Raw genomic sequence first — 144,179 nt, forward strand, 5'->3', positions numbered from 1 at the left:
TTGGATGGAATAGTATCGTACTAAGTGTTTGGAATGGGACCACGGAGGGTGGTGTTAGATGAGGATGAGTTGATTTCAGTGAGTGTATGAAAAGGTAATTATTTTCGTGCAAGATTTCTTAACATAAAATGCGACTGAAGTGAAAGTCTCTAACCGGGCATAAATAATTTTGGGTCATTCTGATAACGTAAAACTGATTGCAGTGAGTACGACAAACTCTTTCCGTGGTAGCTCTACGTAGCCTCCGTAATTAATTGATGGTCAAAACCTTTACATGTCAATCAGCAAAATAATAAAGCACCTCATTTTGTTTAAACCTGAGTTCAACATTTACCGAAATATAATACCGTTAGCAGAACTATTTACATCTTCAAGCCAATAGAGCCGAAGCGACCAGTATAACTGCGGCATTTATATCAATAGCATAATTCCTGCAAAGTTTTTTTTTTTTGTTTTGTAAATTGGCGTGACAAAACGTTAAAGCGGTTAATTCCAACAAAACCCAACGGAACAAGTGAATTAAATTTACTTTGCGTTTCCATCACAAAAACTTGATGAAACTGTTATTTACCACAACCGCTTCCTTTTTTAATTTCTCTCATAAGGAATTATATATAAACCGAAATGTGTGCATATTTCTCTATTCACTTAACAAAAATTTTATATAAATTACATTCCATTACTACATTATTGGCACTCTTTTTACACACTCGTAGATAACTTTTTACTCCTTCTCAATGTAAAACATAAATAAAATTTAATGACATTTTATGCACTACAGATTTCACTTACCCTGATGGTGATTCTGCATTCGGATGTAGTTGCATTGTTAAATCACCTAAACGACTAAACGCTTGTCCAGCGGCGGTAAAAATTTCGCCAACCTGCAAGACATTACCCAATATTAATACTCCAAACAATATAGCCGACCCACAAATGGATTCCCAGCGTTGAGGTGCGGCGTCGAGTGTAATTGTTTAGAAATACACTTCAAAACAAAAACCGAAATAAATGTTGTCCGTCCCCAAAAACACCTCTGCATACCCCGGCCCGAAACGAATGATTTTAGTAGCTCATGAGCAAAATACGCGCGCCGAAAGCCAACCAAAAGGAAACAAGGCCGACAAACTGTGCCACAAAATTAATAGACGCCACAATTAGGGCAATGAAAGCCGACCTCCAACGCTGGAAATAAATGCCTAATGGGCAATTTTACTCACTTTCGTCGCCGAATTCATGGCGTATCCTTAACTTTACTCCTAAGTATATTTTGTGAAAACAAAAAAGTCCGCTTAAAAATTTTTTTACAATGCAGTCGCTGTCAAAATTTGGCTATAGCAAACGTCAAATGTAATGGAGTCACGTAAGCTATTCAGCGCATCGCGCTACAGCGACATCTATCGGTTTGAAGTTGTAACCGCTAAATAATTTAGTAATAGTTTATCAAGAGAGAAAATGTGATCGGAAAATATTAATGGTTTAAGCACATTACAAGTGATGATTAAAAAAACATGTTGAGTAGTATTTTCAATTATCCGAATCCGTTAAATTTAGTGAAAGATTTGTGTGCCAATCAGCTGCACGGCAGTGGTGCCAAGTTTGATATATTTCTCATTCGCATCGTTGCCATATCTGAATATTCCCGTCGTTTTAATAAATTTTCAGAATGTTTTTCCATACAGGTTATTAGCGCTTCTAAAACGTTCTTTTAAAAATTTGTGGAAGTAACTACTTTTAAGTGCTCAAGCTTGGTGGGTGTGTAATGGTTCTTCGTTCTGATAATAATCGCTTAATTTTTTAAATTTTTATGCTACAAATATTAGCAAATATTGTAATTAGCGGATCCTATAGCATGGAAAACTAGTAATTGTGAAATTCAAGAGAAATCTTTTGTCCAATTTGACTACAATGTTCAAAGAAATTTGCATTTAATGTTCCATCAAGCAAAGCTGAATTGGACTCGTAGTGTTTTACCATCTTTAAATAAAATATGTATTTTTAAACATATATTTTTAATTTACCAATTATTTATTTTTTACGAATGATTGTTTTGAAACCATAGGCATAGTATTTTCAAATGGATTTTTGGCAAACGTTTTTTTTAATTAATCAATTTTATTAAAAACAAAATTAATCATGAGAGGAGTTTACTAAAGTTCTGAGAACTCGTTTTGGGAGAGAAAAATTCAAAATTGAGATGAAATTCTACTTTTCCTAGAAAACCGTATCCCAAGAATAATATAGAAGTATCAGCCATAGCTGACGGAACGCTCCCGATACCATTTGCAAAGTCATCGACTCTTGCTGTTACCTTAACCCCACTATTATTTAATATAATCAAAAGTTCGCCAATAGCAACTAGCCAAAGGAGAGACGAAAGAACACGACCATGCGGCACCACCCTGTGCGCAAATCTAGTGACTTTCGCCCCTGCTGTCACCGTAGGTTATGTTAGGTTAGGTTGAAGCGATTGTCCACTGTAGGACACACTCAGGCTCATGGCCCATTGTGATGCCGCGTGGGGAACTAGCCCTTATCCCTCCTGAGACCAATGTGTTCTTTTCAAAAATTTCTTAAGATCCTTAATCGAGATCTTCTAATTCATTAAAGAATTGTCCGTCCAAAATGGCGAGTCTACGTTTGGATAGAGCAGGACAGTGACACAGAAGGTGCGGGATCGTCTCTTCCTCTTCCTCGTCTAGATAACTTCTGCAGAAGTCATGTGTTTGCACACTCATTCTCTGGGTGTGCCTACCGATTAGGCAGTGCCCCGTAATAACTGAAATCAGTGTGTTAAGACTTATATCTTCTTAGTAGAAGTTCCGTGCGTTTAGCATTGACAGTCGGCCACACCTGTCGGGCGATTTTGCAAGTGGCTTCATTACGCCATCTTTCATTCGCTACTCTTACAATTTTCTCACGGATACGTAGTTTACATGTTTGCAAGGGTACACCTATATGTACTCATCAGTCAATTTGGTACCGATTTTCGCTAGTTCATCGGCTCTGCAGCTCCCCTCAATGTCACAATGGCCACGAACCCATGTTATCATTAACCTTCCTACGGTCTTCGGGTCATTTTTGACCCATTTCAGGAAAAAAATTAAGTTTTTTCAAGAACCAAATTTTTTCAGGGCTTGATGTTTCGTGACTTTTTCTAATTTATTATATTTTATATAACAAGCGTAAAATTAAAAAAGAAAAAATAATTTAGGCTCTGTCGCGTAGAAATTTTTATACGTCTACGACCCTCGGGTCAAATTTGACCCAACGTATAAATCAGACGTTATTTGAATTAAATTTATTTGCTAATTGCAAATTTTCGGCTCAGCGGTTGCATTGTATTATTTAATCTGCTTTTATTGAGTTCACAGTAAACATAAATTTAAAAGCATGTGCTTTCTTTGGTTATTCGACTATTTATTTCGTAACGATGAGTGATAGTGAAAGTGAATTCTCTTTGGCCGCGTTTTCGGATGATGAGGAATCATGTTCTGAATTCGAAGATCATGTTGAGGTTGCAGATTCTTCCGACAGTGATTTTAGTGATGACGAAAATTCTCTTGTGCCTTCTGAAATGATGTCGCCAAAAAATGGTCAAATAAACTTTTCAAAACCCCCTCTTGTAACAAGTGCCGGAAGAGCTTCAAGAGAAAATATTATCAGCTTGATTCCTGGACTAACGCGTTACTCGTGCTCACGAATTACCGAAAAAGAAATTTCTAGCTTTGAACTATTTTTTCCACCTCATTTGATACGTACGATATTGACCTACACAAACATTGAGGGAAAACGAATATACGGTGAAGAATGGCTGGATATTAGTAGCTTTCAGAGGAAGATGTCCATTCTGCCAGTACATGCCAGCAAAGCCTGCAAAGTATGGAATCAAATTTTGGGTACTTTGTAATTCAACAACGAGCTTTCTTTGGAACATCCAACCTTACACTGGCAAGGCAATCGGAAGAACCCACGAAAAAAATCAAGGTATGCGTGTTGTTCTTGATTTGATTGAAGGGCTAAAAGGACATAACCTCACAACCGACAATTTTTTCACGTCTTATCAATTGGCACAAAAATTATTGGAGAAACGTATTACGATAGTAGGAACAATACGCAAAAACAAGCCCAAACTACTTAGTGAACATAAAAAGAAGACCACTAAATTCATCAATCTTCGCTTTTACCGAACAAACAGCTCTCGTTTCGTACATACTTAAGAAGAATAGAGCTGTGATTCTACTTAGCACTCTACACCATGATTCAAAAATTAGTAATCGTCGGGATAAAAAGCCAGAAATAATACTGGACTACAATAAATGTAAAGGTGGTGTAGACACATTGGACACAGCTGTAAGCGGTTACATTTGCCAACGAATGACAAAACGGTGGCCTCAAGTAGTGTTTACTAACATAATCGACATTTCAGCTTATAACGCTTTCGTTTTATTCAAATCCGCCAACCACACCTGGAAAGGGGGCTGTCTTACAAAGCGCCGTTTTTACTTGGAAAACCTTGGTATGCAGCTCGTAACATCCTATATAAAAAAGCGACAAACTTTACCACGAGCACATTTTTCACTTGAAATTGCCAAAAAAATACGAAAGGATTCTCAACTGGATGCACAACCATCATCATCACGTCGGAAAAGAAAATAACTAAAAGAAGTCGATGTCAACTATCCCCAAAAACTGATAACAAAACAGGATTAGTTTGCGACATTTGTAATAAATATATATGTAAACAACATTCTAAAACTATTACTTTGTGTACAAACTGTCTGAAATAATTTATTTCTTTTCTCTTTCATTATTAAATACACTTTTTATTTAAAGTTTTCGTTATTCATGAATACCTTTTTGTTATTGAATAAACGTTTTTGTTAAAGTTTGTATTATTCACATAAAAATAAAATAAAAATTTTCGTAAATAGATATATTAATAAAAAAAATATGATAATGGAATAAATATATTTGGATTTTCATTTTTATTTAAGATACCCATTTAATGGAAAAAACCTAACAGTAAAAATAATCAAAAACCAAGTATAAACCTTGAAAATATACAATAGTATTGGGTCAAATTTTACCCGAAGTCCGTCCGCGTCAGTAAATTTGAAGACCGTAGGAAGGTTAAGTGAAATGACTCACCCATCTCGTTAAGAGATGCGCGGCATTTCATGGCTACCTTGGAGGTTGTCGACTGTTTTGTGAGGGATTTTATCGCTGCCTGGCTATCAGTGAAAAGGTAGATATCATTTCCAGGTATCGTATCCAACTGTATCAGTGTCACGACTTTCATTATTACCATCAGTTCAGCCTGAAAGGCACTACAGTAGTCGGTAAGCCGAAATGCCACCGCATTAACTTCCCTAGCAGAGACGCGATCCAGGGATTGGTTTTTCCACCTCTAATCTATCTAACGCAGTGACAATTGAGGATTTGAGTGCAAGTCGAATCGCAAGAGAAATAAAGTTCGAACACTTAGCACTACCTTTGCCATACTTACTCACCACTTAAATCTTTAAGAGTAGATAAACAAATAATTTTTTTTTAGCAACAAATTTATTGAATTCTGCATTCATTACTGCTAGTATGTGAGTACTTCCATTTATCATATTTTCCATTACCTTTACATTAATCATACTTTTATCATACTCTTCAACGTCATTTATTTTTGTTGTAAGTATTGTATATTAAACTTTCACAAATACATACAGTAAAATGTGAATGTGTGTATGCGCATCTGTTTGTGTGTGTGCCGTTTTAACTAAACTTAAGTACATATGTACTTTTTGAAAAGTGTATTTCTATAGAATTTAATACAGACTTAGTTTTTTTTCTCGAAGCACGTAACTTCATTTTGTTTGTTTCGCTTTTTTTTCCAAGAAAATTAAGAAATTAAAAAAAATATATAATTTTCCAAGCTGTGCTCCATGAATTCTTTGCATTCAATCGGGCATAAGTTCTTGTTTGTAAAATATTTTAAATGATTTTTAAATTATTTTAATGGCTCTTAGCTTAAATAAAATACTCCGCCAGTTATCCACAATGATTTTCGTATATTTCTATATTATATTTTGTTTTTTGCATAACGTAATTTTTTTATATCAAATGTTTCCCATCAGTTCAAAGCATAGAGTTAAAATGTAAATACAAATGTTTTAATGTAAATGTAAATTTAAGTACTTATTATCGAACCGCATACATGAGACGGGACTTTATATTTTTTTATTTTCTCAACTTTTTTAATTTATATCAGACTTTAATGTTGAACGAAAGTGCACTAATAAAATAAGTTTTACAAATTTATTTGAGGGCCGAAAGTTGTATGCATGTTATTGTATGTATGTATTAATAATTTGTTTTGCTTTAATTAAATATTAATATTTGCTGTATTTTTAATGATAATAGGCAAAAATTCTGCATAGTTTGGTAGTGAAATACTGAATTATTTTTTTTTTTAATTTTATTCAAGCATTGAAAAATAAAATTTTATATTTTGCATGATTCTGCAATTGCTGTTATGATAGTTTCTCAAACAAAAACAAAAAAATATTGCACAATATTTTTTATACTAAATCCTTTTCCATTCTCATCCTTCTTTTACTGCATCTCAACTTCTTTTCCAGCTTGCGATGTTCATGTATTTACATATTTTCATGCGTAATTGTTTTGCGGCTTATTTTGTTTTTTGTTTTCTTTTTGTTTTTTTGTAATTAAGCATGGTTCAATTTTTTTATAAATAAATTTTTAATTACATAATATAATTCATAATTTATTTAACATACTTTCGCATAATTTTTCTTTATTTCTTTAGATAATGCAATCACAGTTTTAATATTTCTTTTACTTTATTTCATTTAACTATTATTTGTTTTGCTTGTGTGTGTTTTGTGTGTATGTATGTTTGTATGTATATGGATTTTTATTTTCCATGCATTTGGTAATTGTGAGTAATTTAAGTTTTCTTTTGTCCTGTGTATTTTTTAGTAAACAAAGTGGAAAAAAATTATATAAAAATTGTGTTCTAAAATAATTTAATTTATCTGCCTTAATTTAATCTTTATTACACATTTAAATGTCAAATTTCAAACATGTTTCTCGATCTCACGCAAGCAACCCTACATCACATAGCTGCTTGTGTTCTATAGTGTTTTGCTGAACTCCCCACTAATTTTTAGCTTCCACCTCAATCAATCATATTCTACACACTTTATCGCTTTCTTTTTGTAAGCTAACCAAAATCGAGTCTAGCATTAACACCAACTTCACCAACACACTTGTCAAAATAGTGCTAAGGTATTGAAAAAGCCGTCTGCATATTTGATGAATATGAATTCATCTTCATAACTTTGCTTTTGTTGGGCTTTTTAGCAGCCCCTTTTTCCATAAATACACACCCTAGACGTCATCTCACCATAGATCCTTACCTACCTCCCTTCGTGTACCTGTTTTGTTTACAAACTTTTGACGTTTTCACTTTAATGCAAGCAACTTTCTGCACTCTTCTTTCTGGTATCATAATCTATTACGTATTTTCAACCACTTGGCAACTCTCGTTTCTCACTCGCAGTAGCAATCAGTCTACGCCCGTTATTGTTAAAACTACAACGCTACAAATCAATTTGCTCTTGCCAAAACGCTACAGTGTGGGTGAAACTACTTCTGAGCATCCAAAAACAAATTAAAATAGCGGAGTACGAGCTTGGCAAATCACGAATTTTTGTTTCTATTTCAAAACAACAGTACCGCATGTTAGTGTGAGAGATTCTCTCATTCAGTCACACAGATCGTTCATGTGTTCATCTATGACTCTATATAAACTTTGCCCAAAATAATTACACTTTGGTGTTGCCTATTTTTAAGCGCTAATGCACACAGCTAATGACTTATGCGCTGAAGTTTTAACGATAACATTATGGTAGGGTCTCACTGTTACTTGTTGTTTCGTTTAGTTTTCTTGAATAACATTACACGCGAATTCAATAATTATTTTTGAGCTGTTGTTTTTTTTTTTTGTAGATTTTTTACATGAAAATTCTTAAACTGTCTTTTTACGTCTAATTACTTGTTTAATTCCTGAGAAGATCGTATTCGTATGCTTAATGTTTAATCTAATTTTGCTCATTTACTGCTGATACACTGTTTAATTACATACATAAATACTTTTATCTTAGCAATTACTTTCGAACTACAGATTTATTATTGGGTGTTCCAGGAGGTTTGGTATAAAATTTAATGCTCGCAAACATTTTGAAATATGAATTTATTAGTGAGTGCTTAATTGAATTCGGTTCATATAAAATTTACAAACTCCGACGCTTTCTCATGAAATGTAGTTTTATGTATGCATGTTTGTATGTGTTTAATTTCGTATACAAATGTAAGTAGCCAGTATCGGTTGTAGATGGAAGAATATGCAATTATTTTACGTCACATTAAAGTTAGGTAATTAGTAAATATTAATAGAAAGATGGCAAATAAAAGTTGTTAATATTGAGCAGATTACAAAATTTGATTTTACTCAAGAAATTATTAAGCTCTTTTTACTTTTACAAGTCTCAAAGAAGTCTCAAAAACGTTTTGATGCCGCTTTTAATCCGAAAAAATTAGCATTTAATGAAAACTAATAGCAAATATGAATGGCGTAAATGCGTATGTATGTAAGAATTTGAGCTGTGAACTGAGTAGCCAGTCGTTTATTCCTCACTCTGATAAAAAAAAATGTACAGTTATTATTTTAGGCACAAAAAAAACATGGTTTTACCTTCACGGTAAATTTTAAAGCAGCAATTTTCACCATAAAATAATTCTGAAAATTAACTAAATCAACTTTCCACCGGCTACTCGCTTCGCTCAATTGCCACCACTTCCATGCGGTACAAACTGCAAAATGAATGCAAGGGAGTGCTTTGTTTAAATGTTAACGACAATTTTGTGAGAATTGTGTGTGAAAAATCGTAAAATGTTTCGCTTGAAGCGTAATAAATTTAAAATTTACCTTTTCCATTTTTTTGTTTTTTGTAATATTATATTTTCTTCCCAGTGCGTATGTATGTATGTATGTATTAAAAAAACATGTTTGTGTGTACGTATTTAAAAAAAATGTTTGCCATTACCTAATCCATTTTTTCGTATTTTATTATACACTGTAAATGCAATATGTTGTTGCTTCGTCTTGCAGTGAGTCTCTTCGAATGCCCTGAGTTTGTGGTATATATATTTTCATATATAATATATTTTTTCGCTTATAACAGTAGTTTTATGATTAGAAACTGATGTATGTGCATATCTCCGAATGAATGTATGTGTGAATGCATGTGTTAGCTTTTATTTTATATTACAATGAAAAAAATTATATAATAATTATTTTTACAATTTGCTCCTCAGTATTTAATTTTTCATTTTTCTTCTTTTCCAGAAACATATACGAAAACTTTTCAGCTATACTGTACAATCCCGTTTTTTACATGTAAATTTTGTGATTTTTCGCAGCAGTTCAGAACTTTCGATTTATTACATTTAAAAATTTATCATTCAGCCATGTGTAACTCAAGTGCAAAAAAGTAAATGGAAATATAAAATAATTAGAACAAATATTGTACTTTTTATGCTAAACTGTCAAATCAACTCGAACTAAAGTCAACTCAATTTAAATTTGCTTAAATTTAACTTATGTTTTTCTTTATCTAATATTAATTTATTCAAAATCTCACACTAACGTCACACTGTTTGCAATTTCTTAAAAAAAATTTCATTATTTTATTTTAGCCAAAAAATTTGTACAATTTTGTCTTAGATGCGCTTACGCAAAATTTTACTTATTTCGTAATTATTTTAATTTATATTCCGCTATTTTTTGTTTATGTTTTCTTGTTTTCATTCTTTTGTTGTTGTTTTTTTTTTTGTTTTTTGCTATAAGCAAATATTACCTGAAATTTTGTACTTGTCATATTCCAAAAAGTTTTTGTGTTCAATATTTTTCTCTCACTATTTTGTAGCGGTTCTTTCTGCCATCTCATAATTTTTACCGTGTGACTTTAGCGCTCAACTCAAAATTCTCTCCTCTCTCTCTCTCTCTCTCTCTGATTTTTCTTTCAATTAGAAAGACGAAAAAAATGCTACTTTTTTTGTTGTTTTTGAAAAATTCAAATGCCGTTACTTATTCCATTATTTTGTACTATTTTAATTATAATAATGCTTACTTTGTTTTTGTTGTATTTTTTATTTACTCAATTTTTACCACTTGACTTACACACACTGTTTGCCTTATTTTTCATCGTTTTTGTTTTTGTTTTTAGTAGTATTTAAAACACCGAATATTTTTGCATGTCCTAAATTTTACTTGTAACTTAAACGTAGACTCAATTACAACACGTGGCGTATTTCACTAATTATGTTCTGAACTGTTTGTGAAAAATTGCTAGGCCTAAACTTTTGTTTCTGAATTGGCTTTTTAGTATACAATATTTAGTTATGCCATGAATTTTCGAGTAGAAAATTTTTTAAGTAAAAATATTTAGTTTTATATACAAAAGTCACTTAAGCTTTACAGTATACGTTCAGAGTGAATGAATTAAAAAAATTTTTTTATGTTTATGTAGCAGCAATCAATTACTTGTATATCTGCAGAGTTGAAGAGAAGAAATGCGCACACAGGTGATTAGGCCGTAAATTTTCTATTTCATTACCTTTGGCTATCGCCTTGTGTTCGAATTTGTGTTATTGTTTGTAAAAAATTGCAAACAAATTTAAATTTTCTACTTGAATTCAATCTCAGTTCCTCGCTTTTGCTATTCGTCTTTGGCACGCTCTGCCACAAAAGATCAAAACCAGCTGAAGGCATTCCGCTTTAAAAACGAACTCTTACATTATTTTGCGCAACAAAGTTGCTAGTACGCACGTATACATATGTATGTATGCGTACTCTCCTAATACTTTCTTGCTCTTCTCCTTATACTTTCACTTTTTTACAGCCTACTATTTCTCTTTGTCAAATATTTCTCCCTCCTCTACAACACCTCTATTTTTAGAATTATTATTAGAATTTTAGAATTAAGCTCAAACACTTTAAAATAATTTAATAAAATAAATAAAAGTAAACTTATACGTCGGCGAATTTATTTATATTCAGAAATTAGCTCCATAAATTTTAAAATTGAAAAACTCTTAAATTACCACATAAAGCACATAAAATAAGCAATGTGGAATCGGCAAATTGTTTGTGTATGAACGGCGTATTAATTCATTATTAATAGAGTTACATATTTTTGGGAGCACTATTTCATGATTTACAAAATTTAAACAGCGAACTGAATTCAAATATAAATAAGGCTGTTAAACCATAAATGATGAAAAATGTAAAATAAAATGACAAAATGAAATATGTAAGTCCAACCATAACTATTTGTTAGTTAGCTCCTTGCACTCGAGAGCTGAGTCTCGTTCACGACACAATTTAATACCGCAACTCGGGAGCTGAGTCTCGCTCACCACACAATTTAATACCACAACTCGGGAGCTGAGTCTCGTTCACCACACAATTTAGTGCCGCAATTCGAGAGCTGAGTCTCGCTCACCACATGATTTAGTGCCGCAAGTCGAGAGCTAAGTCTCGCTCTCACCCCTTTGTATGGTGCGAAAATTCGATTGTTACATTAAATATCAGACAAAGACTAATGTTTAAGAAAGTATCTTCGTAAAAATGTCAAGATACATTACATTTTAAAATATAAAAGTTTTATGTGTCACTTTATGTGTGTAATCATTTTAAGTTAGAGGTAAGAAATTCACCAAAAGCGCTACGAAACGTTTCGCGTTGCTGGTTGGTCCGCGCGGAAACAGCCTCGAGTGCAAAGAGTTAACAGCACTGAGGTTTTCAGAAAATGTTAGCCTGATAGCTGACTTTTAAACATTTCCTAAATTTTAAAGGCAGCTGATATCTTTACATATAAAAGCTAACCAAAAAATATTATTTTCCTATTAGGAATAAGGCTGGATTAAACAGAAATCACACATAAAATATTAATATTTTTTTCTTTGAATAATCAATCGTTAATTACTTAATCAGAAAGCAAGGTTTTTCAATAATTGTGTGTAACCCAAATATGTCTAAAAATTTCAAAAAGTTAATGAAAAGTAATTAAATTAATAATAACATAAAAAAAGCTATATAATAAAATTTATAAAATTATTTACGTACTAGTTTTTATAAGTTCAAGGAATTTTTTTTAAAAGAGTCGCAATATTTTTGAAATAATAAAAATAAGGTTTTTTTGTTTTTATTTGGTCTTGTCAGATCTGTGATGGCCGGGCTAAAATACCTCCATAAGGCCAGTTATTAATACAACTTTCAGTGCTGGTCTTTTTGCTCTTGGTATTGAGCTATGGAAATTCCTTGCACAAATTTACACTAAACAGTTGATGAAAGCATAACATAGCATACGCTTAAAAGTATGCAATAAAGTGTGAGATAAGTGCGCTAAAAAACGACAAGTTTCAAGTAGCATTTGCTAAGTTTAAAAGCAAAATCTTGCAGGAGGCAAGACCGTCTCAGCATGGCCCTTAGTGGCATCTTTATTTATTTCGCTTCTTTTGGGTGAAATGAGTAAGAGAAATTCGAGATTAAATGTAGTTATTTCACTATTGGCCTACATATAGAAGCTTTGCAGATTGTGAAATACAGTGAAAGCTCACTTGGGCGGATACTCACGGTGTCCACTCAAAAGAGGGTAAATTATCTCGATATATAAGATTTGGCATAGAAAAAAATTTCCGCGGTGTACGGCTAATAGAGAATTTGTAGGTTAAAGATATTTTCAAAGATATTCCGCTGAGCGATTTTTTTTCTATTAATAAAATTGAGTATTTTAATTGGAATTAAAATTTGTTTAACTAAAATGTTTTAATACAATGTGTACAGTCAGGGACTAACATTTAAATACACCATTTAAATTTCGAAATGGTTATGTACTTTTATAGCCTATTAAATTCTGGTATAATAAAGAGCAAGTTTGAAGTCACTCGAAGCTTTTGCTTATTTTTGTTAATTTTTTCCCCCAATGGTGTTGCGTATTTGCTCCATATAAAAAACAGGTCCTGGATTTGTTATATGCGCAACAGCGTCAAGGGAGAAATAATAATAAAAAATCAACGGGATTTGTAAATTTGTATGCTAAAATGTAATGAGCTCTAAAACTGCGTACCCAATGTTTTTTCTTTATTCTGATTAAAAAGTTTGAAATTTTAAAGAAAATTTGTTCAATTTTTCAAATTTTTGTATTAAGTTTGAAATTTGGATTCAAATGGTTTTTTATTAAGCAATGAGCTAAACTTTTCTAAAACAAATAACTAATTAAAACAAGAGAAAAATAGCCAAAAAAAAAATATTCAGGTGTTATATTTTTTGCAGGCTGCATATATACAGTCAACGTCAAAAGAAAGTGTACCCCCACATCTTGATAGCTTTAGATTATTTATTTATTTACCTTTTAATTTTTTTTTGTTCTTTTGTAAAATCACATTTTTCACTACAACAAAACCCATTTAAAGTAAAGTTTCAAACTTTGTACAAATTTTGTAAGAATTCGGTAAATTTTCGACAAAATTTTAAATTTTTACTCAGCATTTTTAGAAAAATTTCGGGTATGTAGTTTTATAGCACAATGAATTTTAGTGTATAATAAAGTGCAAGTTGCAATTTCCAATTTTTCCTGCTGTAGATGTTGGCTGTGTTTTTCCATATAAAAAATGTACAGTAACCGTTAAATGGAGAAGATGCACAAAAGCGCGACCGAAATAAATTCATAAACATCAGCGCGATTTTTGAACTACTTGAGAATGGCACTTCTATTAAACCAGATTTCAATGAGTTATAAAATTGCAGAATTGCAAAAAATTCTGAGTAAAAAATTTGAAATTTTGATGAGAATTTGCGCAAATTTTAATTATCAAAAACCAACGCGATTTTTGAACCACTTGAAACTTGCACTTTATTAATATTATATAATACCTAATAATATAATACCAAAATTCAATGGTCAATGAAAATTTTTCTAATTTGCCGAAGATTACAAATTTTCTGCAAAAGTTCCAAATTTTTCTTTAAATTATAAAATAATTTGAACTACAAAATAAATAAATAAATAGTCAAAACTTACCAACACTTTCTTTTCACGCTGACTGTGTATATATTTTTATAATTATTTTTTGTATTCTGTATATTTTTTATAAATTTTTTTTGATAAATATTCTGAAAAATATAACCAACCTCATTTATGTGCTTTTAATTATAGTATACGCAATTTTTAGAATAACCATCAGGTTGAGAAAATTTTTTGGTGCTTCTGAAATTTACTCGATCTATCAAATTGCCCATAATACAGCCTATAAATTGCCATACGTATACATAAATATTTTTTAACATTTTTAGTGTTTGATGTTTCTCGCTTGTAAAACGCTTAAATCACTATCTCAACTGGATTTGTTTAGACACGGCTCGGTTTTTACTAGCAGACGAAAATTTCAAATATCGAATCTATACACGATAGACTAATTCTAAATTTAATTTAACTGAGTAACTTCTTTTCGAATCCTTTTTTCTTTGAAATATATCGGTTAATCTTATTACCGTTACATAATTTCGGAACATTTTCTGTGCTGGCAACTCCAAATACAAATTCCTTTTCACTCAATCGGATGCTGCGAAAAGTTGTAAGTTAAAAATTTGAAATTAAAAAGAAAAAAAAAGTTACTAAAAATATCAGGTTTTAAGATTTGTTAAAGATTTTTTTTCGCATTTTTGAAATTTCAAAAGGCAAGTCAAGGCATAAAATAGAAGTTTGAGAATTTACAATACATTGGATCGTATCGCTTAAAATTTTCCGATTATTGTATTCAACTTTGTGTTTTAGTCATATTTTATTAACGGTATGCGCATTTCATTCTTTTCAACTCTTCATCTATTCATTACTACATTAGCCCAATTGTGCCGATTTTTCTGCTTTTTCTACATGTCAAGAACGAGTTTACATGCAGCGCTCTGTGGTGGTCGTATCATGAAATATTACTGTTTTCAGTGCAGAGTAGAAAAATTGAGATTAATCTATAGAGTCAAAAATACTTCGGCCTCCAATGGGGAATCTCAACAGGGTTCTGTTGCTGTTAAAGTGCATTTAGCTTGATGGCATATGACCTGAGTCTATGTAAACTCGCCCTTACTCTACTCAGACATTTGCAATACCCCTCTTTTGCTGAAATTTTTAAACAAATGCATTTCAGTTCTGCTCCGATTTAGCTTTGTGTTTCTTCGTTACTTCTCACTACTTCGCATCGCCAAACTACAGTGTGTTTTGTTCATATTTTTTATTTTATTTCCAAAGTTCTCGTTTTTCTGCTCGTTATACACATGCATTAGTTTATGTTTTTTTTATATATTTTTTTATTTGTTTTGTAAATTTAAAATTTAAATTTAAGATTTAGTACAATTTTTACATTTTACATTGGTAACATAGCATTTTGTGTTTCTTATTTTATTGTTTACCTTTTGTTTTACGGTATGTTTATGTGTTTTTTGTGTGTGTGTGGGTGTGTGTATACAGTGGTTTTGGGGGTAAAGGGGGGAACGGTTTACAAATTTTGAGAGGAATATTTACAAAAACCTATCTAAAACATATTTTTTGCTGCGTTTTTTCTTACTTGGCTGCTTACATTTTTACATATCGCTGCTATGCATTAGCATATTTTGGATTTTTTCTTCATTTTTTTCAACTTACTACAAATTTTCATTTCCTATCATTTGCCTTAAAACTCGTGTTTAATTTTAATTTTGTTTAATTTTAGTATTCAGCCAAACATTTTTTTTCTTTTTGCTTTGTTTTGTTACATTTGCATTTCTACTGCTTTGAAATAAATTTAAGTTCATATTTTTAATATTTAATTTGGTTTTAATTTAAATTTACATCCAAAGGGTTCACGTATATTAATTTAGTATTATATAATTTTGCCATAAGTGTAGTTATGTAACTATATTTATGCTTACAAATAAATTTTCCATGAAATATTTACGTACTTACTGTTTGCCATTTTTTCCATACAATTTTTCTTATTTTTTTTTTTATATTCAAATTATTAGTATGCAACTTACATAATTTCTTTTATAAATTTTTTCCTCGAAAAGTTTGCTGATTTTACAAATGTATTTTACTTTCTCACTTAAATGGTATATTTTTCGTATGCCTAAAAGTTTTTCGTATAACCAGAAATTGTTTTTATTTTTATTACATATATTTTCACTCATAACTCCATTAAAATTTATTTTTGTTTTTTTTTTTTGTTTTTTTATTTCTTAAAAATGTTTATTTCTAAGTCGAAAAAGTGTAATCCACGTCCGTAAAATGTATATGGTTCCTTATAGTTGTTATTGTAACGCCCTATAGTCTAGCTACCGCTAGAGTTGTCCTTAAATTGTTTGTGATTTTTGCATATGATTTTTGTAAATATTTCTTGTCAAATCCGAAAGTAAGAAATTTAAATATGTATGGGTATATGTGTGCATGCATATGCATCGATTAATAGAGGGAGTGATGAAGTGGTAATTTTATATTGGGTTTCAGTCCTCACTGATTGAGGTGAGTTTTTTGGGAAATGGGAAGTAGTTAGAAATCACCACTATTGAATGCAGGACCATAAAAATGTGTGTGTGGCCAACGAGGTGTGTGTGATCAACTGAGGTGTGTGTGGCCAACTGAGGTTGTTGCTGTGTTGAGATGTGGTAAGTTGAGTCTATTGAAATATTCTCCGTTCAAAGTGGTGTGTATCATAAGACTTGCTTTGCTAGCACATTTTTTCGTTTATTTATTCTAAGACAAGTGGGTCCGCTCTCTGTTCTTTCTTTGTAGTTCTGTTTTTTCTGTGGTGTCGTATTGTAGTAGTTAGAAATTTGAAGTTAGCTGATTTAATTACACGTTTCTGGCTCATAAAACTTCTGTTTTTAAGTGGGTGTGCACCTCTAGTGTAGTAGAGTAAAAAGGTCCAAAATTATTTACGGTATTTAGCACTTGTCAGTGGTAGGTAGCAGAAGTAATAGCATAAACACATTAACGACGGTTGCTCAAGAAATCGAGAAAGAAAAATTTCTCTGTCTGCCCAGTTAATTCTTAAATGTTTTCAAAGCGCCAGCGACTAGCAAAGAGTTCGTTTATAGTGACGTAAAAAAATGTTGATGAAAAAAAAACGAAAACAATTCGATTTATCTGTTTAAAATTATCGATTGTTATTACATTTAACGGCACTTGCAATAAATAATGCAAGATTTTTAAGTGGCGGCATTACATCTGCTCATTGTCGCTGGACAAATTGGAAATACATAGATTTAATTTGGCGATAGCGACAATTGCAATAATGCAGCCAAATAGCTTGATGCCGTCTATATAATTTTATATATAATTGCGTTCATAAGAACCTTGTATATTTTAAAATTTGATATATACTGTCTGTCGTCTGTCTGTCGTCTACCGTCGCCAAGGTGTTTATACTATTAATCGGATGCAAACGTTTACGTTCTTCGTTCATCCTGAAGGTAATCGCCTGAGGGGTATGAATACTATCTTGACGTTTTAAGCTCAGCTAAGGTGTGTTGTACTCAACTGTGGTGTGGTGTACAAAACTCAACTATGGTATGCGTTTTTCGTGGTGTGTGTGTGTGTGAAGTAAGACTGCTATGATGCTAAGTCAAGGATGATGAATGAAATCTCTTCACCTTGTTGCTAAATAGTGTATTCTCTTCTTTTGTCTGTATGTACAATTACTAGCAATTATTTTTACATTTCATTTTTTATTTTTATTTCTTTAAATATTATCAGCATGGACATTTATTACTACAAAATTGAAGTGTTCTTTAAAGCCGATTATTATAAATTTTTTCACACTTATACACATATTGAAAAATTAAAAACTTCACGATTAACGGACAAAAATGCATACATACTCGTATGTATGTATGTATGCATTCCCAAAAATTGCTATTCTATATTTTCTCAATTAATTTTACGTGAAAGTTTCTTTTTCTTATCAACTGACTTCAAAAGTGAATGCAATTAATTTTAAAACATTTCTAAAAAAAAATTCAAAAACACAACACTTCTTAAATTACACAGAAAAAAGTACAGTACTCTACAAATATTGTATGTATGTACATATGTATGTAAAAAATATACATTAAACTGAAGTCTTACTGCTGAGGTAGTTACGTTACTATTGCGCAGTTCTGTTTCGTTAATGATTATTTATTAAACTATTTTTTGGGTATATATTATAAACGGTAAGCGGCAAATTTCTTGACTATTGTATGTTTTTTTTTCTTTTTTATTATTGTTTAAAAAATTTCTGCTTACTATGCTACCTGTGGACTCACTTTCGAAGCAAAGCGTCTTATTTTTATTCATTTATTTTTTTTATTGTAATTTTATTATCGTCACACTCCCTATGCTATTTTCTTGCATTTCACTGTGTTTACAACTTCCCTGCTTTACAAGTGCAAATAAACAATTATTTTCCATAGAATTTAATGATTGTGTGATAGCTTTGTTTAAAAATAACTTTGAAAGCCAAAAACAAAATATAGTACACATAACACATAAACAAGAGACACTATACACTATATGCACAGTTATATAGTAATAGTACATCATATAATAATATTAATAATAATAGCAATTTGCAATAACAAAAACAAAAATAACTTAATGCATAAAAATAACTTTGCAAACTTTTCACTTTTGCTTACTACATATTTTTTGTGTGTGTGTTTTTCGTAAAAAAAATTAACGAAAAATCATAAAACGAAAAACTACATTTGAGGTATTTAGTTCCTGTTGTAATGCTAATCAATCACTTTACAAAATACAACTAATTTTAACGGTACGCTACACTAAAAGTTTAAAAATTAAGCGCTATTTTTAATTTCATTAAAACTTAATTCTATTAAAAAATTATTGGCAACTAAAGTATTAAATTATATTACATAATTTACGCATTTAATGCATAAATTTTGTACGCTAGTGTAGTTTAGTACTAAACAAAAATATATGTACATTTATATTATTGCAGCTTATTGGGCGTGCGCACTTTTGTTGTGTTGCTTTATTTTACTTATAAAATTTTTATATTTTATTTTTCTCTGTCCTTGCCTCACTGTCGACAACAATTTATGGCAAGACATCCAACGTGCTTAAAAATAATGAAATTCAGACTCCTTGGGACGAAAGACGCACTTGCCAAATTGTTGCGCTCAGTTTGGCAAAGAGAAAACCGACAATTTACGATTTCCCTTTTGAAAGTATAAATTTCTTTAAAAAATTAATTAAATTTTTATAAATTTAGTCACACTTTGCAAAATTAAATTTCACTTATTTGCCTCAAAAAATTGCCACTTACATATTAAAATTACCTTTTTAGTGCGCCATGCCCGCATAGCAGAACAACTGATACCTAAAAAATATTTATTTATTTTTTTCTTTTTATAAAGAATATTTTTAGTAAATTAATAAAATTAAAGTTTCACAAATCACAAATATTTGTTGTTTTTTTTTGTGTTATTGACCCAAAATGGAAAAAGTATACAAATATCTACTGATATGTATTGGCGCGTGTTTATAGGCAAATTGAGCAGACTGCAAAAAGAGTGCAAAAAACAAAATTCTCAATCTTTTAGCAAAGTTCATCGAGCGAAGTGTCGAAGTAGATGCCGAAATGTCGATTCGTCGGCGTAATCGATTTTTTGGCCTTTGTCCTTCGATTACGTGGAAAATTTTACTTCAGGATCTGGGCTTACGTGCGTCTGAAATACAGCTCGTTCAAGAATTGAAGCCAACGACCATCGGATTGCGCCACATTTTGGCTTATTGGGCTCATTTAGATTTATTATTCAGTTATATGGGAAAAGCAGTCGAAAATTGGTCAGATCGAAAGAGTTGCGTAACTCGTAGCCGCGGTAGACATATGCCGGATGTCATATTCAAAAAATAAATGCCTTGAAATTATCTAGCAGATAATATAGAAAAAAAGCAAATCATTTTTCAAATATTTCTATTTTGTACTGGCATTTTTCTAAGTTCTCAAGCGCTTAAAAAAACACCTGATACATATACGTAAGTTTTGTAATTTTGTTACTGCAAAATTTTTATTATTTATTATACAAAAGTTTCGCTACTCGAAAAGTTAATTCCTTTCTTGGTTTCACCTAAATTTTCTCTCAAAGCTGTTACTTATTTTACAGCAAATCAACTCTGTTACAGAACTGTTGGTAACAGCCTTTTTTGCATCGCTCTCATACATTTTTACAGTGGAAGCTTTTGCGATAAGAGAGAGATGTGAGAGGGAGAGTGATGTAAGATTAGATTTCGAAAAGAAGAATTTGATAAAATTTTGTAGCAAAAAGTTCAACGCATATTAATTTACATAGGAAGGAATAAGTTTTATATGCGGAACTAATTTAGGAGTCGCTGAATGAACCAGTTGACAGTTGTCTTTTTTATGTCTACTTATTTTACAGTTATGAATTTTTGAGGGTAATGAAATCTATAGATTAAGCAGTAATGTCGTCTACTGTATAGGTTCAGCGCCTTTTAAACGTAGATTTTCGAACGGATGCGCGATTCAAACGATGAATATCACTAACTGCGTCAAGAATAATTTGTTGTAAGTGGAGCGAAATTAGTGAAACGAAATGTAAAGTTGTAAAATGTGAATTGTAAATAAATGTAAATAGTAAATAAATGTTGCATCTCAAGGTTGCTGCAGTAGCTGTGATATAAATTCGGCTCATTCCGCTAACGCAGACGCGAGCGTCTTACTCGGAATCGTCTTAAAGTTTATCGCTACGTGTGTTTCCTTTATATATGTGACTCGCTTACTTAACTTTAAGTAATCTTGTACCAATACATTTTTCATAAAACGACTACTAATTTTAGTTCACCGAATTTGCCTTTTCGAAAAGTCGTTACTACTCTTAGCATCTACATTTTTTTGTCTATAAATACGTGCCAATATTTTTAATATATTTAATTGTATATGCAAATATTGCCAAACCTTGCTAAACATTACTATTGCTTTGCATTAAGAAAATTAATAAAAAATTATTAAGAAAAAATATGCAAATTGAAAAAAAAAAAAATACTAACTATTGCCTTGCAATAAAAAAGGGAATACATTAACTATTGCTTTGTAAATAGAAATTCCATTGAATTGGCTATTGATTCGAGAGTGTGCGAGGCAGTTGTATAATATTATATTAGGCCTGCCGTTATTTTACGTACGTTTGTGCGTGTGTGTGTGTGTAAGAATGCATGTACGCATACTCGTGTTTTACTTTTATTCAGAAGTATTAATTCTTATAACTCAAGAAAACATTTTCAAATTATTTATGTATATTACATTTTCCTGTTTTCCAAACAAAGTAAGTAGACTGTTTATTATTTTTAAACAAAAAAAAAAACAAAAAAAAGGAAAACAAAAAATATTTTAAATGCACTACAGCACGCCGGTGCGTATACGCAATCAGCGCCAATAGTGCGGCATCACAGAATATTAATGGGGGGCGGGGGCGGTGTGGGGAGGTTACTAACAAAAGTTTTATGTATATACATTTGAATTTTTTGCGGTTTTTTTGTTTTTAATTTACAAAATAAAAGTGTGTACGCATGCAGCCAAAACAATTCAATTTAAAAAGTGGTAAATAAACTTTTCTGCGCTACTTATGCTGCTATGCGTGTATGTGTGTATGCATATTTTGTTTTGCTTTTTCTTTAATATGTGTATATAGTATATATGTACAAGTGTTTGTTAGCTTTGCTCAACTGGTATTTAACTATGTGTTTGATGATTTTTTTTTTAATTTTCTTCTTCTTCTTCTTCAATCAGATATTAACTGCGCGTTGTTGTTGCTGTAGGTTTATTGGTTTTTGTAAATCTATTGTATGTAAAGTAAGTATGTATGTATGTAAAATGGCTATTGTTGCTACGTTGCTTGTATCACCCTGTTTAGTTTGTTGTTGTTGTAAAATTAGTCTATTGCGCGCTATTTTCACAGATGGTTGGCATACATACATATACACAAATTTATTTACTTATATGGTATGTATGCGTGTATGTGTATATTGCATATATTTTGTAGTTGTTTGCATAACTGTTTTTTTTTTGTAATTTTTTTCGCTTTTTTATTATGCATATAAATATGTATTTTGTTTGCAAAATGTTTTCAATAATTTTACTAAATTTTGTTTGTATATTTTGTTTTTGCTTTTTAACTTAAATCATAATAAATTTTTTTTTTTACTTGTTTTACACTCACACACTTTCTTTACTTTTTACTTTTCACATAGAAGGCTTGGTTGCTTAATTAAATTAATTACTTTTGCTTGCTATTATTATGGGTATGTGGTTTTGTTTTTTATAATAAGAGTGTTTTCAATCTAACTTTTCCAGTAATTTTGCATACTGCGTTTTTAGCAAAAAAATTGTTTTTTTTTGTTTTTTAATATTTGTTTGCGCTATTTATAATATAATAATATAAATTTTATATACCGACGTAATAATTAAAATTAATTAATTTTTATATTGTATTTTTAATATTTTTTCTTAATAAAAAATTTACAATTTTAAGCTTATTGCTTTATCGCTTTGAATAAATTATTTAAACAACTTTTTGCTTGCATTAAAATCTTCATTTTGCTCACTTCAAGTTTTCATGCTTTTTAAATATAATTTTATAGCATCCTGTTTGCTTTTTATTTTCCATTTAAATTCCCTTCTGTTTGTTTCTCTTTTTCCTATTCTTTTTCTGTTTTTGTGTTTTGTTTTTGCATTTAAAAAAAATCAAAATGAGTTGCATGTATTATTTTTAGTTCCAACACTTATTGTTGTTTGCTTGATTTTCTTTTTCTTAAACTTCTTTCTGCTTGATTTCATTTCTTCTTTTTGGTTTTTGTTTGATTTTCTTTTTTTGTTTTATTTTACTCCAGCCAAAATTGCAATTTTTGAAATTTTTGAATTTTGAATTTAGAAATTTTGTTGCAGCGACTGCCTACACAGAGTTGTTAGAGTGGCGGTACGCTGCATTTTGTTTTCGTAGTGCGAAAACCAGAACTAGAAAAATGTTTTCCAAAGGTGTGCCTAAACGAAAAATTTTGATTTAAACCAAAAGTAGTACTACGAAAATTGTTGGAAACTGTAATAGCTTTCAGAATTAAGCTTTGTTGCGGGCGTGTCTTGCGGTACTCGCGGCCCGCATTTTTTCACAAACGTGCCCAATTTTAAGCGCAGTTGTAGCAAACTACAGTTTTAACAATTTTTCTTTTAATTTTTGCAAGTTTTTTGCCTCTTTGCATGATTTTTCAAACATATTACAAAAAGTTGTGCAGAACGTTTTTGAGTGGTTTATTTTTACGTTTTTATTCATGTATATGTTTCTCATGATTTTCTTCTTTTGCTTGGGTCGCTATTTTTGCTATTTAACTCATCTGTTTGTTTGCTTGTTTGTATGTATGCAGTTTTTCTTCGAATTCTTACACTCTCCTTTTTGTTATATATATTACTTATGCGTATACTATATAAAAAATTTAACTACTTCTTTTAAAGTTTCTTTATTATTTTACTTATAGGCACCCAATTTACCAATCCTTCATTTGAAATACTAAATAAAAAACCTTATATGCTTTTCTCTTTATACAAAAAAAACCTAAAAGCTCATTCAACTCCGAGGGTTAATGGTTGATTTGTGATAAAAGAATTCATTTTAATTTTGCTTCCGAAAAATACATAAAAAATCAAATCAAATAAAGCATTTAATGGTTTTGAAATTTTGCAAGCCAAAAGCAGTTTGTTTTAGGATATACAGAGAAAAAATTGTGATGTGATGAAGAATTGAGAATGACTTCAAGTGGGTGGATCGTTCGCGAGCAAATAATGCTGAAAGCCATATTTGTTGGAAGTTTTGACCATCGAAAGGATTGTGATATTTAACAATTTCGACATAGAACAAAAAAAATTATAAAATTTGAATAAGTTAAAGCGGGATTTGCGGTTTTTCCCCTATTTTTTAAGGCGCAACCCTTTCCCAACCTAGCCTTCAAATTGTATTGCGTTCAATAGTAAAAAAGAGTATAAAAACGTAAAATGAGATAAAAAAAAAGAAATATTAAAAAAATTACAAATTAAAAAAAACAATAGACCCACCAAAAATTAAATATAAAAATATATAAAATTTCATTAAATTTCAGTTAAAGCGAGATTTACGACTTTTTTCCGATTTCTTAAAGCTCAACAAACTTTTCCAACGTAACCTAAACTATTAGTTGAGGCCATCAATAATGCGCGACACTGAAAATTGGCTTACAGTTGTAATATTAAAAAGGGAGAAAGTAAAATAGTAAAAAAAATGAAAAATAGTAAACAAACATAACATAACATACATAAAAAACTAAATAAAACGCACATTAACATAAAAAATTAAAACAAAATAAATTACACAAAAAAAATTAAATAAATAAAAATAATAAATAAACAAAATTAATTTAAAAAATATGAAAAATTAAAATAATTTAAAATAATATTAAATAAATAAAAACAAAAAAAAATTAAATAAATAAAAATACATGAATAAAAAAAATTAAATGGAATAAAAAATAATTAAATTAAATAAAAAAATCATATCAAAAGAAGTTTAAAAAAATAAATAAATGAAATAAAAAAAAAAAATTAAAAAAAAACTCAAATATAAAAAAAGTTATTAAATGAAAAATATAAAAAAAATAAAATTGAATAAAAAATGAAATTAAAAAAAAAAATAAATAAAATAAAAAGTAAATTTCATAAAAAATTATTAAATGAACAATATAAACATATTATATATTAAAAAAATTTAAAAAAGAATAAAAAAAATAAAATTTAATAAAAAATTTAAAAAAAATTAATAAACAAAATAAAAAATAAATTTATTAAAAAAAATTATTAAAATATAAAAACATTATGAAATGAAAATATAAAAATATATAAAAAAAAAATTAAAATTGAATAAAAAATATTTGATTAAATAAAAAATTATATTAAACAAAAAAATAAAAAAAATAAAATAAATAAAAAGTAAATTTCATAAAAAAATGTATTAAATGAAAAATATAAAAATATATTAAAAAAATTTAAAAACGAATAAAAAAGAATAAAAAAAATGAAATGTAATAAAATTTATATTAAACAATAAATTAAAAAAAAAAGTTATTTATTAAAAAAATTATTAAAATATAAAAAAATTATTAAATGAAAAATATAAAAAGTAAAAAAACAAACTTTCTAAGCTCACTCTCACCACTTGAAGTCACCACACTCAGATTTACCATTACACATCACTCTTATATTTTTTCCCGTAAAAAAAGTTTGACTATTTTTTAACTTCAGTTATTCAGTTTTTTTTCTAATAAGGTTTATGTTCAACATTGTTTTTGTATCATTTAACTTTTTCATAAAATATTGCAGGTACATGCGGTTGCTATGGGCCACAAAGGTAGCGGTGGGAGAATTAGAGTGTGAGCGAGCAAACGGCTGGGTGTGCGGTGAAAGAGGTAGGCACAACTAGCGAGTCTCGATCGCAGTTTGTGCATACCTATCATGCTTGCATACACACACATAAACGTCTAGCGCGAACATACTCTATTCTCCAGCACCATACCTTTGTGACATTTATATGTATATATGTATGTTTGTATGTAGGTGTTGGAGCACTTAAGAATATGCTTCAAATTTGTTTTCATGCTATTGTAGAGTAGTTGATTGTGTGTTTTCATAGTTTTTTGTTTTTTTTTTGTTTTTGTGATTAAACTTGGTTCGTTTCTTTGCTTTGTTTTAGTGTTTTGAAAAATGTTCAATGTTGCTGCTTTGCTTAATGACACTTGTGGCGTGGGAAGTATGTATGTGTGTAAGTATGTAAGTAATTACTTTTAACAAATCCATTTCATCTTAATTTGTTTGTACGTTTAAGAATCAAATATAACTTATAAAGCGAAGCTGTTGGATATTACACACACATAGATCAATTGCAAATAAGGATTATACATACATACATAAAATGTGCATGCATGTATTGTGAGCGTTTCAATAGCACTTTGTTATTTCAAAAATGCATAATTAAAAAAAAAAAACCAAAAAAATCGCTTTCACTTTATTAATTATTACCGTTTGTTTTATAAATGTTTTTACTTTAAATATATTGAAATATTGATTTTTTAAACTTCTGCAATGGCATCACTTTTGGAAATTCACACACTAAAAAATTCATTTTACTTTAGTAGAGAAATTTATTTATTTATTTTATTTTCGATCGTTCCCGCACTCAATCGCGCGCGTGGTGGGGAAAAAGAGTTGAACTTGTACTATTTGGCTTTGCAATTTTAGGACTCTTTTGTGTGGTTATTATTTTTCTTATGTTTTCCCCCTATTTGAAGTTATTGCTGTTTGTTTGTTTGCTTATTTTTACTATTGCTGTTACTTGGTTACTTGGTTTCTTCTTTTTTTTATATCTTGTAAAAAATGCCTATATAAATGTAGTGTCTCTTCACTTTACTTTAAATAAGGTACTGCTTGTTGCTTATGTCTTGTGTTGCTATTGCCATGTTGGTATTGACTGTGTAAAAAAATTTAATTAAAAAAAAATATTTATAATATTATTTTCACAAAAAAATGCACATTGTGATTGAGGAAAAAGAAAAACAGCTTTTACGCTTCCTTTTCGAGAGTTAAGTGAAAAAGTAACAACAGTAAACTAAAATATATTTTACAAAAACAAAATATTTCCACGTTTTTCTCGCTATTTCTATACATCAATACCAATCAAAAACGTTCAAACTTTCTTATTCACTGTTTGCACAAAATTATTTGTTTGTTTTGTTGTTGTTGTTGTTCTCTTTTAATTTATTACTAAATACACATTAGTAATTAGAAATGCATTTTTACGTTTAAATGTGAATTTGTTTCAATTTTCTTTTTTGTAAAAAATTTAAGAAATGTAATACTTTTCTGTTGAGTTTTTGTTTGATTGAAATTCATGAAGTAAATATTTCTGTTGAAAATAATAGATTATTGTTGAAAACCTTTTTTGCATGCGTGATATGTGGCGCATAAATGTTGGGAAATCAAAAAGTTGACAAAATAGTGCAAAGTATACAAAACAAAAAAACAAAAAAAAAAGATATATGTATATTTGAAAAAAAAACTCACTATAGCTATTGATAAAAAAACATTTAAGCTCACTAAAAAATGTATAAACATTTTAGGTATTTTTTATATAAAAAAATGTATTAAAATTATAACCTTTTAAATCTCTAAGCTCCGAAAAAAATGTATTAAAATAATAGGTATTTTTTATATCAAATATTCACTATAGTCATCGAGAAAAATAAAAACATTTAAGCTAAAAAAAAAATGTATTTCAATTAAAGTCTCTAAGCTCCAAAAAAAATTTATAAAAATTATAGTTATTTTTTATATCAAAAACTCACTATAGCCATCGATAAAAATAAAAATCACAAAGAAATGTATTCAAATTATTTTTTTTTTTTTAAATTTCGACAAAAAAATGTATCAAAATTATAGTTATTTTTCATACCAAAATATTTCCTGAGCCAGTTTACGAGAAAAAACTGAAATGTTAGCTCGAAATTATAAATAGAAATGGTTTGTGTTCTATGTTTCTAAGTCCATATTGAAATCGAATTTATTTGTCAGAAAATATGACTTTAAAAAGTGTACTAAAACAATTTTTAATTTATATCAAAGTACGTGATTTTGTTAAAAAACCTTTCCTTTTTTGTAATTTGCATCAAATACTTTATTGAACTGCTACTTAAAAAAGGCTATAGCGAAAAAGAAAATATTTAAAAAAAACTTTACTCTGTGTACGAATTTTTTAAATGAAAGCGAATGCGCTCCACGATCTCAACTTATTTGTGTAAAATCAAAAATTTGCTCGACTTTTTGTACTATAAAATATTTGAAATAAAATAAAAGTTAATTTTCATTTATCGCCAAAATAATTTACTTTCAATCTTAATCTTAATCTTCTTCCAAGAAATCGTTATGCCCCACACAGCACGCTTGCAAAAAATATTTTCAAACACTTTTTCTTTTGCCAATCTCTATGGTATTTAAATGCAATTACAGTAGCACCCTGAAAACAATTTCTCAGTCGGATTTAACAGCTCAGTTTTTACTGTGGTTTTGAAAATATCTTTCATTTTTTGCTGTTTTTATATTTATTTTCTTGCGTTTCTTGCCTGTTTTTTCTGCATTTCAACTAAATAGCAGTTTAATGCTAATTGTTATTGTATTTATTGCAAATAGTTATATTACACAAACAAAAATTCAATTGCAATAACAGCGTAGTTCATAGTTGAGTTTGCTATACATTAAGAAAAATTAAAAAAAAAATCATAAAATCTTGCTTTGATTTGTTTCTTCAGTGTGCTTGCATTCGTTACAAAAAAAAAAATATTGGCATTTCTATTGCTTGCACTGAAGCATGCTTTCAGGCTGATTCACTGCGTGTTTTTGCGTTTTTGATTTCTCCTTTTCCTTCTGCGCTACTTGCGCCTACATTACTTGTTTTCTTCTATTTTGCTTTAAAATGTAAATTTAAATTAACTCACAGCAGCTGGTTGTGTCTTCTGTAAAACACAAACTTTTAACTTCGTCATAATTCGTAAAATAATTAATTATTATATTAATTCATTATAATTATTGTTGTTGCATATTTACTTTTTATCATTTTTGTTTTTGTTTTTTTGTTTTTAAATTAATATATTCCATCCGAGTGCAACAGCGGTTGCAACAGTAGTCTCTGTTCTTCCTTTTCTTGTTCTTAAGATGGAGCAGCAAACGCCTTGCGCGCGCGTAATGGCAAATTGCGCGCCGCGTATGAAACCTTTGCGCTCCTTTTGAGTGCGCGTAAACGAAAATCCTCACTTCTCCTCTACTTTCCTCTCTCCTCCTCCTTGTTATTTACTACGACACGACGACTACATTTATTCAGCAGCATTTGTAGTTGTTGTTGTCGTATCGTTGGCATTGGCATTATTTGTGATTGTAGTTGTTTCTGTTGTGGTTACCTGCGTGACAGTCGCACCAGCGTCCGCAGCAGCTTCGGACTTGGTGGTGGGCGCGACTTTGTCGTCTTCGTCGGTTTCCATTTGTACCGGTGGGGGGTTTTCAGCCTCGCTAGAGGCTGAGGTTTGTGCAGCTAACGGTGTTGTTGTTATTATTGTTGTTGAAGTTGTATGAACAGCATTTTCTTCAGCTTCAGCATCAGCGCTAGTTGGTGGTTTTTCTTCGGCAACACTTGCCCTGCTGGGCTCTTTTGCCACAGGCGGCGCATCATCCGCGTCTGTTTCCATTTCGCTGGATGCACGCAAACGTTCCACAGCGATGTCGGCCAACTCACCTATTGATGAATCGATGGTGCTAGTGGTGGTGTTGAGACGTTCATTGGTGGTGGTGCTGGTGGTGGAGGTATCAGTGGCGGAGGTGGTGGCGCTACTGCTGGCAGTGGTGTCCATCAGTGAGGTATCCGCCTCGGTTGTGCTCTCCACCGTTACTGGCAACTCCTGTCGTTCCCGTTTTGCCTCTGGTTCTTTCTCCTCCTCCTCTTCCTCCACCTCGTCCTCCTCTCCCTCCACCTGATGCTTCACCATTGTGTCGGTGGCGCTCTCACTGTGACCAGTCGCTGTGCTATTGCGCCGCCGCTCTTGCCGCGCCTGTCGCTGCTTTTGTTGCTGATGCTTCTTCTGTTCCAACTCGACTTGCTGCTGTGCGAGTTGTTGCTGCTGTTGTTGTTTGCGTTCCTCAGCCGCACGTGTCGACGTGCTGGCTATAACGCCGATAGTGGCTACACTGGCGATCGCGTTGCTGCTGCTGCTTGCTGTCTCGCCGGTGATGTCGCCACTGCTGCTGCTGATGCTACCGACGACGACACCGCTTGCACCGGTGTTGCCACCACTGCTTGCTGCTGCGTCGCGTCGCTGCATACACTTCTCTAATGCCATTTTTAATGATTTTCGTTTACGTTGTTTTGCTGCTGCTTTCTGCGCACTCATGACTACTGCTGCCGCCGCTGTTGCGGCCGCATCCTATTGCGAATGATTCGCGGCCGCCGCCGCAGCCGCAGCGGCGACGGAAGCGGGCACAATGCCAGTACTGGCTGCACTCAACCCGATCTCCTGTTTGTGTTCGCGTGCGATGTGTCGGCGCACGGTGTTATTGCGGGTGAAAGTGCGCGAACAGAAGGGACAATGGACGCGGATGCCTTGATGACGTTGGCGGATATGGGCGCGGAGGTTTGTCTCGTAGCCGTACAAGCGATCACAGTACAGGCACTTCAGCTTCTTACCTAAATGGGGCGGGAGATGTGGATCGTTAGATAATTTTAGTTGTGTAGCCAAAATAATTGGACGAAAAATACGTAATGATAAAAAATTATCCTATAGGATGGATGAGCAAATGCTACAAGATAGTCTACTTTAAGGCGCGCAAAAGTATGCCACTGAATTGAATGTGTTAAGGTGTTTCAAAGACAAAATAGGGTTAGTTTTATGTGTAAAAATTTTTGTTTCGTTTTTATTACCGTCCGCCGTGTTGACCATGCCGCTATTTTTATTATTCAATTTCGTCGCATTCCATACATTTAACATATCCTCCGGCGCAATGGATGTGGCCAAATTGCTTGGCATCCCAGCTTCGACATTCTTAAGATTTTCGAGCAGGGCGGATGGTGTTGTGGAAGATGTGTTCGAGGTAGGTGGCTGTGGCGGCGGCGGCGAGTAGTTGGAATTTTCTAACTTCACTCGCAGGTCTTCGGCTCCATTCTGCAAATAGAAAGTAAGAGATTAGATATTACCAAAATTGTGTAAGGTACGAAGTAAATTTAAGATTAAACTAAAAAAATAGTTTTAGTATTTATTTCATTTCACACTTACATCAATCGATTCGTCGTGCTCGCTTCGGTCATCATCATTAGCCTCGTGTGTGCTGCCATTATTTCGTTCCGTTTTCACAGCGCTGCCCGGCGCATTGCCATTGCCTGCTGTGGCGCCAGGACTGTGATTTTCGTAACGGCTGAAAATAAAGATGAAAGCAAACCTTTAACCATCAGCTTTTTACTGAGCTTCATAATATCCATTTCATTTATTCGAATAACTCCCTCTACACCAATCCCATTGACTCGACTTTAACCCCACCGCACTCACCTCGGTGATGTTCGCTCCGATTGCATTGTATCCGCCTCGGTGGGTGCATTAGATGATGCGCTCGATGACGGCCGATGATAGGGCGGTTTGCTAATCGGACTCGCGCACTCGGACGATGAATTTTTCGAGCCATCACGCAAGACACTGCCGCGCACCTCTTGCTCAGCATATGGACTGCGGAGGACACGCTTACGCAGCGGCTCGAATGACATGGGACGATAGATGGGCGGCACATAGGGCGGTATACCGGCGGCCAGCGCAGCTGCGGTACCACCTTGCATCAGTGAATCGCATTCCTGTTTAAGATTACCACTTGAACTGCTCAGATGGTGTGCAACGCCAGCGCCACTACCCAAACTGCCTGCACCACCAACGGTTGCACATGCGCCGCTAACTGGGGGATTGCAGTGTGCACTACCAGGACCGCTAATAAGGTTGACACCAGCACCGCCACCACTGCTGCCACCGTTGCCATTGCCGCTGTTGCTATTGCGATCCGAATTGCCGGTCATTTGGCCGGACATATTGCCTCCAATGATAGCACCACTCGGAACCCCGCCACCAATACTCGTTAGGGGACTGCCGCTGACAGTACTACCGATACCCGCACCACCACTTAGGCTGTTGCGCATACTGCGACGGCCGGTGGGCGAGTCTAGTGGAGACGCATCGATGTGTTGTTGTGCTTGTTGAGCGGCCAAACGGCCAGTTTCTGTAGACAGACCTTTCACCTACAATTAAGGGAAGAGAAAAATTGTGTAAGTCGTTCGTTAGCACAAAGCTGGCTGATTTTTGTAATATAATCTGCCACTTTTCATTGTTACTTTTAAATTGTGGCTTACCTGCAGATTTTCTGCAGATTTAAGGAAACTGTTTAGAGCCTCTTGTGATACATGCACTTCACCTTTGTACATAAATTCGAGCAATGCGGCCATGTTGTCGGAGGACGTGGCCTCCAATATGACAACGCATTGCCCATTTGTTGGTGTGCTCTCGAACAGTTCGGCGAACTTCTTCGAACAGGCTGCCAATATGAGTTTGTGTGCTTTGAATACTGTGCCTATAATGAGAAACAAATGGAAATATTGAAGTATAAAATGTTTTCAATCACAAAATATAACTAAAGACTTAAGATTTTTTGAAATCCCAAATTAAGTGATTTTTTTTTTTTATTTTATAAAGGTTTACATAACAATAAAATTATTATACAAACTGAAAGTAGTTCAGCGCTAGCATCGGAGGCTTTCGGCTGGCAGGTTGATTATGGCTCGATTAAATCCGACGAAGTAGATCAGTATCTTTGAGATAATTATATAATATAGACATGTTGTCTTCGGTTGGATTTTTTAATATTTCAAGAGGGTCAATGTTGCGAAAGTAATGATGTTTAGTCGATGCAAGGTTAGGGCATGAAGACAGAATGTGATTTATACTCAGGGTGGAGTTGCAAAACGGGCATAGATTGGGTGGAATGCCTTGAAGTATAAATATAATATAATATTTTGTCTTGAGAAATAAAATTTCAGTGGCCAACTTATGGAAATCAACTCTTTTCATTAACCAAGTCAGCCTTTTGATAGGAGCTTACACTCGCTAAATTTTTATAAATAAAAATTGCGTAAGGTAGTTTAGAATTGCTGACGAATGCTGAGGGCGAATGAATCGTAACATCAAAAACCATATAACCATATAACACAAACTTTCAAAGTTTTTAAATTTTTTTTTCAAAATTTACAATAATAAAAACTTTTTTACATTTTTTTTTTCAAAATTTAATAACTTTTTTTAATGTTTTTTTTTCAAAATTTAATAAAAACTGTTTAATTTTTTTTCAATATTTAATAGAAACTTTTTTAAATTTTTTTTTTTCAAAATTTAATAAACACTTTGTTTTTTTTAATTTAATAACAACTTTTTTAAATTTTTTGTTTTTCAAAATAAAATAAAACTTTCCCCTTTCTAGACAGAATTTTTAGAATTTTTCTGGGTATGCAGTTTTTTAGTCCATTGAATTTTAGTGTAAGGTGTACATTTAAATTTACTAAGGTGTAAGGTTAAATTTACTACAAAATAGCGTTAATTTTTAACAAGTTGTTTTTGCTGAGGTGTCACGCCTTTTCTTCCATACAAAGCATATGCACGGAATTTTTTATATGGAAGAAAAAGTCTACCCCTATCAACAGAAAATAATGCCAAAATTAACCTCATTTTTGAGCTTTAATGGGCTATAAATAATAATAAAACAGAATAATCCTAAAAATGCTGCTTAAAAAATTGAAAAAATCGAAAATTTTTATACGAAATTTGAAACTTTGTAAAAATAAAAAAAAATTTTAAATTTTAAAAATTTTTGTACACAATTTAAAGTTTTGTGTTGCATGGTTTTTATTGTAGCCTTAAGTACATATATAAAAAATTTGAATTTTATACAAAAAAAAATAGTGGTGAGTTTATAAACTTGTAACGGGGTGTATGTGAGAAGAAATCGTAGCATCGTAAGGGTACGAATTAGTAGTGGTTAGGGCAAGTCTTAGTTCAAACCGAATACTCAAAATCAACGCGAAAGCATTTATCTTAAGTACAAAACTTGATGCGTTACTCAGGTAGCATTGCTTGCATCTCAGACAGTAGTCAGAATCAAGACTTCAAAAATTGTCAGATAAAATTTGCTCACACTGATAGTCTCCAATATTCTTTCTATTTATTTCAGTCTAATATGTTAACTACAGAAAGGAAGGCATAATACAATAATTTCTCCAAAAACAAACAAATTCCGGGAAATAAAGTCTGCGGCGAGTTCAATTTACAGTAAAAGTAGTAAAAAAAATAAGGTGTGATCGAAATGGTTATACAGCCGGTGAAAAATACTTAAGAACGAGGCTTTTGTGGCTTTTTCAATAACATCACTTAGATGTTTTGCATATTAGGTTTTATTTCGTCTAAAAAAAACATTTGTTTTTTCTTGTTCACTCCTCTTGGGAGCATAGGGCCTCGACAAGACTTGTCTAGCGTTGGTTTCGTTAATCTATTTGATTTCTGACAGGATATGTGATTGCCTGCTTGTTAGGAAAACATATTCATGCAAAAGTTAATACACAGCGAAACGCCTTTCAGAAAAATACTTAGAAGGAAGAAAAATAATAGTCAAATTATATAAAATTCAGGCAAAAGAGAAAAGTATACATCAATATTTTGTTAAAAATCCATTTTGTTGCAAACCCTGCACAGGCCCCTTTGCATTGACATTAGAAAACCTCTACAGCGTTCAGCAAGAATGAATGCCTATTGTACCTTGGCCTTTTCAAATAGCTGAACCAAATTTGTGATATTCTGCTCTGTTACCAAAGCCTTCTTTCGTGCCAGCCAATCGTGAAGCCCTCCCTATCGAAGCGCAGCTATTCTTTTCGTTATTGGATTTTCGAGGTGAACAAAAAATTATCGTTGGATGTCAGCAGCACTCGTCGTGGGATTCTGTTTAGACTATCTTTCGCGCTTTCCTTTCTCTGGAAACGTTTTCTGCTGTTTTATACCCAAAAAAAATATTTCAAAGCATTAAAAACCATTGAAACCTTTAATTGCGTTGACAGCATAATCCAGTCTTTTGCAAGTCTAAGATTGCTATTCAAAGTGCTGGGTTACAATTTTACTCTTTCCACATTATTAAATCGTTTCAACTAAAGTAAAATGCTGTAGAAATACTGCAGATACCTTATTTTTTACTTGCATACCAGTTGCAATATAAACAAGAAAACAAATCACGAAATTTCGAACGAAGACCGAATTATTTTTAAGTATATTTCGCACAAAAATATCAGCGCGAAAATTCATTGCGAACCCTTTAAAAGAAATAGACACAAAAACGCAGTCCAATGAAAGCGATCGCAGCAAATACATAGTAAAAGGTTTTCCAATAACAGGTGTTACAGATGAATGGATTGCGCTATCGAGAGATGATTGACAATTTTTTGGCCGGATTGGATGGTATTGATCTGGAGAACGTTTATTTTCATCAAGACAGCGCTACGTGCCACACAAGCAACGAAACCATTGATCTTTTACGGGAAAAGTTTCCGGACCTTGTTATCTCTCGAAGAGGTGATCACAATTGGCCAACGAGATCTAGTGATTTAACACCTTGTGACTTTTTTCTTTGGGGTCACGCGAAAGAGAAAGTCTACGTCAATAGCCCAGGGTCGATTCAAGACCTCAAAGATGGAATTCGTGAGGCTATCGAGGACATAGGGCAGCCACTTTGCAATTCGACTATGGAAAATTTCATGAAAAGGATATTGTCCTGTAAGCGTGGTCGTGGTGGTCATTTGCCTGATATTATTTTCCACTATTAACGGTATACCTTCTTCTTTATAATAAAATAAACATTCGATCATTTATATTAAAAAATATAATTTTTCTTTGAACATCAAAATAACACCTCTTATTGGAAAACCCGATATATTCAAGCGAAAAAGTACCGTACTCGAGAAAGCATATGCTTTATGCTTCTTAAGTATTTTTCAACGAGTGTTTGTTGCAGAGCTTAACTTCAATTTAACTTGCCCCACACCGAGATGTACTTTAAATCCTAAATTTATTTTCATTGTATGTTTGATTTCACTTTGGTAAATAAGCGAAAAAAAAAACTTGTATAGTCTACCTTCTGTTTTTTATGCACTTTAGGGTAGTAGGTAGCCAAAAACGTAACTGTCAACTTGTTGATGTTTAAATATTACACCAATCGATGACATAATCTTATAAGTATCAAAAACAGTTCTCACACAGGCACATATACGATCGCACGAGTATAAAGAAATTCAAGGCATACTTTTTGGCGCAACAAAGAAAACACTTGGAAGTGAATGCGCGACCGTTACATAAGAATGAGCAAGTACTCGTACACACATATGCACAAGAATTTATTTAAATATACATATATGCATACAAATGTAGGCATGTCTTTAAATGAAATTCAAATGACCTCAACGCCTCCTCCAACGACCTCATTAAAACACCGCTTATGTACAAATACAAGTATATGGGCGTATACTGTATACTCGTAATGATGTATACAAAGTATTTAAAAAGTGAAAGGCGGTGAAAGGGAGACTAACCCATCATCAAAGCTTTGAACCAAAGACCTTGAACCCATAAAATCATGTCAAATACCCAAGCAGCGAACAACAAACAGTTCTATATTTCTAATATTTATATGTGAATTTGAACGTGTTTGAAAGAATAAAGTACAAAAGCTTCAAAGAATAAGGTACTCTACTTATACATACATATATACGTACGTACGCATGCATGTATGTATCGAAATTTGCAACTAAATAGCAGTAGAGTAAGACGAATCAGAAGCAAGGCCAAGAAAACGATTTCCTTGCTCATGAATGAGGCTGAAAGGGAAGTGAAAAGAAGCTTGAGCTTCCGAGTGCTAGGTGGAGAAAGCGCTAATATTGAACGGGAATGGTGGGTGGATGTTGGTAATGATGGCAGTGATAAGCTGGTCGATACGAAGAGCAGCAGTAGCAGACACGAAAGTAAGCAAATAGATAAATAAAATGTAGCAGCATCAACTGCCAAAGCATTGCAGTTAGCGACGTCGAGATTGCTTCTAAGAAATATACATAGAAAATAGCTACAAGTAAAGGTTGCACCTTTACATACACACACACACACACACATACATTTGTTCTAACATGTTTACTGCTATCCAAAATCCAAGATACAATTGTTTAGCAAGAAGTTGCCAATAGGGAATAGGGACCAAGAAAAACCAGTGTATCGGCAATATAAATACACAGCAAATACATACATACAAATACAACTGTAATACTTGCTAACAAAAATTCGATATCTTACATATAAAATTCACCATACGCATTCATAGTTAGACGGTTTTCCTGCCGAGCAGGTAAAAAGACCACCTAGTTTTTGTAATACTTGTTTGTCAAGTGGTGGCAGCTGACTGGTGCTATGAGATGCCACACAGTTTCTCTCAGTTGCAAGTGTAAGTAGCTAAGTTTTCAGCAGTTTTCGTTTACACACGAATATATTTATGTATTTTTTTGCCACCCTCCTTCTTTTATGTTCCACCAAAATGGAACTTCATACGATGCTCTTACACTTTTATTACACACTGTAACAATTTCCTATCCATTCTCCGTTTTATTTATTTCAACTTAATTTCTTTATGGAACACTTGTTGGCTGGTGTGCCATATAAACGAAGAAGACCGCCAACTCTGAGTTACCTAGCAACTTGCCTCCGTACCAACTCACCCCAAAAGGGCAGCAAGCGATTCGATGTTGTTTTTCGAATGGCAAACTTCTTACTTAAAAGTAAAATTGAAATGAATGACAAGCGCACACATCGACATTGGCTGGTGTTGGTGACAACAACCGCAACTAGGAAGAATACCCGTACAAGTGAAAGTAGTTGGTGGATGGAGAGTAGACAGCTGCAGACATTAAATGACAAAAGTTATGCGCTGGGAGAATGTGGCGCATAATGCATGTGGGAGTACATAATATTTATTATGTAAGATAGAAGACAAGATGGGCATGAGTTTGGGTTGCGCGCTGTTTCATACACGCATACATACACAGAGTACACGAGGAATAAAGAATGAGCAGTTGCCTACTGCCCTTGACGTTTACCGCATTTCACGCATCTCCTGTCAGTTTTGCCTTCTATCTAATTTTGTTTTCCACTCTTTGGGGAAAGTATACAACATTGAGCAGCTGTCATATTTTTGGGTCGTCTTGTTGTAGGAGAGCTTGTGGAATGAGTGTGAAATGGCTGACAAGTTACATTCATGCTTCTTGAAACTGTTGCAATATTTATTATGGCAGCATTCATAGTGGTTATATTTTTGTATATTCCTTGTGTTTGTTTTTGCTTCTTCTACATAACAAAAACAGGTAAGAAATTTATTATCAATGCACTTGAAAAGCTTCAATGACAGATAAAGAGACTGAAAACGCAGAATTCATAGATATACTGAGTAAGTGATAGTGAAATTTGTGGCACTAGGGCATTTTTGAAAGCATAGCGTAGGGTGTATAAAATAAAAATAGAATAAAATAAAATCAAAAAATTGAATAAAATAAAATCAAAAAATTGAATAAAATAAAATAAAAAATGGAGTAAAATAAAAAATAGAATAAAATAAAATCAAAAAATGGGATAAAATAAAATAATAAATAAATTAAAATAAAAAATAAATTAAAATAAAATGAAGTCAAAAAATGGAATAAAATAAAATAAAAAAGAATAAAGTAAAATCAAAAAATGGGATAAAATAAAATAAAACAAAAAATGCAGTAAAATAAAATAAAAAAAGGATAAAGTAAAATAAAAAATGGAATAAAATAAAATATAACAAAAAATGCAGTAAAATGAAATAAAAAAAGAATAAAGTAAAATCAAAAAATGGAATAAAATAAAATAAAGCAAGAAATGGAGTAAAATAAAGTAAAATAAAAAATAGAGAAAAATAAAATAAAAAATAGAATAAAGTGAAGTCAAAGAATGGAATAAAATGAAATAAAATAAAATAAAATAAAATAAAACAAAAACGAGGTAAAATAAAAAATAGAATAAAATAAATAAAATATAATAAAATGGGATAAAATAAAATAAAAAATGGAGTAAAATAAAATAAATAAAAAAATAGAGTAAAATAAAATAAAACAAAAAATGCAGTAAAATAAAATAAAAAAAGAATAAAATAAATTCAAAAAATGGAATAAAACAAGATAAAATAAAACAAAAATGGAGTAAAATAAAATAAAAAATAGAAAAAAGTAAAATCAAAAAAATGCAAATACTCAGCGGCCTGCTCACAATGGAGAACTGTCACACACGGACATTCGACCATCTTAGACTCCTACACGGATATACCCAGTGACTGTGATTATCACCCTCCCATTCTTTGCTTCCAAAGGAATTTCCTAATGAAAATCCCTTCTAGACTGGAATGGCTTGAAGAAGATCCAACACCCAACGCACCTGTTAAGATCTACACGGACGGATCCAAAATGGACACTGGTGTAGGATCAGGGTTATTTTGCGAAGAGCTTTCTATTAGTGAATCCTTTAAACTACCGGATCACTGTAGCGTTTTTCAAGCGGAAATAAACGCTATTCATGAAGACTTAAAATGGTTAAAGATAAACAGCATATCATCAACGGATATCTACATTCTATCAGACAGCCAAGCTGCCCTACGAGCTCTGGATGCATTCCAAACAACATCAAGCAGTGTCTTATATTGTCGCCAATCTCTAAATGAGATAGCCAAGCAATATCGTATAATCTTATGCTGAGTTCCAGGCCACAGAGATATACCAGGGAACTGTGGGGCAGACAAACTTGCCAGAGTAGGTACCTGTATGCCAGACATAAATAATTTTATGGAGATACCTCTCGCTACTTGTAAGCTTCTCATTAAGGACGCACTAATTCGACACCTTTTTTGCACATGCTCGGCTCTAGCCTGAAGCAGGAACCGATTTTTAAAATCCTACTTAACGAATATAGATAATCTATACACTTTAGGTATCCACAACCTTTTACGCTTTGTCAAAAGCTCAGGATGATTCAATATGGAGAGGGAAATGTAGCCCAGCCCCCGCGGCTCACAACGGACCCATTTCGTGGTCTAAGTGGCATCGTTGTCTCTATGTGCGATGCGGCTGCCAAACCTAACCTAACCTAACCTAAAATCAAAAAATGGAATTAAATAAAATTGAAGGAGTTTCCTTTATTTTTATAGTTTTTAGTACATTCTCGCGCGGTTCTTAATTATTTTTGTGAGCAATGTTGCGCATTGCATTAAATTTGTATTACTGAAAATAAAGGCTGATAAATCCTATCAATACCCTAAATTCACAAAGTTTTACCTAATACGGAACGAATTCATTGTGATTTTATTGCAAAAAGTTAAGGGCAGTGAAATTGGGTAACGTTCTTAAGTATACCATGGCTGTGCACTTTCAATATTGCAGGGCTGCTTTCGTTCGTCACAGGTAATGCCGGCCGGGCGCTATAGTAAAACGCCATGTTTTAAGTTTTCGGTAAACAGTACATAACTGCGCATGTATGTACTTGCATATATGCATGTGTGTGCGTGTGCACTTGAATAAATGTGTTGTAGGTATGTATTTTTTTAGTACGAGTATTGGAGTTCTTTTTTTCGGGTTTTTTCTGTTATTTTTCAATTTCGCATTAGTTTTATTGCTTCTCAGCGATTTTTCGGCGCATATGCCTGAAAACGTCGTCAAATAGTTAGCAGCAAGCCGCCAGCTACATATTCTTGCATTTCATTTTTGTAGTTGAATAATATTTATTTTTATCGCACTGTTGTAGTAGTGGCATTGAAGCGTTTGCTTGCATTATTAGCAACGTTTCTTATAGTTATTTAATACATATACATATATGCATACTTATGTATACATACACACATACTTACAAATACACACTAATATATTTTTTTTTTTAAAACATACTCGTACTAATTTAGCGACAGTCCATTCCTATTTGAATTACAAATTTATTTATCACTTCAATCATAATTTTTTCCCCTCCCTTATATCACGTGTTCTGTGTTTATACTAAGCATTTGTTCTAACATTCAACTTTTTTAATTTTGTTTTACTTTTTATTTTATTTTTTTACTTTCTTTAAACTTTTTTCTACATTTTTTAAATTTTTTTTACATTCTCCACATATTCCTTCCTTCTATTCATATGCGATTTATAGCTTTCATCACTGAGTGCAACAACAATAAGTGGGTCAATTTGATAATCGCCAAAAACAGGCAGCCGAATCGTTTTATTTTTTGCAACTTTTTTACTTTTATTTTTGTATACATAAATAGATGACAGAAGGCAGAAGAGAAAAGTGGGGAGCGAAGGAGTATGTGTTAAAAAATGAGCGTATTTATTTATATGCATACATCTACAAGCACTCATACATACATGCATACGCACGATTAGCCGGCTCGTTCGCCCCTCCGCACGTACACTGCCGACTTCTTCAAATATTAGCTAATCTTATCAAATAACTGACTTCACTTCATTGCTACAATCGCCTATGTGCCATCGAATTTCTTTTGTATATGGAAATTGCATGTACCGACGCACTTTGGCCATAGTCTGGTAAAAAAAAGCACTCTAAATCTGTCAATATTGTTCAATATTGGCAGAAACCGTAAACAGTTAACGAAATCATGGCGCCAAATATCATATCGATTGCTATTCAAGTCATATTTCTCTTGGGATTGCGCCGTCGGGGATGGGTTATTGTTGTTTCGCTGTGTGTGGTGAGACGCAAAGGCAATTGATTATATAATATGATAGCCAAGTGGTGCAAAATAGCGAACAACAAGTGAATAATTGCGGTCGACATTGGACATTTTTCTTCGATTTTGTTTTGCATTTAAAGAGCTTTGCATGCCGGCAAATTTTCTCAAACTGTACTGCAAATTAGCTGGCAAGGGAAGGAAACTATATGCAAATAGTAAATTTTGCACCGCGTAATAGGCGACCTTAGCTGAATATTCGATTGTTCGATTGTAATATTGTAATGAGCCTTGTCCTAGGCCAAAAGTCGCCAATCGAGAAGAAAAAAAATAATTTTTGTTAGATATTTCGGCCGAGCTTCTTCAATTGATTGGATGGTCTCTTCAGATGATAATCAGCCAATATGAATTTGGTAGCTCAGCAGCCTCAAGGCTAACGCGGTGACACGATTCTTGAGGATGTTGGAAAGAAATGCTTTTTTATCGATGAATCAATTTGGCCTTGAAAAGCAATGTTCGCTTGAAGTGATCAAGGAACACTCTTTGATTAACCGAAATGGCGACTTCGTTTTCAGACTGAACATACTTTGGGATTTTAGAATTGTATTTTATTTTATTTTTTAATACTTCTTTCAAGTTTCTTAGCCCAAAGTCATATAGAAGAGTGTATGTCATCAGCAGAAATGTAAAAGGCCGTAACTGAGGAAAAATCCAAAACTTCTTTTTTTAAATGATTATTGTGCATTTCATCGGATTTCAAGTCTCAATAAATTATCAGTTCACGATATGGAGTTGCGTAGTGCCTTCAATTGCTTAAATACTCAGTAATGCTTAGTGATCATCATCATTAATAGGCCTCTTCTATTCGCCACTTCTCTGCCCGCTATCTCTCTGCTCGACTAACTTCAGGAAACATTTGTATGTGAAAGCAACAGCAAAATTATCGTGTAAGATTCGCCGCTAGCGAATATGGGTGTACCTCATTAAACTGGTATAACTCATCTCCTACAAAAACAAGTAATTTAAGACAGCTCTATTCTAGCGTTGCCAAGATATGTTCATTTACACTAGTTGCTCCATCTCTGCGCCACTTACTAACGCTTGGCGAAAAAAAGAGGCCTAATATCTGCCTGAAACGCACAAGTCAATTGGTTTGGATATCTGGCTCAGAGTGGTATTCCTCGAACTAGCTATAGACTGACACAGGTTAATGTAATCAAGTGGATTTCTTCATTAGTTAATCAAAAAATTCGATCATCTGTCTTAGTCGTTTCTGCTTAGCTTTCGATATTATAAATGAGGGCTGTCGATTGGGGTGTGACAAATGGAAGGCGATTGTGTAGCGAGTTGAATATTCATTATGTCTGTTGAACCCAATCCAATTTAAAGCAAAGTTGAGTAAGGCATTCTAACATTGATTTGTTCTTAATTTTGGTGTTTCAGATTTCTTAAAAGGTTTTATTTTTTTGCAAACATTTTATAATACTATAGCAAATATTTTTCATTTTTTAGACTAAAAAGCTATACAAATTTTATTCCCAAATACGAAATATTTCAAGGACAAAAATATGCAATTTAACGGTGGCAATTATTTCTCTCCAAATTTTATCGCTAAATTATCACCAGACAGCACACAAACAGATTGTAATGAATGTGCATGCATATGTGTGCATAAATAATATAAGGTATGTATGTGCATACACATTTGAAAAATAGTGAATTTGTTTTTTTTTTGTTTTGGCGAAATAATTTGACACAATTTTTCGATGCATAAATCGAGCAAATGAAATATTAAGAACGTAAATAGGTTTTATCATAGTACCGCAAACCCGAACACAAACACACACACGCATACATACATACATTCGTATGTACATGATACGTACATATATATGTTTTTTAACTTCATGGTGCACTATATTTTTATTTTGGGACTGAGTGGGCACTGATAAGATTATTTGGCGCTTATTTGATGAAAAAATGGCGTGCCCAACTTTTTTGCACTTATATGTACATATGTGCGCTTATAAGTGCATGATAAACATATATATGTATGTATGTATATGCAAATGTTTTCATACAAGGTGGCACAAAATTAATCACCCTGCCAGAATATTTATAATTGTTGCAATTGAAATGGCTGATCATCTAGCTAAAAAGGGGGGCAAACATGCCTCTAATTGATCCTTGGCCTTTCTGCGGACTTACAAAGGGCAAAGCTAAATTAACGAATTTCTTAGAAAGTGGGAGGAGAAGAAATTCGTTGAACATTTGCGGAATTCTATCGGCCGGCAACAAGCGAAACAATTTCTAATGCTGGACAGAGGAATTTCTGAGAAGCTACTTTCTCTCAGCAGAATAGGCTTAAGATTTCTAACTGGTTAGTTTACTCTGGTTACTGGCCACTGTAGCCTGAGACCATCACCTGCCGATTCTGAGAAATGGCCACGGAAAACTCAAAATACATTATTTGGAATGTCCTGCACTAGACAGAAAAAGGCTACACCACTTTGGTGGTATTGCCGTGCATTCATATTAATTATGGAACAATAAAAGCCAGAATGTGCTAAAAATTTTAAAAACCCCTAAAATATGGGGTACCTCAGCTGGCTTCGCACAAGAGATAACTTTTGGTCGCAGTGCGCAGTAGCCTAATAATAATAAAAAATAAGAAATGGACCCCGCCTCGCACGGTATGCGGGGGGGCGAAAGTGGCGAGGGAAAATAATAATAATAATAATCATTAGCCAGGTAATGGTAGATGTCCAATTATATTAAACTGGCTGACCCGACGAACTTTGTTCCGCCCTGGAGGCAATAAAAAAGCAGATTTTTGATTTTATTAAGTTTATTTTTTTATTAATCAAGTATTTCAATGAAGCTTTAATAGATTGTACTCTTCAGTTAAGCACCTTGCGATACCCGATATTTTTTGTTTTATTATAAGGTGCAAGAACAAACAACGCAGATGATTTTCCGACCCGTGAACATGCCACATATAATTGGCCATGTGAGAAACATTGATTTTCTAGATTCAGACCACAAACTTTCAAGGATTGGCCTTGTGGTTTGTCAATGGTCATGGCGAATGCAAGACGGATCGGAAATTGAAGTCTTTTAAACTCAAACGGAAGATCGGTTGGGATCCTCGGAATAAGAAATTCTTCGCCTTCGAATTTTCCTTTGAGTATCGTCGCGTAAATCATATTGTTCATCAATTTATTTACCACCAAACGCGTACCGTTGCAAAGTTTTGGTGGGCTTATGTTTCGAAGCATAATTACTACGGCGCCAACTTTTAGGCGTAAATTGTGCGGTGGTAAGCCAGGCACATCCAAGGAGTTTAAAAATTCAATTGGATAGTTGGTGGCTTCATCTTCATTTGTTACACAGTCAATGGATTTAAATGAATGCATTGTTCCAATGATATCATTTTGAATTATGTAGTTTAGGTCATCTACATCTTTATTCTTAGCCGCTAAAATTGCTCGCTCACTCAACCATTCATTATTTTTGTAGTTATTGTAGATGTTTGGGAATACTTTATTGATAAGTTCGCCTTTCGACAAAGTTACAGAAATTCTGAGGAAAAGAAATCAATCCGCTCGATTCGTCGACAGGTACTCGACCATTACCGATAGTCAGTAATTGCTCAGAGAAATCTTCAGTAGATGTATCATTAAGTAATGCAACTCTCATGTTTGTTGTCAGCTGAAGTTTCTTCACATAGCGCCATCGATTCGATGATTTGAGGCAAGCGTTTGGTTCGTCAGCAGCCGTTGATCTTGAAATTACTGGCAGTGTTTGGCGGAAGTCGCCAGACAGTAAAATCATTGCGCCTCCAAAACATCTCGAGTCATTGCGTATATCTTTCAATGTTCGGTTAAGTGCTTCTAATGCACGTTTATGCGCCATTGATGATTTTCGATGCTGATAAAACTTTGGCCATTGCTAAATGTTTTGAAATATTATAAGTTTGTTCTTCAATTATTTAAAGATTTAACGGCAATTTTAATGCTAAATGAACCGTACGGCATCCTTCAAACAATGTGGCTGCTATTCCCGAAGAAGCAACTGCAAGCGCAATGTTGGATTTCGCACGAACAGTGGCTAAAATTACTGACATGAGGAATGTCTTACCAGTTCCACCAGGGGCATCAAGGAAATATAAACCACCATTTCCATCAGCAATTGCCTTCATTAATGTATCATAAACTTCTTTTTGTTGGTGATTCTACAGTGGTACATTCGTTTGAACTACTAAATCTACTTGTTGACCTCTGTTATTCGCTCGACAATTTCGCATTGCCAACCGAGCCGTTTCACGGGCTGCCTCGCTGTGCTCTTGTGATTGAGAAGCACGAAGTCGAGCCATACTAACGCGGCGCTCTTCACGGGCAATTCCTTGTGCTTCTTCAGTCGTTTCATTCCAAATGTTTCGTATCCTTCTTGCATTACGGCTTTGTCGGGAAAGATTCGATCGTCTTGGTCGCGGCATTGATAATGATGATTCAAAGAGAATACAAATTACTGTGATTATATATTTCTGACAAAATTTATATTATCAAATTTTCTACTTAACCATAGACAAAATTACGTTTAGCTGTCATTTGCGTTTTGCTATACCACATTTTATAGTGACTTCACGGAAACGCGTTCGAATGGGATAAACAGTATCCTATGTCCGTCTCCTGGTCCTAAACTACCTCTCCACCGATTTTCAGCCAAATCGGTTCAGCCGTTCCCGAGTTATAAATAGTGTAACTAACATGACTTTCTTTTATATATGTATATAGATTTTTGCCATAAAAAAAATATCTCAAAAAAAATGTTTCACATTTCAAGGTGGCTATAAAATTGTAGATGCCTCCTTTTTTGTGGGAGGGCAAGTAAAGATTTATTACTTACTAAAACCTGAATGTGTTTGCAACTTAAAAACTTGGTCTTAATACTTTTTTTTAACTATTTGACGCTTTTGATTCGTACCTTTCAGGACATTGCGTTCCCAAGTAATGTGAAAAGCATAGGAATCCTCCAGCTTTGCAACGCTGCAGGCGTAACAAATGTTCACATTTTTGAAATTAATTTTTCAAATCCCCTCTCCAGAATTATTCGAATGGACACATATGCACATATTTTTTGCAAGAACTTCTAATATATTTTGCTCCTACCGACATTTGTGCGGTTTTTTCCAATAGTTTGAGCACTTTGCAAGAGTCTTCAAGTGTATTTTATGCAAGTGTGTGTTTGTATATGTAAGTATTAAACTTTTTCTCAGCAATAAAAAGAGTTGACTTTAAAACTGATTGTATGAGTTTGCGGTTGTGCGAATGGCGACAACATTAACTCCATCCAAGTACAGCTAGAGTATCCCCAATATTACAATTGAATTTTTTGTATTTTTTTATTTGTATTTTGTTTTTGTTTTTTGTTGTTGTTTTATTTCGGTTTAATACTTTGTTTTCGTGTCCCTCTTTCGGCTCATTTCATTTATTTTACACGCATGGAGTTGTCGTTATCCTGGTATGTAAGTATTTCAATTTCGATTTCATTGTAAGCGTGCGCGTATGTGTGCAATGCCCATAATAAAATAGCCCGCACGAAATAATACACTATCCCACATATGTATGCACATATATATGTACATATGTATGTAGAAACAAGTATTTGTGGCTGGTCATGGCACATGGGTAAACCCTTTCGCTCCAAAGTTGGCTTTCCTTTTTTCCTTTGTGCTGTGTGGGTGTTTGTTGCTCCATTGTTGGCTGATATGAAAATTCAAATACCAAATAGACTCGACGGCTTTACAGCGTCTATTTTTTTGGTTTGTTGCTTAACAGAATCCCTAAAAAAATTGGACACAAATGTGTGAATGTGGGATTTCAATTTATCAAATGCTACCACTTCTGCTGCACCCGCTACAGTGGCGCTGCTTAGGCGGGCGGAAGTCCAATGTCAGCGGCTTTAATTTGAAGATGGTTTATGCATATTTTATGTTCATATAAAAAAAAAGAAACAAGCAAACGAAAAGAGAAGTTGACTTCGAATGTGTACGGGGCGATTTTTAATATTCAGATATTTTCTTTGTTATTTTTTGTATTGCATTGTCGCTATGGGATGCGTGCAAATAGTATTTTCAGACTCTTAGCACAATAAGCACCGAATCAATGGTAGCCACTGCCTAATAACGGAAGGCCTGTCTAGATTGATGAGGGACCTAGTTCTGTGCTCATTCCTTCTAGGCTAAACCTCTCTAGTTATCTCACAAGTGGGCTCCGTGGTCCATTTACGATTGGTTTGCGCGATGATTCACACCGACCTCATCCAGAGCTTACTTGAGGATAAAGTGATGAATAAAGAGTTGGGAAGATTTTACTATTTTAACCAGTTAACTGTGGCGCTCCCATTTAAAAGTGCGCACAGTTTTGTGTCGCCAGAATTGAGCTATGACGAGTATATTCGTCAATCACAGAGTAAGTTGCGCTGGTAAGATATTGAATGAAAAAGATGGGTTAATTTTATAAAATTGGGGACAAATGAACTAAAAATAAAAAAATAGTAATTTACAGAACTTCTGGACAACTTTATAATATTTACGCACTTGAAATTCTTACGTTTCACTGTGCTTATTTGATAAGAACCGCCGACACTTGGTAAGATATGCACTGACACTCACGAGTTAGCTTTCTAGTTTATAAATCCACTTTTTGACTTTTGCCTTTGCCCCTTTTAGGTTAACATCTAAAAAAAGTTATCATCGCACATAAATAAATTCATTATGCGAACTGGTGAACTTTTTCAACCAGTGCATACGGGGAAGCATGCCATCATCTCAAACTGTTTATATTTTCTATTTGTTTGTTTTATTCCGGCATAGCCTCAAAATATTCTAAACATCTTGAAATTTGAGAATATGTGTTGTTTTTCTCAAAAATTGTAATTTAAATAGCCAATGGTTACTAATTTATACGCATGACGAGTATACTCGTCAATACACAAAATTTTGCCACTTTTCCATGACGAGTATACTCGTCAATCACAGTTAACTGGTTAAAATCAGTTCACCTCCTAGCCAGCTCATCGTAGAAGCAATTTCTAAGAATGTCTCTGTGTGCAGGAACCCAGATCATGTTCGTGGTGCGCGACTTGGCTAGCTCATTAAGGTAAATCTGAAGCAAAATACGCTCTAGCTCATTGCTTCTATCGTGACCACGGGTGCAAGGCGAAAAGACGCATATTTATCCTCGTAATCAGCAGCAGTGAACGTAAAATGTCGTATGCTGATATGACAACAACAACAACAGCAACAACGAAAGCAACTACCACTACAACAACAACCTATTTTCTTGACGGAGTTTCTTGCGCTGGTTTCTGTTGCGGCTGTGAATGTGAATTTTGCCGAAGACCCGGAAGAAACGCTTCATTTCGATCTCAACAATTTAATTTTATCGAACTACTTGGGTGATTTTACGCAAAGGTCTTGGTTTGAAAGCGTATAAAATTCAAATAGTCCAAGATATAAAGCCGCCCGAACTTCCAAAGCGTCATAATTTCAGACGTTAGGCTCTTGAAAAACTCGTCGAAGATTCGCATTTTGTGACCTGAATTTTGTTCAGCGATGAGGCCGACTTTTGGCTTAATGACTACGTCAATAAGCAAAATTACCATATTTGGGCAACCCGAAGCAATCCGAAGCCATTCAAGAACGTCCATTGAAAACCACCGTTTGTTGCGGCTTATGGGCTGGAGGAATCATCGGCCCATATTTTTTCAAAGACGAGGCTAGCGCCAATGTAACAGTGAATTGCGAACGCTATCGTGCCATAATAATCGACTTTTTGATGCCGGAAATTGAAGCCCGTAATTTCCACAACATTTGGTTCCAACAAGACGGCGGATGGTGCTACTTACCACACAGCGCGTGAAAAAATAATTTGCTGCGTCGTCGTTTTGGTGAGCAATTTATCTGTCGTCTCGGACCAGTGCATTGGCCACCAAGATCGTGTGATATCACACCATTGGGCTTTTATTTGTGGACGTATGTATGTAAAATCCAAATGCTTTGGGGATAAACCAGATTCAATTGACGCATTGGAGGTCAACATTACTAAAGTTATTCTCGAGATACCAACCGAAGTCCTCCAGTGAGTCATTCAAAATTGGTGTTTACGGATGGCCGTATTACCGGGCAGTTGCGGCCATCATTTGAAAGGGATTATCTTTAAAAAATAAATGTCATTAATGGTTTTACACAAAAATAATAATGTTTGCCCAATTAATTTGAATTTTCGTGGTCTTATTTCAATTTAAAATCCGATACTCCTAAATTTTTCACCCTTTAGTTTAGTGAGTTCGAAAACGATCCACAAATCGCTACACTATATCAGTGCTCGTTATAGGCGGACTTGCTTCCCAGCACTTTAGGTGGAATAAAATTGTATTTATCAAAATTTTATCTTGTGATATTTTATAGAAGAATAGATAGCTTCAACTACAGTAGGAACTTTGTTTTTTTATTTAATTTTTTTTTTAATTCTTATGTTTTCCAAATTTTAGTCTGATTCTCTCAAACAGATAATTCGAAAGTGCGTGATTTTATGAATACCACTAAACTGTTTTTATTTCTTTTTCTTTTTGCTTTTTTTCTTTTTATTTATTTATTTTATAATAAGTTTATTGTTCCTGAGTTCAAATTATTTTGTCTTCTTCCGTTTCACATATTTCTGAAAATATTCATATTTGTTTTTTCAGTTATGGCGAACAAGTGTTCAATGAAGTAGGGAATCTGAGAGCTTAAGAGCTTAGCGCGCTTTTAGCATATGCGAGTAAAGGAACAAGAATAGATTACGGTAATAAGAAGCAGTGAGTAAACATTCGCAAAACACAACTCACAAACACACACGCACACTCATATTGAACATTTGTGTATCTTTTTTGACAACAAATGTCTGCGAAGAAAATCAAGTACGAGCCAGTCGAAGACAAATAAAAGCAAATAATGAATACAATGAAAAAGTAATAATAAGAATCAAAATAATAATGCAGGGCCGACCTGACCTCAGACAACTGCTCATAATTTTTTTTACGACGCTGTCTGATGACGCCGTCGTTGTCCACTGCTAACGCTACCCATGACGCTACTGCTCTGTATTTGTATCTTCTGCTATCACAAATGCGAAAAAAGAGAAAAAAATTATAGCTAAGTAGCTACGTGCTTGTATGTTTGCTTTATTTGCTGGCGGCGGCGATGTTGACACACATATGAAATCGCGTGTATGTGTATGTATTTATTTAATGATCTTCATAAAAGTGTAAGCCCGACACATCAAATATTCACGCATGCACGTGACGCACTAATAAACGTGCACACATACAGTCCGATAGACAGATAGCGCGTATGTATAAAATAAAGCATACAACAAGGCGTTTAAGAAAATCGGTAAAAAATTGGCTTTCAAACGTAAATAAAAAAAAGAAAGTTCACACTATAGAAAGTACATACATATTGTACATACACACATAGGTATGTAAATATGAAAGCAAAATCAATGAGAAACGCGTGAGCAAACAAAAATAATCAAAAATTAGTCTGAGCAGCTGATGCGATGTTTTTCTAGTCATTTGGTCTTTAAAATGCCAAATTTTGTTTAATTTTCTCTAAACTTTGAATTTTTGCTTATATGTATTGTAGATTTTGACATTCTTTGAACCAAAAGTAAAAACAAAATACATTGTTTTTGTTGTTTTTGCTCTACTGCCATAACCTCTTCAATGGACCTTCGCTTGTGCTGTTGAAATAAATGCAGGATGAGTGATAAAAAAAAAACTCGAAATAAGGAAAAAACCAAATAAGGACAATACTTGAGACATAAAAATACTTTTTGAGAAACATTTAGAATTTACAATATTTGCGCAAATGTCGAATAAGAAATAGCAGAGGCTTCTGAAGAATATCGCTGAATACCAGACTGAGTGCCCAACGCTAAGATTTACTTCTCAGTCTAGACACTTTGCCTTCGAGTTTGCCTAATTTCTTACTAAACAGTCAAGTGAAAATTTTCAGCAAATAGAGGGTGATCTTAATTATTTTCCCTATTCTCAATTTTTCTGTAGAAAATAATAAACTACACTGGGTCGCTGGACATTTTCCCGGCACAACAAAGTTTTCACAAAGCCACACACATATTTCGGGAACAATAAACTAAAAAGGAGACCGAAAATAATATATGGACAGGAACACAACAAAAAAATAATAAAGCGAAAAGCATAACATAACCAAAATAAACTTCGTGTGAATCTGCAATATAAATTGAGCGCCAACCTTCATTCCTTAAACACGGCAAGACAAACCAACTATGCTCAATATATTATTTCTAATGTCGCTTGCCTTTCAAACAAAAAAAACAAAATGCTGTGGGTATTCTTTACGCTCATTTATTCGTTCTGCTGTTGTTATTATCGCTGGTTGTTTGGAATTCGCCCGAGCCATAGATAATGATTTGTTGTGTATTTCGAGTATTTAAGTTTGGGTTGTTTGATGCATGCATATGCATGTGCGTATGTATGTATGTACTTGTTTGGTATTTTTTGTTATTTTTTATGCTTTATTTGCTAGATGTTGTCAATTCTTTTTGCATATTTACTGGCATTTTATTTTGCTCAGTTCTTTGTGCTTTTCCTTTTTTTGTTTTTTGGTTGAATGAATGAATAACAAAACTCTGAGAAATGTGAGTCACAGCTGAATTGAACGGGACGAAATTATGTATTTTTGTATGAATCAACACCCAAATGGGAGACGAATTGAAAGAAGCGTTATAATATACGAATTTGAAGGCTTTTTAATATGTTTTTGCAAGCTAAAACAAGAGCAAGAGAAATATATATAAAAGGATACTAGCTTGGAGAAGTTTAACAGGCAAGAAAGTCCAGTGAACGAAGAAGGTTGAAGGATTGTTGTGAACTATGCTTCCATAGAACTGATGATGTTTTTGAAAAGTTAGTTTTATGGAGGCAAATGGAGGGACCTACAGTTTTAAGCCGACTCCGAACGGCAGATATTTTTAGGAGGAGTTTTTTCATGGCAGAAATACACTCGGAGGTTTGCCATTGCCTGCCGAGGGGCGACCGCTATTAGAAAAATGTTTTTCTTAATTTTAATGTTTCACTGAAATTCGAACCCACGTTCTCTCTGTGAATTCCGAATGGTAGTAACGCACCAACCTATTCGGCTACGGCGGCCGACAACATAGACGTTAATAAATACGAACTGCCTAATTTCTTTTTAATTTTTACAATTTTTTATTTACATACGTACATAAAGTCTCTGAATAACAAATTCTCGCAGATCGCAAATTAAATAAGATTATATAAAAAATTTCAGAAGATTACTGAAAACATCACTAGACAAAAAAACAAGCAAGCTCTATAAGAGAACACATTGAGTGCGCGAGAAATCGGCGCATTTCGAGCATCATTTGTTTTGTTATTACTTCCTAAAAAGGGTAGCATTTTCGAAGTTCTCTTCTTGGAACATTAAAATTTATTTTTCTTTAGAAGGGCAGCACAGTCAAAATCTCGATTTATAATGCCATATACAAAGTTTAAGGAGATAACAGTTCTTCTACTTTTTAAGAGGTTTGAGATTTAAAAGAAGTAAGTATGATGAACCTCTTCCATTGAATCGTAAAGACTGCAAAGCATAGAACGTCCCGTGACGAAATCATGTAGGTTAAAGGATTATTTTTTAGAAAACGAAGAAGCAAGAAGCACAGGAAAATTTACCATTTTGTGTAAAATTATGAAAAAGCTCATCAAATACCCATTTGGGACAGATTCAAATCAGGATTCGCTAGAAAAACTCTTTAGTTACATTACTTTGAATTATACTTATTTGGTTATATTCTGAAGAACAAAAAATATGTGGAGTGAAAAATATTTCACATTAACACATTTTGGTGCTGCTACAACTGCATGAAGATGAAGAGAGAGAAGATGAGGGCTGAAATGTTTGCTCTGAAACGAAGTTGTTGAGTTATCCGGATTGAAAACAAATCTATAATTTTGAAATAGTGCAGAGTTGCGGAAAATTAATCATCTAATTTTGTTTTTGAATAACTTTTTTGCTAAAACACTAAAATGATTTTTAGTGGTGCAAATCTTAATTTTAGGCGCGCCATTGATTGTATATTTGTATACTACAGCTGGTTAGTTCACAAGTGTCAAATATGATTGCAAAAATTGTAAATCTCCCGACTTAGTTCTAGGTTGAAATCGATGAATTGTGCTCTTGAAATCATCTTTGGTTGTGGAATGACATACAGCTTAACAACTAATCGACATTTTGGGATATATGTTTGGTAATCGTATTGCTCTTGACTTTCAAATATATACTACACGTGTACCCTAAATATAAGGTGACTTTATAATTTTCCGAAAAATATTATTTATTCATGAATATCTATTTCGTCCCCTTCAGATGCAATACATTTATAATTAGTGGCATTGGGTTTGGCCACAAAATCGCTCACAAGCAACGAGCGTTGCGAAAGCCATTATAGCAGACAATTACCGAGCACTTAAAACCACTTCTAGCCTTTGCATCTGTCAAAAACAAACTAAATATGCGATTTAGTTGAAAATGTACAGATGTATGCGCAGGACATGTGTAGCCATATAGCAACAAAAAATTAAAAAACAAAGCATTAAAAACGAAAAAAAGCATTAAAAAAATAAAAAAAAGAATATTAAAAAAATAAAAAAAATAAAATTTAATAAAACAAAAAACAAAAATTAAAAAAAATATATTAAAAAATTATAAAAAAAATTATTTAATTTTATATAAATAATAATAAATATAAATAAATAAAATAATCAAATTTTATCATACATTTTTTTTTTATAATTTTTTAATAATTTTCTTTTATGAAAATAACGAAAATGAAAAAAATTTTTTTCATAAAAAATTGTGTTTAAATTAAATTTAAAAATTTTTAATAAAAAAAAACCAATAAATAAATACAATTTTTTATAAAAACTAAATAAATAAAAAAATTATTTTTTTTATAAAAAGCTTTTTGTAGATAAGATTTAAAAATTTAAGAAAAAAAATTAAAAAAACAAAAAAAAAATAGAATTTTTCATAAAAAATATATAAATAAAAATATATTTTTTTATAAGGAATTTTATTTAAATTAAATTTCAAAATTTGTTATAAAAAATTAATTTTTGTATTTATTTATTTTTCATAAAAAATTTTATTTATTTATTTTTTTTTTTTTTTATATTCTGTTGTTTGTTTAAATTAAAATCAAATGCACGTTATTTGCGAAATTTGAAGTCGCCTTACTGTTAGGAGAAAATTCTGTAATGAGTTAGAAGATCTCAGTACTGCGAATGAATTCATGATCTTCTAAAACATTTTGAAAAGTACACACTGGTTTTAAAAGAGATAAGGACAAGTTTCCCACGCGGCATCACAATGTGTTATGAGCCTGAGTGTGTCTCACAGTGGACAACCGCTTTTACCTAACCTAACCTACTTTTTGCGCATACCTCGTAGATTGCGACTCATTTTTTAGCAGTCTACACAATTAGTTTTTAATTGCGAGGCCATGGATTGGTTGAACTTCGGATATTACAAAATATAACTAAATAGGCAAATCGAGTTGATCGCTACAACTGCAAATAATTAAAGTCCAATAAAAATCACGAAATTTGTAATAATTTATATGACTAATTTCTAAATATTTTAAAGTTACTTGGAACTCAAATAGTAGTGTAAAAAGTAACGCTCACTCACCATCACACGATAACGTCACATCCGCCAACACGTCCGATTTGAATAGATTGGAAAATGTAATTGCCAAATTGGACGAGTAACTGTTCCATTTCAAACAAAATTGTTGCTGTGGATCCATTTTGAATTATATTAAGTTATTATGATTAAATAAAAATTAAATGCTGATTTTGTTTTCTTTAAAGCACTATCACCAAAAAATACACAAATCAAACGACGTAGGTTTGTTGTTTGTTGCAAGTAGCCGGAACCAAACGATAAAACTAAGTAACTAAGGTTTAAACGAAGATATATATACGTAGTTGTGTATGTATTTAAAACAGCCAAATGTTTGTAAAGCCCACAAATAAAGGCTAATTGATGACCAGCAGCCGAACCTTGCCAATTTAGGCAGTTACGGTGGAGTTGTTATTGGTGACTGCCACTAAATTTCTACACTTTTTCCGAAATGTAAGTGGGCAGCTGTGCTGGGTTCTGCCATCCAAGCAGGATGTATGCTTTTTGTGCTTAGTTTTTCCTTGCCAAAATGTTAAATTTTCTCTTCGACTTGTTTTTTCAGTGTCTTTTGTTTGCCAAAAATTGCTCTCTTTTTTGATTTTCTTAACTTTCTTCTCCTCTTTCAAGCATTCACCAATTGCTGCAATGCACCGCTCGCTGACTCCAATGGCATTCGCAACACGTACGTCAGTATCGGCATATGCTTTGTAGGCGTATTTCCGTACCTGCGTTTCGCGTTCGTCACTCTATGCGTCGTCGCCCTCGTTGTTGGTGTTGTTGTCGTCGTCGCCGCTACGTTGCTTACTGTTCTTGACTTTCTGTTGATCTTCGTGAATGCGCTGTTGGACGTTGTTGCGTTTATAGCTTTCGTCGTCGTGATTTTCGTGCGACTGCGTAAGCTACTCGCGTGTTGCGTATACGAGAAGTTATATTCTTTAACTGCCACTTCCACTTGCACTTGTGCTTGCTTTTTCTTCAACTTTTGCGTCTGCGTCTGCGGCTGCGTCTGCGTTTGCGTTTGAGTTACTGTGTTTGTTGTCTGTTGTTCTGCTGCCACCAAGCAATCCGAATAAATTATGCCAAAATTAAATTTTTGATAATTTTTTTGCTGCATAAAATCTATGCGTCGTTGTTTAAGTTCTCTGAAGAATTTCTGATAATGCCAAAGGGAATTTTCCAATTTTGTTGATTTTCTGCTTTTAGGCGTTCTTCGCATTTAAGTGACTTGTAGTGCCGACGTGCGCTGCACCAAAATGCGCTTCCCTCTTCTGCACTACCCCAAACGCACACGTACTACGCAATTTAGTCGACACGTGTGCTGCGCCTGCGCAATAGCAAAGGTTGGTTATTTGATTCTTACCCTCCTTCCTTTGTTCTATGACTGCTGCTGCTCGCTTACACACGCTACACACTCTTTACCGAAACGCTTGCACTTTGTTCGTCGCTTGTCGTCGAAAATTTATTCACATCTGTCCGCACGTGGTGAAAAGCTGCAATGAAAATGAAAACGTAAAAAATCATTAATGCAAATTGAAAGCATAAAATTCATTTCATATAAGCAACGTCATGGACTACTCAGTGTAGTTTCCAAGCAGACAAAATCGAAATAAGAAAAGTGCATTTTTTCAAGCAAGTGAAGTGACAGATGTGCGAAAGTGTTTTCATACAGTAGTTTTTGAAAGTAAAAAAGTGCATGGGTTTCTAATATACATACATACATACTAAGTGGGCTGAGACTAAATATGTGCGTATGCTTAAATGTGGGATAACTTTGAACGGGAACTCTAATTAATCAGTTGCTATGGCAATATTTCGGTAATTTTATTTCCCACAACTTTTCCAAAATTTTAGTTTTCATTGCAAATTATATGAAGGCAAAACAGTCTTTCAAGTGCAAGATGGAGCAAAATTATTCATCCAATTTTGTTTCTGAATACATTTTGTACTAAATAAAACCAATTATTTTGAGTGATGGAAATCTTTAGTTTGACCTTTAAAAGCTCTACCGCTTGTCTGTTTGTACACTGCAGCTTTTTGGTACACAAGTATAATATTAAAATATGATTGACGTACGACGTTATTTGTAAAAATTATAAATCTTCCGATAGGATGATTAATTTTGCGCCACCTTGTATATGAACTAAAATTCACCATTGTCAAATATGATTGACGTACGACGTTATTTTCAAAAAACTTTAAATCTTCCGATAGGATGATTAATTTTGCGCCACCTTGTATATGAACAAAATTCACAATTGTCAAATATGATTGACGTACGACGATATTTGCAAAAATTATAAATCTTCCGATAGGGTGATTAATTTTGCGCCACCTTGTATATGAACTAAAATTCACAATTGTCAAATATAATTGACGCACGACGTTATTTGCAAAAAGTATAAATTTTCCGATAGGGTGACTAATTTTGCGCCACCGTTTATATGAACTAAAATTCACCATTGTCAAATATGCTTGACGTACGACGTTATTTTCAAAAAACTTTAAATCTTCCGATAGGGTGCCTAATTTTGCGCCACCTTGTATATGAACTTAAATAATATTGTACGCATGACATTTCTAACAGATATCGCTCTCATTAGAAAATTATATTGATTAGCTTACGGAGCTTCTCTTTACCTTCTCCTATTAATACGGAGGATTACCTGAGCTTCGGGGTGAGTTCGCTCACTGTTTTATTTACTAGAGCTTTATAGCTCGGGGGCCAAACATATCAATAAGATTGCGAAGTCTCATAAAGGATTTTGCCCCGATTGAAAAGGTGAACTTGCTGCGTACTTACATGCGCGGAGAATATTGTCGCATATCAATTTCCTGGACATTCATTGCAGTCAAGCGCACGCTGTTCATCGCTATAGTTTCTAAAGGCTTTCGTCTGTGAAGAACGATCTTCGATGACTGGTTTCGGGAATCGAACAATTTTTTTTATTATTTTTTTTCGAACGAAGATATCAAATGAAAATGATACATCGCGTTTGCTGTCTTACCACAGGCATCATTAGAAATTGCAAGCCAAATATCCGAGTATGAAGAACTAAAAGTGCTCACAAAACCTTGCAAACAGAGTAGCCTGCACTCTTTAGTCACTAACACCCATCTTTACTGAGATCAGCTAATTTTAGAGATGCATACATAAATTAAAATTATGCGCATTTGGAAAAGAAATCACGTCTTCGTTTCGAGGCAACCTGTTTGTTGTTTTAACATTTTGTCTCACCGATTTCTAATACTCAATTTGTCTTCGTCGCGCATACGCTTGTACATTAAGAGTGTTATTGATTTATTTAAATTTAAATTTCGCAAAAAATCCAGCTTTTCCGGTAGTTAATATTGCAACAACAATACCGCCAATATTTCATCGGTTTTTTGGCTGAATGCAATTTGATGTCAGCGGTGGCGACACGCGATTCTTAGAAAATTTTTGCTAATGGAAATATGTACGTATGTATGCACCACATGTACTTGCATAAATAGCTGCGAAATATTTATTTAACATTTTTTTTGTAAGTTCTGAAAATGCATAAATATTTACTTATTTATTTGCTTGCTTGTGTGACGAAGTGTTGAAATAATAAAATTCGAGATTTTGTGTCATCGCGGCGCATTTGAGTCAAACTCGCGAAACAAAGTGAAAAAACGGCATCAATTAAAGCGAATTTATGGATTTATGCTTCACTTACTCGTTGGTGCAAAAAACAATCACTTGCGCTGCCTTTCAATTACTTGTGCATTACAATGAATTTGTGAAGAGATTATTTGTTTATCGTAATTCTTTGCTTCGGCAATTTTATGTGCATATGTACACTTGTGCTCAATTATGTGAGCTTTATCTATTTACAATATTCACAACAGAACTTTTTTAATCAAAACCTTAAGAAAAATATTGTTTTCACCCAAACAATTCAAAAGGAAATGTGAAAACATTTTCAAATAGAAATATTGGTTAAGAGAAAATATATTTTCTTGTTGTCATGATTGCGCTCATCAGAGAGTGGTTGACGTCACAAAATTTAGTGCTTTTTTATACCCAAAATACGAAAATTTTTGAGTTTGGAGTTTTTCTGTTTTCTTAATTTAAAGCTACCAAAATTGTAAGCTAAAAAAATTGTATAATAAAAAAAGGCTAAATTCCATGCTATTGAAAATTTATTGATTCTTATAACACTGGGGGTATTGAAAGCGTAAATCTAATTTGTCGCTCCTTTTGAAGTTATGTAAGAATATTGGACTTTCTTCTCTCAACTCTTCTAAACACTTTATACCTTTTTATAAATTTTAAAAAGCCTTTGAATATACCGAATACGGATTAAAGCCATAGGGGTGTATTCATAGTAAAAATGAACCACAAAAAAATACCAGATAATACTGAAGAAATCATACCGAACTTTTTAAAAAATGAGTACCTGATGTTGTTACATAACCTCACACATAGCAAAAAAGTGTTTTTCGGCTTTTTTTAAAGAAATTCTCTTAACATAACTAACTATACAAATTTGATGCGATTGCTTATATTGAGAGAACTAAGAAGCTTATAAAATTTTGTTTTCGAAGCCAATGCTTCGTGCGGGATAAGTACTGTTAAATTTATCCTCAATATAATCGTTCTGACCATTTTTCGATGGATGGCTGATTGTATTGATAAAATAATTTTCCAGATTTGGGAGGATACTGGTTCACACGAATTACACCAGCGCCAAATGTATGTCGAGAAAGCCAGTGAATTGACGAAATTTCGATACTTACTTCTTTCAACAACTGGAAGTTCTTAATAACTGAAGTTGACACAACTGTCTAAGACGAGGGCTACGGAACGATTACAAGCACTTTTTTGTGACCGAAATTGGATAAACAGGATCACATTTCTCGAATAAATCATTTAAGCAGACTACTTTTAATAATGCAGCAACATTTTCCTACCCATCCAACTCAACATAAAAACTGCAACTTTCAATTCGATACTCAGCGTTCAGCTGACTTCACTTAATGTACGAATTTGAGAATGGGTTTCTAATGATTGAACAAATTCGCGGAAACGCATCTCTATACTCACCCTCCCTTCAAATACCTCTCAGCTCTAGCGTACAAATTCAACTTCAATTTCAACATCAACATGCCGCCTTAGCAAACCGATTTGCTTGCACAGGTATGCAATATAACAACAACAACAAAGAAGCAGTCGCATCAGTAGCATCAGCACTATAGCAATAAAAGCAACAGTAAAAACCATTTGAAAGGAGTCACCTGCAATTTCTCGGAATTGCGGCGCGATGAAGCATAGGTTGAGATGCGTGCGTTCTGCAGAGAAGTTGACCGAAAGCGGAGGAAAAAAAGTGCTTTTCGTAGTTGCTGCAAAAAATTGTCAAGGTTGAAGCGCATCGCAGGCAATTTAAACTAAGCTAAAGTGCCAACAGCCAATGGCAGCGAGTTTTTAGTGGTGCTTCAGTGCTAAGGCAGTCAGCAGCGTCACTACTGACGTTGTTACTGCGAATGCAACTACTTTTTATCGACAATATTTTACCATTTATTTCGTCTTCTTTTTGATTTTTGATATGTACCTATGTGTGCTGCCTTCAAGGCTTCAAATCTATCTCGAATTTTTGCAGGAGTAGCAGCGATGTTGGCGGCTTTTCGTTTAGATCCGTGTTGCTGTGATTCTGCGTGTTTGTTTTTTATCATCTTATTTTTTGTGATCAAGTTAGGGCGATTCTAGGAATTAAATCGAATATCTGACTTGCAACCAAAGTGAAGTAATCACTTGTATCTTGGTTTTCAGTTTCATTACGTTGCCGCTACGACCAAATTGATGCTGGCAAATGCGCTCGATTAGCTGCTAATACATTTTGCATACGGAAATGTTTGATACCTTATTGCCCCCCAGCATGCGGTGGGCTGTGGTGCAAGTGAGTGTATGTGAGAAGAATACATCATTTCCTAGGGAAGAGAGAGAGAGGAGCACGGGGTGTTGAAAATTCGATTGCTTGCTGAGCGCAATTTGCCAGCAATAAAATTTGAAATCGCTAGCAGATAGAATTACATTTGCTTGTATTCAAAAAGAGGGGAATTGGAAATGTCGAAAAACAATTTTTGGCAAAGATGTTGGTAGAATTAAGAAATAAGAAGAAGAGGAAGTCCTAATTCAGGAATTATTTTAGGCAATTTTAAACAACTGGAAGCATTATTATTCAGTGAAGATTTATGTAAAATGCAAGTAGAATTCGCAGAATCGTTGGAAGAGATATACAGTAGCAATTTAAAAGCGCTTGAAAACATTGGCATTTATGCAAAAAAACCAAAGAAGGTGGCAGGAAGTCCTAGAATTCAGTGCGTTTTTATGCTTATGATTGGTAGTTGGATGATAAGGCTAACTCGCGTACTCGCGTTTCCTTTAAAAACACAAGACTGCGCAAGATTTCAGTAGAGTTTTCCCAACTGACACTCTTGGCTGATATTAATAAATTTCAAGAACGCAACGACTGGTGTCTTTCGACAATCAAATCCATGATACCTTGAAATTATGGTTAACTAACATTTGGATGATCATCTGGCAAGAAAAAGGAAATCAACCAAATAAGCTACTCCGAAGAAGGTAGAGAAATATAAAAATAGAAAAACTTAATCAAGAGTGGAGCTTGATGACCCATACTTGAAAGAAATTCTTATTGACAGCGGAAAACTTAATCTAAGGAAAACTTAGAGACAAGAAAGGGCAACTAAATATATATATTTACATAATAAAGTTATTAACTGCGTACGAAAGCATAAGCAGGCTATTTAGAGCACAAAGTGTTAATGCGTTTTAAAAATATATTTGTGACGTAAATTGAGTCCATAAAAATGTGAGCGTACAAAGTCTGGAAGGTACTGTATACGTATGTATTTGCATGTGCAAGTATAAATGGCATGCATAGGAATCTTTAACTATTGTTGTTATGTTATTTCATGATTTTGCTTTTCCTTTTTTCTGTTTTTTTTTCTATTTCTTGTATTGCTTTGTTGCTATGCATTCGCTTCCCCAATAAAAAGTCATCTTTGCTCTTTTCTCACCCCAATTGAGCGCATAACCTCATTTTTTCTATGCTTTGTCAGTAGTCCTTTCCTTCTTAATACATACATATACGTATTAGGGTGGGTCAATTTATATGGCACGATTTTTCTCGACATTGTTCCTAGCAAATTTGGATTCTACATGAAATTCTAAGAAAAAAAGTCCATTCGAGCGCCCAAATTTTAAAAGAATTTAATTTCAATTAATAGGAAGATTAAGAGGGAGTTGAAAAGTAGAAAATTGGAAGTAAAAAAGATCTTACATCAAAACAACTGCAAATACGTTGTTAATTATGAAATTGTGATTAGAAAAAAATTTCTTAAATATAATTTTCAGATGTTGTAAAATTTATTTATTCAAGTGAAACATCTTAGGCGCCAAAGGACGAGCGAGAATGGAGAGTAAAATTTCAAGGCCATGCAACGTTTTGGGCATTTTCGTTCCGCGAGAGAGAAAAAAGATATAACGTAGATGAAAAGGAGAGAGAGCTATACCTTATATATATCTTAGATACACTTTAGGCCGAGTTTCCTGAGTTTTTCCTTGTAGTTGCTAGAGAAATAACACTGCCTACTTTTTGGCGGTTGTTTGTTGGTGCAAACTTGTAGGAAATATATTTTTTATGCCTACTTTTTGGCGTTATATTTCCTTGGTGCCTATAATTTACATATAATTTGCTTTGTATTGCTATAAGAGGATGTTTTAAGTAGAAAATAAATATCAAAAATGAGTTCTTCGTACCAAAGAATCTCCAAGTACAAATTTATATTAAAAAATTAACATTCATAATACTTTGGGCAATATTAATCTTCAATATTAACTTCGTATTAATTAACCCTTCTTTGGACATTTTTTTTAAAACCTTCGATTGGGCGCGCGGGTCTGGCCTTTTTTCGTCCTATTCGAGGACCTTTTTCAAAATATTATATTCATAAATCGATAGAAAAATAAATATTTTGAAGCTGGAAGCTCAAGTCATTACCAACAAGTATAATAGAAATATGTTAAATTAACGTCCAAGGTCAAAAAAATCTGGCCTGTGTTCCCAACGAAGGGTTAAAGATAGCTTTATTTTAAATTTGGCGGACTCGAAATTGACTTTAGCACTATGCGCTAGTGACTTTTTTTCCTGAAATTATATGCAGAATCAGGGGCCGTTGTCGAGAACAAAGTGGCCTACCCTAATGTATGTGGATGTATGTGTATTTGAATATGTACATGTTTTTCTAAATACTACATATACATATATATTCCATACCTTTCTATATCATAATAATTTTCTATAGCAACAACTGCGCAGCTGCAATAGGTATTTTGTGTGGCAGATTTTCTTTCATTTCTGCTGCTATTGAAAGGATAACAACACAACTGAATCTTCGTGATGTGCGCATTTGCGGAAAGCTTTACACTACTATCTTTGTTTATGATTTTGTACATATCTCTGAATGTGTGTGTATGTATGTATTTTTCTGTAGTATTCCTGTTTAGATTTTGCACGCGCAAGTGACGTGAAACTACTGGTTTTCGCAGAACAAAGAAGCAAAAAATAGGTACTCGAATTAGGAATGCCCACATTGAAATTTTTGTAATTGCGCACTGAGTTAGAACAACGCATGGCAAGAAGTAGTGGTACAGTTTCTTAGTTGGTTGGTGCATAACATTCATTTTAGCTGGGTGTTGCCACCTGTTCGTATTTAATAATAAGAGTAAGTTATTAAAAGATAGCCATAATTATGTAAGACAGATATTTTTAAGAAAATTTGCTCCAAAAAAATTTTTTTTGACAATGTTGCCACCTGAATGTTATTGAAAAAATATCTATTTCCTACTTATTTCAGTTGAATATTAATGTGTTAGCAATGAAATGTTTTTAAACATGCTTGGAAAACCATGGTGGAACCCGGTTGTTTTTGTTTTTTTGAAATTAGAAAATTTTATTTCGAAAATATATTAGTTGCAAAAAAATATAATATGTCCATAATTTACTTATTTAAATACATATGAATTAAATATAAGAATATATTTAGATTCAGATTTAATCCAATAATATTTTTAAAAGGCGTTGCCATGTAATTAAAAAAAAAATTAATTAAAACCAATATTTAATTAGAGGTTAGGATTTGGGTATCAAACAATATACTTATGTTCAAAGGAGGCTTTAATAATAATTATTAGTGAATGGTGTTGCCACCTAACTCTATAGTAGAGATAAATTAAGTATTAGTAGGTGAATATCACGCAAATTATGACCGAGAACATTTAAAAATTAACAAGTATTTTTTCGAATGGCGTTGCCACTTACATATTTTTTAATTAATAATATCAAGTATGTACATATCAGCATTAAAATAAAAAAAATATCAACTATGCACAAAAGTTGTTTGCATTTCCCTCTCAAATATTTTATGCCGTTAACGCTTTTAAAAGTGTTAAATATATTAAAAAGTAAATAATTGGCGCATACACTTCTGTTTAGTGTTCGGCTGAGCTCCTCCTCCTATTGTGTCATGATGTTGTTCCACAAATGGAGGAACCTACAGTTTTAAGCCGACTTCGAACGGCAGAAAGTTTTTATGAGGAACTTTTTCGTGGCGGAAATACACTCGGAGGTTTGCCATTGCCTGCCGAGGGGCGACTGCTATTCGAAAAAAACTTTTTGCATTATTTGTGAATGTATTAAATATTTAGCTTTATGCGTAAGTGAATTTTTTCAAAAGAGTATAACTTAAACATTACTAGGGCGATTCCAATAGTTTTTACTCCATTTAAAAGCCTGTTAAATAAAGAAATAAATAAATAAATACATTTAATTTTAAATTGTTTATTAAGGACCTATGCTATATATATGTAAGCTATTGGTTATTGCTCATTTTTGCATAACAGTGATGCCATTCATAATATTCCAAAGAGTGTAATTTTTTAAAAAGCAGAATGAATAAAACTGCATGGGTATCCAGCAGAAGCATTTAAGACAATTTTAACCCAAAAAAAATTGTTTTGGCAATTTATTTTTAATAATAAAGTTTTATAATAATTAATTTTTAATAGCAAATTTTTTTAATAATTTATGTTTAATAATTTACATTTATTACAAAACTACAAAGAACTATAAAACACTTAAAATAACTTGATTAAAAAAATCTTTTTGAGTGATATTGCCATATTATGTTATTTATATTGAAATATTAAATTTTATAACTAACCCAATTTTAATACTAGAATTTGAGTATCAAATGAAAAATCGCGGCCCAAAAATATTTTTCAATTGCGTTTCTGCATAATTTTTAATGGAACAAAATTGAGTTAAGATGTCAACATTTTTGTCAACTTTTTTTGTTTTTACTCGTATTATCGGTGTAAAAAGTTAACTACTTGAATTTGCATTAGTATTCACACATTCGTGAATATCATAAATTTAAACCAAAAAATATTTATTTTCACTTTCCACGCTTCCCTTGCAGAGCAGCAGCAAAAGAATTGTGACAATTTCCGATTCACCTTTAGACCTTCATTTTATGCTCGCGCTTTGTCACATATTTCTAAATTCTTTTTTTGAGCACATCAGGGAATGCATTGTTACGACAATTGTGCCACTTAGAAAATATGCGCATGCATGCTTCGGCGGAAATGGCGGCTGCGACGGGCGCGGCGACGACGACACTGTCGTGCACATAGGCAGCACAGCACACCCCTAATAAGCTGAAATGCCAATTCATACACTTTCATAAGATGTATCTACACCCATACACCCATATCTCTAGGTAATAGTTGCTATGCAACATGATTGGCAGTAGAGGAGGCGGGTGAGCGAGCTAGAGGAAGAAAAGCAAAAGCAAAATTCGCTGAAAAGGCAAAAGAAAACATTATGTTGCAAGTAAGTTAACACCCACCGTGAGCCTTGAAAAGGAAGTAACTTTCACTTTCGGCTGCGCATACAGATTTCTTAGAAAGTGGCACGCACATACCACCATAAATACACATATACGCACACACACCTGTGCATATAAAAAATGGGTATGTGTTACACGCTTTGGCTGAACTTGCAGCGCCAGTTAGACGAGTTAGTTGTGTGACAGGAAGTGGGTAGGGAGCTAAAGAAAAACTTATACGAAAAACTTTTCAAATTCTTGGCAGCGCACAATTGTTTTCCCGAAAGTGTTTTTATTTTCACTTGCAGCTGCTGCTTAATTTTCACTTCACGTTGCACTCTGCTTGTGGCCACAGAAAATTGACAGCAGCGAAATTTCGCTGTGACAGTGACAGGCTGTCACGATAAAGAGAGCGGGCGGGGGGGAGTAAGATTAAGTACGCACGCCACAACTAAGCGCGTGTAGGGGGCGTCTGAGGATTTGTGGTGGAGGCAATGCTACCACGTTTACACGCTTACACACTTTCGCACTCAGGCCACCACCTCAGCACACGACCACAAATCGATTTTTGGTAGATACATTTTCGTTCCAAAAACTTTTACCTCTCCAGCTGCAAGTCACGAGTACAGAATTTACAGTAACAATGCAAAATGTGCGGTAGTTGGTGGACAGGGAGATGTTGCTGATGTTTGTTGCTGTTTCTGTGTTTCTTTATTTTTTTTTTTCGTAGTGTGTGATGCTGTGTAGCTGTAGTCTCGGCCGGAGGCTCATGGAGCCCCTTTTCAGCACGCAAGGTGGCAACAAAGTTACAGCCTGACTCACCGTATGAGGGGGGATAGCTGTGAAAATTTTAAACTTTTTTCTATTCAAACTTTTACGGCTGCTGCAGCTGTAGTAAATTTGTTGTAGATAAGCGAAAGTGAAATCGCAATGGTTAGTTTAGAAAGACGTTTCAACACGAATTTCTTGTTTTATTTGGCAACGCAGTTGTTGTTTTTCCTTTCCGAACTAGGCAGTGTGCTTGAATATGTATGAGGACGCTTGCACACTTCAGGTTTTCAGGGACGCAGTGATTCTGCTTCGATTCAGCTCTGCGTCATCAACATGCCACCGCAGCAATATTGAATGTGAAAGTAAAAGTTGTGATGTCGACAAAAGTTTCCAAGAAAAACGAATGCGGCACACAAACATATGCACTTTTAGACTCACCAAGTAAATCTCCGTGTGGTTTCAGCAGAAATTTAGATGGTTTAAGCTGAATATACAAATATTCAAGGATCCACATTAAGTAGACGATTTTATTGCCAAGTGTGATATTTCGTTCTTTCAATTTTCCCAATGAAATTATTTCATTTCTCATTTTTTATTTACGAACATATTTCACCAAATGCTAGGATATTTAAAACTCCGCTGCAAATTTGAATAAAATATTTTTTTTATATTTTTGGAACATTTAAATCGAAACACAAGCATCTGGCCGCTAATTGTTCGCAAAAAGTAAAATTATGTATTCCCATAGCATACATCGGCATTACTTCGAGACCTTTTCATGTCAGCTGTATGGAGGATGAGGAGAAATCATCTCAGCACTATCTCCTTAACTGCCCTGATCTGAGCTTTCATCTTTTTGCTACGCCTGCTGATATAGCAGGCATTGATTTTAAGAACCTGAGGAATTTCATTAGTAGTACGAAGCGACTGACATCACCGTAAATCAGAAATCGGCCAGGTATATTCACCAAATACACATCCACCCCAACCACCTCCTTTTGATTTTCGTTCAAGTGTGCCCTCTCAATCTCACCTAACCTAAAACCTCATGACTGGGGTCAAAGATAGACGCTAGTGTAGAGGAAATAAAGAAACGAGTTTGACCTTAACATCGGCGTTCATTTCACTGGCAGGGGAAATTAAGAATCTGATGACGAGATTCCAATCAGCACCACACAGTTAAAATGCACCTTGGAACAAATACTATGGCCTGTTCCATCAACTTTCTTTCAAGTAAGGTTTCGAACTTCCAGACTACCGCAATGCTTTTCAGCCCGGAAGCTAAGCAATTGAAGCAATTTATACGGCGTAAAGCTAGTAAGCGGATCAACATTTTAAGCCGAAATCGACTAACGCGAAATTTGTCCATAAATGTCGAAGATCTCTAAAATATTTTAGACAGCGCAGTAGCAATTCATTATAGTCTCAAGCTTTATTGGCAGTATATGAAACGAGAGAGCAGAAGAGTAAACGAGAACTGAGTCTGATGCAACAGTTGAAAATCGAGCTCAAGCGTACAAGTTCCTCACAGTTTATTGTACTATTTTCACAATTTGAGGAACAGCGAGTGAACTATTCTGGATGATGGAAAGTATCCGACACTCGATGAATGAAACTTACTGAGGCTCCCAAAAATAAATATACGACTTGCAGAGGAATATCAAAGGCATAGGGCCACCATGGCGTCCTGCATGACGATTTCTGCAAGATTTCTACTATAGAGGTTGTAAGATGAACTGTGTTGCGGAAGCTGGCTTCTATTTGGAGCCACTCAGAGTATCTGAATGAGTTTCTGACTATGCCAGCGTGCTTCAGGCAGAACTATTAACAATCAGAGAAGCATGCAAATCACTTAAACACTTCAAATAAATTGGTACAAGAGTAGCTATATTTTCAGACAGTCAAAAAGCTATCAAGGCCTTAGATTTCAATGCCATTTCATCCAAACTAGTTTTACAGTGTAGAGAGGAAATAGAATTACTTGGCCAGTAACTTGAAATCACATTGATTTAGGTTCCCGGAATAAATAGGAATATAAAGGGTAATGAGATAGCGCATGAGCCAGCAAGAAAAGGTTCAGCATTAGACATAACAACATAAACAGAGGCGGTGACAGTTGCTACCCCAATCGACACAAAAAAAACCTTCATTGCTTCACACTACTATGCTTTAGCCGAACGAAGGTGGAAGCAGTTAACTACACCACAACAAGAAAAACATGGCCATCGTACAACCTCGAGAGGACGCCCAAGCTCCTCACGTATTACTGCAACCCTTACAGGTCATTAGAAGGTAGCAGATCATACAGCCAGACTTAACCTTCTTTTCAATGCCATCTGCAAAAGCTGTCAGACGGAGGTGTGAAAGAAAGTCTCTTTCAGTACTTATGCAAATGGCCAAATCTAGCTAGAGCAAGACTTCGCTCTTTCGATAAGCCTTTCTTACAGCAAGTTGATGAAATCTCAAACATTAATGAAATCTAAAACAAAGACACCACACGAGAACAGTGGTAGTAAAACGGCCTACTCGCTTATTAAGATTATTTCAACAGAAACACTCAACTACTTCAACAACAACACAGCATACTTTAGAGCTGAGGACGAGCACTTTTTGTGTGCAATCTTTCCTGGACAACGCATTCTTCCTCTGCGGCCAGCACATTAACTCATTTTCATGCCCAGCCAACCCACCTAATCGAGCCTTACTTACTTACTTAACCTTTACTACAATGAAGCCTTTGCAGTTTATCTAAAATAAGGTAGGCTGGAAGCCAGATACCGGCATTATGCCATAATTTCTTTGTTCCATTACGGAATGCAAACTTTTCTGGCATTATGAACAAGTACACACATTTGTTTTCTATTGAGCTAAATCTGAGTATATAAACTAAAATATATTTAGCTACCTAGAAACATGTCGCATAAGTTCTTATAACACGAAATTGACAATACAATGGCCTGCCTTCTTTTTCTATACATTCTAATCCGAGCAAGTTGCCTCTTTCTTTGCCTACGAGTAAATCTTTAGGCATAACACAAAATGAAAACAAATCATGTCACACCCATTACAGCAGCTGCCAGATGCACTCAAATATTCAATCTGTACTATGTCGCGACATTGCATCACTCCCCGCAAATGTGCAAACAACTGTTTATTACACCACACACACACACACTTTTTATGTGCCGTTACATATGCAAATAATAATAATCACAGATGTGCTGCAATATCACTCAACCTGCACTCCATGCAACTCATCAATTGCAGAAAGAAAAGACTCTTCTCGTTTGACAGCACCTTGCCAAATTTGTGGCCATAATCACAGTAGGGGATATGCACATCTAGCAGCAAAAAAGTAGTAGATGCCCTGTGGCGCGTATCGCAATATGATGATACAACTTCAAAGCGGCATTGCATAAAAATGGCAGAGATTAGAAAGGAAAACCATGTGGAGCTGAATAAAAATAGCACTGAAAAGTTGCAAGGGAGTGAAAAGGAATGCGAAGAATACGATTGATTAGATGTGCAGTCGAAGCGACTGATGTTCACATAACTTAAACAAAAACATTACTTATGAACAAACACACAGATGGGCATTATGTGAATTATGTGAATTATGAAAATTGCTTACATGCATATGCATGTGTGTGTGTAAGGCGATATTATCTCTAAGTTCGTAAGTTATGCAGTCAACTCTTGTAGTTTGTTTTTAAATTTTCTTCAATACGAGTATTACAACAATTATAACATCAGTTGAAGAAATGTGTGAAGGTGGCTAGAAAAGACAATAAAAGTAAAGGACGTTGGAAACGTCTGGAAGTTGAATTAAAGGCGTTTGGCATTTGGGTAATTTTACATCTTTAATATACGCGTACAGAAATCTCTTTAATTTTTTTATAGTTTGAGTAAACAGCAGCATATGATTATATTTTTAGATGATTTTCTTAACTCGTTCGCGAACGTGAATGCTATAGCATTCAAATTTTAAAGCCAAGTTTTGTTCATTTAATTTCATGTAACTTTAAGTTTTTGTAATTAATATAAATTTCAAAGTAATGACCACTTGATTCATTAAGTACTTTCATATAATAGTTAAAATACGATGTCCCGACTACTCTTATAATATATGTGTAATCAGATTTTGGATATTACAACTAGTTTCAAAAATAATTACCTGTCTACTTTTTGCAGCTCCCTGAAATGTTTAGTGTCCGCGAACGTGTTAATGGTGAATCGCTAAGAATTACGGCGATTAAAGTCATATTAACATACCAACTTGAACAAAAAGTTCCCGGAATATTTTCAAAAAATTCTTAATAAAAGTTTTATTGCTCAAAAGTGATATTATCTCCCCGTGAACTACTCTCAAAGCATTTCTGGAACTCTATTTTCGGTGTAGCCATCAGAACCACCTTAGATTTTTCCCATTACTTCATTTCGGCTGCTAAAACGCGCGGTCATTTTATTTCATTTGTATTCAGATACTTTTGGACCAATTTTACAGCAACACGGTGCAAACCCAAATCTGATGGTTAATTTGCGGTTATTGATCAACTTTTCTTTCACTTTATTGATGTGTCCACAGTTTTTGCCACTACATTCATCGTTCTCGATGTACTCACGATTACTTCCGAAGCATTCATGCCACTCGTAAGCGGCTGTCGGCTGTTTTCTTTAGAGTATCACTACCGAAAAGGTTTTCCAACATTTCTAAGATTTTCGCTCCAATTCATTTTTAACGCAAAATTTAATACAAACTCGTTGTAGAAAACTCAAATCCCTTTGAAAACAGTAAAAAATCGAAAACACGTACCGAGGTAGATTGACTCAAGGCGGCATAACTTTTACAATTGACAATGTCGATAAACTTTTACTAGAAATGTTAGTCACAGATGTGGCAACCTTACAAAGAAAAAAAAAACAATGCTCAAATCAGTTGGCTTAGAACGTCACCGGGCTGTTGTCTTGGGAACTTTTTGATCAAGTTGGTATATCCAGTAAAATCATTCTCACTTCAGCAGCAGCCACAAAAAATGTATGAATAATATTAAGGCTACTCGTATTACAGCAATAACATCAAAAGTGCAGACACTAAACGTATTTATGTGATTTTAAGTGTGCGTGCTTATGTCCGTAAAGCTTAAAATGAAAGATTGCTAGATATTTTGAGCAGGAATGCAGTACTTGCCTTACCACCATTGGCTCGTACAGTGTTGCAAAGTTATAGACACACCACTATTTTGTATAAAAATATACTTCGTAATACAACAAAAACCATGTAACGCAAAGTTTCAAAGTTTGTACAAAATTTGTACAAACCTTTAAATATTTTAAACAGAATTTGTATAATTTCTTTCGGCCATGCAGTTTTATAGCCCATAGAATTTTATTATAAGAAAGTGCAAGTTTTAAGTGGCTAGCGTTGTTTTTTTTTTTTTTTTGTTGGAACTGTCAGACACGTCACCTCATGACGGCAGCCGCCGTAGCCGAAAAGTGTTTGTGTGTGACTACTATTCTATAGAGTTCGGGTACGAAACACGAAATTGATAGATTTTTTTTTAGCGGTAGCCACTTGGCAAACCTTCGAGTGCATTTCTAACATGAAAAAATCTCCTTATAAAAAGTATCTGCCGGTGGGATGCTGCATACAGTAGAAATGTGGGTACCTCCATTTATGGAAAAACACCAAGATGCATACCATAAATAGGAGGAGGAACCCGGCCACGCCCAAAAACCGCGAAATACCGGGTGTCCGGTGGCAAAAGTAAGAATTAAAAGCTAAATTAAAAAAGAACTACTAATGATAAAAGTTTATTTCTATAACTAAATACAGGGTGGCTGATGAAAGCCGCTACCAAAAAAAAATTGAATAACTAACTAACTGGAGTCCGTAGTTTTGGTACAGAGAGAGTACAGGCGGATGTTTGGCGGCGATCCCCCGAGCAGATGGACCATAATGAGACTGGTGAATAATTTTGCTGAGCAAGGAACAGTCGCAAGAAGGCCTTATCATCGAAACCCACCAATTCGGACGGAGGAAACGATCGCTGCTGTAGCTGCAGCTATACAAAGCAATCCAAGGGTTTCAACAAGAAGCTTATCTGCTCAACTTGGTGTCAGCCGACAGTCTTTGCAAACAATAATGCACAAAGATTTAGACTTATTTCCCTACAAAATTCAAATGGTTAACAAACTGAATGCAGCAGACTTGCCGATTCGCTTGGAATTTTGCCAGAAGATCCTGCAAATGCTGGAAGAAGACCAAAACATGTTAAACTGCCTCTTCATGTCTGATGAGGCCCATTTCGATTTATACGGCAATGTGAACAAACAAAATTGTCGAATATGGAGTACTTCTAACCCACAGATACTCCACGAGACGGAATTGCATCCTCTTCGCGTGACAGTGTGGTGTGCGGTTTCTTCACGCTGTATTGTCGGGCCTTATTTTTTTGAAGAAAATGGTCACACCGTTACGGTTACTGGAGACCGTTATTTGAAAATGCTGAAAGAATTTTTCTATCCAGAACTACGCCGAAAGAGAATTCCTTTCAACTCTGTGTGGTTTCAACAAGATGGGGCAACGTCTCACATAGCCCAGACTGTTATGACAGAGTTGCGACGAAAATTTCCCAATAAACTGATTTCAAGAAACTCCGAATTTCGTTGGCGCCCCAGGCCGCCTGACCTTACTGCACCTAACTTTTTCTTGTGGGGTTTATGTAAACAAGAAGTTTATAAAACAAAGCCAACAAATTTGGATGAACTAAAACAATCCATTCGGGCAACAATTGCGGCTATTCCTGTCGCAACTCTCAAAGCAGCAATGAACAACTTTTTACTAAGATGCCGCACTTGTGTCAACGAGCATGGGGGGCATTTAAATTCAATTATTTTTAAAACTAGTTAAGCTACATTTAATAAAATTTAATGACCTTCAACTTGAAAAAAAAAAATAAATGAATTCCATACACTAAAAAAAAGTTATTTCAGTTTTTTAATGTAGCAAAATTCATCAGCCACCCTGTACTACAAATAGGAGAACTGCAGGAATTTCCTCGACTTTGGGACTATGAAGCGGCTGTTGATGTGGTGGGTTTTAGAAGAGGATTCTGTCCTTTAGTTTACCAATCTGTTTTTCCATTGTTACACTTCCATTTAAATGAAAATGGGCTTCGTCACTCCAAAAGATAGTGGGCTTAAAGGCTTGCACGATTTAAATTTTGAAGGTGTGAAGTTTAAGATTCTTCCTCAATAATTCTTGCACAATATTGTTTAGAAGTGCCAGGGCGGCCCTTCTCTTGCGCACGGACTGACGAGCATTACCGTGCAAACTTGTAGCGACGAGTTCAATATTTTCATTCGTTATCGATGTCTGTTTTAGCTCTTAAAAAAATACCCGTTATTTATTTTAGAGCGAAATACTCGTAAATTTTTTGATAAATGATTTCTTAGGACGCAAATGCGTAGATAGATATTGAAGGCAAATATTTTTAAAAGTAATAAAACTTTTTGGTTTTAATGAAATATGTACCATTCTATTTTTTAGGGTTACCCACGTACAATATCGCAATGCATAGGAAAGTAAAAGCAAAGCAAGTATTGTCGATAACTTTAAATATCGATTTACTCATTTTACGCTCAGCTCCCGTGATGTGATACTTTTTGTTGGCGATTAAACATATTTTGCCTAACGAAATCAAAGCATTTTCTACGTAAATCTACAATTATGTAGCAGTCTTAGAAAATTAAAAAAAAAAAATTCTGTGGCAATTAAATCAAAGTAATTTCACGATGTCACGCTTATTAAAAGCAATTAAAAGCATGTCTGCTGCAGCAAGAAGATTCTGTCATTCAAAGTTCCTAATTGTATACAAACATACATACATACATACATTATATACAATATATAAGTGTGTGCCATACATTTACGAGGGTGTATGCGCATGAGAAACAAATGCATAGTTTCTCCTTCCACCTCGTCTTAATTACTTTTGGGTAAGACAACTGTAAACACAACTAAGTGCATCTTATGAATTTTGCTGTACAACTAACTATTTTTCGCCCTTTATTTCTGAAAATAAAAAACATTAGTCAGTCATCCGGTCAAAAATTTGTGTTATTTCCATGTCGCTGCGGTGTCGGTACGTCATTTACACGCTTCTTTTTCTGCTGCTAGTTTTTATTCTTTTACCGTAGTTGACTCTCATATGCTTCTGACACATTCGCACATACAAACATACGGGTACATTTCATAACATTGCAGTAAAACTTTGTATTGTGGGCTTCACACTTCGTTGCACATGACTTGAGGACCATCAAGCAACTGCCTAACTAAGCGAGCTGATATTTTCTTAATGATATCTACACAATTTACAAGTCATTGCTGGTTGTGCTTATTCTAGTTTTGTTGTTCGGGCAGCAATAAGATAGTAAGTAATGCAGAAAGTAGCAAGTTGTATGTAAGTACTTGTTGGTGGTGTTTATGACTTCATACCGATCACTTCGTAAATCTACTCTTATGAAACTTTTCTTCTTGATATTTGGGGTTGTTGCAGCACAATGCATTCAATGAAAGTTGGTTGACCTTCTGCTAGTAAAAAGCGCATTTAGAGCAGTGATTCTAATCGGTATGTTAATATGTATGTAGGTACAAGCAATGTCGTGAATTTTTTTTCTAAAAACAATTATAGGAACGAATAAACTTGGATAAAAGCGAATTCTATTTTAACCGTGTTCTATTTCATTACTCAAAAGTTTTATTTTTTTAATAAAAAAATTATTCCATAATAATAATTAATTAATTAATTTTGCGCCACTTTAGAGAAAAATCTAAATATTGGCCATTTTGATAATCACTATTATATGGAAGGTGGAAAGAGTGGTGGCTTGTGTGCTATATCTTAAACTGTACTTGAGTTAGAAAGGTCGTTCAATAGTTGTTTAGAAAAAGACAGTAAAATAAATTATTTTAGGTTATTTTCTTACTCCTTTTAGCTCTATATGCCTCTTGGCCAACTGCAGCCAGAAGAAAGGCATATACTTACGCTCAATCCAACCCAGCTCCATGCTGAGTTTAAAAAGGAAACTGGGCCTGAATGAGGTACTGTGATGAGTAGAGGGCACACAAAAGACCATCAGGTCGAAGTGCAAATGTCATGAAGAATATAATCCAATCTGTTTGTTTTTTCTGAACGTTCCTCCAAATTTTTAAGCCGTCTAAAGGGTAAAATCCGGTCAATACGGAGGATATTGCAAAAATTCAAAATTTAATCCCATGATGTTGGCTATTGTAACTGCACAGGTGTGCTTAAGCATCACTTGAAACTCCATTTTTCAATTCTTTTAAATAAGCAAAAGTTTCTTGCTTCAATCGACAGTAAAAATAAAAATATGGAACTTTGACAGCTCCATAGGTAGAGAATAATGATGAGTACTAAAAAGAAACAGTTCTTGAAGCAATGAGCGCTAAGTTTTTAAGGACTTGTTAACTTCGGGCAGTGCGACAACCTAAATCCAATCAATCTCCTCCATTATAACAACAGCTCTGGCTGGCTGTAGATATTTGCCTATTGGAGGACTCATAATTGTATCAAAACGGCGCTTTAGTGCTACTTGGGGAGTGCCAAACCGGCACTTCCACCATTTCACCTACCTACTTACCTAACTTGCCCTGCTTTTTTTTTCTTTAATTCATAGATGTAAATTAAAATATAATATTAATTATGTATTTGGCTAGTGGATAGTGTTTGGTTAAGAAGCTTCCTGGAGACAGCATCAGGCCTTCAAAACTTGTAAAACAGCACAGGAGGATGGTTCCATGTGTAGAAGTCCACGGAAGTAGGGAAAGTTCTCGATGGCCATCCACTTGGGAGTGCCCAGGACGATTTTTCTGCCCATGGTCCAAGCGAACTCACAACTTCCGCGCTTCGCCCAAGTATCCTCTGTGTAGTTTCCGAACACCTGTTAGAGAGTGAGCTAATGTGAGAAGGCGAAGCAACCCAGGATAGCTGGTTGTGCGCCCAGTTTAGGGCCCACCACGTTAATACCCCCACCTCCAATAAAAACGAAAACAAAGTCTGTAAATTTTCTCGTGTATAAATTAGCTTTACTAGTTACCGATACATCATCTATTCTTGGCGTTTTTTGCTTTTATCTGCTGCTAGAGGTGGCGCCAAACTAATCATCCAAATTTACGTTTTTTGTAAATAAAAAATAATAATATTAAGTGACGGAAACCTTTATTTTGACCTTTATACTGCAGCTGTCTAGCTCACAAGTGTCAAATATGATTAACGTACGACGCCGGCGCCACCCTGTATTTGGTTTCTTACTGAATCATACTTAGTTTGCACCGACAGCTATTTCAGGCTTGAAATTTTGACTGCCACTAAGTATCAACACCGTCATGGACTGAAAGAAATTGCCTTCAAACGTGGCCAACGTACGGAAATATCGCAAACTGCTCAAAATGCGTGCTAAGCTGCTCTATTATTGAAAAGAAGTTCTGGCCGGTTTGATTCACTCATCGTGTCTGTTTGTAGTTTGTGATAGAACTTCGGGTGATTGATTTGCAAGTGGACAAACTCCCTGCTCAACCTCATGGTCTCATTAAATGGATTATGATATAACACATGCTATAACCTACACTTTCGTTCAAATAATTAAGTCACTTTCCCTTTTTACAAATATTCACAATATTTGTTAAGCTAAATTGTTTTCGTTACTTTTGTATAAAAATATAGGTTCTTGGAGAACAAAAACCTTGTAAATCAGAGTTGCAAACTTTGTATATACAATAATTAAAAAAAAAATTAAAACATTTCGAAATACTGTCATGAAATTTTTCAAATTTTTATTTGGAATCTTTAGCAAACTTCTCGATATGCAGTTTAAAGCCAATCAGTAGTCACTAGAAATTACCAACCACAAGGAAAAACTTTCCTGAGTGTATCTAAGATATATATAAGCTATAGCTCACTCTCTCTTCTTCCTTTACGTTATATCTTTTTTCTCTCTCGCGGAACGAAAATGCCCAAAACGTTGCATGGCCTTGAAATTTTACTCTCCATTCTCGCTCGTCCATCGACGCCTAAGAAATTTCACTTCAAAAAGCTAAAAAAAGAAAGCAATTTTTGAGCGACTTTAAACTCACACTTCATTAGCTATAAAACTGTTTTTTGCATAATGTTGCCGGATTACTCATTTGCAGCAATTTATCTGCTGCATTGTATTGGAAAATATGAGAAAATGTATAGGAAATGGATTGGTCAATCCTTTTTCGAAAATTTTGCTGAAAAAAATGTTTGGCCACAAGTGAGCGTTACAGAGCCAGATAAACGAACGATCGATGTTTTAGTCGATTCAGTATGCTTTGCTCTCAGCCATCATTGAGATGTCAACTTCCCGCCTCGTAGTTCAAATTGGAACCCACTACAGTTTGTGGGATCCTGTGAAAGATCGACATACTTGTATGCGGGCAATCTGTGAGATGATACCGACGATTAAGGCGAATATCATTAAACCTATTACTCATGTAGAACCAGAATGCGACAGCAAGGATTTGGAAAAATTGTTTATAATTTTATGTTATTTTAAAACATAAACATAAATATTGTAAATATGTATGCATTTTTTGCTGAATTAGCGTTGTTCACCTGTCTAGCGCGATTCGCGTAGATTTCTCAACTTTATTTCATTTGACCACGCGCTTTAGTACATAAAATAGAAATAACTTGACATGCATACATACGAGTTTACTCATACTACGAAGACGGCGCGAATTGTTACGAATGTGACTGATGGAAATTTTACCAGGTATGCCGTGCATTGTGTTGACCGAGGCGAGTGATGTAGTGTCGTATTGCTTGTGACTTGTGCTTATCAGTGCGACAGCCAGCTATGCGGCGAGGAACATACATTTAAACCTGTGTTGCAAGGATGTTCGCTTGAGTCGCAGTTGGAGGCTTGCAGGGCAGAAACAATAACTGGAGCTATACTCGTACATATGTACACGTATGTCTGCCCCAGCATTCTTTCTACTTCCGCCAACAATTCTCAATGCCAGCTGGTGTGGTGGGATGCGTGCACATTGTGGGTTGAGGCTGGCATCATGCAACGCGTTGTCAGCAAAAATTAAAAAGTATATATGTATGTAAAAAAATAAAAATAAACAAAAACACAAATGGACAACAATAACGTTGCAAATGAGTACAGAAAAACAGCAGGCAAATAAATAATAAAAAAATTACACACACACGCACACACTTGACGCCGCGAATGTTGCTGGACGTGTTTGAATGGTTTTCTGCCTTTGGAACGTTGCGATATTTTGGTTGCTGCTGGTCGATGGACCAAGGCACGAAAACAAACAAAAAATAAAAAACGAAAACCTGGTCCAAATAATAACGGTATACAACAGCTGGCTGACATTGACGCGTTGTTAGCGACAATGAATACCGAAGCGACACAAGTGGCTGGCCTAAAGATATGGCGGAGAATGCGGTGCAAGAAGGGAAGACCAGGGCTATCTTCAAACGCACAGGAAGTATCGAACAGCCGGTTAGTGTCCTCGACAAAGTTTGGCTCACTGCTGACGCCTGCATGGGTGTGAGTGTAATCGTGTTTATGTGTGCGTGCGAATGGAAGTAGGTGGATGTGTGATGTTGCTTGAATGTGCGACAATTCGCAGGAAAATGTCACCGGCGAACGGCATTAGCATGCCATCAACACAAGCACACACACACACATCTGCATATCTGCATATTATATATGTATACACACAGCTATTCAGCCATGCGTTTTGACCAAACTGAATTGAACTGACAAAATAGCAAGAACAAATTAAAACGAATAAAAAAAAAAATGTTAAATAAGGCTCGTCAGCGCACAAATGTTGCGGCTGCTAGGCAGTTAGTCGTTTGGTGCCACTAACCAACAACCGCCGCCACTTGCCCTCTGTCTCCTCTGCCAACTTACCAACGTGCCTGCCTGCCTGTTTGTGCGCAATTTTTATTTCCCTCCCCCTACGCCCAATACTTTCGCCTCGCTCCCAATCGTTTGGGCGCATCTATCATTGATGAATGCGCCGCCGATAACAAATCTCAATCAAATGTCAAAAAGGTAACAGACATGCTGTAATGCTACACAATTTTCACAGCGAGACAAGGGCACAGCAACTACAACAACAGCAATAATAACAGTAGCAGTAGTAATACATGATGAGGCAAGAGTTTAGACCATGCGACAAAATTGTTTTTCTGAAAAAGGCATAACAATATTGAGGCAAGAGTTTTGTGAAAGCAAACACGCATACTCACACACTGTACATATGTACGCGTGTAACTGGTTGTAGGTTTGGTTGTGTTTGCTTGAAATTGACAGTTGGAATTGTTATTTCGAGTTTTACCTGTCAAAAACTTTGAAAGGGTGTGAGCTTACAGAGATGCAAACATGAATAGGGGGGGGAGGTGAGTTGATTTTTAGTGGCCAGTGCGTGTAATGAGAGAAAATGTTGTAGTAGCGTCAGAGTTAGGTTAAGTTGAGGCTGCTGCCAATAGGCTCTCTCGGCATTCTTCAGCCCGTAATTCGTCACACTTGGATAATAAAGGGTGGTTTCATTTCAAGGGCTGATGTTGAATGTGAACCACACCTAAACGTCAACGACACCGTTGGACTTCTTTCTTCGATGTGCGCCAGCAACAATTCGAGAGCTAAATGATGAGATAATTCGGCACATTAATGTCATAGAACCTCAATTATGCCTCAGCGTCATCGAAAATTTGGACCATCGGATGGAGGTGTGCAGCCAAGGCCGTGACGGCCATTTGGCCGATAGCCATACCAATATTATCATAATAAAGAGAAATGACAATAATTTCCAAAACAAATTGTATTTTATTCAAAATCAACACCGGCCTTTGGAACGTAACCACCCTTTACATGAACCAGAGCAATTGGTATATCGTTAACTTAGCAGAACGCGGAAGAAAGCAGGTGTGTGAAGGTTTTTCGACGCCTCATCGCCTAGTATGTCGCTGTGATGAGGTACAATTTTAAAGTTTTTTGCTGCAAAGTCAAGTAGCTTCAGCACAAATTGGCCTTTTGAAAATATGAAGCTCTTATTAATTCCTGCCACTCTTGATTTTACACAATCAGCAGCTTCCTGTATTGCTGGTTGAATTTGAGAAATACTGCAATTGTCTGGTAGACAGAACAACTCTATTCTTCAGTTCGCTGCCATACATATAAAGACGAAGAAGATTAGTTGGGCTAAGAACTTTCTTGTTTCTAAAGACGAAGAAAATCACTTGGGCTGAGAATTTTCTAGGCTAATTTACCTTTATAAAAGATCTCTACCTGGTATACCTGCTGAATGGGTTCGTTGACCCAGAGTAGTTTGTTTTGCCTGGTGCGCAAATCCTGCCTCTTATTGATGTATACTCGAGCTCCAGATACCCGAGTATCGAGCAGTGCGCGTAGCTCGATATTCGCTCGAAAGTCGTTCATTGCTCAACAGCTCAAATGTTTGTTTGAAATTTTCAAGTCTTTGATTTGAGTAGCTTAACAAAAATTGTCAATTTTATTTGTCAGCATTTCTTTAATTTTCCAAAGACGCTAGCATTATGTAGAAATAATTTTTCACGATGGAGTGGATAATGAGGTGGAGCCTATTGTGGTACCGTTACTTTGCTCTCAGCGCATTTAACAATAGGCCTCTTCTATTCGCCATTTCCCCGCTCTCCATTTCTATGCTCGATTAACTTGTCGAAAAATGTGCATGCGAAAGGAACAACAAAGTTATCGAGTAAGATTTGACGCTAGCGAGTATGACCGCACTGCCTTACCCATACATATAATTTAAGGTAGCTCTCTTGCTGCGTTGCCAAGATATGTTCATTTGTAGGTACCATTTGCTTCATCTATTCGCCACTTGCTAAGAAGAGGCCCAATATGAGCTTATTTTCGTAATGTCAGCGGAGTTTTAGTTCTTTTCTCATAATATATTTTTAGCTTCTTTTAATTAAACTGTGATGTTTATAATTATGTAAAATATATATATTTTTTTAATTCGCTCACTTTAGTTCTATTAAGCTTTACTTTTTATTTATCATCAGGTCACATTGTCGGCGATTGTGTTTATTGTTGGTGTTGGTAATTATTTGCGAGCAAATCTTAGCTTTATTAACATTTTTTTTTAATCTTCTTCTCTTTCGACCAGTCAAATTTCTCTCTCGCAACTGCAGTGTTGCCTAGTTTTGGATATAAAAAGGCACTAAAATCCCCATTCAAAGGAAAGAAAATACGAAATTTTTATTGAATTACTTGAAGAAATTTGTATGCATGACAAATTGTCTTTACTGTGTGCATTTTTTAAGAAAAAACGAGTTATGGTTATGTAAAATGGACTGTAAGACTTTTAAATATCTATTCTTGCATTGAAAAATTATGTTAAAATAACTTCTTTTCTCATTTTTTTGCTATATTGGAGGTTAAGTAACAAAATAAGGTACTCATTTTTCAAACGGGTCGTTATGGGCACTTCAGTATTATCTGTAATTTTTTTTATTTTTTACTTTTACTATGAATACATCTCTATGGTGCATCTTTAATTCGTATTGTCAGTTAATTCAAAGGCTTTTTAAAGTTAAAAAAGTTTTAAATGTTGAGAGAGAAAATCTAAAATTCTTGCATAACCTCAAAAGGAGCAAAAAATGAAATTTGCATTTTCAGACATCAAATTTTATAAGAATCCACAAATTTTCCATAGCGCTGGAATCTTCTCAGTGTAAGCTTTAAATGCAAGAGTGGCCATGTTAAGTCATTGTTTTTCAATTATACAAATTTTTTTTAACTTACAATTTTGGTAGCTTTCAATTAAAAAAACGAAACAAACTCCAAACTCAAAAATTATCGCATTTTGGATATAAAAAAGCACTAAATTTATTGCGAAGAGCAAAGGATTGGCAACACTGCACAACTATACTAATGAGACGTCACGCACTCTCTGATGAGCGCAATCTTGTTTTTATCATTCTTGATAATTTGTAGAACTTCAAAAAAGTGCTGACAAAAAAGTCAAAATAATCAAAAGTATTGCTCGAATAACTCCAAAAAGGTTGATGTAACCGCGCCCGCGATCGAAAATTTTCGAGTTATGAGCATCGAGCAGATGTCCCGCACTCGTTGCGCGGGCTGATCGTAAATGTGCGAACAAAATCGAGAGCTTTAGTGTATATCCACATCGTATCCGATTTTCAATAACCCGATCCGCAATGCGCAATCAAAATTAAATTCGAAGTGTACTGAAAATACCCCCATTACGCAATAAAAATTTAAATCTCTCGTTAAAGCAATTTCCCCCATTTCCCCCACATAAGTACCTATTCACAAAATGCCTGCCACACCTACAAATCCCAACGAAGAATGTTTATTAACAGTGAAAAAATATTTATGTAGCAAGTCAAAACATGAAATGAATGAAGGCACTATCCACTTTTCATCAAACCATTTCAATGCTCATACACCTCATCCTCACGCTCATCTAATGGCCTGTTAGGGAGAAAGGGTTTAAATTAGAGACGAGCCTACAACAGCCAACGAAGACTAAATCAGCCGCGCCAACCATTGCGATTAGAGCAGCAATGAATTTGCGAGCTGACGAGCTACATCCATACATACGAAGGCTATACAAGACGCAGTGATAGGACATTTTTTGAATACACAGAAAAATGAAGGATATTATGGCATTTCAATACCGGAAAGGCGCACGCTGCAGCAGCATTCTGGCCAACAGCCTGTAACAAGCGATAGCAGCTAACAGAGTGCCAACCGATATTGAGTGCGTGTGTGTGGGTTTTCCGTTTTTGCGTGTGTGAGTGATTGCTTTAGCTTGACACATCGGCTGACGAACTGTCAAAATCCGTCCAAGCGCACATCATTGGATTTGCCATTGAATAAAGACAATTTGTTGTGTTTTATTTTATTTCAACTTTTTGCTGCCCTTCAAATTTCCATACATTGACTGTCATTTTTTTAATTCTTTTCTATTCAATATTTCTATGTTCCAGATGGCATGAGTGTGTGTGTTTTCTCTTTGATTTGCAAGCATAACAAAAGCGCTCAATGTACTTACATACATACATACATATTTAAACGAAATACAAAATTCATACGACCCGATGTACCAGCCAAGTTGGCTGAAGGCAGGAAGGCCGGTCGGCAGCCACACCAAATCGAGCAGTTCAATTTGAAGGGAAATGGATTGGGTAGTGAGTGCAAAACTTATTGCTAGCAGCACGCATGTTTGTTGTGCTCTACAACAACAACAACTGTACGCCACTTCATAGCCAGCTCATATGCAAACCAAACGGATTTGTAAGTTATGCAGTCGAATGATTCCAAGCAACGAACAATGCGACTGAAAAAAAATGGGCAAACGGACAAAGAAATATTGTATTTTTGGAGCTATTCCGATTTTTAAGCCACTCGCCCTCGTTAACGTAGTGCTTTTTGGTGTACGATTAAGCAGTTGGCAGTTAGCAGTTAGTTGCAGCCGGCGCTCTTCCGTCCCACAATAACCCTTCTATAGCCAATTCGGCGCGAAATCGAATCTCCAGCCCATTCTACTTCAATAGCGTGCAATTCATCGATATCGAAAGTGGCCAGGATGCAGGCTTTTAACTACTCACCTCCTCACGACATTTCGAAACATTCATTCAACCGCCAACAGTCAGTCGCGCGACGCCATTCGTATGGCAGGAGCCAGCCCTCATGCCAGAGGGCATTCCAGAAACCCACTCATCGCATTTTTGCCCCTCTGAAACCCATTCATCCATCAGCTATTCGTTATGCACTTGCGTTTGTATGGTGGCACTTGTATGTGTAGGTGTGCTGATGTATGTTTGTTCATTTGGGATTGATACATTGTAATTGTGTAAAACGTTTTCAGTTTTACATTTCAATCTTAATTTAGTTTTACAATAACGTTTGCCTTTTGCGCTGTGTCGTATGTCAAAAAATTTACTCGCATTTGCCAATGTGAATAGAAAAAACTACGAAAAAAATTATTATAATGGCGGGTTAAGGACTTTCATGTGCCCACGCATTGTAGACATCAGCATGCGGGAAATTCTCCTCTCTCGAAAGTCGGCATGGAATTTTGTTATTTTTTAATTGAAGAACAAACACTGACTGCTGCCTCTTTTTTAATTCTTATTTATTCTGCCATATTTGCAAAAAAAAGAAATGGAGAAGCTGAAAATAACTCATATTTGGCCGAAAAAAATTCGCACAATCAACTCGTCAATGTTAATTAAGTTTATTTAACTTGGTAATAATACTGGCAATATATGGATTCATATTCTTCATATATGATAAGTGCCCTTCCATTGTGATACTGGAACAAACATTCAACCTTAAACCAGGTATGCGCCACTGGTATAGATCGATGTGTGAGTTCTTAAGGCTTTGAGCAAATGGAAGGCATGAAAAGCGCTAACTCGAAAATGTTTGTATAAGACAATTAACCATTGCCTGTCAAAGGGCGACCGCTATTAAAAGCATTTTTTTCAGTGATGGCGTTTCTTACCCGAAAATTCGAAGCTGTACACTTCTGAATGGAAGATTTAGATTTAAGATTAAGAAACGATCTTTAAGACCTTCAAATTAGGCGTAGACCGAATTTGTTTCCTTCCATGAACTGTATATAGACGCGCCCTCCCAGCTGTGACGAGACGTAGGTGATAATTAGCCTCGCTCGTCAGATAAACTACCGCAGTTTTAAGTGATTATTCGATTATTTATTCGATATAAAAAAAAATTTGAGCATTCATTATATGGAGAAAATGCGCAAGATCTCCAGCATAAAAAAAAAATATCAAAAATCAACGCGATTTGCACTTTTTAATAACAAAATTCAAAGGGATGCAACTCTGCATACGCGAAATTTTTCTAAAAGTCCTAAAAAAAATAATTCTTTTGAAATTCTGATGAAAATTTATTGATTGTTTACTTTTATTTTAATTTTAAACTTAGATGTCCTTACATGGTTTTTGTAGGAGAATGAACGATCTTTTCATAAACAAATTATGAAAATCAAAAAAGCGCATTTATTACCAACAACACTGTTCTGTACGTTTGATTGCCAAAGTAAAGTATTGAGAACCTAGATAACAAATAATGAATTCGCCTTGTTCCATTCTGAGCTGACAGCCACATGGATACGGCGAAAGAAAAAACAAAACAAATCAGCTGATTTACCAACACCACCTTTAATAGATTCGCCTTGGTACTGGCCAAGTAGAAAACAAAGAACGAATTCGCCTTGCTTCATTCTGGGCTAGCAGCTACATGGACACGGAGAAAGAAAACAAAAATCAGCTTACATTGTGTAAAATAAGTACCCGGAATTTAAAAAAAAAACACATTTTTTCATATTATTCATCATTATTTGTTGGATCGCCTTCAAAATAGGCTCCTTTGGAGCCGATACAAATATTCCAACGAACAACCCAGTCATCTATGGCCCGCTGGTAGGCCGGCGCCGGGATGGCCTTCAGCTCCTTTAGCGAATTTTTTTTAATGTCTTCAATCGACTCAAAATGCCTTCCCCGAAGACGATTGCTGACTGGTTTGCATATCGTACTCGTAGACCCATGTCTCATCACCAGTTATTATGCGTTTCATGAACGTAGGGTCCGTATTAGCTCGGGAAACCATGTCTTCAGAGACCTCCTTCCGATGCTCTTTTTGCAAAAAATTGAGCTCTTTCGGAACAAGCCGAGCGGCGACGCGACGCATGCCCAACACACCAGTCAAAATGTTCTGAGCGGTCATGTGAGAGATGTTAAGCTCACGACCGATCTCTCTGGTACTCAAACGACGATTTTCAAATATAATTTTCTTAATTTCTTCGACGTTTTCGTCGGTCGTAACGATCGATGGTCATCCGGAGCGAGGCAAATCTTCTACCACTTCACGGCCCTCTTTGAACGTCTTGTACCACTCGTAGGTTTGTGTTTTGGATAAACACGAGTCACCATAGGCTTCCCGCAACATATTTAATGTATTGGCACACGTAATTTTGTTCGCAACGCAAAATTTAATGCAAACCCTCTGCTCCACAAGTTTATCCATAGTAAAATTCGCCAAGTAAACAAAAGATCAACTCACTTTGACTGCAGAATAAAACACACTAAGTAATAGATCCCGTTCTAATAAGGCTTGTGCATTCAAGGACATGTGTACCAACATGAAAAAACAAAATTTGAAGTGTCAGGTATTCCCGGGAGAGTTTAAATTATAAATTCCGGGTACTTATTTTACACAATGTACTTATCGATACCCCATAAATAGATTCACCTTCAAATCAACTACGAAACAAACAAATTGCCAAAATTTGTGACCACGCCCCTGTATAGTTATTGAATGGACGGGATACAAAAGTAGATTTATTTGAACTTTTCATGCCAAAAACTTAAAGTAAACAACTCGTCAATTTTGAATAGAGGCATTTGGGTAAAAGGGGTCTTCTCAAAGCCGATAGGCTGCCTTCACAGCATTTACATGACCGATTATCACCTTTGAATTTTACTTTCATAAGTAAAGAATTATACAAGGCCTCTAGCTTCTTCAATAAAAAGTTCAAGAAGGCATCTTTATAAGAACGAAATGTTCTCATAGTGAGAACAGAACATCCCTCGTTTTTCCGTTGTGTACCAGATTCTCATAGATTTACCAGATTCTCAAAGCTTCCATACTCGAACAGATTTAAGCGTGAGCATGCTTTAATAGGTTAGTATTGTATATTATTATCTACTCAAAGAGTCAAGCAATCATCTAAATAATCTCCCTAAACCAACTCCAAAATAATATCATCATTATGCAATTCCCAAAGACGAAGCAGTAAAAGAGGCAATAAATTCATGGTTCAGGATTCGGACTCCAACTCGTTTCACATCCGCCCTATTCTCCAGACTTAGCTCTCTGGGACTATTGGGATTTTATTCAAACGAGAAACGAATACTTATTTTTCAGACTTGGACAAATCCTATTATCCGGGAAGGATCCATAAACTATAACAGCTTTGGATAAAGTGTATAAACCTGAAAGGAGACAAATTGTTCTTTTTTCTTTGTTCACTCCTCTTGGCAGCATAGGACCTCGACAAGTCTCAGTCTTGCGTTGGTTTCGTTAATCAGTTCTAAGTAGTGGGAATGCCCACCTGTCGCTGCTTAGAAACAACGCCTTCTTACTGCTTGGAGCGCCATCTGTGTTTCACATTGTTCGCCCAGAAGGATCGCACAGATGGTTGAGGACTTTACTAATTTCGTGTGTCTGCGCTATTAACGCAGTCGCCCGCTTCCTCTTGCTGGCGCTACTGATACAATGTGTAACTGTGTATGTTTTTTTTTTTTTTGCTTGTTTTAGCAGTCACAGTTCAAATAATGCGCAGACTATTTGCGGTAAGAGGATGAAAAGGATAAGTTTTGAGGTTGAGAAATGGAATTGGAGGAGTTTTTGTTTTGGTTTAGAAACAGGGAAAGAGGTAAATTTGGAAAAGTGCGAGGACCGTGCTTTACGTGGAATTCGAACCCACAACCTCTGAGATGACAGGCTAGTGCACTTGCGCTAGACTACCGAGGAGTAAGTAGTTCTTATTTTTGCTTGGACTTTTCAAACGAACCTCGCATATCTGTAGCTGAAGCCAGTGTGAGAATGGCATCGATGGAAAAATCCTTCCTTGCGATCTTTTACGAGGGTTGCTATTTATATTTCCGATCTTGGATACTTCCAATATTGTCAGGCGCCATTTGACATTTTTATTGGAAAGTTTCTCATATTAGATATATTGTACCATATTCTCCCTCAGAACATTTTGATGTGTGAGCCATATAGGGTTGTTTACATCTAAGCAAAAAAAAAAAATGTCATAATTTTCGACGTAGATTAACAAGGCAAGAATGCATCGATGAACTAAAATCGTTATACGGCGACTAAGCAACATCCTTTAGCACCGTGAAAAACTCGTACAATGGATGTTTTAATGGCCGCTATTCGCTCACCAACGAATTCTGAGACGGTCGTCAAAAACAGTTGTTGTGCCAGAAAATATCGATGCTGTGCGAAATGGTTGATCGAGCATCGTAATGCCACATACTGTAAAATTGAGACATCTTTGAGCAGTAGTATAAATGACGAGCAATAATGATCACCTTGAGGTAAAAAATGTGTGTTCGCGTTGGATCCCACACAATTACTGAAAATTCCCTGAAAACGCGTCTGTACCAAGTGCTTCGAAATTTGATGCAAATGAATGCAGAAGTGTTCTGATCATCATAGCGAATATTTTGACAAGCAATGAAATCATTTTCAACCACTAATGATCATTTTTCCATTTCCAGACCGGAAATATAAATAGCAACCCTCGTAAAAACAAACAAATAGTGAGCTCAGCAACAAATATTCTTGCAAAATCGTTAAGATAATTTTAACATTATTCATATTTTGTTATTCTACAACTGATTTTTAAGAAAATTTGCTTACTTTAATATTAAAAATTTTAAGAAAATTTGCTTACTTTAATATTTTTACAACTTCTAGCCGTGCATACTAAGTTTCGGCGTTTTAGGTAAAAACTTAGACAGAAAATAAAAGTAAATTATTGCGCGTTGCATAAATAAGTTAAAGCTGCCGAGAACAGCTAAAGCCTTTTCATATACATATACAAGCGGCCAGGTATGAGTAATCGCCTTTAGCGATGTAATAAAATCATAACTGGCTACCGGCGAAATTTTTTGCCAGCATTTTCGCCCCAATATGCCAATGCAGAGTAGTTAAACAAAGGTATAGGTACAGTTATATGGATGCGTGAGGCAGCTACAAACCAATCACCGCAACTTTTAGCTCTCAATATAAAAAATAACCGCGCGTAGCTATGAAAAATTCAAAATTCACGCACATATTGAACTAACGACATCGGCGTCGGCGGCGGCGCGTGAGATTTGGTTGAACGTACATGTGATCACCTAACCCTTTCTTTCAATTTTGCTCTGACTAGACACCCTGCCATTAGACATAGGCACTTAACCGACGAATCAGCCAGCCAGCCAGCGAACTTTTTTCGCTGTGTGCTCAAGCGCCTTATCAATACTTGCAGGCAGGCAGGCAGGTCGACAGTCAGACCGGTAACCAGGATGGCACTCACCGCCCGCTTGGCATAGCTTTGTGTACCTGTAGACACAAACCAATCAAGTGACGCGCATCAGCAAAAAGCACGTCAATCAACAGCAATGCCAACGGTGGCCTGCCTCCGGTCGCAGTTTTCTCCAATTGTTGGTGCAACAATCCTTTGCTCAAGGCTCCCTACCCACTCATTCATTCCTTGATTTGCTAAGTTTTTGTATTGTATACACACTCTTATTGTACGTACACTTACGCATGTACATTTTGTCCATTTTTTTTTTCGAATTTGCTGATCTGTCCTTACGCTGTTACGCTGAGCCATCAATGCCCATTGGCCGCCGCCTTTGTGTATTTGCGACTGGATGTGTGTTTGAGAGTGTGCCTTGCATTATGCGCGCGCGACTGCCTTTCTCTTTGGTGATATCTCTTCCATGCCATGGTATTTGCTTTACGTTTCTCTAGTCCTGTTTCAATTGTTATTACATACTTTTCTTGCTGGCCATGCAAAGCTTTAATTGCTTCAGGTTACTCATACGCCCAGCAGGTGCAGATATTTACACATACCGAACAACGCATTTGTACACTTTAACTCACGTCTATTGGTGGAGCTGGAATTCATTTAGCAAGCTAACATTGTCATAAAATATTTGACTTTTGTTCTATTACTCCATGAAGGGTCCCGGCTTAGCTTTAGTTAAAGAAGTTTAAGGAAAAGTACAAACTTCAACATTTAAAAGCTGTTTTTACCTAAAATATGCCCATATATAACTGCAGGCATAAAGAAGAAGAAGTATGAGAGGGCTTCTAGAGGATCTTTGAAGGACAAAATATGTTCTCGATGTGTCAGAAAAAAGGAATGATTTTTAAAGCATATTTTTGGACTTTTGACCAAACAAAAAGCGTTGACTTAGTACTCTCTTCTTGTTAAGCACTAAATTTATTGTTCCTAATGCGATATTTTCACTATTAATAATTCTTAGAACAACTTTTCAACAAAAGTTTAATAAAATATATGAAATTTTTACATGAAAGTTAGGAATTATTGACTCAAAAGCAAAATCTATTAAAGTCGAAAAGCTTACCGATATAAGCTTACCAACGAATACCGACTTCAGATTTAAAGAAGGATTTTTTTGGAGTGCTAGGATGTTTGGTAATAGTGTTATTTTAAGTGACACCCAAAGGCTTACCAGCAACTCATCAGATTTTACTAACGCTACCCTAGACTGTAGAATATGGGAATGGGATTTGAACTCAACAGTCAAAGAAAATACAATTGCACTTTGCACTGACGTATCGAAGATGGTGTATATTCGAAAGACCTCGAAACTTCGAAGTCTTTTCGCACGGGGGAATTGGAATAGTATTTTTCAAACAGAAGTTTTCTGGATAATCGAGACTTGCAACATAATTAGAAACCATTCACAACAACTATCGGAAGTTTGTATTTTTTCTAATAGACAAGCAACCATTTTAGCTTTAAAGTTACCTACAAGCAATTAAAAAATCGTCAGACAATGCAAAGAACGCTTTAGCGCGCACAACAGACATAACTCTCTTCTGAGTACCTAATAATTGGAACATAGATGGTAATGAGAAAGCTGATGAACTGACAAGACAGGAGGTATCCTATAACAAATCCGTAGGGATAGAAACAGGCTGTCTCCATGCCGTGCGCAAAAGAGAAATCTTTTCGCTATTCCAGAAGCAGGTCGTTGACAAATGAACTAACACGGATACCTGCAAAATAACTAAACATACATGACCCAATTTCAACAAATCCAGAACTGACATGTTTTTAAGAAAGCTACAAGCAGATATATTCAGAATTACGTCAAGAATAATTGGCCACTAGCCTTTGAGGGACAGTGCCAGGAAGATGAGGGTGGCTGTACAACAATAAATGCAGAAGCTGCTTTCAAGAATAATCTAAAGAAACAATCTTTCACTATCTGTATGAGTGCCCAAGTCTGGGTGCTCTACGACATAGAAAGCGTGAGGAATTCACGATGGTTAAGTTAAAGAAATTTCGGAAAACAAAATAAACAACCTAGGCAGGTTCATAGCCAAATCAAGATGGTTCGACTAATGAAAAGCAGTGGCTCTACAAGTGGTGTATCCAAATGGCAAATGGCAATCTGTGCTAATTGGGTCTGGGCTGTGTTACTCTAGCAACACTTCCAGCATCACCAAGCTTACCAAATAGGCACAGAACTACTGAAGCTGCTAGGAGAGAACTTCTTGATAACTGATGTATCGAAATTTATGGAATAGAGTTTTTTTAGTAAAGATTCTGCCAAGCTCATATAAGTTCAAATGAATTCAGCTCATATTATGCCCAGGTAGGTAGGTAGGTAGGTAGGGTGGTTGTCGTAAGACACACTTAGACCTTCAGCAGGTCCATTGTGATACCACTGGAGCTTATCCTTACTCTACGTGTTCCCTTTCAAACCATCCGGTTGCTTTAATAAACGAGCAGAGCTTCGTTAGTTTTAGATGGGCTATATCCGCTACATCGGTTAGAAATGCTGTATCGAGGGTGCGCAGCCTTCTCATAGCTAGGCTTTCACACTCACATAAAAGGTGTCTGACTGTTTCCTCTTCTTCTGTATTTAGACAGCTTCTACAGAAATCGAAGAAAGGTAGTCCTAACCTTCTAGCGTGGCTGCCTATTAAACAATGACCAGTTAAAACACCTATCATTTTTCTTATAGATTCTCTGTTGAATCTTAGCAAGATCTTCGATCGACCGCTGTTCCAGTTCGGCCATGTCCGTCTGCTTAGTTCGCATGTTGTGAGGTTTTTGCCAGATTGTATTTACCTTTTTGATGGTTTCCCTGTCTATAAGTAATTTACAAGTGGCTATGGGCATGGGTATATGCCCAGAGGCGAGGCAAAAAACTACGACTACGAGATGTTCCGAGAAATTTCTTAAGTCCTGGATAAGAATAAGTCAAAGTAAAGAAAAGCTTTGCTTCATTTTGCATTGAAAGTTGCCTTTATATGCGAGGTCCAAATTTAGCACTTGATCAGATACACCTAGCATTAAAAGTATTCGATGTGGTACCTGCTATTGGTGGCAGAGGAGTAGTAAGACCCGCGGTAAAAAGGCCAGGAGAGGAAGGACTTGTGTAGATATGAAGGTTATAATTGGCACTTAGGCGGTAAACATAAAGGAAGATGAAGAAAAGGAACGACTAACTATAAGACAATTCCAATCTGGGCTTTGCCGATGAACCCAATATGAAACTATTGGATTGTTCAGAAAGTAATCTCGTTTTTTCCCGACAGAGGATTTAATTGTATTTTTTCACAGCTAACTGCACACTTAAGTCACGTTGTCATTATATGTTTTGACAGCTGATATAGCAAGGCTTGTGTGTGAATAAGTTCAAATGATTTTACGTAGTAGTTTTTGATCGGTGCCCTTTTAAATATGGAGAGCAATAAGCAACATTTTTTACAGCGTCATATTTTACTTTTTTACTATAGAAAAGATAAAAATACTGTTCGAGCCAGAAAGAAATTAGAAAGATGCCAGTGCCAGAACCGGTTTGCAAAATTTCGATCAGGCAATTTTGATGCCGAAGATGCACCACATTCTGGAAGGCCGGTTGAAGCTGATAAAGACTCGATAAAGGCATTAGTTGATGCAAATGAATTCAACTGTTTATGACCATCTGAAAGGCCTGGGTTTCACCTCGAAGCTCGATATATCCACAAAAAAACGAAATTACTTTCTGAACAACCAAAAAAATATTAGAAATTTTGTGCTCAAGCTTCAACTCCTTTTATACGCAGTTCACTAATTAAGAAACTTAAAATATATTGTAATATTTTATGGCTGAGGTCCACTTCCAATTTGTGGTGTGCGTCCTGATATTTGTCCACAAATGGAGGGACCTACAGTTGTATGCCGTTTTATGCATGACAGAAATACACTCGCAGGGTTGCCACTGTCTGTCGAGGGGCGATTGCTGTTAGAAAAAAACGTGTTCTATTATTTGTTTTTTAATGTGCGGGATTTCGAACCCATGCACTTGTGAATGGTTGTGCATCAAGTGATTCGGCTAACGCGGCTGCTAGCAATACTGCCCTATCACTACTGTGCTATTATACAGCTCGAAATAAGAGGTATTCAGTTAATTATACACCTTCGTGCGTGAGCAATGCCAGTATGGATGATCATGGAATCGAGTGCTGAGTTGACAAGAGTAATTAGTTCAGCCATTTACGATTCACAGACTTCTCCGAAGAGCTTCAGCTATTTGAATAGATTCCTATGCTACAAAGCCTACAGCGTAGCGCTAACTGGTGCCTTTCAGTTGCATTAGCAGATCACTAAGTGGAGAGCAACTCGGTTTCACTGAACAATCAAATTGAAGTTTAGCATTTACAACAACAATTTGGTAACCAAATTTTTAAAATAAATGCAAAAAAATTTGACTCACTTAGTGCTAACTTCATTAATCCGATTGTGAAAGGTAACGCATCAATAAAATTTCAAGTAGCAACAGAAACAGCAACAACAAATGTTCACAAAAATAGAAAAACTAGCATTGCAGCACGCGGTCAGTTTGCGAAATGTTCAAAAAACATGCAATTAAGTCGTTAATACTTCATCGATTTAATTCCCTACACAAGCGCCCAAACCACCGAGCAGCAACGCGCTCCACACCCAAAGTTGGCATATACCAAGTACAACAACAATGCACACAACAAACTCACCCGCATACACGTGTGTCCAGAACGAAGAACCACCGAATGGTGAATGGAGGCGGGGGGTTGAAAGGATTAAAGCATTAGCGCGTGCGGACGTTGCGGATGAGCCGCCTTCGTCATCAATGTCGCGTGGTCAAATGAATGTTTGCCAAATGCAAAAATGATACCTACTTTAAATTTTCGGTAAGCAAACAGCAAACGGCAGGCGAAATAGAGGCGACTAGGCTGTTTCTACTCGGCCATATATTCGTCAACCCACCAAGCAGTCGCGCTTCTCTTTAGCAACTAAATGGCAATTTGTTGTGTTGGTTGCTTTCTATTTGGATGTCGCGGCGGCTATCAATTCATCAAAACTGAAACAGGACAACAAACAGAGGCGGCACACACACATCTTCACGACGCGCATAACCACACACATATATACATACACACGTGCATACATAAATCTATGTGCCTGTACGCAGAAAAATGCGGCAGGTGGAAGGCTTAAAAATACACAAAAAAAAAAGTAAACATCAGCAACGGAAGCGGAAATGGAATTGGCAACGATGTTAAGTCGGCGCTGGCGCTGGCGAGGCAAAAGCCTGCCAGGCGCAGTTTAGCCGATCATAGCTGCCGTTGTATGAAGTATATGGCTATCATAACTGTCTGTTGTAGTTATATTTTTTGTTGTAAACGCTTGTTTGTTTGCCATACAGCCCTTTGGTGTTGGTTGCTGTTTACTGTTGTGCTCTGTTTGCTGGTGTTGGTGTTGGTGTTGATGTTGGCGCTGTTGGCGAACCAACTGACGACACGAATCGCGTGGAGTTTTTGATTAGTTTTACGATATGTTTTTCTTTTTATTTTCGAGATGCAATTATGATACTAAAGTTGAGTTCTCATTCCTATTAAAAAATAAAAAGTTCTATGATGGCATTTTCATTTTCATTTTAAAAGCTGTTCACTAATTCGCTAGTTCCGTTAATTAGGGTATTTTCTGAAGCTAGAAAGTGATTCGTTGAAGGAGAAGATATTGACTCAAAGGCAAGTGGGGATTTAACTTTAAGGCTTTCAAACATCGAACTGACAATTCGTACTTTGTTTAATTTATGTTAACGTAATATCGCGGTAACTTGAGCCGTTAAGATTTTTTTGAGTCTATGGAAAAGCGTTGGGTACAATTTTTTTATGACACAGTATTCAAAATTCTGTATTACAAATTTTGGCTACTTTGTAAAATTCTGCTTGTTGAAATTTTTTCTTTCAAAATGACATATTTAAAAATTCTGTACCACGAAATTTTGTATTAAAGCAATATTTTTAAAATAAGTAGTGGTAATTTCACCACCGCCGTAGCCGAATGGGTTGGTGCGTGATTACCATTCGGAATTCACAGAGGGAACGTCGGTTCGAATCTCGGTGAAACACCAAAATTAAGAAAAAGTTTTTTCTAACAGCAGTTGCGCCTCGGCAGGCAATGGCAAACGAGCGTATTTCTGCAATGAAACAGCTCCTCATAAAAAATATCTGCTGTTCGGAGTCGGCTTGAAACTGTAGGTCCCTCCATTTGTGGAACAACATCAAAACGCACGCCACAAATAGGAGAAGGAGCTCGGCCAAACAGCCAAAAAGGGCCTAAGCGCCAATTATTTATTTATTTTTTTAACTCAAAATCGGTTGAAATTGAATTTTGTGTACAGCAGCTGTATAGTACGAAGTGCCGGGAATTTCTTCTTTGTTTTTGAAAATTTGTTTAGCAAAAAAAAATTATTTTAAATGATACAAAATTTAACCACTCCATTGCTGTTTGTTTGTATACTGTAGTTGGTTAGTTCACAAGCGTCAAATATTATTGACGTACGACATTTGCAAAATTTATAAATCTTTCGACAGGGTGATTAATTTTGCGCCAACTGCAGAACATGATTAAAGCTTTCGTCGACTTATTTATTGTGTTCGGTATCTCTCATTTTCAAAATTTTCCCACTTATCGTTGGCTGAGGGAAACAATACTTTTTAGATACTCGCGTAGAAATAAGCATAAAATTGTCTAGGCTGCTGTGTAAAAAATTCATATCTCATTAGAAGAAAATGTGTTTTTACTTTTATTTGGGAGTCATGCACATTTTAGAATTTAAGAGTCGATTTGAGCGACACTTTGGTGTTTTGAAATATGACATTCTTCTAGCAAACGCTTAATATATAAGTATATTATAAATGGAGCCCGAAGGAAACAGTTAGGTTTTAATACACTTACGACTTCATGACCAGAAAGTATCGGCTGGCAAAATAGTTTCTTAGCAAGCATAAGTATTTTACCTGAAAATAAATAAAAACGTTTTTTTATTAATAATAGAAACATATCATCAGGTAGTTCAAAAAAAAAAAATATTTTTTGTTACTGCTTAATGATTCTCTTAAAGATTTAAACTACTTTTATTACATAGTCACTTAAAATTAATTTAATTTAAGGAACAAATAAGGAAATACTAAATTCTCTCAATCCACACAACCCCTCAACCCAACCGAACTTTCGACGTTTCAACATTAAATACAGTTCGTTGGATACTTGCACAAATAAAAAATTTTAAAGCCATATAAAAAAGCAGCGATTTTCTCCTTTACTGCTTCGCTTCAAAGCACGAAGAAGAAACCCCTTACTATGATTGCCCCTACCAAGCGAAAGATATGCTGCTGCCTACTTGCCAAATGTCTACAAGCAGCACTTGAGTGGCGCCTCAAAATAGGCTACAACACACACAAGAGCCGAAATTAAAAGGAAAAAGGAAACGAAAATGAGAATGAAAAACCTATTTTAACTGCCAGCTAATGGTTTCTACCGGCTTCCTCGGTTGAGTTGCGCATATCTTAGCACGAGCAAAGAGGTAATTAAAATAGCTACTAAAGGTAACGGAATTGTAAGTGAGCACAGTGAAGGAGAAAAAAAAGCAACGTTGTTAAACTGTTAAAGCCTAATTTTGTGCGCATACACCGAAAGTCTGTATTTTCTCTTTTCATATTCTACATAGATAGCGTTGCTTTGAAGTGCAGAGCTGCATTTAAAGGAAACGAGAAAAAAATATTGTATTCACTAATTCAATTTAGCAATTATGTTTGGAAACAATGCTTTGTTGTCATAATTACCCGCTGTGCACTAAGCCACCCTCTCCTCCCGCTGCTTACCATTTACTTCGCACACCATACACCCGCCCAAACACACACACATCATCATCTTGGTCGCGTAACGTATGCATAATTTCTTATAACAACAATTGTGAGAGGCAATAAGCGCGCAACGCACCTTAGCAATGCCAACGGTTTGTGACAATAATTACTCTTGTCGGAAATTGTCCTCTGATGCGTATACACACAAATACACTGCACAGATTCATTCTCCGTGCACAGGGGGTGGAGCGCTTTCCTTTGTCATTTTAACGCCACCAACGCGCTGCATTTCGTTAGCTCCACCCTAAGGTTGGAGTGATCGTAAGCCTCTCCGTTTTGCTCTGGGGTGGCAGTGTTGGAGGCACTGTACGTGCATTGAATTTTTTTTCGATTTAAGCTCTTTTCGCAGATTGCTGATTGCTGGAGCGCAACCGATTTGATTCTTCTGGGGCAATACATAAATTGTGTTGAGTTTGTAGCGCCTAACGGGAGTTAAGAATACGCGAGCTAAATGCCAATTAAAAAGTGGGTACTTCAGGGTGGGGTCGACCTCTTTTGAAGGAGAATGTTTCCGAGTAGTGTTCGCACCAATTCGATTTTGCTTCGACTGTGGTTATTGTTTCAAAAACTTTCTTAAATTAATTCAATTTTTTTTAATTAGTCGCAACTTGTTGATGAAAGGAATTTATCGAATAGTCTAAAATTTTTATATAAAATTTATAGTAAGTACAGGGTGGGCCATATAATGCTTGCTTTTTGAACCACCTATTTTCTTGAGAATGGTAACACAAATGACATGTCAAATGTGTTCATAATTTACTTAAAGGTTTGACATTTACGGAATGGGACGCTATACGCTTGAAGAAAATTGGGAAATATTGTAAACCTATTCCCAAAGTGGTGAGTCTTCTTCTTCTTCTGCGGTTACAGTAAATGGCGAGCGTTACCGTGACATGCTCAACGAGTTTTTGTTTCAAAAAATTGAAGAGGATGACATGGACGACATTTGGTTTCAACAGGACGGTGCAACTGTCAAAAGTTACACTCGAAATTTTGGCTACCGTTTTTGAATTCCCATATCAATTGGCCGCCTCGGAGCTGTGATTTAAGCCCGTTGGACTATTTTTTGTGGGGAGCCGTTAAGGACAAATGCTATGCGAACCATCGAGAGACGATTGATGCTTTAAAACACGAAATTGAAGTTGCCATTCATGAAATTGGAGCCCAAACAATCGAAAATGTGCTTAAAAATTGGGTTGATCGAATGGCCTACTGTAAAGCCAGTCGTGGCAGTCATTTGAACAATATTATTTTTCATTCATAAATGACAATGTTCAATCTTTAAAATAAAAAAAAAAATTTGAAAAAATATTGATTCCTTTTTTTTTATAGCCGATTCAAAAAGTCATTTTTACATGGCCCATCCTTTATTTATTCCTAAAATATACCTCGAAAAAGATGCGATTAGGGGTTAAGATTAAGCCACTATTTGGAACAAAATTAAGTATGAAGGGAAAAGTTGTGATTATTATTGCTCGGCCAGCTGCGTTTTTATATCAAATATCACTGGATTAGCTTCTTGTACCCGTATGAAAATAGTGAGGGCTACTTTTTCGAGCACCTTAGAAAAATGGTTCATATTTGGAAAATAGACACGCACTTCTTTCCTGAAGAAACAAAGCGCAAAACCAAAGCGAAAAAAATTCATATGCTTCAAAATGTTTTTATTAGTGTAAAAGTTATAAAAGCAAACTTTAGAAGTGAAATTTAAGATTTTTGTTATTTTTCGTGCTGAAAATCCAAATTTATGTATTAAAATAGAAACACGCAATTAAGTTGGTTTTTGCCTGTGTCATCATTCAAGAAGAACTGTTTATAAATTTTAGTATTAACTGGTTTTTCGCTAATTCAAATTTGAGTTATAATTCTAGTTTTGCTTGGAATTGTGCGTAGCTTTGCTTAGGCTTTAATCATTTGCATTAGTTTATGCTATAGTTCCGTTTATTTTGGTTTCGAGAACCATTCACACACTTTGAACACACCCACACTTCTGCACATTTAAGCCTAAATGTATGCACTAATCGAATTCCTTATTTGATCTCCAATTCGTTTTGAATTCTTACGAGCCCACAAGCTTGCCTTTTCTTGACCATCTCTACTCTCTTCTGGCCCGCACATTTTGGACTGTGTCCCAAAAATGTTCGCTTACGTCATTTTAATTGGAATTTTTCGTTTTCCTCACTGCCAACGCGGCTTTTCCCTCTACATACATGCATACTTACATACATGCACACAAACGTGCTTTTCTTTGTGGTTGTTTAGAAGTAAGTGCGTGCGCCTTTTGCAACTGCGTTTTTGGCAACTTTCGACTTTACAAAAAAATAGCAAAGCTACGCAGTTTACCATGTGCCGTTGTATGAAGCACCGAAACGCAATGAGGGTTGTGAAATGTGGCCACTCTAAGTTATCTGCAAGCAAAAACTCGTTTTAGTGCGTGTCCTGAAATGTTATTCGCCGCTTTCGCCTGACAGAAGTTAATTTTTTCTTTTTGTAGTTATTCGTGTGCGTGTGTGCTTGTAAGTGTGTGTGTATAAGCTTTCTCCATCGCTTGGTGTTTGTACGCAACGCACCCTAAATTCATTGGGACTGTTTCAGATCGCTGAACGATGGGCTGATTTGCTTAGTTGGCTGGTTAACTGTTTGGCTGCTCGCCGAGTTGATGTATTGGAATTAATTTTCCGGCAAAATGGGTAGCAGCTAAACTGCACCCAAAAATGTGCACAATGAATTTAATGTAAGTGTATGTGTATTAAGTGAAACTATAGAAATTAAATTTAAGGAAAATAATTTATTTGTAAAAAAATGTTTTAAGTAGCAGTTGATTTCGTGATGGGAATTCTTTCATTTGGCCATCATCTTTGCCATTATTTTAATGACGACTTTAAAGTGTGGAAATGGAGCAACTTTTACTTTTAAATATTTAAAGGAAAATGTTGGATTAGTTAAAAAATAAATAAAATATTCAGCATTTGATAAACACACAAAATGTTAGCTTTAGGTTTTGCAGATTGATGAGTCATTTTTTTTTTTTTTTTAAATCACCTATTTATGCGGTAATTTCATATATTTAAATAGGTTAAGTAAAACGAAAACTCTGGATCATAACTGTTTAAATTTTTTATGTCATAAATTGGAAATGTTAATTTCTCCAAACATTTTGTATTTGAAAAACTCTTTTTTCTGGTTTTAAGCAAACCGTGTTTTTTTTAAGTTTTTTTTTTTTTAAGAAAACAGTGTTTTTTTTATTTTGATTTTGCAGCAAATTTTTTCGAAGGAAAACTAAAGAAAGACAAAAAGAAATGACAAAATATTACTATTATTAAATTTATTTAATCTTTCAGCTTTTGTTTTTTTTTTTCGTTTAACTATAGGAATTAGAATTTTGTTGTTAAAAAACTTTATTTCGATTTTGTCAGTAAAATTAGCTGATGAGCTATGAAGAGAGAGAGAGAGATTTAATCCTCTGCCTTAACCAAACAACGGGCGAATTTGATAATATATATTTCACGGATTAATACTTTTATTAAAACAAAAATTAAGTTTTAATTGCTTTTTGAAAAAATACGTCTTGATTTTTGTACAGCTTAAAAAAAGTAATTGTTTCATAAGATTTAAAAAAATATATATTTTCATAATTTTTAGGTATTTCGTAATGGATGTAACTATACATTCAAATTTTTTTGATAAAAAAGTTAATATTTATTTTGTCAGTAAAAATAATTTTATGACCTATCAGGAGAGAGATGTCCCGCTCCTTTCTCAAGCTAAACAAATGGCAAGGATTAATATTTTTATTTATTAAAAAACAAATGTATTATTAAAAAAAAAATATTTATTATTAAAAAAAATATTTATTATTAAAAAAAAGTATTTATTATTAAAAAAAATATTTATTATTAAAAAAAAATATTTATTATTAAAAAAAAATATTTACTATTGCAAAAAATATTATTTTTTTTATTTCTTGTTTGCTTTTGGAAAAACACGTTCTGATGTTTGTACAATTAATAAAAAGTAATTTTGTATAAGATTTATAAAAAATAAATTTTCATAGTTTTTAGGTATTTAGTAATGGAAAGCGATAAATGGAATAATGGGATTTGGATTTTTTTTTTATAAAATAAAATAAATTTTCATAATTTTTAGATATTTTGTAATGGAATGGACTTTGGAAGTTTTTTTTTATTTTTGTAATTTATTTGTTTTTGTCAGAGAGAGAGAGAGAGATTGCCTTCTCTGCCTAAGCTAAAAAACGGGCAAACTCTATATATTTCAACGATTAATATTTTTATTAAAAAAGAAAATTTTGTTTTAATTTTTTAATATTTCATCTATTTATGAGTAAAATGATATGCGTTGTCTTTTCCTAGTTATATTTTCAATTGTAGCTGTTTTTGCGCAACTTTCCTTAATAAACAACTCCGAGCTAAATTTTTTGAAACTTTTGCGGATTAATATTTTTGATTAAAATTTTTTTTATACTATATGTAAAATGAAATGCTGCTTTTCTCATTTTCATTTTCAATTCTTGCTGCTTTCGCGCAACTTTCTCTAACTAATAATTCCGGGCCAAATTTTTATAACTTTAAGAAAAATACTATTAATTTTAAGATTAATAATTCCGGGCCAAATTTTTGTAACTAAGAAAAATATTTTTAATTTTAAGATTAATTTTGGGTATAAAAAATACATAAAATTGAGAAATAGTCATCAAAAGAATATTCAAAATTTAAACTATTAAATTATTAAAAAATTTAAATTTTTTCCCGTTTAAAATAAATGTTAGGCGCGAATTTTTGAAACTTTCGAATCTACGTAAAAGTTTTCAATATTTCTAAGCATGATTTGTTTCATGAAAACATACATAAAATTGTGAAAGAGTCGTCAAAAGAATATTCAAAACTTAAACTATTAAAAAATCAAAATTTACATTTATTCCTGTTAGGGGCGAATTTTCGAAACTTTCGAATCTACTAAAAAATTTTCAAAATGATGTATAGAATTGAGAAATAATCGTCAGAAAAATACTAAAAATTGTAATTATTAAAAACTTAAACTCAAAATTTTAACTGTTTTCTGTTTAGAATAAATATTCGGGGCGAATTTTCGAAACTTTTGAATTTACTCAAAATTTTTCACAAATTTATAAGCACAATTTTATTTATAAGCAATATTTTTCTTAAATCTGTTAAACTTTTGAACAAAAACGGCTCCCAATAACAACACACCCTTGCAAGCAAAGTATAGAATGTGAAAATAAATATAGGCACGTATTTACATATATGAGCATGTATGTGTGTGCTTCAAGTGCAAGTAAGCACTTTCCCCGGATATGAAAATGCAATGCGGAAGCTGCTTGCTGCTGTTGCTCTTGTCGCTGCAGGCGCAAAACTGCCGCAATGGTATTACTGGCGCAAGACAACTAATACAGCTATACAAGTATACGTTTTTCTCACACACGCACCCTTATCTGCGCGCATACATATACTTACATACATACATACATATGTATATGTATATCTTTTATTACTTCACTTTTGTAATACGTAATTTTCTCGCCGCCGTTACTGCTGCGGGCATTGCAAGTGAACTGTCAATTTTTCCCGCATGCATTACCAAAAACAGAAATATAAAAAAAATCGTTTCCAAATAGAAAGTTGAAATCTCACTCATGCAAGCAAAAAATACAAAGTAACAACAAACGAGCATAAAAAGTATTATAAAGCAAAACGCGCTCATGCATTCACGCATCTACACACACACATCCTCTTTCTCTCATATAAATATACAAACATACACATATATGGGTGTGTGTGTGTGTGTGTGGCAAGTAATCAAAGCAAACAACCCCGAAGCATCGCATTGACACTGCACGTCAGTCCTTTCTGCCACAGTCCCTTGGTGCCACTTGAAAGGCTAAGCGCTGCCACCGCCGCTGTTTGTGTGACTGCAGCCGGATAAAAGCCTTTCCTCGTCACGGCATGTTGGCCACCATATCTGTTAGTTGTCTGGTTGAATGGGCTGACGGGCGGCACTGCACTGCAGTGTACTCATACCACCACTAAATGGCTAAGACTGATGAACACAGCAACTGGCTGGCTGTGGTCCAGAGTTGGGTAGGAGTAAGATTTCAGTGGGGGAAAATAATATTTCGCTTTTGCAGTGAAACTCTTTTCCGAAGCGGGCAATGCCCATAAGGAGTAAATATTCCGAGTTTCGAAGTAAAATTTTATAATATTCTAAATTTTTCTCTAAAATGCCGAATGGATTGGCAGTCCTTACAACCAACTTGAATTTGTGATTTTTGGCGACCTTTAACAATTTAATTTCATTCTGTGTGTTCAATTTAGAAGTATCGGATTTTCAATTGAAATAAAACAACGAAAAATCAAATTGATTGGGGAATCTTCATAATTTTTGTGTAGAGCCATTCATGACATTTGTTTATTAAATATAACCTGATTATCCTTTATATTCCGCCCACCCATATACAGAGCCCGCAGATCTTATGGAGTCCTGTTCTCTAAATCATGTGAAATCTGCATCACGCCTGATTTCCATCGTCCACGTTTCAGTGCTCACCTTATTTTAACCTTTCTTGCCTTCTTCTTTGGCAGCTACACACACATCCTCACATATTATTTCTTTGACCGGAAAAACTCAATACTATTTTTTTTATTTATTCTTATTTGCCTTTCAGTATTTTTCCTTACAATTTCGTTTGATTAAAATTTAACGCCTTCTTGTTCGCGATAGCTCCACTGTACTTGTTCTCCGCTTGCTGCGGATAAGATGCTTTGTTGTGTTTTTTCGATTTCGTAGCGCATTAGATTTTCTAAGTGCATGTTGCACGTGCTGCATGTGCGGCATTGCATTAGTGCATTATGCGCGTCGTTGCTTTTTCACCCTAAATTCGCTAGAGTCCATTTGGTACACTCTTCCGCAAAGAGTACGCGAATGTTGTGCTTCAATCAACTTGCCACGACCACAAACCGGCATGCCACACAGTGAACTTTCTGCAAAAGGATTTTTTAATGAAACGTTTTCCAGTTTTCCTATTCCATATACAAGTGCTCATACACATATACATGCATATACATACGTACACAAGGGCATATTTATTTTGTAACCATGCAAAGCTCGACGGGAGGGCCCATAAAAAAGGGGTGTAAATGTGTTCGCGTAAAATTTAGTTATTAGTTAAATGAACTTTGTTGCAGTTTGTGCTGCGCAGCGGATTAAGAGTGTTTTTTTGTTTTTTAACCAGGCATCTGTGTATGCCATTGTATTGCAAGTGTTCCGTGTCGCATGTGGAAATGTTGCCAATTGCATTTGTATCAGGATAAATGGTGCTCTCTATCGTAGATGCATAGACCCTGCTCGACCACTTCTACTTTCCTGTTTCAAGCTACTGGGAAGTTTGGGAAGGGTGTGCAGGTTTTTTGAGCGATGTTGTTCCTGTTAGTGCGCTGCAGCAGCTGCCTGCCATTAACTCAGCGTGTAATGTCTTACTCGTTTTTACAAGTTTATATATATAAATTTTTTCCAACAAGTACCTTTTCGTTTGTAAGTTCAAAAATGCTTTCTACAGTTTTTTTTATACAGCATGGCCGCATTTGAAGGGATTTCCATACTTTTGGCTTGCCTGATTTTTTAATTTACTTTTATGATACTTATTTTTTGTATTTGGCTTGTTAGACACGCTCAGTGAACAGTAAATTTAATGATTGCAATTAGTGCAGAAGCCTGTGATACGAACAAAAATGCAGCCGAGAAGGCTTGTTGACTGTGGTTTGTGGTATGAATTCCTTATTTTCGGCGCAATATGGAGGCAATAAAGTAAAGGAAGAGGAAAGTAAAAGCGCAACCGGACAAAATATCATATTTGGGATTTGTTGTATTTTACTTTACTTTACTTAATTTACTTTAATTTAAGTGATTTGAATTTTATTCAATTTAATTAATATTTTATTTCCATTGATTTTTGTTTTCATTTTATATATTTTATTTCATTTTATTTCACTTAACTCTTAATTCTACTCTCAGCGCAATAATGCATTTGACTTTCTTATTGGTTGAAATAAAATTAACAAAAACAAAAGCAAGCTAGTTGCAAAAATTGCACTTGCACATGTGCAGTGCCATTGCCGACGAATTGAAACTGCACAAAGCACACGAATCGCACAACACGATCACCTCAAGCAAAGCGCATTGGTGCTTGCATTCGTCGACTACCCGAGCGTGATGCTAATGCCAAGAGACAATAAAAAAAATTAGCAACGAATCGCAACCAACACCAACTTAAACTGCATGGTATAGTGTACGATAAAACAATAACAAAACACATGCAGGAGGCAGGTATGAGTGAGAGTAGGCCCAAAAGTCATATCGAAAACAACACAATATTTGCAACTCGCTGTTCATTGAATAAGTATTGCATACATATGCAAGTGCATGCATTATATGTAGTTGCGTTCGTGGAGCACACAAGTTTAAGTTGTAACTGTGGGCTTGTGTAATTTGAATGCAGAAATTATGCAAAGGTACATACATATGTGTAAGAACCAATGAGTGAGAGGCCCGACACACGAAGTGCAACGATGATAAGTGCATGATTATGATCGGAAAGCGTGTATTTGTTTGTAAAGTGACAATACACTTAGGCACTAATTGTAGTATATATGTATGTATGTATGTGCACACGTACCTTTGTTAGTGTACATATTATATTATCCTCAATACCATTCCAATCACTTAAATTTTCTTAATTATTTAACTATTGTATTTTTGATGCAGTTTTGCTTTTAACACATTTTCACTATTTTCACTTATTTTATTATTGCATAATCGCACAAATATTCAAGATATCAAATGTGCATTTATTTTAGATCTCAAAAAAGACGATGACGAGCTGTACGAGCGTAGGTTGTTTGTTGATTTCATTGCTTTTTTGTGTTCAGACATTTTATTTGCGTATGTTGTATTGTTGTATTCCTTTTACGCTGATTATATCGCCTTTTTTTCTTTTCCTGCTTGTTTATCATTATTTTTTTTATAAGTCTAACCTATATTTCGAAATGCAACGGCAAACATACATAAATATGTATTATGTATTTATATACAAGCAAAACCGAATTCACGAAAATGCGAACCAGAGTAAAACAATCAGAACTTTCGTATTGCGAGGCGAAAAATATGTTAGTGACGACAACCTTAGCTGGTTAGAAGGAACTGACCACGCTAAACAACAAATATGCTCAAGAAATCAGTTGAGGCACCGGCAAGCGCAACAACAACGACTTCAAAAATAAATTAATTATCTGTAGTGCTGAAATTCGCAGAATTGTGCCAAACAAAACAGCAAACAAATCCACAGACATACATGCAAACATACATACATACATGCGAGAGTTGAGAGATTCGCACAATTGTTCGCACACCTTCCTGGAGCGAGAAAAGAGTGTAGCATGTTTTGTATGCGCGTATGTGTGCTTATTATTGAGTTTGCTTTTTTCTAAATTTATTTTATTGCTTGTTTTTTTATTTATTGTTTGCTTTATTTTATTTGTTATTTGCAAATTCGCGACGCGCATTTCCCGTTTCGTCAGCTGAATTGCGCTACGCTGTGCTTTGCCAAATGTTTTCTGCGTTTCGCTGCAAGCTAACTGGGCGCGCGGTATCCACACACATACGTTTATTTATATGTGTATGTATACACATAAGCCGGTGCTGTTAGTAGTTAGTGCGGGGTCCCGTTTCGTGGATCGCTGTCTCGCGCATGCTTCACCACATTTACCGGCGTTGGTGTGATCGAAGTAGCTGCAGCTCGCTCATATACATGCATACAGGCTTTGATCTGCACATGCATACAAATACATGCACTTAAAAAAACTAATTTGTTATTTTTGCTTGGCGATTGCTAATGTTATTGTCAATATTGTTGTTGTTCTAAGCTTTTTTATTACTTTTGTTTTCGTTTTGCCAAGTTCGAAAGTGTTTGTGTGTGTGTGTCTGGCTCACTTGCTATTTGCTCGTTTCGCTGCAATAACAACAATAACAACGGTATTTGCTATGCCAAAAAATAACAAGGTCAAATGCAGTTATTTAATTTGTATGCGCATGACGGCAGCCAACCGAGCAAAGCAGTCAGTCAGCTAGACAACGAGTGGGGTTTGTGTGTGCATGTGTGTGCATGTGTGTGTAAATACAACGAATCGCATTTAATGAGGAACACTTGCAGACGAAATATGTTTATTTTTTTAATTAAAATTTAGGGTACATTCTTTTAAAAGTAGGGCCTGTTTGCAGATAGTATTTAAACTTTTTAATTTTTTTTTTTAATTATCAATTATGTATTTGTGTTTATAATAATATTTAAGAGATGCATTCATTAAAATATTTACTTTTTGCGAAAAAGTATTAAATTCTCTGTTTCTTGGGATATATTTTTTGACTGCATTTAAAAATGGTTTAAATTAATTTGTTATTGTACACTTTAAAGATTTTGTTAAGAAATGTAAGGTTAAGGCTTCTCCAAGTAAAGTGCAATTTTTATGAATACATTTTTGACCAGAATTATTCCAAAACAAAAACGAAAAAACTTTGGTGCAGTAGCGCTTCTCATAAGATGTCAGCAACTGTATAATACAAGGTGACACAAAATTAGGCATCCAATGTTGTTTTTGAATAACTTTTTTCCTAAATAAAAAGCAAGTGATTTTGATAGATGAAATCTTTATTTTGACCTTTACGCGACGCCACTGGTTGTCGATTTGTTTTTGAATAATTTTTTTACTGAATAAAAAGAAATGATTTTGAGCGTAGTTTACGCGACGGCACTGGTTGTCTGCTTGTTGCAAAAATTAGAAATCTTCCGATAAGATATTTAATTTATTCCCACCTTGTATAGGGTGGGCCATATAGCGTTTGCTTTTTGAACCACCTGCTTTTTTGAGAATGGTAACACAAATGACATGTCAAATGTGTTCATAATTTCTTCCGCGGTTACAGTAAATGGCGAGCGTTACCGTGACATGCTCAACGAGTTTTTGTTTCCAAAAATTGAAGAGGATGACTTGGGCGACATTTGGTTTCAACAGGACGGAGCAACTTGTCACGCTGCCAAAGTTACACTCGAACCTTTGGCTACCGTTTTTGAAAACCGAATAATCAGCCGAAATTGCGATATCAATTGGCCGCCTCGGAGCTGTGATTTAAGCCCGTTGGACTATTTTTTGTGGAGAGCCATTAAGGACAAATGCTATGCGAACCATCCAGAGACGATTGATGCTTTAAAACACGAAATTGAAGTTGCCATTCATGAAATTTGAGTTCAAACAATCGAAAATGTGCTTAAAAATTGGGTTGATCGAATGGCTTACTGTAAAGTCAGTCGTGGCAATCATTTGAACGATATTATTTTTCATTCATAAATGACAATGCTCAATCTTCAAAATAGTTTGAAAAATATTGATTAGTTTTTTTTATAGCCGATTCAAAAAGCAAATTTTACATGGCCCACCCTATAGATACATTTACATTTGTATGCAGCTAAGTGAAATATTGTACCATATGAATTTTTATTCGTAATTTTTTTACAAAATGTTATTTTAAATTTCTTTTAGGTACAGACACACATATCTCATACATATGTACATACATGTATAAAAAAATATCAAATTTCGCTGCAGTTGCTGATCATAAAATACACCAAAAGCCATGCATAACAACCAATTTGCAGAACACCCTAGAATTAGAAATGTGAAGTTCCACAAAAGTTGCAGCCTTCCAACGAAAATTTCGCACGTACGAAATTCTGCATAAATTTCCCCATTCTATTAATGTATGCACAATGCTCTTTTTCTCCTTCCATTATTCCGTTTTCATGAAGCACGCACTCATTTCATCTAACCTACACACATACGTATACATATATATGTATGTGAGTATATCGATCAAACAAGCCTTGCAGCGGTTCGAAACCTTCCATGAATTCTAATTGTATCGGCTCTCTACTGCTGATGCTTATTCTTATTGCAAATTCTGTATTGCTTTTGCATTTTTGAAGGTAAATATTTCAAGAAACTCCCTTCGGTCATCCACCAACGCCGCAGCAGTAGGAATGTAGTTCAAAGCAACGGTTCTTAATCGATCTTCGAAGCAAGCAAAAAAAAAACGTAAAAGAAGTGAGGGCAATCAAATGGCTAACTGCAACAGTGGCTAAACGTACCGCTTGTCTTGCTCAAGGTTAAAAATATGTATATGTATGTACATATGTATGTATATAGTATGTCGAAGCACGGCCTTTATTTGGAAAACGACTCGGCAGATGGGATAACTTCGAAGGATGGTATGTGGATAGGTATGCATGCCATACATTTAAAACTGGTTGCAAGCGCTTGTAGTTAGGTTACTAAAGGGTTTCTATATCCTAATAACTCATGCTGCAAAATTTCTAATGCAGCTTTTATCTACTACACGTAAATTTCCCTGCCATTCCTTATGCGAAGAAGATTTGTTTTGCCAGCACCTTGAATTCGTGGAACAAATCGGCAAAGGTGTGTATTAAGCGCCGCAATACGAACTTCAAATATTTTTAGTACTACTCCTTTATCCTATCTGCTTGCAAAAGAGCATAAGCGTACATATGTACATATGTACATACATACATAGAAATGCGATTGTTTGATTATACATATGTATGTATATTTAAGCTGTTCCTTCGCGCCCACTTCTGCTTCATTCATATTGCATATTCAAAATTTCGTTCGAGGAAGTGAAGGTGTGGCGTCGCGTCTTTTCGTATTTATGGAGAATGATGCAGCTATTCATTATATTGAATAATTCATACATAGTATGTACATACATATCTACAAAGCCTTAAAACGTGTGTCTGTAGCACATTCAAAAATATTATCTTTGATATCTGCGCCGGCGTCTTTCTTGCATTATAATTATTGTGTCAAATCAGAATTGTTATAAGAATAAAAATATGTACATGCATATACATACATACTTACATACATATATTCAAGTAGGTATATGATCTAGATATATATATACACACACCCCCAATAAATAAAAAACATCAGCTGCAAACACTTTAGGAATACTTTATTAATGAAACTAGAATTCTGAAAATATAATATTTTGACGCAAGTAAAAATTACCCAATCATAGAATTTTAGTTTCAAATGCTCACTGCTTGCATATCAAATATCGGTTGCCGAATATTAAAAAAAAATCATACATACATACATACATACATACAGAGTACATATTATATTTGCATTTCGCAGAAACGGCGAGAAAACGCAAAAGCCAGCGTCAAAAAGCTGCACAACACAGCAACAGCAGCAAGAATAAAAAGCATCACTCAGCAGCTCTTTCAATGGAATGAGTAAGCAAGCATCCAGCAGTCAGTCACATTCATACATACATACATTCGTAAGTAGAAACAGCATTTCCTGCATTTGTCGCACCAATCAGCATTCGCTGCGCGTCTTGCTGGACTGCAGCGCGCCAAGCAGCCGTAGACAGTTAGAGAGAAGCACACCATCCGTTAACGAATATATACACACGCATACATATGTATGCATGTAAAATAGCGAAAGTAAAATGCTCTCGTCGCTGCAGCGGCAGCATTTAACGGCGCAGTCATTTAATCATTTTTATCCAAAATAAAAAATGCAATAATATTGAAAGTAGGAGGATAAGAAGAAGGAGAAGAGAGCGCAAATACACTAAATATAAATATAAATATAAATATAAATACAAAATAACCAAAAAAGTACTTTCGCACAGAGTCAAAAAGCACGGAAGAGTAACAAAAAAAATACACAAACAACCGAGCGAGCAGCATTCAAAATTTAAATCAACAACAGTGCACACATCTGTATATTTGATTGTTAAAAAGGAGAGAAAAATAAAAACGGCAAACAGCAATAACGTCAAGTGATTGCAATCAAGGTCAGTTGTGACGAACGACAGAAATGCGCCGATATGCTATTGTTATTGTTGTTCAAATGCGCCATGTGATGAAAGCAAGATGCGAGAAATGCGCGAAGGAGTAGTTTAAGTGTTGTGTGCAAAAAACCCATGCATAAGCACAGATGTACGAGTACTTAGGTGCATATTAACGTTACCTCGTAAGTAGTGCTTTACGCTTTTTCGTGTTGATTGAGTTATGACTAAAAAGGTAAAGGAAAGTTGCAAAATGAAAATATTGAAAAATACATACTACTTTTTTGTTGTATTTTAGTTGAAGATATTGTCTTAATGGGCGGATAAGAATTGTATGTAAGATATTTAGTTATAATTCAATGGAATTTGTCAAATTTTTAGTATTTTTATTTATATTTTTAATATCATATTTTCGAGGTATTTACTTTGGTACTGTCCCGACAAAAAATTCTGACCTGTCTTAGGAAATATGGAAGTTAAATAGTCATAATTTTCAAAACAAAGATTACTGCGATGAACTGAGCGAATGATTCCATATCTCAAATGTCAAAAAAAAAATTTTAAATTGGCGCGTACACTTCTGTTGGGTGTTTGGCCGAGCTCCTCCTCCTATTTGTGTGGTGCGTCTTGATGTTATTCCACAAATGGAGGGACCTACAGTTCAAAGCCGACTCCGAACGGCAAATGGTTTGTATGAGAAGCTTTTTCAAATGTTAATCCTGATGATATTTACCTTGTCTTCCTACTTTGTCACTAAGTTTTCACTGTAAGCAGCTATTCAGTGTGCTAGTACTTGGACTGATGGATAAGTGACAAACTTAGACTACCCACTTAATGTGGCTAACCACGCTTAAAAATGTGGCTTTATTTAAAGCCCACTCGGTTAAAGTTTACTAATTTTCACATAATAAGTGCTGAATGGTTTCGATTTCTTTACCCGTGCATTCTCGCTCAAATGGCTCAGAAAATTCCCAACATCTTATTCTTTGACTTATAGCTCCGATTTTATTGACGCTGGCTTGCGCGAAATGGGTTCCAGTTGACTAACGAAAGTTATTAAAGCTGGTGAGTCTTAAATCTGACGATCTGAGAACCAGTAACTTGGTTATAATCTGAGGGACCAAGATCTTTCGCAGCATAAACGCAGAATACTCTGAACCGTACATGAGTTGTGTAGGATATTTCTTCGATTTCCCGTCCAAGTGAACATCGTATGCTCAGTAGGCAACCATTTAGCACAACTCAACCTCACTCTTTGATTAGCCCTTTTGTCCTTTCCAAACAAACTGGCATCATTAGGCTTTAAATAGATTTGTGGTGTTCACAAAATTACCAGGTAACAAAAATAACCAGAATAGTAGTTATTTAGAGTGGATAAATCTAACGATACTTAGATATTGAAGTTTTCGCTTGCAAAATAAGAAAATTCTTACATACAAAAAGTCAACTTAATCTCTTTATAAATTCACTATACAAATAGTGAAAAATAGTCGATCATCAGCATGAAGTGCAATTAAAAATAGTGAATAGTAACTTATTGAATGCGTCGACATAGCGTCGCATACCCGTTGACATTGAAATTTACGTCCGTTTGGCGACTGACAACTGAAAAACCAAAACTGACGTGACAACTAGCAAATATGTCTGCGAGATGCGCTACGGTTGTATGCACTCTCTTTCAAATTAGGAAGTCGTAAGTTTATATTGCTGGGAACGATTTACCCAAAAATATTCAATACATGCATACGAATGTACGAGTATGTGAATATACAGTGGCGGTCATTGAAAGCTGAATAGGTAGTGAACCTAACCGAAGTTAAAAGTAAATCAGCCGAAAGCCTCTGATGCTATATAATTATAAAACAAAAAAAATACAAAAAACATAAATAAAAAAAATAAAAAATAAAAAAAAAAAAATTAAAAAAAAGTAAAAACTAAATATGCTCGGACGCCTCATTTTGCTTAATACCTGTGTCAAAACAGACGTTTGAGACCACTTAACCACTGTTTAGCTACCTAATATCAGCTCTACCGAACGACCTGATCTTTTTTGTGCTGAAGGGATAACAATAAAGCTTCCCGTGTAGACGAGGCGGCATTTCCTAATACTTAGTTCACTTCGTCCGCTTACTTATTCATTATAATGATTCGAGCCGCATAAAAACGTTCATCGTTGCTCATTTTTATCCGCGATGAACAACTGAAGATTTAATTAAAATTTAACCTGAAGACCCTATAACTTTAGTTAGTTAAAAATAAATCTTCGGAGAAATATGGTATAATAGTACCGAAACATAGAAAAATATAGCAGAATCAATTGATTTCGATGCATTCTAAAAAATATTAATTATAGTACTATATAATAAAGGGTATTTCAAAAGGATGCCTGCCTACATATTTGTAGCAAAAAGTTCCTAGACGAAACCTCCTTTTTTGTATGTCATCTTTGATATTTGTTATGTAGGCAGATCTACAATTTTAGACGATAGAAAAACGCGTTGAAATTATTGAAACTTATTATGAAAATGTAGATTTTTAACATATCGCAAAATGTGTGATTTTTTTGGGTGGAAACAATCATTTGAATGAGTTGCCAATTCAAAGGTTAATGAAAAAATTTCAAGAAATTCGTTCTGTTGAGGATAGGCAAAGACTGGCAGACCAAAAACTGGACATGATTTTGAAAAAAATTGCTACTGTAGGGCAAAATGTTGCTGCACAACCTCCAATATCTCGTTCTCGACGTTCTCAACAATTAGGCATTCATGAATTGACTATTTGGCGGATTTTACTGGTAGGGGTGCTGATGGCAGACATTTAAATGATGCCATTTTTCATAAATGATTGTTAAGAACCATATTTTGTATAAAAATAGTACAAATTGAAAGAGTCTACATTTGTAAGTTTTTTATTTTAAAACAACATCTAGAAGAGTTTTTCGAAAGACCCTTTATTAAGTGTTATAGTATATGTATAGGGTTGTTCAATTTTCAACTTCAACTTTTTTCCGATAGGGAGGGCGAACGACGCAATATTTTTTATTTTTCGCTTGTCATTTGTAAACTTCATTAGTATACATTTCATCATGGAACGCTACACACTTGAGCAACGATTGCAAATCGTGCAAAATTTTTATGAAAATAATCGTTCTGTTGCTGCTACTTTAAGAGCATTACGGCCATTTTACGGTCCATTTAACAAGCCGTCCCGTTTTGGGGTTATGTGAAGTCATTGGTCTACAGTAACAAGCCGGCGACAATTTGTGAGCTCAGAGCCAATATTGAAAAATTAGTTAAAAAAGTCAAACCGTTTGTGTTTTATTCAAAAAAGTTCAAAAGTTGAAGCGTTCTTACTGAAAACCCCATTATATTAATATGTAGTATTTACAAAACTATTGTTTTCAATTTTTTTCTGGAAACGAAGTTGTAAAATAAATTTAAAAATATTTTGAAATTTTGTAAATACTATATACGTATGTATGTATGTATATTTTACTATATATTTTAAATATTTTTAAAATTTTTTTTACAACTTCGGCCCAGAAAAAAATTGAAAAAAATAAATACATTTTGCGAAAAATTCAAATAAATTATTAGTAGCAAAAATTGTAATTTCTTAATTCATTTTCATTCAATTCAATGTATTTCAATGCTCGCAACTGTATATGTATTTTTTGGCAGTAGCTAATCGCAGTGCATATTTTTCGACACGAAATTACATTTACTTTCAAACATTTTTTTTTCTCTTTTCTTGGCTCATTGGAGTCCCACAAAAGTATATAGTGTCTGGCAGACAGCTCTACTGCATTTGCATTTAAACACGCCCGCACAAATACAGTTGCAAAAACATTCATATGTATGTTGGAGCATTTTACATGCAAAGTGAGCCACCAGCACCCGCTCTGATGGCGTTTCAAACGCCAATTTCATGCGCCGTCAAATAAATATTTATTCACACATTCATTCAAAGTAAATGAAGTATTTGTATGTAACGACAATACGTATATATGTATGCATTATGACCATGCATATTGTTTTCCAAGCGCAGCAAAGAAATATATGTATGTATATGTATGTAAGTGCAAAAAAATATTTTGTCAAAAAACTGTGTGTATTGTATAACAAAAGCCAAGTGGCGCATAACTATTGGCATAGCCAGCACAACTGTTCCCCTAAAAAAAAAACAACGAAAAACAAAAAAAAATTATCTCGACTGAAAACCAAAAAACTAAAGTTATTTATTGTTTAAAAACAAAAAACGACAGCGCTTTCAACAATATTTGCCAAAAATTTAGCAAAGGATAAAGCAACAAGAATCTCAAACAAACAAACAAAAAAAAAAGAACAAATCGCAAAGCTAACGTGTTTAATGCGATATTGTGCTCGTCTGTCGCCTTGAAAAGCCGCATTTCAGATGTTGCTATTGTTGTTGCCCGCCGCTGCACACAAGTGTCCCACTTCCACGACTCTGTCATTCTACGTTCTTTCGCTAGTACTAATTTTTTTTTTTATTTCTGCATTTATACAATTTTATTATATTTTTGGCTTCGCCAGCTAACACCCCACTACTACCCCCTTTTATTTTGTCTTTCCTTTGCACTAACGCGCACTTTTCACATCTCGTTGTATTAATATTCCACAGTTTGCTTATTCTGTGAGAGTTGTTTCGTTGTATGGCCGCAATGATAAAAAGGAAAAAAACACTCATACACATAAAAGCATATACATGCACGCATACACTCTGTTGGAAAAGTACCGGAAATTGGATGAAAAAACACAGCATGTTTATTATTTATTCAAATTTATTGGGGCAGTTTCCAAAATAATAGCCTCATGCCAATGGAACTGGCGTCAGTTCTCGCCGGAAATTCTCTCTTATATCTGACCCACAGAAGCGATATTTTTCGATGAATACCGCACAAGCCCAGATAAAATTATTTTTTTATCTTTGAACGAGCTTTTTAAATGCCCAATTTTCGTCACTTTTTTGACAGAAGGTAGGTATGTGTATATATAAATACATACATATATCCACTCTTTTTGTATTCGCTATTAAGGGGCCACTCGGCGAATAAGCATTTGAGGGTTGCTGGCGCTCGTTCTGAGTATGCAAGCATGTGTATGTATATGTATATATGTATGCATGCATGCGGCGCAGGTGCCGGTATTCACAATCTCTCCAAGTACTGTTTGTATAACTTTTGTTGTTGTTTAGAACGTTTACTTGGATGATTGTTATGATGATGATAATGATGATGATGATGCCTTGAAATATCGAAGCGCATTTTGCTGCCGTGCAAAGGCGGAAAGCCTTGCAGGTAAGCAGCTACTAGATAACAGCAGTTTGGGATTAGAATTATTGCTTTTTCTTGAAGGGCAATTTGGCGCGCCAAAACAGCTGCTGACAGTCGGCCAAACAACGAAATAGCAAATATTCCTTTTTTCCGGCTTTCCAACAATGCTAATAATAATTCGACATTAGCTTTAATGCTTTTAATGTTTTATTGTTGATTTTTTTATGACAAAGCAAATATTTTTAAGCGTTTCCTTGCAGCTTTGGCCTGTTGTTTTCACATTATCAAATATTATTTTTTCGTGAATTGTTGTTATTTCGCTTTCTATTAAATATGGGTTTTATTGCTTTTGTTTTAATTTCGTGGCGTGCTTCCTGGTTGCAAATTTTCCTATATTGGCTGTCAGTAATTTGTATGTCAAGTGTTGATTTATTTAATATATATAATCTGATGTTTAAATGTGTTTTTTGTGTGTCTAAATTATTTCTATATTTACGGAAGCGAGCATTGCAATGATTAAAAAGTGTAGAGCAGCTTTTTGTCAATTTAAAATAATTCGAAGTAAAAATGTGAATGAAATATAGACGGAGACATAAGGGCTGAGCGGGCGGCGTTGTGGGGAAAATGCTGATAATTTGCAAAACAAAAAAAAAAAAAACAAAAAGCGATTATCAAATCAAAGAACATATCGCGCACTCAATAGTGTCATAATTAAAAAATATATATATTTTTTTAGATGGGCACGCAGAAATGAGCATGAGATAATAGCTCTTTTTTTCTGTGTAAAAAATGCAGGGCTATATCTATTAACAGCATCTCATTAGATGGAAATTTGTCTTTACTTTTACTCAGGGAGGCATAGAAAATCGAACTTGGAGACAATTAATTTTTCTGCCTATATCAAGGCTCATCATATTTTTATGTCTCTCCCTTCAATTCCATGTTCAAAGGCGGCCGCCGTAGCCGAATGGGTTGGTGCGTGATTACCATTCGGAATTCGCAGAGAAAACGTTGATTCGAATCTCGGTGAAACCAAAATTAATAAAAACATTTTTCTAATAGCGGTCGCCCCTCGGCAGGCAATGGCAAACCTCCGAGTGTATTTCTGCCATGAAAAAGCTCCTTATAAAAATATCTGCCGTTCGGAGTCGGCTTGAAACTGTAGGTCCCTCCATTTGTGGAACAACATCAAGACGCACACCACAAATAGGAGAAGGAGCTCGGCTAAACAACCAAAAAGGGTGTACGCGCCAATTATATATATATACATATAATTCAATTCCATCCAGCATTTAATTTCACAACTCTTTCTTCTGTTTAGTTTCTCTAAATTAATTTAATTTATTTAATTGTTTTATTTTTTATTTTATTCAAACTTTTAATTTATTTACTTTTAGTTTATTTTATTTATTATTTAAATTTTATTTTATTTTACTTCATTTTTTTCGCATAGTAAATAAACTGGCTTTGACTGGTACTTAATTTGCAATTAATGGATTTGAATGTCATCGACGAGCTTGTAGTTTAAGTTTTGATTTTTTTTTATTTCTTTTCCTAATGAATAAACTTGAAATTGAAAACATAAAAATTGCGGATATGAATGCGCGCACTCACTGAACTTGTAGCTCATGTGCAGGCAAAAATGATAGATGCAAAAGTGCTAAATGTGGATACGTGCGCGCAACCGCTCCAATTATTCAAAAGCTAACTGGGCACTTAGCGGAACGGTCAATTGCATATCGCGACGCTGGACGTGAGGTAGAAACAATTGCCAAACACAAAATGTCGACAATAGACTTCATTGTACTGACAGCCATAACGAAATGACAGACAACAATTCAGTGAACACAAAACACAAGCGTGAATGATGCATACTTGTTGTATGGGTATAATGTGCAGACGTTTGTATGAGCGAGCGCCTTAGCAGCAGCTCTCGAGTGAACAAACCGATGCAAATGCATACAAAATGAGATAATCGCTAAATAAATCTTAAGTTGTTTGCAGTTGAAAAAATGTTAACGAAATAAAGAAATAGTAGAGTAAAATTTATGCAAGTAATTACTTAAAATGCTTTAAAATTTTTTATTAAACATAAAATTAAAATTGTAAAATAGCAGAAAGAAAATTAATTAACCAATTCGAAATTAATGCGACAAAATATTAATAATGCGCAAATTTCGCAAATCTTATTCAATGCTTTTAAATATACTTAAAGTAATATGTGAATATCTATAGATATATGTGTAAGTACATACACATATTTCAACAACAATTTGTATTTGTATGCATTTGCTTTTGCAGTATTGCGGCATTGTATAGCATTAGCGACGCCCACCCACTCTCGCCACACAAATTTGAATTACACGAATTCAGGCCGAAGCGAGTATCTCTACGAATTGCAAAAATGCAAAATACAAACGCATTTTGGAGTTACATATGTACGTGTATACTTGTACTCACTACACTGCTCACTACATATGTACAGCTGCGGTCAAAAGCTTTGTAGTGCACATATGTATGTATGTATGAATATATGGGGAAATATGTGAAATGCATATGATGTAAGCAGTGCAATTATAAAGTCTCCCGTCTCATTATACTGTTTGCTCATTTGCTAGTGAATAGGGGAAAGGTGGGTTGCTGAGAGCGCAGCTCAATATCAATTCCGATTGCAGTTATATCTCGCCTTTAATAGCGAGCATCCCACAACTACTATTACACACGCCTGCCACAGTTTGGGTACTTAATTATGTAAATATTTTCTACACACAAATACATTTTTTATTTGTCCAAAAAGCCGTTTATGTAACTGCAAAAAAGTAAAAATTGTGAAAAAATAATATTAAATATTTTCATGTTTATATTTAAATGCAACATAGTTCTTTTAAAAAATTTATTTTACACATATTTACACACCCAGCCCCTATAAAACGCATACAGCAAAATGAACTGGCATTTTTGGCATCTGGCCTCTCTTGTAGACTTGCAGACGTTTAAGAAACAACAACAACTTTTTATTCCACCAAATTTGGTTGCTCATATACCAGTTGGCTATTTAATGCTTAGACACGAATTAACGATGAATAATTGAATTAACCGAATTTCCATCTGCGTTGCAAATGATTACTGGTGATGAAAAATGAATGGCATACGACAGTAGTGGAGGATCTCAAATTTCTCAAAGTGCAATAAGGTTGAGAAGAGCTCTAAGGTGCTGCTTTTTAGGTGGGCTTTGAAGGGAGTGTACCATTATGAGCTGTTGTTGCCTAACGAAACGATTAATTTTCACCTTTAAGGCCAGAAATTTATAATACATTTTTGTCAATTTGGTGAAAACTGAGAGAAATGGGCTGGAAAGTTTTGATGCAGACACCAAATATGTATGTAAATATTGCTCATTTGCTGCAAGAGTGTCATAATCCAAAAAACAAAAAAAAAAAAAATGTATGCTGCGTAATGAGCATATAGATGGCGATATGAATTAAGAGCATCGCATTAGATGAAAATATGTCTTACTTTTTCTTAGGGAGCCATAGCAAATTGAAAAATTTTAAGCTTGTTTTCTCACTGTTTTTTTTTTTTTTTTTGATATTATGATACTCTTGCACCATATGTTAATGAATTGTAGTTTTGGACTTGCGTACTCAGGTTATCAATTGTTTCAACCTCTGCAAAAAATGTTTAAGCCCCTTGCGCTGGAAATACGTGCAACGCACTTCCAATTTTTATCTGCTCTACACTAGCAATAACGTGCAATGTACACCTGGTGCATTAACTGTAAAAAAAACACGCTGTTTATTACGAAAAATTGTTTATTTTCGAAAGAAATATCCATTTTCGAAATTTCGGCTGGACATTGCAGACGAAATTCTATAAAATGTTAGACAATGCTCCGGAATTCCCATACTCGGAAGGACTTCTTTAAATAGCACACTTTTGCGTTTGCAGGCAAAACAGTTTCCAAGAAACATTCCTCCTACACAAAGTAAACAAAAGCTTGAAGGAAGATGTTAGGTATGCGCAAAACAGAATAAATGCAAGAGGTTAATGAAGTAAAGTCGAATTCAATGCAGGCATTCTACTAGTACTTGAACCAATTTCTCACACAAAAACCCCAGCAGGCATACATAGAGGATTAATGGCTCTAGCCGAAAAATTACAAAATATCATACCTTTCATTCCTTCAATTTCCTTAAAACACGGGCCACGGATGCTTCCGGAAATATCTTTACCGCATGGGTAAAGTAACTGAGAGTTTTGCGAAGTACCGAGCGATGACGTCGAATACACGTTCTTTAATTGCGATAGATGACTCGTTGGAAGAAATGCCCTGAGGAGCAGATTGCCGACATCGCGCCGATCAATGTGATTGGCAAGATGCTTGAACGCGAAGATAGCTGGAAGGCGATTAAACGATACGTTGAAGGCGTGTTACGTAGAAAAAAGAAAATACAGAAAAAGGCGAGCCTAAAGCGTGAAGCTGGCTACAAATTTGATGCACCCAGAGGTGAGGGAATAGGTAGGGAGATGAAATGGTTGAAGTACCAGTCTGTCGCTCCCACTAAATCGCCGGTTTGGTTCCTTTTTGAGAGCTACAACAGGCAGATATCTACAGCCAGGCAGAGCTGTTGATATAATGGAGAAGTTTGATTGGATTTAGGTTGGCACGCTGCCCCAGGCTGTCGAAGAAAGGAGAACCCAGTGACCTTAGTCGTCTAGCTGCCAAACCCGGACATTTACAGAGAAAGTGTTCTACAGTCTCCCTCATTCTCTGAAAGGTCACTAAAGCTTCTGCAATGGGGGTTAAATGGTAACCCTAGCTTTTCCGCGTGTGAATAGAATTGGTCCATTTTATGCACGTCGTCGTTTTGAGCCCTCCCCAGGTAATGCAGAAAGTGGTTCCGGGAAGGGAGTCTCTCCAGAAGAGAAGGAGGTATTGTTTTAGTCACCACACCACACGACGCAGTAGACGACAGTCGCTGTAAGTGCGAAGGCATTTTGGACCCTACCTTACCTCCAAAGAAAAACAAAAAAAAACAAAAAACAAAAAAAAAAAAGAATAAAAAAAACAAAAAAACAAAGAATAAACAAAAAAAAAACAACAAAAACAAACAAACCCCCCAAACAAAAAAAAAAGAGTAAAAGAAAAAACAAAAAACAAAGAATAAACAAAAAAAAAACACCAACAAAAAATTATCCTATCATTACTTCGTCTTCCAAAGTATGCCTAGGTAATTATCACAGTGCGCTAACCTTGGCTAGTAGAATTTGCTACTTTTCATAAAAAATATAGTTTGAAATTGTAGCACACCCAATTATAATTATTATTAAAACAAATTAATTTTACTTTTATTTTTTTTGCATAGCTATCAGCACAGTGCGCTAGTGCGAAATGTTTCATATGAGTTGCATCTAAGTGAAGTTCAAGTTCATGTTAATTTGAATAATTTATAATGCAAAACAAAAATCACAATTTCCGCAATGAATTTGGGAATGAAGCTTGTATGTATGTGTTTCTACACAGACATGCGTACATATGAATGTACATATATATGCCCAGAATTGTTATAAGCCTCTAGAAAAACCCACCTACACACACACACAAGTAAAATTATGTAACAAATATCAAAATGTCACTTCTTGTATTTTTGTCCCATTGTGCGCGCTGCATAAAAATTGAAACCAAGCATTCATTGAATGCGCTATGCCATATATTACCTATTACACTTACAAACAACGATATGTATGCATGTATGAAGAAGAAGAAGATGGTGTTTAAGACGTGCGCCGTCTTCGCATTACGAGTAAAAGCGAAGCAAAAACAAACAAGAAATGAATATGAAATGAATTGCAATCAAAAACAAGTTGCCACGGTGTATTACCATTTTTTGTTGTTGCTTTAACACTGGATATTTCATGCACGCATATGTACATATATATGTACATGTAGGTATGTAAATGTGCATACATACATATATACATACATACCTTCACCATAGCCATCACACTACCAACAACCAAAAGCATTGGCATCCACTTCGGCAGAGCCCATCGTCGCCATCGTCGTTACTGTCTCAAGTTCAAGTTCAAGATAAAAATTTATTTTATTTCATTTCACTTCTTTTTATTTGAACTTTTTTATTCTATTTTATATCATTTACTTTTTCCCTACCGTACACACACACACACACATACGCGCATACAAATGAATGTATATGCATACAGAAATCTGTATAAGTTTTGTTGTTGCCTCAGCTGCTGCAGCACTGAAAGTGAGCCACTGAGTTTGGCGCTAAGGAGCCATATTCAACACAAAAGACTGAATGAATGAAGATATACGATTATTTCATAAGGAAATACGAAAAAAAATGTATATTTACTTTTACGCTTTTACATGCGTTCCCAAAAGTAGCTCACTCGTCCGTACTTAAAATGTACTTATGTGTGTACACACACTTTGTACAGGCAGAGACAGTTAAATATACATTTTCAGACATTTTATACACATTTTTATCAAGGTACCTATTTTTATTCACCTCTTGCCCTATTTAAGTTGTCTCAGTAAAGGGTTTCACATACATAGATATAGATTTTTAAAATCTTCAATGAGCTGTATTTAATAATTCTCTCGAAGTGTTATGATTAAAAATCTGATACTAGGTGTGTATGCTCTTATTTTCTGTGGTAAGCTAATCTTTGCTTCCTTGTCGCTGTATATCTTATTTTTTGAACGCTGAAACCTTTAAATGTGATGTCATTGATATAATGGCTGGCTCGAAAGACCAAGTCGAGTTTCGGAAGTCGCGAGTTAGCTTCACATTAGCGCCTTTTTAACCTAACCTGCATCGTTTATCAAAACTAAATCACGCTAGAGCGAGTCAACTGCTTGTCGAACCTACATTGACGTCGCTTTAGAACTGAAGGCATCTTTCTGTCCTACTAAGTCAGTTATGCACTTAAACCAGGAGATCTTATTGGACACCTCAACACCTTGAACAGGGTTCAACATGCAGTATGCATAACCCAGGCGAATGACCACACGGAACCCGTACTCAATTTTATAAAAAGATTCAAGGTTATATTCCCGCCTACGGAAGAGTGGAACACTAACCTAACATGAGTATATGATGACTCACAAAAATGGTACACAGATAGTTCCGAAACGCTCCAAGGAGTAGGAGCAGGAATAGGGGGACCTAGAGCACACAAATCCCTGACACTAAATACAGATATCACAATTTCCCACGCGGAGCTCTTCGCCATAATGGAAACAGTAAAAATCATATCCAAAAAGAGGGTTCGAGAAAGTAAAAAAAAAATACTTTCGGATAGCCAATCGGTTCTCAAAGCCTTGAATAGCTTCACATTTAAGTCGAAAGTCCTAATAGAGAGTAACAATGCACTCAGCAAACTGACCACTCATAATCAGGTCGCAAAGATTTGGGTACCACGACATGAGGGACACGAGGGAAACGAGAAGGCAGACTTTTATGCCAAAAAAGGGGCAGAGAGGGACTATTTATTGGACCAACCACATTTTTCGGCTTTACCAAAAATAATATAAAACAGGAAACATAAATAATGGATGCGAACTAAAATCAGGGAACACTGGAACGGCACAGGCGACCTCAATCACTCCAATCTTTAATGCCAACAGAGCAAAATCTGCTCCAACCCTAGATAAAAAGGGCCTCAGATTACTCCGTGGAGCACTTACAGGTAACTTTGCCTGTAATAAACACTTTAACACAATAGGGTTATCCAGTACAAGGTTTTGCAGGTTCTGCTGTAATGAAAAGGAATCTATGGAACACTTAATCACCAACTGTAGGGTATTATGCCACAGGAGACACAGAATCCTGGGCTCGTACCTACTAGAGGAGGAATTGCTCCCTTCTACGGAGCTGGTTCGATTCCTCGGTATACTAAATAATTATAATTAAGTAATTAGGGGCGCACAATAGCTCAATCTGGCCTTTATGCACCGCATTCGCCTAACCCGTACAACCATTACCATTGCCAAGTCGGTTATGCATTCCTGTTTTATGGCTGAAGCTCGTCATCCCCTGTTTTACTAAAAATATTTATATAAATTGTTTTTGTAAGCCGTCTAAGCCTTAGTCATATCAAGAAGATGGCAACCAGAAGTGCATTTAAGTTAAATGTAGCGGGTCGCTGCAAATACAAGAAAACTTATGGTCATGCAAGTCTATTATTGCGACAAACTCAGAACACCTCGGAGAGCATTGATACATCGTTCGATGATAACATTCAATAGGAATTTTGCACGCTCATTCCATCTCAGGAGGAATGGAGTAAGGGATTCTCATTTAACAACTTCGACACTATAGCCCACACAGGTGGCTCCAAAATGCACTGTGTTGTTTGAACAGGTATGCATTCTCATAGACTTAGAATTGAAAAATCTGTGCGTCTTCCTAATGCTTGCAGTGTCTTCTAGGCGGAAGTATCATATCTGACCTATGGAAGGAGAGAATTACAACTCTGGACAAGTCACTGCTTGGGAGTCTCGAGGAACTGTCTGGCTTAGATGTCAACAACCTAATAAGGTTCTTAAACCGCATAGACTGCATATAGTTATGCTGTAAATAACCGTTAAACTCTCTTCCATCTTTCTTCTAAGGGAAGACCTCACGTGTCTCAGAAGTTAATGCAATCGGGAGGCCCCGCTTTTTTAATGCAAATGAAAGTGTTTGACCGAGCTCCTCCTCCTATTTGTGGTGTACGTCGTGATATTGTTCCACAAAAGGAAACGTTTTAAGTAAACTCCACACCATTTGCCAATGGTTTTTCATGGCAGAAATACACTTGGAGGTTTGCCATTGCCTGCCGAGGGGCGACCGCTATTAGCAAAATGTTTTTTTTTTGTTTTTTGTTTTTTTTTTTTCAATTTTTTGGTGTTTTATCGAGATTTGAATCTACGTTCTCTCTGTGAATTCCGGATGGTAGTCACGCACCAACCAGTCTGTTCAAGAATAATGACTATTATTCTTATGAGGCAACTGCGTACTGCGACCTAAAGAGAGAGTTTTTGCAAAGCCTACTGAGATAACCGCCTATATTTTAGGGCTTTTTAAAATTTGTAGCACATTCTGGCCTTTATTGTCCCATAACTCATGTGAATGCACGGCAATACCAACAAAGTGGTGTAGCCTTTTTCTGCCTAGCGCAAGACATTCACAAAGATTGTGTACAGAATATTCAGTGTCTATTTCACAGGATCGCTAGGTGATGGTCCCACAGAAACTAATTTTGTGTGATTGATATCTCAGGCTACAGTGGCCTGAAAGTAACCAGTTAATAGTCAGTTAAGTCAACTGAAGTTAGGTGGTTTCTCAGAAATTCCTTTGTCCGGCGTTAGAAATTGTTTCGCTTGTCGCTAACCGAAAGAATTTCGCCAGTGTTCAATGGATTTTTCTCCCTCAAGAAATTCATTAAACGGTGGCCTTTTGTAAGTCCACAGAAAGGCTCATTCGAGGCATGTGTGCCCCTTTTTTAGTTAGATGATCAGCCATCTCATTTCATTCATAGCCCAAGCTAATAGTACTGTGTGGAAGTTCCCTAAAGTGTTAAGAAGATTCCGGCAGCCGTTTACCATTTCTGAGGCGATTACAGTTGATAGAAGGGCTTTCAAAGCCGCCTGACTATCTAAGAGTAGGTAAATGTGAGTTCGTCTTATAATACCTAATTATAATACCTAAATTTTTCACAGCTTAAAACAATAATTTCTTATTTTTATATTTAGTTAAACATTTTTAGTGGATCGTCGGTGCAAAACCAAAATCATCCAACTCATCAAAAACGATATTTAGGCTCGCCAATACACTTTTCGGCAAAATGGACTGCAAATGCATGCAGACAAATAAACTGCGAAAGTGAAGCGCAAAAGTTGCAACGACTAAGTTAGTAAAAAAAGGTGGCAAATTTATGGCACCGAAATAGGCAAGACATCTACAAAAATAAATACGCAAAAGATTTAAAATTATTTCTCTTTGGTAAACGACACACTCGCGCAGTCTTATAAAAATGTGTGCAGTTGTGCTTACGAGTGGCTGGCAAGGTTAGGTTATGCACTTATGTCTGTATGTATGTATGTAAATGTGGCACGTTGTCAAGTGTCATTGCCAGCGAAATGGATGTGAAAAAAGCTGCTTATACACCCGCCAAACTCGCGCCAATTTGGTTGTCTGAGTAGCAAACTGCCAGAAAAAACGGTGGCAAAAAATAAAGAAAAAAAAAATATTAGAACAACAAAAATTGACTGTCGCAACGCCTTCATGAAAGAATCGCTACAATCTGGAGGCATGACAGCTTGACTGTCTGTTTAACCTCACACACGCTCCGGTCTGCCTGCTGCACTTCTAAATTTTGCGCGTTTTTTTGCCTGCCACTCCCGCAGTCTTCTGTGTCACAGCTGCGCTACTGGTGTATACTTCTATATGTTCGTACATTTGTTGCACAGCCAAACGATTGTTGTTTTTTTTTTGCAATTGAGCTGCTTTTACTTTTACTTTTTACTTTTGTCCAAAAAAGCTAACGTTATGACGCATCTGCATTGCCGCGTCATGGAAATAAATATGCACTAACAAAGGCGACAGTATCAGCAATAAGAACAACAATAATAACTATCATAACAACTGTGGCAGAACAAACGTTAGCATGACATGCCGCAGTTTGGCCCTCACTATTGGTGCAACTTTTGCGACTTATGCGGCGAGTTATTGCTGCTGTTTGCTTTCTGGAACTCTTTTTACCACATTTTGTTGCTTACCTCCTGGCTTGTATTTTTTCTCCTTATTTCTTTGACATTGTTTAGTTTTGAAAATGAAAGTTATTTATTTAACTGCATTGTGTAGTTATGTACTTTTTCGCAGATGATTATCGCTTAAATTGCAACAGCAACTTTTTCCATTTCCGGTTCGGTGTTTGCTTGGTTGTGGGGAAAAGTTTAACTACTCGAAAATGAAGGGTGGAAAACGATATAGAGCTAACAAGATAGAACAATCCGAAGGAATGGAGTAGTCGTTAAAAGGGAGCTTCAGAATGAACTCCTGTGCTTAAAAAAATACTGATTGGCCGTGATGCAAAAATAGAGTTACGGTTGTTGCAACATTACTAAACCCATCGTATAGTAGTTGGAATGGACTCGGTTTGTCGATGGCCGGGAGTCCTCCAAGCAGTAAGACACTATAGCCTTATGGTACTCAAGGCCTAGAGAGAGGACTTAAGGGATAGCGAGAGAGGCAGGTGATGTGGGAATAGTTAGTATATGTAAGTACATACAGTAGAGGCCACCTGTATAATGCTAAATGACCTAATGTCGTACATATTTGCTCTCCTTGTCCGTGACGGTCAACGTCTAATAATTTATGAGTAGAGAGGTGAACTGTAAATCCAGATGAAGATGCATTTTATGTCCTACAGTGTAATAAAAATAGGAAATATTTGGTGCAGGGAGTTGGATCCGCAGTACCAATGGCTGATGTGCAACGAAAAGCTCATTTGGCATAAATATTCGACAACTTCTCAGACTAGCAGTCTGCCCGGACGAATAAGGGACTGTTTTCAAGCGAACTTCGGGGGGTAGGTAGACATAGAAAAGAGGCCGGGTGGAGATTGTAACTTCTCAGATCCGCAATCTGCTGGGACGAATTCGAGATTGTCTTCAAGCAAAGACATAGAAAATATGACGGTGGAGATTGCAACTTCTCAGGTCCGCAGTTTGCTGGGATGAATTCGGGATTGTCTTCAAGACAATTTCGTGTCGGCAGGTAGACATAGATAAGAGGGCGGGTGGATATTGCAGGGACGAATAAGGGATTGTCTTCAAGCGAACTTCGGGTAGGTAGGTAGACATAGAAAAGGGGGCATGTGAAAATTGCAACACTGGATTACAGCTTACATGCCTAACTAACCGCATATTGTTGACAATGATGTCTTACAAAAGGAGGTAAGCGAAGCTCAGCAAACGTTCCGTTGCAACTCAGACTCATTTGCAGTGTGATAAAGAGAATAAATTAAGTAAGCGGCTGAAATTGGTGATATGAATCTGATACCAGAATTAAGAATTATCTAATGCCAGAGAATCGAGTCACAGTAGTCGTACAGCTATGCGTCACCGATCTGGGCTGATGCATTGAACATAAAGAGCCTTTCAAGAAAACTAATATCCATCTATCGGCTTAGCACTTTGCGAACTATCTGTGGTTTCCGAACAATTTCTGATGACGCTTCCTTTGTATAATTCTATACTTGCAGGACTTTTTTTTTGTCGGGACAGACTAGCAGGTACAGCAGCCAGACACAATTAAGTCCATTGTACTACAGCCGGGTTCCCTGTTAAATTTTCTTTAATCTGCCCGACCTCCAAAGAAATCCGAGTAGATCTTGTGGTGCCAAGGAGCCAAGGTGGTCGCTCCTTAACACATCAGTGCGAAAAAACCTCAAGCCTGTTTCGAGTGAAGGCCGGGTAGACGCACAGAAAGTGGTACTCCGTTTCATCCTCCTCCATTGCAGGACTAATTCCGGAAGACAATACATATAAGGGTATCCTAACACGACGACAGAGCAAGGATTAAAGAAATTGCAGCAGAAGAAAGGCGTCGTTCAATCGCCCAGACCGGTGGAAAAAATCATCTAAGACTGGCAAGACCGGTGGAAAAGATCACCTAAGGGTAGACAGACTCATTAGACGTGGTTAGAAAGCAACCATGGGGGAACTAATTACTACATAAATCATAACTCAATTCCTTTAAGGATACGGGGTATTTAGAAAATACCTCCATAGATGTGTCCATGACAGTTCACCAAACTACCCAATCTGCATGGGGAAGAAAGTAGATGTTGATCACATCTTACTGCAATGCCATGCTACACTGTCGAAACCTTTCAAATCTTGAACGGAGGAAATATTGTAGACGTTATGCTGAAGTCAGCTGATAATTGGAAAGGAATCTGATCATTCATAATGATTTAAGACGCGCGGAGTTTCGTGGGCGTCAACAATAATTAGGAGTCTTTGAGCTAACCAGCCTGAGGCGATAAATTTTTGGCAGTTTTGCGGGGAGAGTAGTAGATTGTGGAGAGGTGTTTAGTACGTAGGTGCAGCTGTGAGGCTACAAGTCGTTCTTAGTGCTAAGCCGGTTTCCTCGGGCGTTATCCCGAAAAAAGTAATCCTACATTGCACTCTGTGCGAGGTCATCCATCAATTAGAGTAACCAAACCTAACTTTATACAAAAATATAAAACTGTAATACTGCGAATTCTCGTTGATGCAATATCCTTAAATGAAACAAACAAACTCCCCCAAATATTTCAGTAGTTTTTTTTTTTTGCTTTTAACTACTCGAATAACTTTCCGAAAATTGACTTTATTACGCGACTGTGCAACCCTTTTCGCAATCCAACGAAAGCACTCAAAAGCAAAGCTTGACTTGCTAGCTAACTGACGCGACACTCACATCGCACTTAGTCCCCGTAACCCCTTATCCAACAGTTAGAAGACTTTTGACTGCACAAATTTAATGTCTACTGCATTTGCAACCGCAAACAAACAAAGCGCAAAGCACGAGAATACTTTTATCTGCAATGCTATATATTTATTAGCGTCCAAATAAACGTACCCACAAAAGTACGTATGTATGTGCATACATATATAAATAAATGTACGTATATACACACATAAATTTTTCAAGTGCATGAAATAAGTAACAAAAAAATAATGCAGAAGAAAGAGGAGATACAGCAGGAAAAAATGGCAACAGCAACAAACAAACGAAATTCGAAAATTTTTGGCATGGCGTAAAAAGCAATTTGTTGTTGCAGTTGCAGCAATAGCAAAGTAAATAAATGCTTAAATTGAAGATAAACAAAACACATACAATCAAGCAGGCAAACAAGTAATAAGAATGCAACAACAGCAGTGGGAAATTCATGTGGACAAAGTTTTTAGGAAATGAAAAAACCAAAAAAGCTGCGCTTGGCAAAAATGTATACATACATACATATGTGCATGTATGTATGCATGTAAATTCAACAGAGATGCAAGCAACTTGCTGGAACGGCAAGCAGGCACATACACACATAAATACATACATACACAAAATATGTATGTATGTAAGAATAGTAACTTAAATCTGCTAAATCGCATTTGAATGAATATTCTTAACTCCTCCTCCCCCTCCTCCTCTCCACTAACAAAAAAAGCTCTACTCCGCAATGTCTGCTCCTGCAACGTGCGACGGCGATAGGTGACAGTGGGGGGAGGGTGCTTGTTTGTGTATGAAGAGCGCACGTGAGTAGCAAGGAGCCGATGCAAAGTAAAGTGTTTTTCGAGTCAACAACGAAAAATGTTGGAGTATAAGAAATTACCCAATAATGGAGTTAAAGAAGCAAAAACAATAACAATACTGTCAAAAAGGATTACAAAAGAAGCTAAAGAGGCATAAAAAGTGGCGTACCCGTTTTGACTGCACCACGAAATGAAATAGTACGCGCCGGAATTTCAATGATTTTTATAACCACAAGGCACATATGTAAGTGTATATGTATGTACGTGCATTCTAAATAGTGCATAAATGCATTTATAACCAAAATCAGTGGAAATAGCAAATTTAAAAATTATTTGATTTATTTATTTATATGAAATATAAATAAATACAAATAATAATAATAATTTATAATAACCAAATATGAATATTTAAAAAAATTTAAGTAATTTATAAAAAATAAATATTTATATTACAGGAGAAAGGCAACTAGCACCTAAGGCTATCGGTCTGTATTTTATTCAACATGGGAGTTTAAGGCAAAAAATAATTTATTAGAAGAATACTCAACTTCGGATAAGAAGCTCTTTCAACGAAGAAACATTTTCGGAAATTTATCTACGTCTGAGAATAGGTATCAGCACGTCGTCCAAAATACGAAGATCGTTCGAAAAATTCGCGCAAAGTCAGAGAGATGGCACTACTGGCGCATAGCAAGCTTATGGTTAGTTAGTAGGATCTCTTAGAAAAACAAACAGCAAGTTTCAGCCAGATCGGTGTATTTTTCTGTGTTTGGCATTCGTATGAATCGAGGAAGTCGAGTGATTTTCGTTTTCCATCACGACAACACACGAGCTCACACCTCAGCAGTTGTGGTCGCAAAATTTGTTGGAAATACAGTTCTAACTCGATTCACATTCCCCTATTCTCCAGACTTGGCTACCTCGGAGCCTTCCGACTACTAAAGGGTTTTCCAGTGAGAGCTGTTATTTTGATATTCAAAGAAAAATGCTATTTTTTAATATAAATGATCGGATGTTTATTTCATTATAAAGAAGGTATACCGTTAATAGTGGAAAATAATATAATATCAGGCAAATGACCACCACGACCACCCTTACAGGACAATTTCTTTTTCATGAAAATTTCCACAACCGAATTGCAAAAGTGGCTTTGAGGTCTTGAATCGACCCTGGGCTGTTGGCGTAGACCTTCTCTTTCACGTGTCCCCAAAGAAAAAAGTCTCAAGGTGTTAAGTCACAAAATCTCGGTAGCCAATTGTGATCATCTCTTCGAGAGATAAAAAGATAAATGGTTTCGTGGCACGTAGCGCCGTCATATTGAAAATAAACATCGTCCAGATCAATACCATCCAATTCCGGCCATAAAAAATCGTTAATCATCTCTCCTGTTTAAACCTAACACCTATTATTGGAAAACTCTTTATTTGTTCCTGAATTTCAAGAAAAAGATTTTATTCAATCGAACGAATGTCTATTTTTCGGACTTGGACAAATCGTATTTTTCGAAAGAGATCAACGAGCTAGAACAGCGTTGGACGAAGTGTATAAGTCTAAAAGGAGACTATGTCGAAAAAAAAAGGTTTATTCCAAACAATTAAGTAGTTTTTACATTTCAAACGACCCTCGTATGATCTGAAAACAGGATTTTTGGATTATTAGAACAAATGCCACAATGAGCACAGTCTGCTAATTAAAAAAATAATAATAATTAAAGCTAACTTAAATGAATTTAGTTTCAATTTAATTTAAATAATTTTATTTTATTTATCTTTTTTATTTAAAACTTTAATTTATTTTAATTTACATTTATTTTACTTTAGTTTTTTACATTTAATTTTTTTTCAATTTTATTGTATTATAATTTAATTAAATTTAAATTAATTTTAGTTTTCTTTACTTTTTTTTGCATTAAATTTTTTTTATCCCATTTCTTTTCATTTAATTTTACTTTATTTTATTGTATTTAATTTAATTCAATTTAATTTAATTTTTTTTTACTTTAGTTTTTTGCATCTAATTTATTTTATCTCATTTCATTTCATTTAATTTAATTTTATTTTATTGTATTTAATTTAATTTAATTTTTTTATTTTATTGTATTTTATTGTATTGTAATTTAATTCAATTTAAATTAATTTTAGTTTTCTTTACTTTTTTTTGCATTTAATTTTTTTTATCCCATTTATTTTCATTTAATTTTACTTTATTTTATTGTATTTAATTTAATTTAATTTTTTTTTTACTTTAGTTTTTTGCATTTAATTTATTTTATCTCATTTCACTTCATTTAATTTAATTTAGTTTTATTTTATTATAATTTATTGTATTTTATTTCATTTTTTCTCATTTCATTTTATTTTATTACATTTAGTTTAATTTAATTTTATTTTATTGTATTTAATTTACAATAATTTAATTTAATTTTATGTTACTTTATTTTGCCTTACTTTATTTTATTGTATTTAATTTTATTTTTATTTTTTTTCATTTCATTTTATTTTATTTTATTGCATTTAATTTTTTTTACTTTAATTTCATAAAATAGTTTCTAAACTCTAACGCTACTCCACCGTACCAACAAAGTTTCATCGCCTGGTCAGACACATTTCCATCTAACACACGCACACACACATACATATTCACTTACACACATTTAAATGCACTTTCAACTGTCTGCCTCATTCTTATTGCAAATGCCACTGCAACTTTTTGAGAATTTTACAACCAACAAAAAATACACTGAAGTAGGCGTATTAAGCATACAAGGAAAAAGGACCGAAAGCCTGCCAGAAACAAATTAAAATATTTTATCCATGTTGGCACAGCACCATTCTGCAATACAGCACCCGTTGAAGTACACTTTGCATTCAATTGGTGGGGTTTGCGATGAAAACTTTACATGCACGTGCATACACACATACACACACACACAAAGTCTGCGTGGTAGTGGTGGTTGGCTCTTGCGTTGGCAACATATCCAACATTTTTTCTTGCATTTTCCAACTTTTGGTATTTACTCGTAACGCAACTGGCACTCCGCTCATCACCCGAAAATGCAGTGCCACTGCGAGTACAGCAACCCTTAGCCGTGCAGTTGGCGCATGTTGGTAGCTTTGCCTTCTCCATGAATTTGCATAGAAAAGCCGCTATGAGAGTATGAATGTATGTGTGCACTCATATTGTCTGCATTTCCATCCGCTCTGCCTTCGCTCTCTGCTTTTATGTATATTCCACTTGAGTTCGCCTTTTTGTCGTTTAGGTCATAGATATATTGTTATGTAGTATTTGTTGTTAATATTGCATTGTCAGTGCTGTATACTCTATAAAATCGGGCACTCTGTGTCTTGCCGACTTGGTCATCTGTCGCAATACTTTCAAGTGGTTAGGAAATTATTTAAATTATTAACATACGAAGTGGTAAATATTGAGCGCAGCGTTGCATACTTCAAGGGGACGTGAGTTAGTTTTTAGTTATTATTGCTTGAAATACTTTTTTTGCTTAATTTTAATTAGTTAAAAGCGGCAGCAGCTATAGCCGAGTGAATAGTCTCAGTCAAATGGTCCCGGGTTCGATGCCTACTGTAGGTATAAAACGTCAAATGTTTTCCCAATAGCGCTTTCCTTCTGAGAAAATACACTTAAAGAAAGTTTACGAAATTGGCAAAGATCGTATAAGAACACATATAAATATGTGTGTGTAAGTATATACATTAGTATGAGTATGACATCAAGAGTGAGTTGAATATATTTAGCACATTCCCTCTATATAATTAAGTCGATATGCCTGCCAATTTGAGGTATTTATGAGTATTTTCTAAGTTTTATATTTCGTCGAATTTTCCATTTTCAATAATTTATTTTAGTTTTTTGTTCTTGAAAATATTTATTTTTATTATTAGTATTTTTAATTTTACTTTAATTTATTTCATCATCCCAGTTGATTCATTTTCCCTTCGCGCAAAGCCGTTAAGAAAAGCGAAAGTTTTCTTATTCAATGCTTTAGCTGCTCGTTCTAGTAAATAAATATTTACCTATTACAACCATATTGTAAGTATACATATGTATATATATACCTACATACATATATTTATACTGTGACCATAATAGCACAAACGACAAACATTATTTGTTAGTGTTATCATTATTGCACCGTCTGTCTAGAAGTCGCGTCTACAATGTTGCAATCGTTTGCGTGTCGTCCTCATCAGCCAAGTCTGCACTCAACAAACATTTCATCATCAGCAGAAACCTTTGCCCACTCGCTCTATATGGGCACAAAAAAACAACAAAAACATTCTAGCGCTTATTACCCGCATTTTCACATTTTGTAACACTTCTTTCCCCTACAACTCTCTTAGCTGCCTTTCAACGACCACCACCCACCCAAACATCGCTATGCCCGTGTCAGTGCGCTTGCACTGCTAAAGTTCCGAAGAGCAACGAATGCGCTTCGTACGCCGCAGTGTGCACTCCACTCATAAATACCAACCCTTCTGAGATTGTGTATGTGCATTCGAATGTGTAGTTGGATGTTCATTTGTTGCCCCACTACATGAGTCTATCCCTTTCTCTCCCTTTATTGGTCTACGAATTGAGTTTGATTTGTGCAGTGGCGCATACCACATTCTCCTCATCCTATTCTCCCCACTCAGAAGCCCTCTGTGCTCATTCCAAAATAAAACTTTCCCGTTACATTTTGTTTGCTGTGCAATTCGCAGTTGGGGTGTGTAGATATTGTAGTAACATCGGAGTGGCTTTTGACTTGCCTACTACCATCATGGCTATGCATATGTTTGTTTATATGATGGAAATAGTGATGCAAGTTTCTTGCAGACGCAGCAAATTTTTGCTCCTTGAATGTTTGTATTCCTTCGACTTCGCGTGTTGGTCCTTCCAACTGCTAGTCGTTTTCTTCAGCATTGTTGTCCTGCTGATTCTACTAAATATTTACTGGTAGTTACAATAACGTATGAGTGTATGTATAAGCATTTATACATACATACATATGCATGTGTAAGGGGTTTTTCTCTGCATTTCATGTATCTCTCATCCAAAGCTCTATCACCTTCTTTCCAAATTAATGCTCTTAGCTGTAGTTTACACAATTCAGATTGCAATTGTTCCCATTGTATTTGTTGTAATTTCTATTTCTACTGCAAATATGGTCATCACATGCGGCATATGCCACTCATTGATTTTTGCGATAGTAAATACATTGGAGTTGTTGTTCATTAAAAATATGCACTGAGAGAATTTTATATTTTTAAGGTTGTCTTTATACGTGCATACATTTGTATATATGTATATATGAATATATTATTATATTTTTTCCTTTTTTTTTTATTTGAATTTTAGACACCACTTGTTCCAAATCTCGATCCATATAGTTTCACATGCACCTTATTCACTAGATTAGGCTCTGGGCGACTCTCTCCCTTTTTCCAAACCTAGAAAAATGACTTCGGGCACCCCATTAAGCCGATACAATACATTAAAGGGATTTCGCGGAACCAAAGTCGTTTCCGAAAAACGCGTAATGAGTCCTCTCTCGACGAACAAAACTAACACTTCATAAGTCTCTCACGATGCCTGTTCTACTGTATGGCCCTGAAGCTTGAACGGCAACAACATCCAATGATAAGTCCTCTGGAGTGTTTGAGGGAAACATTTTGCGGACAATTTTTGGATTTTTGCACAATTCCCAATCAAGAAGAAGATGATAAGTGTATTATTTCATAAGAATCCTATTTTACAATAAATTTGATTCAATAATAAACATTTGCTGCTTTTTAGACCAATTCCCCTTATTTTTTGTCGTAGTGTACAAATCTTTTTCAAAATTCTAGCTTCAAAATGCTCAGTCCTTTAATCAATAATTCCTTACATTCAGCCAAAAATATTTCCATACTCATATTTAAGGACCTCATTTTTTACAATGTATTTTTTCTCTCGAATTTACTTTTGTTCTATTGTTATTGTTGTTGTTAATGCAAACACGTAAATGCAATCAGAAAAATCAATTTAAATTTTTTTCGCCCATCATCAGTGCTGTTAGAGGTGCAGTGGCAGCACCACCGCCAAAGAGTCACTTTTGTCTGGTTATCTCTCACTGCAGTGGTCAAACGTTGAAAAATGTGTGCTTTTGCTCCTTTTAAATTTGTCTAGCTATTTGTCTGTTTGTCCACTTTGTGATAGCCTATGTCGCTTCATTGTTGCAACTGTCTGGCAAATAGGAAATCACAAACGTTAAGGAAATGAATAGAATTCGTTTTAGTGATGAAAAATGCAAGCGAGTGAGGGACAAGCGCGAATCGGAGTGGTGCTGGTGATTTGTGTTTATTAGCTGAGAAAAATAGTGGCATGGAGGCATGAGTGGCGTTGAAAAGGGAGAGATAAAAAGGTAGATGGAATCAAGTGTAGCTTTGCAAATTTAAGAACTTTTTTAAAACGAAGGCCTATGTGAACAATAAAGGTAGGACAAGTGCATGCAGTGAGACAACGATATACGAGTACATATGTACCTATGTATGTGTTATGTGTATGAATGCACTCTTGGCAGTATCGGGATATTCTTCAGCAATGGCAAATACTGAACTAAAAATATCTTCCTTTGGAGTCATGAAGCTGAGGATTCCGTTTGCTAACACTTTGTTGGGAAAATAATATGTAACTTAACCCTGTGCGTATTGCGAAAAATTCGTCCAAACTAGCGCTTACATTTCTAACAATACGGAATCCTAGGCAACGTTTATTGGCCTCATGGAAATCTCTCAGGTTATTCTTCCGGAAATAGAGTCTTCTCATTGCATCGAAGTGTGGACTTTTATGCTCTCTAAAGTTAGATAAAAAACTGTGATTAAAAAGGAATAAAACTGTATTACGGTCAGGGTTCGTTTGGCCGTTTTACATAAGATCAAGTTTTTTTAAATATTTCAAAAATTCCAACTTTGGCAAATTAGTTGCTTTGTCGCTGACCGATCGTTTTCCAATCCTATACGTCTCGCTACAGAGGTTTAAAACTCAACTCGGAGAGGTTAAAAACTCAAAAAAGAAGCAGGTAACAAAATAGCTCATAAGATTCAGAAACTGATTTCTGTAAGAAATTGTAAAACATGTTAAAAAGAGAATAAATTGCGAGACGCAAATCGAGACGAAAACTTGAATTAAATTATCTTTTGATGAGTTTGAATAAAAATTTAAAGATTTTGGTTTGGGTGATGTTTTTTTATTACTAGGCACTTTTTTCGAAAATAATCAACCTAATGCAATCTGCGTGCGTGATTATTTTAAAATTGAAAATTAATTTTTTATTTATGTATATAATTCAATTATCTGCAACTTGAATTTTTTGGCATTATTTAAAAACAGAATTCGAAATTTCAAGACTATTATTTTTTTATCTAAATAAAACGAAATATCGTGTGACGCAATTAGCACAAAATTTTTGGCGGAGATCCTCCCCTACTAAATGAAGCCAAGTAAGAAATTTGTAATTTCTGATTACAGTTGTAATCCTATATTCAAGTTAAGATTAAAGAATAATAATACAAGGTGGCGCAAAATTAAGCATCCTATCGGAGGATTTATAACCTTTGCATACAGCCTCGCCTGTGGCCTGGAGAGCTACAGAATACAAACAGACGAGCAATGGAGCGCGTGAAGGGCAATATAAAGATTTCCATTACTCACAAGCACATTTTTTATTTAGTCAAAAATTTATTCAAAAACAAAATTGGATGATTAATTTTGCGCCACCTTAAATTTTTCTAATACACCTTCCATGAATTTCTCAGTACTAGCTCTTTAAAGATGTCTTATCTTAGATTTGTATTTCCTGAATTGTTTTTTAAGTTAAATATGCAGCTTTCAGTAAAATATATGTGTAGATGTATATAATAATAGGACTATGAATAAGTTCGTGCGGTTTTTTTTCGAAATTTGAAACTTTATTGACGTAAAATGGTTACAAATTTAATATTCAAAATATTGTCCATCGCTTACTACTACTTTTTCCCATCTTTCTGGCAATTCACGGATTCCCTTTGTGAAAAATTCGGTCGGTTTTGCCGCAATCCACGAATCGATCCATTTTTTGACTTCATCGTAATTACGGAAGTGCTGGTCAGCCAGGCCATGTTGCATCGATCGGAAGAGATAGTAATCGGATGGCGCAAGGTCTGGACTATACGGCGGGTGGGGTAGGACATCCCATTTGAGCGTTTCTAAGTATGTTTTGACCACTGTGGCCGAGCATTGTCATGTTGCAAAATAACTTTGTCGTGTCTATCGGCGTATTGCGGCCGTTTTTCTCGCAGTGCTCGGCTCAAACGCATCAATTGTCGTCGGTAGACATCCCCCGTAATCGTTTCATTCGGTTTCAGTAGCTCATAATACACAACACCCAGCTGGTCCCACCAGATACACAGCATAACCTTCAGGCCATGAATATTCTGCGCCGACGTCGATGTTGAAGCATGGCCAGGGTATCCATACGTTGCCCGACGTTTTGGATTGTCGTAATGGACCCACTTTTCATCGCCAGTCACAATTCGATGCAAAAAACCCTTTCTTTTGTGCCGTTGAAGCAGTTGTTCGCATGCCATAAAACGGCGTTCAACGTCTCTTGGCTTCAATTCATACGGCACCCAATGGCCTACCTTTCGGATCATTCCCATGGCTTTTAAACGTTTGGAAATGGTTGATTGATCAACTCCCAAAGTTTTTGCAACCTCTTCTTGCGTTTGAGCCGGATCTTGATCGAGCAATTCCTCCAATTCGGTATCCATGAACTTTGGCGGCGCACCCTCGCGTTCTTCGTCTTCCAAGCCAAAATCACCACTTTTAAAGCGTGCAAACCACTTCTGGCACGTTCGCTCAGATAGAGCATGCTCACCATAAACTTCCACCAAGATACGATGACTTTCGGCTGCTTTTTTCTTCATATTAAAATAATGAAGAAGAATTCCCCGCAAAAACACATTATTTGGCACGAAATTCGACATTTTCAAGTGTGGTAAAAATATTGTTGTTTACGCTTCAAATAAAAAACTTATACTGACGTTTGTGCCTTACGACAGTAGCTCTCCAATGAATGTTTGGAAATGTGGATCGATGGAATAATAATCAAGTTACGCCATCTGTTGTAAAACCGCACGAACTTATAAATAGACCTATTATTTGTGTATATATGCAATATATAATATATATAAATATGTATATATATGCACGCCCAAATATCTCAACCCCCAGCGGTAGATAATCCACTGAATTTTCAAACTTTCCGCCTATTGCTTTGACGGCAGTCATTACAGATGTGCAATAAAAACTTGATTTTTTATTCTCTTTCAAACTTTTTCCTTTTCGAATTTCATACCGAGTGTTCCTTCAGCACTTACAACAGTTGCTATTTTACTGTTAGAGCTGAATTTTAGTAAAAATTATGAGAGGTATAAAAATCCACTCCCGGTGCCTACATACATATGTATATATGTATTTACATTCGCACGTATGTATTTGTTCTATTCACATTGATATTTCACAATTTCCTGTACTATCAAATCCGCTGTCTCTGCCTATACGAGCACATACGTCCGGCCGGTTCACTGCATGTATGCACTGAGTTTGCATTTTAAAAACGGGAGGCGGCGACAGCGCAGGGGCGATTGAAACGATAGTAGAAAATTCGTTAACGCCTACACCGACAGCAATTTTAACATTGTTGTTTTTTTTTATTCTACTCCTTTTTCAGACACTAGCTAATGCCAGCAAATCGCCACAAGCCGGTGCAGCAGAAAAGAAAAACGAATTTATCAGCTGGAAAGTACAGTTGGATGCGCAGGATGCATTAAGAAGAGAGATATATAATATAAATATGGCTTTTATTTTTAATTTTTATTTTATTGCAGGGAAATTGCATTTGAAAAAGCTGCAACCACAAAATAAAAACTAAAACATAGTTTTAAAACACAATTGCATAGACTGAGAAGAGAAGAATTCATTGGTGAGTGCATAGTGGGTATATTCTTTTTTAGTATTATAAATAATCGGGCAGCAGCAGTAGTGTAGTCTCGACTAAGCTGTTAGAAAACTGACGAGTAAAATTTTTAATATAACCAACTAAAAAATATGTTTTGCAAAGTCGCCTAGGTAACTACAAATATAATACATACCTATAAATATACATACATGCCTATGAATAGAGAGCAAATTTGCAACTTTCTAAACTGCTCTGCATACAAGCAAGAACCAGCGACTGGACTGCAGCAAAATGAAATCTCATCAACTAAATGCAATTTTTATGCTTCACTCACTCATACTCATAAAAAGTAGCAGATAGTTTGCATAGAGGCAACTAGAATTTTTTCAACTCAAACAAGAATGCAGTAAAAATCGTAGTTGTATGCAATGAAATTAAAAGCTGCTGAGAGTAGCAAAAAATTAAAAGCACAGTTACTGTAAATAGTAAACAATGAGTGGGGTAAGCGGATAGGCCAAACGAGAGAGAGAGAGAGAGAGAATGACAGCGATAGAGATAGAGACTGACAGAAATAATGCCGACTATATTGGCATTAATGATTGAATTGCATTTGCAAAGGAAGTAGCAGCATATAAGTGGAATTCTATGGAATAGTACAGGCCAAAGCGTGGTACTTGAAAGAGTAGTAATTCCTATACACAGAGTAGCAGTGTCAGCAGGAGCTATGACTAGAAGTACCAGTGCATACATAAGCATTTATATACGAGTATATGTGGATGTTATGGTTATGTAAAAACAAGTCAAACTAAGACATCAAATCATGTTGTTTTGCAGTGAATGACATATTCCATAGCACACAAGAATATCCAAGTGGGAGAATGAATGGGTGAGCATTGAAATTGGCTGGCACCTGGTTGTAAATTTGATTAGTTTTAGACTCATTTGTGACTGCACTGGGAGACTACCACATAAAAGCAAATTCCGCATAGACATCATAAAAGGAAGCAGGAAGCAGTTATTTAATTATTACAATGTCTGCATATTCGAAGTATTTTTGAAATATGAATTCGCCCTATAAATGTATGCGCTTTGAATGCACATTTTCAACTGATACACAGCGAATTTGCGTCCACCTTACGACTTTGAAAGTGAAGCTTATAAGAAAAAAGTGAGAAAGCGGGGCATTATAAATTTATTTCTTTAAACAGGGAATTTAATACAGAAGTACATATTTTCTATTGTCAATGGCTATCGATTTTTGCTGCAGAGATGAGCGTAGCATTATATTTTCAGATAGTTGCAAGGCCTTATTGATTCTTGTAACTTTCACAGCCAAATCAAAAAGCAGTGCAAAATTCTTGGGACTAGCGTTTAGTGATACAGAGATGAGCGATAGACAAATATAAATTCAGCAATCACAGATTTTATAGACGCTGCTAAATATGTAAATCAATAAAGTATTAAATAAAACTAAATACATTTTTCAGGCCAAGGTAGCAGCACTTATGTTAAACTAGAAATCTGGAAATACGCTGCAATTTTGACTACAGCAACAATTTCTACTACAACAGAGAAGACGCTGCAGCATTTTCTGTAAAAATATCGAGTATTAATGAGAAAGTGGAAATTGCAATAGGGATATTTTGTAATAATCGCTACAGGATCTCACCTACCCTAACATTAGAAGTTTACTCTGCTTTGTTAACCGAACTGGTTGAAGTTGGTTCAAATATGCACTTGTGATTTCTTAAACTTTAGTTTATTTTGAAGCAGCTACCATAGGAAATTATAAGACGGTTGTGAGGTCAGTAACTGTAAGAGCGTTAGTGCGATTTTATCCCGGCAGTAACGATCGATTAGATATGAAAATAACACTTAATATGTAAAATTCTTCCATTAAAAAGCTTCTCACTCTCAGTTTAGCATTAACCTTTTTTTCATAGTCAGGAAGAAATACTGAATTTTTAGACTATTCAATAAATAAATAATAACCATTTTGATTCTTCTTAGAAGTGCGAATTTTATGAGGTAATATTCCTTCATTTCACGCCCGTTTCTCGTATAACAGCTTGAGCTGCTGTTTCAGAGCAACTAAATCGTTGCTATGAGTGTTATAGACTAGACAGACGGCTGCGTTAATCGGGATTGCCGACGCAGTTAATTCTGATTAAAATTGCAGTGTGACAGGTGGCTTGTTACGCGGATTAGTGAACAGCTGATTCGCTTATTGGATAGTTTTGTCAGTAAAAGATAAACTGCAGGTAACAAATACGGGTATTAGCTGCACTGATACTAAGAAACAACTATTTATTTGAAAAAAAAAAATTGATTAAATAGTAAAAATTAAAAAAAAAAAAAAAATTATTAAAAAAAAAGTATTAAAAAAAAGATTTATTATAAAAATAATCTTAAATAGCAATCTCTTAAGCAGATCCGAAATATC

General features: G+C 35.0%; 2 protein-coding genes and 1 long non-coding RNA gene across 4 annotated transcripts in view; all 3 read right to left on the minus strand.

Annotated features, from left to right (window-relative positions):
* Nucleotides 1-1,415, minus strand: part of LOC128864165 (basic-leucine zipper transcription factor A) — a 5,495-nt gene extending 4,080 nt beyond the window's left edge. Inside the window, exons 1-2 of one of the 2 annotated variants that reach the window (XM_054103687.1) lie at nucleotides 1,221-1,415; nucleotides 793-884 (exon numbers count right to left, since the gene is read on the minus strand). In XM_054103687.1, coding sequence (XP_053959662.1) covers nucleotides 793-884; nucleotides 1,221-1,238 — 110 coding nt within the window. In that variant the 5' untranslated portion in view covers nucleotides 1,239-1,415. The remainder of the gene's footprint in view (nucleotides 1-792; nucleotides 885-1,220) is intronic. The other variant, XM_054103686.1, reaches the window with a different exon arrangement.
* A 6,725-nt stretch (nucleotides 1,416-8,140) lies between these two features.
* Nucleotides 8,141-12,076, minus strand: LOC128864354 (uncharacterized). Its single transcript, XR_008454674.1, has 2 exons — nucleotides 10,695-12,076; nucleotides 8,141-10,629 (listed from the first exon to the last, which is right to left on the minus strand). It is a non-coding gene; the product is annotated as an uncharacterized LOC128864354 (long non-coding RNA).
* A 15,837-nt stretch (nucleotides 12,077-27,913) lies between these two features.
* LOC128864269 (zinc finger protein chinmo) lies at nucleotides 27,914-97,288 on the minus strand. Its single transcript, XM_054103842.1, is given in 7 exon segments — nucleotides 27,914-30,430; nucleotides 30,665-30,905; nucleotides 31,017-31,155; nucleotides 31,287-32,017; nucleotides 32,129-32,346; nucleotides 55,388-56,871; nucleotides 97,227-97,288. Coding segments are annotated over 6 exon segments (2,808 nt in total). The 5' UTR covers nucleotides 55,506-56,871; nucleotides 97,227-97,288; the 3' UTR covers nucleotides 27,914-29,069.
* Between the last annotated feature and the right edge of the window lie 46,891 nt (nucleotides 97,289-144,179).

This window comes from Anastrepha ludens, chromosome 5 (assembly GCF_028408465.1).
Source record: "Anastrepha ludens isolate Willacy chromosome 5, idAnaLude1.1, whole genome shotgun sequence".
NCBI lineage: Eukaryota > Metazoa > Arthropoda > Insecta > Diptera > Tephritidae > Anastrepha > Anastrepha ludens.